Source organism: Hevea brasiliensis, chromosome 1 (genome assembly GCF_030052815.1).
Source record: "Hevea brasiliensis isolate MT/VB/25A 57/8 chromosome 1, ASM3005281v1, whole genome shotgun sequence".
Lineage (NCBI taxonomy): Eukaryota > Viridiplantae > Streptophyta > Magnoliopsida > Malpighiales > Euphorbiaceae > Hevea > Hevea brasiliensis.
In genome coordinates this window covers 13,827,916-13,972,094 of record NC_079493.1, presented here as the reverse complement: position 1 = coordinate 13,972,094, position 144,179 = coordinate 13,827,916, and the positions used below count along the sequence as shown (strand labels likewise).

The 144,179-nt window shown below is 30.9% G+C and overlaps 4 protein-coding genes, 2 long non-coding RNA genes and 1 pseudogene across 7 annotated transcripts; 2 read left to right on the top strand and 5 right to left on the bottom strand.

Moving 5' to 3' along the window:
* Positions 1 to 11,661: 11,661 nt before the first annotated feature.
* Positions 11,662 to 15,244, bottom strand: LOC110646328 (protein ACCELERATED CELL DEATH 6). The gene is made up of 3 exons (XM_021799731.2): positions 14,394 to 15,244; positions 13,100 to 13,632; positions 11,662 to 12,587 (listed from the first exon to the last, which is right to left on the bottom strand). Exons 1-3 carry the CDS (start codon positions 15,223 to 15,225, stop codon positions 11,787 to 11,789), a joined length of 2,166 nt encoding a protein of 721 aa, XP_021655423.2. The 5' UTR covers positions 15,226 to 15,244; the 3' UTR covers positions 11,662 to 11,786.
* Positions 15,245 to 16,642: 1,398 nt separating this feature from the next.
* Positions 16,643 to 19,934, bottom strand: LOC110646331 (GDSL esterase/lipase At1g71250). Its single transcript, XM_021799734.2, has 3 exons — positions 19,524 to 19,934; positions 18,090 to 18,719; positions 16,643 to 17,157 (listed from the first exon to the last, which is right to left on the bottom strand). Exons 1-3 carry the CDS (start codon positions 19,771 to 19,773, stop codon positions 16,913 to 16,915), a joined length of 1,125 nt encoding a protein of 374 aa, XP_021655426.2. The 5' UTR covers positions 19,774 to 19,934; the 3' UTR covers positions 16,643 to 16,912.
* Positions 19,935 to 21,794: 1,860 nt separating this feature from the next.
* On the bottom strand, positions 21,795 to 24,232 carry LOC110646329 (F-box/WD-40 repeat-containing protein At5g21040-like). The gene has a single exon (XM_021799732.2). It carries the CDS (start codon positions 23,578 to 23,580, stop codon positions 21,961 to 21,963), a length of 1,620 nt encoding a protein of 539 aa, XP_021655424.2. The 5' UTR covers positions 23,581 to 24,232; the 3' UTR covers positions 21,795 to 21,960.
* Positions 24,233 to 32,095: 7,863 nt separating this feature from the next.
* LOC110651348 (uncharacterized) lies at positions 32,096 to 32,973 on the top strand. The gene is made up of 2 exons (XR_002494166.2): positions 32,096 to 32,162; positions 32,350 to 32,973. It is a non-coding gene; the product is annotated as an uncharacterized LOC110651348 (long non-coding RNA).
* A 26,742-nt stretch (positions 32,974 to 59,715) lies between these two features.
* On the bottom strand, positions 59,716 to 64,234 carry LOC110651349 (non-specific lipid transfer protein GPI-anchored 12-like). The gene is made up of 3 exons (XM_058144211.1): positions 63,695 to 64,234; positions 60,256 to 60,321; positions 59,716 to 59,962 (listed from the first exon to the last, which is right to left on the bottom strand). The coding sequence occupies exons 1-3, from the start codon at positions 64,089 to 64,091 to the stop codon at positions 59,850 to 59,852; spliced, it is 576 nt and encodes a 191-aa protein (XP_058000194.1). The 5' UTR covers positions 64,092 to 64,234; the 3' UTR covers positions 59,716 to 59,849.
* Positions 64,235 to 71,117: 6,883 nt separating this feature from the next.
* Positions 71,118 to 81,583, bottom strand: LOC110652821 (serine/threonine-protein kinase Aurora-2-like; annotated as a pseudogene).
* A 7,677-nt stretch (positions 81,584 to 89,260) lies between these two features.
* On the top strand, positions 89,261 to 97,704 carry LOC110651186 (uncharacterized). 2 transcript variants are annotated; one of them, XR_009147661.1, is made up of 5 exons: positions 89,261 to 89,990; positions 94,924 to 94,998; positions 95,100 to 95,208; positions 97,175 to 97,329; positions 97,420 to 97,704. It is a non-coding gene; the product is annotated as an uncharacterized LOC110651186 (long non-coding RNA). The 2 variants fall into 2 exon arrangements; XR_009147662.1 differs by having other exon boundaries at positions 95,100 to 95,212.
* Positions 97,705 to 144,179: the final 46,475 nt, after the last annotated feature.

The following is a 144,179-nucleotide window of genomic DNA, read 5'->3' as shown; positions in this document are numbered from 1 at the left end:
GGCAGCCTTGACATGAGTTAGAGTTAGGAGAATTCTTTGGTTTAAAGGAACATATAAGCTGCCCCTCTTATAAATTATATGATTAGTATAGCAAATTAGGAGTAAGATACATGAATTGGAGGCTTGGTCAAATAGGGTTAGGGTTTTAAAATTTAATTTTGGTGGTGGATGAAAATGGACATAAACTAAAGTTTTAATGGTCAATTACTGACCATTTGGCTATTGGTAAACAAGAAATGAAGTGTGTTTAGTGATAGGATTTAGGTTTAGTGTGGCTGCCTTAGGTGACCTGCAGAATTGGACATGAGTCCAGCAGGTTTGGGCAGCCATAACTTGAATTGTAGAGGTTCAATTGGTGTTTGGCCAATTGGAAATGAAACTAGACACATAATGGCACAACTTTGGTGAAGAAACCATGCCCATAAGACCAAACCAAGTGGACCAAAAACTTGCCCCAATCCGGGTGTCCTGCAACCTATTTCTGCAGAATGACTAAATGAATAGTGATTGTTCATTTGGCCATAACTCAGTGTGGAATGGCCCAATTGACCTGAAATTTTACCAGCAACAAGCTAAGATATAGACCAACAAATTTCATGAAGAAACCCACCCCAAATTATGAGCAGAACCTATCCAACAAGGAAGTTGCAGTCACTGTTCACTGCACTGTAGATATGGTCAGTCCAGAAAAATCCCAATCCGGCCAGTTGTGGTTTTTGGACCATAACTTGAGCTACAAAACTCCAAATGGAGTGATTCAAAAAAAGAAATTCAACTAGACAAAATAAGGAGCAACTTTCATGTTTATTATTTTTCCAAATTCCCACTAAAACAATAACTAATGGAACAGTAAAAATAGGGTATGAAAACTGAAAATTCTACTCCATTAATTTTAAGCTTAAAAATGGTATTGGTAACCAATACCAACAAATTTTGAATGCAAAATGTGGTATGTTGGGAGTGTTAAAACCAATGTACCTATTTTCTATGCAAAAGTCAACATTTTTGTTGACTAAGGAAGGGAATAATAACACCAAAACTTGAAATTCAAAAATTGTAAAATTCAAAAGTGTCAAATGCCCTAGTATACCTAACAAGATTGGTTTGGATAGTTTGGCATGCCAATAGGGTTCAGTTAGCAGTACTGCACATGGCATTGTGCCATTCTGTGATTTCATGGCTTTTAGCCATTCTGACATTGTGTTGAGATTTGGCCTTGTGCTCGATGTTATCTGACTTATTAGTCATTGCTGTACATCGGGAGATACATATGTGACCGATGGTGTGACGGCCCAAGGTACTTGATACCCAGTGCCAGTTTACCCGTTTATCCAGTCCAGTCATCCAGTATAGGTTACTTGGGCAACCAAAAATGAAAGTGGATAAATTTAATGAAATAATGAACATAACCAGTATAAAATAAGTAAGACTACAAATACTCATCGAAAATTTATTTGCAATAAGACATCAATACATTCACTGCATATTTATTTTCTGTTATTTCTTTTTATTTTATTATTGGCACCACTAAGCATTATTGCTTAGAGCGTTGCTTTTGCCACACGTAGGTTCTGGAGATACTGACCGAGAGCCTAGTAGACCACAGACTGGGTGAGACCTCCTGCAGCTCTGCATAGTGTCTGTGTCACCTCACCGTCATCAGTGTATTGGTAGGACACTAGGTTTTATTTTGATATTTTGTAATTAACTTTTATTTTCTCATATGTAATTGAAACTTATGTAATGTATTGTGGTATTAATGTAAATAGTAGAAATTGTGTTTATGAATGAAAAAGTGAACATTTATTTATGACTTTTACGTGATTATTATATGAGATAAATGATTGAGAAATGGAAATGTTGTTGAAATACATATTGAGATTTTGTTGATGAAATGGAGTTTGGGATTGATTGAAAATATTGGAAGTGTTTTTCACAGGTTTCGAAGAACTGTTTTCTCCATTTTTAGCCGGTACTCTGCCGGATTTTCTATAAAATTTTCGGAACCTCAAATAAATTATAATTTCAATAAATGACTTAAATGAATTATATTTCAGAAGTTATATTCAAAAATATGATAAAAATTAATTAAGGAAGAATAAAATTGATTAAGATAAAATAGAGTGTTCCGGTACACCGTGTGACATATTTTACTCGGATATACTGTAGACGGGTAAGGGGTGTCACAAACACTGTATTTATTAAATTGTTTAATCAAATTTGTGTTAGATGAGCTTTGAAAATTATGAAAAGAAATTGTGAAATATTTGAATTTTGATTTGTCGATGGATGTTTATATTAAGCATTTTAAATTTTTATTGTGCACTACTGAGTAAATTTATACTCAGCAATAGCTTCTTTTGCTGTCACAGATAGGAAAAATGACATAGTAGCAGAATGAGCTGCTAAAATAATAGGGGAGCACAACTTGAAGATTTTTGTACGGGTATTTATTTATACTCTTGTAATTATTTTGATGCAAATAGCTTAGTGTCATATGTATTAATGTAGACTGAGCAGTTGTATAGTTAATGTGTAATAATATTATTTTTGAGATTTTATGTCTATAAATTAAATTATGAATGTAAATTAAATATTTTAAATTCCATGTGAATGGGTTAATTTAATTATTTTGAAAATACTATGAATTGTGGAGATTGAGTTGATTTGTGTTGAATTGAGTTATTGGTGGTTGAGATTTGATGAAGTGCACTATTTGGAAGTGTTTTCTATAGGTCAAAATTTTTTGTTTTTTTTTTCAATTACAATCGGCACTCTACCGAAATTTTTACAAAATTGCGGAAAATAGAATTTGTCAAACATTTTACTTAGTTTTTAAACTTTAGTTAAAAGTTTTTAATTCCTACCAAAAATACTCGCCACCTTCAAAAAGGAATAGAATTGTTTCAAAATCCCTTGTAGTATATTTAATGGGTTATCGGTAGACTAAGTTTGGTAATTCATTAAGTATACTACGTAATCATGTTATGCCTTATAGAGGGGTAAGGTGTGGCATGTTTTAGTGGTATTAGAGCATGGTTTTGAACTGAGTTTTGACTGTGAATTTGATTATTTCTTTTGATAAGTATAACTACTCAAGTGTCCTAAATTGATACATAAGACATATTTACATCATAAATATGCACTAACAGAGGTCAACCTCCTTGTGTTTGTTATCAGGGAGTAGAAAATTATTGGAATCGGAATGGAAAAAGGAGATCATTCTGTGGAACAGTTTGTAGAGGCTGAGGCACAAGGGGAAGCCCCAGCACTCCAGAATGTGAGTGGCTCAGCCACTCCAGCTCCTCAATGACCACAGTTTCCTGCTAAGTTTACATAATAGATGGCTGCCTTATTTCAACAAATGGCTGGGAACCTGCCAACACCAGCCCAAACACAAGCCCCTGCAGCACAATCACAACCTCTAGTCAGACAGTATGACAAACTAATAAAGTATAGGGCTACTGAATTTAAGGGAACTGTGGATCCACTGGAAGCAGAACAGTAGTTAGAAAGGATGGAACGGGTGTTCAGGAAACTACAGTGTGCTGAAGAACTAAAATTTGAATATTTTGTATCTCTTCTGCAAGGGGATGCCTATGAATGGTGGAAGACCATCCCTTACAGCCTGGTAGAGCCTCCAGTCCTTACCTGGTCAGATTTTCTGAGGGAGTTTTGACAGAAGTGGTCCCTGATGCTTATGTGGATATGAAGTTACAAGAATTCCTGAGTTTGAAACAAGGGAACAAAACCATAGCAGAATATGAGAGAGATTTCTCTCGATTGAGCCACTATGCTGGAAGCCTAGTTTCCACCCCCAGAGATATGTGTAAGTGGTTTGAGGCTGGGTTAAGACCTAATCTGAGAATGCAAGTTGTAGGCTTCCAACATCAGAATTTCTCTGAGTTGATCTCACAGGCCCTGGAACTAGAAAGGATAGAACTAGAAGGGGCCGTTAAGAATAGTACAGAAGAGAAAGAGAAAACTAGAAAGACTACTGATCAAGTTCCTGATAGTGGTCAGGAAAGAGAAAACACTTTGGAGGATCTAACTCACACGAATTGAGTAGAGGTAGATCTTCTGGACAGAAACCACCCCGATCCGGGTAGCAAACTTAGCAGATACCCAGAAATGCGCTGTCGGATCAACTTTGTGAAACTTGTGATAAACCACATAGTGGCGTATGTTATAGAACCATAGGAGCATGTTTTAATTGGAGGGACTGGTCATTTTGCTAAGGATTGTACAAGTTCATGCTATTCTGGATCATTTACAACATTAGAGGGATCAGCCCAAGTTTCTCCCCCGAAGAGTTCACCATCAGTTAATAGAGGCAGAGGCAGAGGCAGAGGTAGGGGTAGTACACCTAGAAGTCAGAATACTGTTAATCAACCAGAACAAGGTGATATTTCGGCTAGAGTATATATTATGTGGCAAAGGGAAGAGGATGAGGCTTCTGACATTGTTGCTGGTACTTTCTTTATTTTTAGCTAAGACATATATATATATATATATATATATATATATTGTTGAACTGGGGTCTGCACACTTTTATTTTAGTCCAATCATTGCTTGCCTTCCTGCTGTCTCTTGTATAAAAATAAATTTTGATATGGTAATGACTAGTCTTTTTGGCATTAGTTTTGGAAGAGTTTGCTAGAGAAGGACATCTCCTAGAATACGATAAATTATTAAGTATAAATATATAAAAGAGTTGTGGAAGTAAAAATTTGAACAGTTGGTTCAGATGTAACAAAGAAATGCTATGAATATTCACAAGAGTGTTGACTAGAATGGTCAGAGGACCAATGATTAGATAAATAATTCTAACATGACCTCAATGGTCATTCAATAAGGAAACATAAATCGAACTATTAAACAGAATGATAGCAAGAGAAGATTAGTGTTATATGAACAAATTAAACGTTGTATTAGATTGTTAAAAGTGTTGCACAAACTTAAAGGAAAGAAGATTATATGATTCTATAGAAAGGAAAAAAACTAAGTTCTCACTCTATAGGATCACACAAGGTCCTAGAAAGAGTGGATTCATTAGCACACAAAATTGCTTACCTCTAAAAAGGTGAAATGAATTTAAATTCAACATATGATGGGGAAACTCATAAAGATCTTAGTACATGAGGTGAAGTAGCTGACAAATAAATGTATACATTTGGTTAAGGTGTTATGGACCATCATTCAGGCTAGGAAGCTACTTGGGAACGAGAGGAGGATATGAGGAGGCAGCACCCACAGTTATTCAGAGACTAAAATCAGGTAAAATTTTGAGATGAAATTTATTTTAAGAGGGGGAGAATTGTAACACCCCTACATTAAGTAGTGCATTCTACTGTTCCAATGATCGGTGTCTGTCCGGAGCGTTAGGATGTTGGGAATTATACTTAAATATTAGTGAAAAAACATAAAATGATGAAATACATGATAAGAAAATACAAGAAAAATAGAGGAAAAAAATAAGAGCAATGAAATGTAATTAGGTTAAACGAGCCAGAAACCGTAGCGATAGGTGACCGCATTGGGAAGTTATGGCAAAAGCAATTGCCGACTCCAGGACCGCAGGGAACCCTCGGAATTAAATTTCGAGACATAATTGAAGGCCTAATGAGGTGTAATTGACATTAGAAATATCAAAGAAAATTAATGAATTAGTACAAATAAAAACAAAAAAAAAATCGAGAAACCGACAAAAATCGGTGTTACCGAAAAATAGGAAATGCAACCCGAATAGGGACATTTTGGTCAATTGATACCTAAAGCTAAATTTTGACCTAAATATCCATGGAAAATAAGTAGTGTTGAATTTTGAAAATCACATAAAAAATGAAATTGAAAATGAAATGTATAAATAAGAAAAATTATGGGGTAAGAATTTGAATAATTAAAAGTTTAATTAAACTAATATTATCTTAATATTAGTGGACCACTATGGATTATATAAAGCTTAAGAAATCAAAAATTCTCCACTAACATTCTGCAATTCATCTTATCCACTTAACCTTCACCATTGCTGAACCAAACTTGAGAGAAATCTCTCAAGGCCGCTTCACTTTTCAAGTCTAAACACCATGATTAAGCCATAATTTCCATAGCTTGTCTTCATTAAAGTTACTGCCCACCTTGCAAGGAAGAAGTTGATAGTAATTTTAAGAGGTCTTGGTGAAGTTTGATCAAGCTTTAAAAGAGGTAAGTACTTGTTTTTCTTTACTTGCTTCATTAAAGTTATAATTGAGGTTGTGGTGAGTTAGATTGTGGAAGAAATTGTGGGATTTGATGAGTTATGGAGATGCTCCATTTTTGGCAATTTCATGTTCATGGAAGTTTAGTTAATTTTTTTTTATGTAAATGGTGATTTTAAGGGTTAATTAGAGTGCTTAAATGTATAATAGTGTAATTAGTATATATGTGTTTGAATTGAGTATTTGAACAATTGAATTTTGGGGTTTTTGGAAGGAATTGTGAGGGCCTTATGAATTGAGTAATTCAACAGCATTGTGGTGCATTGAAGAGTGTTTAATTTCATGAAAGTTGTTGTTGAATTATGGTACCAAAGGTTGAGAAATATGTATGTAAATTATTATTGGGAATTAGATGTGTTAATTAGGTATATTCATGTATATGTATTGTTAAAATTGGACTTGTAGTTCTGAGTTGTAATTGGTGTATTAAGAATTGTTATATTCTGCCCAAGTTGACCAAAATATGATGTAATGAATGGTTATGATATGCTACCAATTTAGAATTGAGTATGAGGAATGGACTTATAGCAAGGTGAATGTGTAATTAATAGGTGTTTGAATAATATGTTTAAGGGCAGTATGTAATTTAGCTTATAACCCTAATTGTGTAACCCCAATTGGTATGAGGCCAATTATAGGCAAAATTAGACATAAAATAAGCCAACTTTCATGTGGAAATGTTACCGAAATTCTGTCCGAAAACTGCCTGTAAAATTGACCTAATTCGAAATTGTAAACTTCATAACCATAAAATCTGACCATATAAACAGTAGTCAGTCTTTTGCACATAACTCACTCAAAACAGGTCCAAATGACTTGAAATTTATACCGTTGGAAACCTTAGACATAGGGATACATCTTTTGTGAGTTCACAGAACCCAAAAATGCCATTTATCAAGTCAATTTGCTTGCACAAGTTCAGTCACAAAATCTGCTAGAATTGGATTGACCTAAAATTAACCTAACTTTGCATTAAAAATGCAATCTGTCCAGTTTTAGTAAATTGATCATATCTTTGTCTATACAACTCAGAATGACTTGAAATCAATGGCAAAAATTCAATAAGACATAGACCTACAAATTTGTTCTTTTGACCAGAACCTAAAAACCAAGAAAAATAAGACATTTAGCTAGATCAATCTAGCTTACAAAATCTGGAAATTTACCATTACTATACAATAAAGCCTTAGAAATAAAATTGGCAATAAATGCCAACTTGTGAGAATTGTAAAATGTGCTATATTGGCAACATATTGAAATTATTATGAAATGTGATATTGAAATACTGTAAATTGTGTGTTTCAGTTAAAAAGGATATTGAGAAGCATAAAGAACATTGAGTCAAGGCCTAGAGGCGACTCAAATTAGGTTTGTTCACAACATTTTAAATTCATTATTTTTACTAAAAAGCTAATTGAATAAGAGTTATGAATAATTTTTTATTGTTTTGGCCTTGAAAATTTTATTTGAAAATTTGTGTGTTGCCTATGTTGTAAATAGAAATTTTGAGATAAAATGTGATTTATAGTTTGTATGAAATATTTAAATATTATGATTTGAAATTGTTTTTTATTCACACTTGGCATGGCAATATCACTATGTTCCTCCTCCATTTATGGGGTGAGTTTGACTATATTCCTCCCTCTCTGGCTTGCTAGTCTGAGGTGAGTTTGGATGAGTACTCATTATCTAGCTAGCCAGCCACCTCCCTCATTGATTTCGATTAGCGAGGTGAGTCTGTCTTGTCATGGTATACAACACGGCATGATCGGAAATTTTATGTCATGACCTAAGTTGTGTTATTGATTGGTAACAATGTGTTTATTAAATTGTTTAATCAAATTTGTGTTAGATGTGCTTTGAAAATTGTGAAAAGAAATTGTGAAATATTTGAATTTTGATTTGTCAATGGATGTTTATATTAAGTATTTTAAATTTTTATTGTGCACCACTGAGTAAATTTATACTCAGCGATAGCTTCTTTTGCCATCGCAGATAGGGAAAATGACATAGCAGCAGAGTGAGCTGCTACAGTAATAGTGGAGTTTTTATTTATACCCTCATAATTATTTTGATGTAAATAGCTTAGTGTCATATGTATTAATGTAGACTGAGCATTTGTATAGTCAATGTGTAATAATATTATTTTTGAAATTTTATGTCTGTAAATTAAATTATGAATGTAAATTAAATATTTTAAATTCCATGTGAATGGGTTAATTTAATTGTTTTGAAATTACTATGAATTGTGGAGATTGAGTTGATTTGTGTTGAATTGAGTTATTGGTGGTTGAGATTTGATGCAGTGCACTATTTGGAAGTGTTTTCCACAGGTCAAAATTTTTGATTTTTTTTCAATTACATCCGGCACTCTGCCGAAATTTTTACAAAATTATGGAAAATAGAATTTGTCAAACATTTTACTTAATTTTTAAACTTCAGTTAAAAGTTTTTAATTCCTACCAAAAATGCTCGCCACCTTCAAAAAGGAATACAATTGTTTCAAAATCCCTTGTAGTATATTTAATGGGTTATCGGTAGGCGAAGTTCGGTAATTCATTAAGTATACTACGGAATCATGTTATGCCTTACAGAGGGGTAAGGTGTGACACTCTCATCTCACATTTTCTCTTTCTTGGATGCAGCAGGTTGTATCCCTTCAATTTCTTTTATCATCAGCCTCATTCTTTATCGTAAATCATCACTTGAAATCCCTCAATTATTTTTTCTGATGACTCATTCTTCATCGTTGACCAAAGATTTCACCTGAAATCTATAACACAGCTTCTTTTGTCACTATTCACTTGAATGCTATTTTTCTCATCTTTATTTTCCCTCTCTCACTTATTGTTCCCTCGATTCGTTAGTTCGCTTATTGTTCCCTCGAAGGATTGTGAGTTTGATCATTGTTTTCCTTATGAATCTGCAGTTACCTCACAAATCGCTTTCAAGTTCACTATTTGGGACTTTCCTTACTATTTTTGCCCAATTCAGTTAAGGTACATTATTTGTTGTAGCTTTTTTTCAATGGGTATGGTTGATTCAACATTATTTAGTTTAGATTTTGTTGGAAATTTTTAATGTGGTCCACTACAGAGCAACCATTTTGGGTATGTTATTTTTTGTTATCAGTTGATTCGAAGGAGAAGATTTCAGGGACTATTGTCAATTTTGCAGCTGTGGAAGAAAAAATGGCCCACAATCAAGATTAGTCATTGCTTTAACAATATATATTTGAATAGTGATATTTGACTTGGAAAGCTTCTTCCAATGTTTGCATTAGTCCATGATGTTGTTAATTTTGCTTCTTCTTTACATCGACAAAGAGGAATGCCATTGGGTGATAGCCTTCTCTCATTAAACTAAGACATCATCAACGAAAGAAAGAAAGAGGAAAGTGCAAGAATATCCTTTACCTGTAAGCGAGAAGGAAAAAAGAGAGCAAAAAGAAAACAATTTCACCTTCTACTAGGAAGAGAGAGAAATGAGAGGGGCAAAGTTTTAAAGATAAATAAAGATGAGAAAGTGAGACAGTAGAATGTTACACGTTGGAGGACAGAGAAAAGAAAGAAAGATAATTTTTAATCTGACCTAGACATGCTACATCATCTTTTAACCTTTAAACTGATTGTTGTAGGTTATATAGGGTTTAAAGTGATATTTATAGTAGTTTATGAGGTTTTAAGTGAAATTTTAAAATTTATGTACCATAGTGTTACCGACTCTAAGTTTATGTATCATGAGTGAAATTTACCCAGCTTTTATTACATAGTAACTAATGAAAAAAAAAAGGACTGAATTTGATATACACAATGTCAAACATCCAGACTTATTAATAAAAATGAATTTTATATCAAAATTTTCCAAACATAATGTTAAATAAGTTTTTCTTTATAAATAAAAGGGTAAACTACAATTTAGTCCATGAAGTTTAATAAAATCTACAACTTAGTCCTTATTGTTAGAATTTCAAGTTATTGTTAATTTTAATAAAAATGACAAAAATGCCCTGAGATTTTATTTTATGGTAATTTAGTCCCTGAAATTTGATTAAATCTATAAATTAGTCCAAGTAGTTTTAAAACCACACAATTTAGTCCTTAAAGTTTTAATAAACCTACAAGTTAGTCTCTTACGATTAATTCCCATTAAATTTAGCAAAAACATCAAAATGCTTTTAACTCTTTTTTTCAATCTGAAACTATTTAGCCCTTGAAGTTTTATTTTAATAATAATTTGCATCCACATTCATATTTTTTTCTTTTTTTAATATAAAACAATGTAATATAATATATGAAAATATTATAAATTGAGATATATATATATATATATATATATATATATATATATATATATATATATATATATATATATATATATATATATATATATATATTATTAAAATAATAATGACAAAAATAGAATTTTACAAAATTATAAGGGTTTATTTATAAATTGTTATAATATTTAAGGATAATATATGGATGATTTTGTAATTAACTAAAATTTTTAAAGACCTTAAAGTAATTAATCAATATTTTAGTAATTTAAATTTAAAATTTTCATTTTAATGGGACTCATATTTTAAAAATATGGGAACTAAATTGTTAATAAAATAAAATCTCATGAACTAAATTGTTAACAAAATAAAACCTTAGTGATTAAATTGTTTTTAGATTAAAAATAAAATAATGGCATTTTGGTTATTTTTTTAAAAATTAAAAGTAACGTAATGGCGACAAGTCTAAGTTATAGATTTTATCAAATTTTAGATACTAAATTATAATTTATCCTAAATTAAAATTAACTGTTACTTTAAAAATTAAAATAAGTGATAATTCTAAGAACGCTGAATGCGATGTCCAAAATTGAGCAGCTACTCTCTCTTGTTCTCTTTTTCTAACAAAAATTTTGTCTCTTAATCTCCTGTTAAATATAAGATATAGTTAAGGCATAATATATATATATAGAGATAGATGAAAGTATAATTAGTTATATGATATAATTATTATTTTATTATATTAATTTTTCATAATTAAATAAAAAAATCTAATACGTGTAATGTAAATAAACTTCAACTCAATTATGATTATTATTTCAATTTATTTCTTTCATTATTATTATTATTATTATTATTATTATTATTAAACAATCATTGCGGCTAACATTTTACAACCACTACCATTATTAGTCTATGATTATTATTATTGTTATCACTTAATTATTACTACCACCCAGCTTTATCACAATTACCATCGAGCCATTTGGCTCACTACCATTACCACCATTCAAACGTCACTTTTATTATTGTCACCACCATCACCACTCAGCTACTATCATCATTACCACCATCTAGCCATCATCACCACTCTACTATTATCACAATTCAGCTACTAATTATTACAGTTATTATCACTTTTTTATTTTTATTACCACAAGTAAACTAAATATTAAAGTAAAATTTACCACAAATTGCACTATTTGTACTTTTATTTTGAAACAAAACATAAAGATAGAATAACAATTACGTTATATTACATTGAATTTCGTCCTGCCAATCGAAGACCTTAACTGCAGCGAGTTTTCTTCCTTGTTTTGCGTTTGAGGCAGAGACTCTTCTTGTACATCTTTTCTTACTTGTTGTGACCCTTCATGCTGCATTTCGTCTCTATGCTCAAATTCTTTAGCCTTGTCAAGAGGAAGCTTGGCATAATTTCCTAATAGGGGAACGACTGCACGAGTGAAGTAGTAGGAAATATATCTAAAAAAACGTGGCCTAAGTCCAAGTGGATATGAATGTGCTGCAAACATCAGCAACATAACGACAACAGAGATGATTCCTGTGATGAGAGTATAGGAGCCAAGCCAAGAAACTTGGCTTACTCCTAGATGGATTGCAGCCATGAATGCCACAGACATCATGCAAAGAGCTAATGCAAAAAGAAATAATGAGAAGAAATAGACTATTGCTACTAAAAACATATCACTTATCATCATATAGAGGACAGAGAAAATGCCGATGACGGAGCTATAAAAAGCTGTGGTGTTGCATATCACGAATAATCGAAACATATGCTTGTTTAACATAGTTGACATTCCTTTTTCTTGGTGCTCAGAGCTATTATATCCACCAGGCACAGTTAAAGCAGCAGCAAAGGTCACTGTGGCCACAAGAGTTTGCAGCAGTAAAAAGGTACCAATCCTTTCTTTGAACCATTCAATTTTGATTGAATTTCTCCTCTTGGAAGTTTGCCTCTTTTGTTTGTGAATCATCAGATCTAAATTTCGACGACCAATACCAACAGACCACAAAGCACCATTTGTAAAATTCTGCAAAGTAAATCAAAGATTAGATCCTGATGCCTGATAGTAAGCAATAAACTTCCTATTTTGTATGAAATAATGGCTTAAATTTTCTTAAATGGTTTTGGTAAACTTGAGAAATTCTTGCCTAGACCTATTCATAAACTCAACACACAATATGTATGTAGAACCCACATGTAAAATAAGTGGGACCTAAATATTTATTACTGCGTACATGATGAATCAGGTCAAAGTAACTTTCAAACACATATATCCATCAGTTTACTGTGGAATCTAATACTAATAATTTCCATCTCTATTCTAATTCTATCTTTGTGATCTAAAAGCTATAATAACAATTATGATAACAAAGCTTTAATTTTAAATTAATTGGGGTGGGTTATATATCTTTGTTTATGTTTATAATAAAATACTCAAAATAATGGAAATGAATATGAAATTGTAAGTTGAAAATTAGATAATGTAGAAAGAGAGAGAGGATAGTAGAGCTGATAGCTCTTTCTATCCAGGATTCATACGTATTGGGCTCGTATCCCACCATTGGAGAACCTGGGACTGACATCAAAAGCTGTTAAGCTTTCATTGTTGAGCAGATTTATGTTTGTTTTCTTCTCCCATGTTAGAGTTAGAACAACAGCAGGATGGGAGTGCATTGCAGCCAAATGCAATGGAGTGTTTCCATTTATGTCTTTCTCATTCAAAAGCTTCACCAGCGTAGGAGTTTCAAGAATGTATTTCACCACATTATTTTTTCCACTCTTAGCAGCAACATGAAGAATATTCTGACCTTCTTTGTTGAGCAACTCTTCTGGATATGGCCATTGCTTAAGCAACTCCTTTATTACCTTAACGTGCCCTTTTTTGCTTGCAATGTGAATGGAAAGGAAGCCCTTATTATCCATTTCAAACATGCTACTTGGAAATTGGCTTGAAAGAAACCTAACTGCATCAATATTACCTCTGTGTGCTGCCCAGTGAAGAACATTTCTTCTTTTTCCATCTTTTAACTGCATGAGCTCTGGATTTACCTTTGCCATCTCTTCTAGCATATCTGTAATGTCACGAAAAGAGTTATGGAAAGTAGGCGGTTATTCCTAAATAAAATTCATTTGTTCTCGTATTGTTAATATCTCACATTGGTTTGATATCCATGAATGAGCAAAATGGAGGTTGCATTAACGATAAAGATCTTTGAAAAACTGCTAAAAAAAGATTGAATATGTGGGAGGATCCGAATGAATTCTGCTTTCATTTCCTGGTATTGACTTACATTAAGGTTTTTATAAAGTTTGGATACTCCTCCCTTAAAGTTAAGTTAAACCAGAGCCATTTTCTTAAAATGATATCAAAAATTGGCTTATTTTCAATTCAGTTAAATTAAACCGGACCCTTTTTCTTAAAATGATATCAAAAACCGGCTCATTTTCAATTCAAGGCTTAGGAATAGAATCGAAACTGGACTTACTGCCATTTGTATTTTAAACCCTAAACCGTACCTTTAACTTATTTTAAGTTTTGATTTCGATCCAATTCAAATCTTGAACTGGACCTTGACTGGTCTACTCTAATGCCATGTTGAAGTCTGGGCCCTAAGGTTGTGAGTAAACCCATCAAATTCTGGCCCTAACGTAATTTTGGGCTATTCTATTTCTTATCCTACTGTTGTGGACTTTGCCGCATTCCAACAAAATTTAACATCAAATGGCCGAAGGAGAAGAAGATTGACTGGTGGAAACAATTACCAAGGAAAGGAAAATGAATTGAGTAATAGCTAATTAAAGGGAGTAGAAGCAGGCTGATAGCCACAGGTACCTATTTTCCCTTCGATAATGGTAGCATGAGCTGGTGGGTTTCCTTCAAGCTTATTAACTAAATCACTATGCCCTGTTGGAGCTTGCAGAAGCAATCGAAAAATCTGAAAGTCGCCTATTTTGACAGCCATATAGAGAGGAGACCAGCCTTCCTTGTTCTGATAATACCACACTTGTGGATCTGCAGAGATCAAGAACTGAGCTACATCATGGTGACGATTCATCACAGCTTCATGCAAAGCAGTGTTTCCATGTACATTTTTTATCCTTTGTAACCCATGACCACCAGTACTAGATGAGTCTGAAGAATCTTTGCTAGGGAAATCTTTTCCACAGGATACAAGAATTTGAATGGTATTAAGCATGCCACCTCTAGCAGCAATGTGTAGAGCAGTATCTCCTTTGATATTCCTCTTGCAAATAAGCCAAGGAAAGTGATATGCAATGAGTTGGGCAATCTCTTCATTCCCCGAACTCGTCACCATATGAAGCAAAGAATTTTCCGAGGGGCCAAGTTGATTGATGATGCTTGACACACACAGTTTTTTCTCTGCTGAAATTCGTTCCACAGCATCAATGAAGCTGTGAACACTGGCTTCACTTGCAGCTTCCCGCAGGGAAGGATCCATGAAGTAATTATCTTTAGTAGCAGGCTGTAGAGATTGTTGCAATGCTTCTGTACTCATTTGTAGCCGCTTGCTCCTCTGGCCCCAGCTTTCTCCATTAGCTGCGATTACTGTTATTTTCAGATCGATCGAGCCTGCCATTGGTAAACCTCTTCGTGGATTTGAACTACAGAAAGAGTTCCACAAATGTCGCAATAACGTGTCCATAAAATCGTTGATTAATTCAAAAGACTTGACTTGGGTTTAGACTTCAACTCGAAACCAGACGACTCTAGACAACTCCGGTCTTACTAAACTAAAATTTATTAATTTATAACAATTTTTTATTTTGTTCAATTTAATAAATTTATATGCCTTAAATGGATAAATTACATCAATTATTAATTATTTCATACCAACTACTCAATTTTAATTTATTAGACTAAAATCTTTCAAATTTTTTTCATAAAAAGTCTTTAATCTGCAATAACTGATTTTCATATTATTTATTTATTAATATTAAAATAAAATAAATCTATAAATTATTATTTTTTATTTTTTATTTTTTATATAAAAAACTAAAATATTAATAAAATATCTAATTAATAAAATATTATTTTAAAATTTAAAATTTATTATTATTATATTATTATTTTTCCAGAACATTACAGATTATATATATTTTACTTAATAAAATAACATATATAATTAATAATTTTATTAATAAATTTAGTTAAAATAAAATAATTTTATTAATTAATTTAATCATTAAGATGAGAAAAAAAAATTAACAAAAGGATAAAAGAGTAATTTTATTTTTTTTAATTTAAAAATCTGTTACGACAGATCTTAAGACTTTTTCTTAAAATAAAATTAAAGTTTGAAAAATTTTGTACCAAAATAAAATCACTATATTAATTGAGTGACAGTTAATATAATTTATCCTGAATTAAATATATTTTCATTATTCACCAGCCATTTAATTAATTGTTGTTCTATTGTTTTTGTTACTCTATATTGCAATTATATGAGCTTTAGAATATGCCATGCAAGATTTAATGGATAACACATATACCTACTTAATTATTTTTCCATCAATCAATATATTGGAAAGCTCATAAGAAAATTGAAATTTTGATTGATTTCTCTTTCCAAAAATTCTCAATGACTTTAGGAAAAAAAAAAAGAAAATTTTTCAAAAAGTTATTGTATGGGTTCAAATTAATGTCATTGTCTTGTCAATTTTCAATGACCTTGTCAAGTTATGTTTTAGAAGTAATTTGTGCTATAACCTAAGCTTTATAGAATATAAAAATTAATTATAATTATTATAAATTAAATTGAAAATTAGGCTTTTTGAATTTTCTAAAGTAAAAACGGACAATATTTTATGGTCACTACAGCAGTAATATCATGAACAATATAATTTTTTATTATTAAATTTATGAAAAAAAAATTCACCAAATAATATTTTCTCATTGTAAATTTTACATTTGGTTTATAATCTTAAAATTATAAACTTTATTTCTCTTACTAAACTAGAGTTTTTTTTTTTTTTTAGTGAATAATATAATTATGAATAAATATAGGTCTTTTTGGAAGTTTAACTCTATTAGAACAGCATACACATGATTGAGATGAGAACTGTTCGAGACAGCAAATTTCTATTATGTGGAACAAGGCTGTTTGACACAATTATTCACAAGAACTTTGCATTAGCACCTCATATACACAAGATTTGAGTTACAGGAAACAATTTGTAGGAGTAATTGGAGATATCATCACAAATCTGTGTCACACTAACAAAGAATTCTGCATTCAATCAATCTGAGATGCCCAGCATGATATGTAACCAAAATTCAAGCAACAAAGGCAAGAAAACAATTTGATCAAGCATGCGTTGTGTTGACAGCACTCAGGTTAGATGCACAACTGGAGAGTAAACTAGATCCTGGACCAAGATAGGACGACAAATGCCAGGAAAGGTGTGGCCAGACCATATTGCCTCAGCAAGAAAGGAGTTCACTGCTCGTGAAGGATTATAGAGATCCCACCAGACATAAGCTGAAGGCTGATTGCAGGCCATATCTGCAGAAAGACAACCAATAATTGCACCGTGCAGACCAAGCCCGCAGCACGCATTATTTACATCTTCGAATCCTGCACCATGGGAAGAGAGACACAACAAATTAAATACATGATCCTCAAGTAGTGCTATTTCACTGTGCAGAAACTACCATATGCGCATGCACTGTTCATATACAGAGACCATGTAAAGCAAAAGCTTCTGGATTAGGCATCATATCTCTGTCTATAAACAACTGAAGTGTTAAATTTATGGAAGGCCATGATGAATTGGCATCTTCTAGAGTTTATTAATACAGCATATCAGAAAGATTTAAGATTCCTTAACAATAGATCATTTGTTAATGTGTCTCAAGAGCAATTTTGCTCAATCACTTTTATCTATTGACCTCAAATCAAAACCGGTTGAATACATAAGTTCACCCCTCTAAACTTTATTAAAAAATCCCCATGGCACCCTAAACTTTTAAGATATCTCATAACATACTTCAACTCTTGTAACCTTCTTATGACACAACTCCTATAAAGTGTAATTAAGATACACTTTAGAGAAGTGTGTCATGGGACATTAAAGTTGAGGGTGCCACAAGGTTTATTTATTTATTTTTTTAATAAAAGTTCAGGCGTGAAAAGGTGCATTCGGCCAATTAAAATTTTGCTAAGAACAGCAAAACAAGATGGCATTAGAAAGGAATTATGACCAATAAGGTCACAAACGACTTGAAATTTAATAAGTGAAAGCAAACACAACAAGCTCATTTTAAACACAAGTAACTGACAGTACTTCTTTTCTCACAGACCGCAGGTTTAGAATAAAAGAACTTTGGATTGTGACATAATCACTGTGTAGATTTTTTTTTTCCTACTTGCACAACTTCAAAACATGCACATAGTTTGCCATTGAAAGTGGTTAGTCCATAAAATTCTCTAACTACTGATTTTGAAACAAACATTAACTTGACGTTACATTGTTTAAAAAAATAGGATGATGATAAATGTGCTCATACCGTATTGTAGTGGATTGGTCATGATCTCCATAATTCCTTGGTATACATCACAGAAGATGATCTGAGCATCAGATAACTCTGTTTTTAGCTCCATAATATGCTCATCCAGTATTATGTTGTATTGCAAAACCAGCTCATTGATCTCTTCCACACAACCCCTTCTGGCATCAATTGTAGTTACATTATGCCATTCCCATACCATACGTGGTGTGCATCCCAGTGGCAATATTCCCATGCATATGATATTCCTAACATTTGCATCATAAAGGCTCTTTACTGCAAGAACCATCTGATTGACCAGAATCCGAGCATATTCTGGGCCACTGTACTTGAGCATTACGCCAGAAGAATTTCTAAGGAAGAGGTCAACATAGTCATCTCTGCCAAATGAGAGGTAAAACATGGAGGATCTGATAAAATGTTGTGCAGTTTCCTCGCTAAGCTGGAGTTGCAAAAACTGAAAGGTTTCAAATACTTGGCGTAGTTGTTGGTTAAGAGACTGATGGCTCAGACTACCAGGTTTCATGATTGTTGCATGAGCTGAACCATAATTCAAACTGCGTCTTATCCCTTCAATTGAGCCATTCTGACCATAAAATGGAGAGATATTTCGCAAGCCCATCTTTTCAGCTGCAACAACCATAAAATCACATTAGTTACTGATAAACTGCACCAAATATGTAGATACTACAACTAACCAATGCCAAAATGCTATGCTATTTCAAACTTGTGGTCGTATGTTCTAAAGATTACAGACTGGTTGGTCATTTTTTAACCATTTATGAGATGATATATTTGCATCTATATCTCAACACACAGAAATGTAACAGTGTCTTGTAGGATGATACATCCCCTCTGTCCCAGCCTAGAAAAGAGGGTGAATCAAGTGCAGGGTTGTTGGGAATAAGAATCATTGGTAAATAATTTCAGTACACGAAATAAAGATCATGAGAAAATCAAATGACCATTTGCTAAGTGCAGATAAACTATTGAATATGATCTCCCCCAAGCCAAATGTATTCTGCCAATAATCGAACTACTATGCTTCTAAGTGATCCAGTGTAACTGTTTTCTCACGATTCTTACTAGTATGTAGAAAGAAAAATTTAATGAAGATAGAAAACTGAATAAAACAGAAACAAAAACGAAAAATAAAAAAAAAAATTTGGATAAATTCGTATTGAAAAAGACATTGCAAGCAACAATATGACTTAGAAACTGAATTTAATCAACAGTTACGCTTAGTTTACAAAGCATGATTTGATACCAATTAAAGAAAATCCAAGACCCCACTTCTTGTATGAATTTTAACAAATAATAACCATAAATTTCAATATTTCAAGTAGAACAAAGAAACTGCATACTGTGTTTCAGGAAAGGGAGCCCAAAAGAGAGAGAATTGTAAACAAAGAGAATTGTTTCAGGAAAGAGTACCAAGAAGATAGGGAAGAAGCGTTCTATCGGAGCCATTACAGGGAAGCAGAGAAAGATTGCGATGAATGTAAGGGTACAAGGGAGTGCTGTCTCCACAATCAACAGAAGAGTCTCCCATCACGTACAATGCAGAGACATGAGCCGATCCATTTCTCATTAGAGAATATTTCTCAGGGATGATCAGTCCATGCGATACGCTACAGCTACAGGTCACACTCATCAAGAAAGCGAGAAGAAAGAGAAGAACCATTGTTCTTGATGCCGATGCTGCTGCTGCTGCCGCTGTTGTTATTGTGATCTCCAGGTGTTCGACGATGAAACTCTGCTCTTCTTTCGTTAGTTCCCGCCGTTTTGCTTTTCACTGCGCTTTCGTTTCTAAATTTCTTGGATGGAACTGTTACATAAAACCGTTGGCGCTTGTTGGCCAGGTGAAAGGGTGTTTTGAAAGAGCAAACTATGTAAAATTTATTATTTATTTTTTAAAAAAAAAACTTTACATATTTATGAATAAATAATCTTTTTTTTTAAGTAGATAAATTCAATTTATCATATTATTTATAAATTATATTGATAATATTATGTCATATTAAAATAATGATGGATACAATTTTTAAGAATATATCATGCAATTTACAGATGAATGGTTTAATTTAAAAAAAAAAAAAACTAATATTCAGTTGTTTTATATAAGTTACATGCTAAAATCAAACTTGTAGTACAGTAATCTAAAAGCCTAAACCAAATTTGTTAAGTAAAATATAAATTGGGAATTTCTTTTAAAGAACTTTTCCGATTGAAAATTTTGAATACAAGCAGCAACATTTATGCTTTGTTTATTTCACAAAATTTATTTTTTATACATGAAAATAATTTTTATTATTTAATTATAATATTAAATTAATAATATTTATTTATATAATATTTTTATATTTTAATAAAATTATTAAAATTTAAAAAATAAAAATTAATTTTCTCTTTTAAAAAGAAAAAATTGTTTTCTTTAAAACTAATTTAATTTTTCTTTAAATCAGAAAAAATTATTTTCTTTAAAACTAATTTAATTTTTCTTTAAATCAGAAAAATATTTTCTATTAGCAATTTTTTCAGTGTCTCAATATATTAAATATTTTCATAAAATAAATAAAGTCTTTTTTAATTATTATTATAAAGATAAGAGAGGATAATTAAACTTGAGTATTTCAAGTTCAACATATATTACTCCACCTGCCGCACATTTAAATTTTAAACACAGAGGCTAATATTTTCAATAATTTTAGTAATAATTCATATATTTTTTTATAACAAATTTTACATAATTAAATATATTTAAAAATAATTTATAAATGTGATAATCATTACGCTAGTACTCATTTTATATTTATTTAATAGTTTTCAAAATACAGCCTATTATGTAATTAATAATTCAGTTTATAAAATTACCCCTTTTGCATAAATTACAAATATTAAATCATAGTAAAATTTACCATAGCAGAATTGGCCCCAGCTGGTTAAAGACAATTGATTAAATCCTTATGAAAATTTAATTAACTATTATTTAAAAAAAAAACTTTATTATAATGAAATCAAAGTATATTAATTAAGCTATCATAAATTAATATCTAGCAAATATTCAATTATACTTGCAAGAAAACCACACATGAAAGAACACTGCAGGTAAAGTTATTTTGAATTTTCTTCCTTCAAAAAGCTTCTCTGTTAATTAATGGAAAAGGATACTCCGAAGACGAGCAACACCCTTAATCACAGACCAAAAAAACAACTGGCTTGTAAAATTCTTGCGTAGCTAAAATTATATGCAAGTCCTCTTCTAGCTCCCAGCTCAATAGTAAGCGCATCCCTTGTAGTGCAAGAGATTATAAGTTCAAAGAATTCTTTATACATGCATATATATAAATGACTTGAAAGTCCCAGATTCGAGTCATAAAAAACAGCCTCTTTGCAAAGAGAAAGGCTGCCTACATCAACCCTCAAGTGTGACACGTACCCAGTCACCCTTATACAAGTCTACATGCATTGAGGATTAACGATTTAAGCAACGTAAAAAATTCTAAGAAAACTAGAGCAAAATTATGGAAATTGAGTCCATGTGCAAGCATATCCACATAAAATTAGTGATCAAGCTCAAGCATGACACCTCTTGGGGGAATTCCAAGTTAGGAAAAATGATGACAAATGCAGTCGAGAACAACCAGTAATTGATAGTTGCAAAAAGATATAAACCATTCTAACAAGCACATCTTCAAACCACCATAAAATGAAACTTATCTTTAAAAGCCAAATGCTATTGGAAAAGAAAAAACCAACTACAATCAACAACTTGGCATGCTTAAACCATAATTGTATAAATCTGTTACTTAATTATCCACATGGTAGAGAGTCATTGCACCTAGAAGAATTTAGTAATTGCTATTTGTTGCTAAGCCTTCACCTTGCTACTTATTCCACGTTTGCCGTGCCAGACATTACTCCTATCTCCATGCATAGAGTTCTTGGCTGCCATAGAACACTGGTCAGTTCGTGCACCTTTGTTCATCTCTATTTGGAGCTTGCGCCTCCTCATCCGATTCTCCAATCGTATTCCTCTTAAAGCTCGAGCCCTCTGCTCAATTTCCAAAGCTTGTGTAAAGTTCCAGATCCTAACAACACCCTCCTCTCCTCCACATACAATACGGTCAGCACCAATGTCCACCGAAAACAAATTGGGCCCAAATCCATGTAGCATCCTTTGGGGTGGCTCCACACTGTAGTCCACATTTTTTACCCTTGAAACATTCTTTCCTAAAGAGCGTCTGCTTGTCCTTAGTAGTTTTCTAACATCTATCAATGACAACTTACCATCACTAGAAGCTGAAATCAACCATGGAAATTCGAACGCAAGGGAATACACAGGACCAGAGTGAGGAATCCAAGTAGCAACCTTAAAAACATTTGCCATGTGACGGTGACCTATGATCTCAAACATATGTATTGCCCCATCTTCTCCTCCAGTAAAAAGAAAGTCCCCTGTGTGGCTTCTTGCCAGAGAATAAGTGTTACCAACATGAGCATGATTAATGACAGTAAGCAGAGTCCCACTACAAGTGTCCCAAACATACACATCTGAACCTGATGTGCTAGCTACCGTAGTGTCATGTGGAGCTAGGCTCCATACCCAGTCACTATGTCTCAAGACCTTTAAGCACTTCAGAGAAGAACGATCCCATACACGAACAGTCATGTCCCAAGAGCCACTGTAAATCCTCATGAGGTCCAATGCAAGAGATGTTATTGGTCCCCCATGCTCCCAAAGTTTAAATTCAGTATTTGGGTCCTCAGAACCCTTAAGGTTGAACAAGTATGGGACCGCCTCCACTGCCCTCCAGCCTTGGATGAAACCATCAGTTCCACCAGCAACCAAAAGCTTTGTATCTGCTGCAACAGCTCGAATAGTGCAACCAAGGGGCCTTGAAGATGCAATAGATAACCCATTTTCCATGTCCCACATTCGAACAATAGAGTCATACCCAGAAGTAAAAATGAGCTTAGCAGAAGCCAAAAGGAAAACTGTTCTAACTGCTTCTGAATGACCATACAAAATATCGATGCTGTAACGACCCAAGAAAGTCCTACTCCTAAACTCTCTCTCCACAAACAATTCCTTCCATGATTTCTCATCTGAAAGCCCCACTCCCAGTGGTGCAGGCACCGATGGGAGTCCCCATCTCTCACAGTAGACTTCCTTCCAAACGTGGTTCTCAGATGCAAGCCTATTGAGAATGGTTGATGCACAGGAAACTATACCGAGCTCCTTAGGCTCAAGAAAATTAAGGATTTCACAAATCAAGGCCGGAGGAAGGTCGGTGATTGACCGGGGACAATTGGGCAAAACCTCATTACAAGGCAGCTGTTTTGAACAATCAGCTATTGAAATTGCCGTCTTGTAATCACAATCTAATATGTGGTTAGCAATTCCAGAATTTTTAGCTTTTGGATTCGAATTATCCTCAAAATTGTAATTTTTCGACACCTCAGTGCTTCCTTGGCATTCAAATGCCATAAAAAAGAATAGTTAACCTAAGCAAAAAATTGAAGGGAGCTGAAAACCAAATCCCTAATTCAAAATGCTAAAATTACTTAAACCCAGAATCAATTTAAACCCAAAATACAAAATTTGAAGAGAATCAAACGAAAACCCAAAGAAACCCTACAATTCAAAACCTACGAAACCCAAATAATTGAAGAAGCAAACTAGATTAAACATAAACTGAAAATCAAAACAAATACAAGAAAGATCAAATACTAATGAATGCAAGGCAGTTAGAATCAATTCAAAAAATCAAATGATCCTATAAGAAGAGAACGAGAAAACTTCAAGAAAGAAATCTAACTAAAGACAAATTAGACATTAATAGAATGATGATTGGGTTTCTTTAACGTACCCTCTAGAGATTCAAGCCCGATCGTCTAATCGATATAGTTTAGGTTAACGTGAAGGGAAATTTGGAATCTGGGAAGACGAGACAGAGATCAAGAACAAAGCAGAATTCTTTTTATGGGGGAGGATAATCAGACTATGGAAAATCACCGACTTAGAGGCAAAGTAATCTGATTTGACGGCCAAGATTAAAGGAATAACATTCCTGGGATGCTATGGTCCGTACGATTATTTAGGAGGTGCGGAGGACATAAGCATTTGGCTATGTGCTGTCTGTCGGTATATTCATTGTGGCGTGGAATCGGAGCTCCGCCGTGCCGTGCAACTACTTACTCTGCTTTTTTACAACTTTTTTTAATTAAATAATTAAAAAAATTAAAACTTTATAACTTTTTAAGATTTTAATCAAATTTTTTTATTTTGTAAAAATTTAATCCTTAAATTTTCATATTAATTTTTATTTTTATGAATAAAAATAATTTAATATTATTAATATTAATTTCTTAAAAAAAATTTATCCATTTAGTGATTTTTATTTTTTAAATAAAAAGTAACTTTTCAATAAAATAATATAAATAATTTAAGATTAAATTGATAACATTAAAAAAATTTATTATTATTTAAATTTTTTTTATTATTTAGCTTTTTTTTAATATTTGAGGGAATATTTCTTTATCTCTAAAAAAATTTTAATAATTATAAGTATTTCAATTAATTTTTAATATTTTTAATCATTTATTAGTATTTTTAATCATTTATTAGTATTGAAGTTGGGGACCAAAATCGTTTTTCGAGAAAAAAATATTATGTTAAATATTGTTAAAAAATAATTTTAAAAATTATTTTATTATTTTAATATTTTTATAATTAAAATTTATTAATTTTAATTTTAAATTATTTTTTAATATTCTCTTATTAAATTATTTTAAAAAAAAATTTTAAAAAAGTGACACCGACAGCTTCTATCAAGCAAACTCCATATAACATTACTATTAACAGAAATTTTGTAAATAATAATTATTTATTATATTTAGAAAACAAGTATTTGAAATTACATAAAACAATTATGTGTACTATAAATTATTAATTTAATATTATTATAAAATAAATTATACGAACTTCAAAAAATTAATTTACAATATAAATTATAATTCCATAATTTATATCTATAATAATGTATAATTTATATGAAAGGAAGCAAAACTTGTCAAATAATAAAAATATTTTTAATATATTATAATATTTATGAGAAAAAAGAAAGGCGTCAATTAATTTTAAAAAGCTTTTTTATTTTTAATTTTTATTTAACTTAATTCCATTTACATTATTTAGGTAAAACGTTTATTTAATCTCTTTAAGTTATGTTAAATAGTTACATAAATATTTTAAATAGTTTGACGTATAACTAAGTCCTTTAACTTTAAAAACAAATTAAATAAGCCTTTTAAATTTTTATAAATATATTAAATAAATCTTTGAGGATAAATAAACCCTTCAACTTTTAAAAATTATAAAAAAAAATAAATTATAATTTACTTCTAATATAAATTCAACTAAGGCTGTTCATAAAGTTTTCATCCGTAATTATACATATTTGATTTACAACATCCAATTGATATCTGTTGTAGCATTAAGTAGATTGATAAATTATTTTTTGTCAAATGAATTAAGAAGTTTCTTTCTAAGTTCAATAAAGAATAATTTATCAATTTACTCTAAGGTGCAACAGATATTTACTGAAATATTGTAAATCAGATATATTGATGAAGACCTTGTGTATTAAAAAATTTTCATTCATGTTTTTAGCTGGATTTATATTAAAGGAAAGCTATAGTTTTTCTTTTATCTATTTTTAAAAGTTAAAGTGTTTATTTATCCCAAAAATATTAAAAAGATTTATTTGATCTATTTTTTAAATTTGAAAAGCTTGTTTGGACTCGAAATATTTTAAGAATTTATATGACAAATGGTCCATACTTTAAGGGCCAAAATATAAAAGTCTTTTTGCCAATTATTTATTGTCTCTATATATTGACAAAAAATTTAGTAATTATATATATATATATATATATATATATATATATATATATATATATATGATTTAGTAGTATTTTGTTTAAATTGAAATAATTGATCGAATTAAAATATAAGAAATTATAAAAATAAAGGTTTTTAAAGTTAAAATTATAATTCTAGATAATTAGAAAAAAAAATCTTTTAGTATATGCAAAATAATGTAATAGTATTAATATTTAAAAAGGTTTTTGGTATATCAAATTCACAGTGCTTAATTAGAGTAAAAGGGTTGATAATTATTAAATTTATAATTAAAAATAAATTAATAAAATTTCTAAATCAGTTAAAATAAAATTATTAAATTAAGTATTACGTAATACTAATAAATAAATTTATAATTAAAAAATAAATAAAATAAATTTCAAATTTAATTAAGATAAAATTATTAAGTTAAGAATTATTTAATGCCAATAATTAAATATATAATTAAAAAAAGTTAAAAAGAAATTTCAAAATTAGTTAAGATAAAATTAATAAGTAAAACACTATCTAATACCAATAATTAAATTTATAATTAGAAAAAGTAAATTAAAAAATTTTTTAAGTAAAATTATTATTTCTTAATTATATTAAATGTCAATTTTGATTAATAGTTTTTATGTTTTAGCTATGTTTTTCTACATTAATGTGAATTATAAATATATATTTCTTTTATTTTAAAAAAAATTAAAATTTAGATATTCACATATTTTTAAGAATTATAAAGTACTCATATTTTATTTTTAATGAAGTGTTTGTGTTCGACATTTTTCTATATAATATTTTATTTGATATTATACTATTACATATATATGTATTTGTATATATTAAAAAAAATATTACTTGAAAACTTTTATATTAAATATGTTATATATTTTGAAATAAAATTATTAAGTTAAGGATTACCAAATACCAATAATTCAATTTATAAAGAAAATAAATTAAAACAAAATTTTAAATATTTTAAAATTTATAAATTCTAAAAATTTTACATGTAACACCCCTAATTTTTAAATTTATTATTTTGTGAGTAATATTAATATTTTATTTTATTTAAATTTTAGGAAATTATTTGAAATTTTTCGAATTTTAGAAATCGGGTTCGATTTTTCGAAAATATAAAACTTTTAAAGATCATGTGGCAAAACTAAAAATATATTTAGACTCTACGAATTTTTCTGAGTTTTCTAGAATTTTTTTGAAATTTTTGGGCCTCATTTTCGGTCCCAAGGCAAAGTAAAAATTTAAAATTTTGTATCTTGAATCGGACCAGCAAAATTGAACTGGACTGGATCGGACCATTCGAATTGGACAGGCTTTTTTCTTTCTTTTTCTTCTCCCCGCGTGTTCCCGTCGCCCTTCCTCTCTCTCCCATTTTCTCTCTCCTCCCTCCTCCCCAAGCCTCGCCGTCGCCACTCAGCCCTCCCCACCTCGCCTTGTGCCCAGATGCCTCCCCACGGACGACGTCAGTGCGAAAACGCCCGTGAAAGCTCACCTGCACGCGCGCGCCATTTCGGCTTCCCGGCCAAAATCCGGTCGATTCGGCCACCGTTGGGGTCAGGTCTTGTGTCTAAACTCATTTACACATCGAGAGCTTTCCATAGATACCAATAACACCAATATCCATTGAGCAGTTTGCCCAATTTTTGTTCTGGAAGTTTTAGCTCATTTCGATTTTTGGGCTAAATTTCTCACAAACCGTGAACCCCACGAGAAAACCGAGAGTACCAGAGCGCTCCACTCGTCGAGAGCTTCGCGGCAATATAAATTTCAAAATTTTTTGACACCGTTTTTCGGTGGATCCCACGAAACTTCATAGTATTTTTCTGAGTATTAAATGAGCTTAAAAAATTCCGTAAAAATTATATAGTAACCCCCATGTTGTAGGCTTCGTGTAGGTACCTTCAATTCGCGAAAATTCGACAGTTGGCCTAGTTTGTGAATTTCCGGCCAGACAGACAGGCTATCAAAAAAGTCTCGGAATTGGGTCGAGATTTTAGCTACTCCACCATTGTCAGACGTTCCGAGCTCGTTCACGAGGTCAGAATCAGTATAGATAAATCCGAACCTTACTTTTTCTTAATTGTCTAGTGCTTGAATTGGATTAGAAATCCATAAAATATTTATGGTAGCTCAGAAAATTATGATTCCTTTTGCATTAGCTTAGTAATATTGCTAAGGACCGCGGGGCAAAGTTTTAAAATTTTTAGAGCTCATTTGGGTAATTTTTGCAAAAGGGTCAATTATAAGGATTAAATTGTAATTTTATATATTATGATTGATGACTATTTGGATGGGCCCAGGAGGGGCTGTGTGATGTGATTGAGTTGTGGGTGTAGGGTTTGTGGATATAAAAGTGCGTTTTAAACCCTTTTGCAGGTTGGGTTAGTCCTAGATATAGGGGAGACTCTGCCGGATTTTCGGCACGACTTAGGACATCTTTGATCTTTTCTTAGTTTGTATAGAGTTAAATTTATTAAATAATTGTGATAAAAATTATCAGGTGAGCCAGGACAGCCTTCCTCCTCCGCCCAGCCGCTACAGTGACTGCGGTTAAGTTTGTGAGTAAAATATTAATTTTAATTATAATTTCGATATTATTATATGTTCAAGCATGCCCATGCATCACTTATAAATATGTATCTATGTAATTAAACTCTAAGCACGTTTTATGTTGCATTCACAACTGTTAAAGTGCCATGGATGTTGCTTGTAATAATTTGGAGCAGTGTGTGTGCGTGGCGTGCGTGTGGCATGGTATTGGATATGGACAGGACGGGTAAACACGGCTTAAGTTCTTTGCTAGGACCTGGTCCTTCGGGGTAGACACAGCTTGAGTTCTTCGCTGGGACCCCGTATTTGGTTTATTGAGCGAAAGTCCGACTTGAGATCTTCGCTGGCAGAGGTTGGATTAAGAGGGCTGTATAGGGGATTAGCTCCTGTATATGTATTGTTTGACATTATCAGATGTGTGAGTACTCCAAATTCCCTTTTTGATGTGATTTGTATGAAATTTATGACGGTGTTGCATTTAACTCAACAGGGTACATTAGCTTTAGATAGCTATAGAGATTATGGTTAAAATTGATATTTTACTCTCTGAGTCAAACGCTCACTCCTGTTCAATTATTTTTTCAGGCTACAAGAGGATTATTGTTGTGGTTAACCTGTTTTTCTTCTTCGCAGATCGTTTATTAATGTTTGTAATATTTGTATAATTCTGTTAACTCCTAGAATTTCTACATGTGTTAGAAATATTTATTTGATTTGGGTCTGTAATATAATTTGTCATGTTGGACCTGTAAACTTATTATATGCATGTATGTTGGACTAGATGAGGGAGCTGAGCTCCCATTTGACTTTATGTTATTATAAGTATGTGAAGGGTGAGCTACAGGTCGGATGAGTCAAAAACTCCCCGTTAAAATGTCTATTTTATGGTCGGACTTTGTCCGGTTGAATTCTTGAAATTGAGCCCAAATGGGCCTTAGAGTTGGCTTGAGGAATAGTTAGGCTTAGTACGGGTTTCGGGGGCTTTAGGCTGGCCCAGTTCCTAGTGCCGGTTTGGCCCATAGATTAGGTCGTGACATTATATTTTTAAATAAAATTATTATTTATAATTATACCATTTGTCAATTAATTATCAATACAAGTGTCAATATTATTAACCATTTTCTGGTCTTTAACTTTGATATATTAGATTAGATTTCAACTTAATAAATAATTTTCTTCTAATTTAATAGATAATATAATTATATTTGAAAGGACTAAACAAATTACATTCCTATTCTTATTCAAATAATAACTGAAGGGATTTATTTTATTAATTAAAAATTAAATATGATTTAATAGATTTTTTTATTTCTGTCTTATTTTTTTATTTTCTATAATATTAAAAATATATTGAATCTTATTTATAATAGTATAATAGAATCTTAAAATTAATTAAAACAATCTCATTTTTGTAATAATATTTTACTTATTGAAAGAAATAAATAAAAACTTGAAAATTATAAAAAACAGTTAATAATAATAATAATAATAATATTATTATTATTATTATTATTATTATTATTATTATTATTAAAAGATGCACGTGGATGCATTTGTTTTATTATTTTCTTAATCTTTTTTTTTTAAATTAATTACTATAATATAGATTCACTTAAAATAATAAAAAAGAAAGAAGATTATAACAATGGTAATTGAAAAAAAAAAGGAAATTACAATTTAGTACTCGGTACATTTATGCTTTTTCAATTCAAGTATTTAAGAAAATTTTGTTACAAATCAAGTATACATTACTCCACTTTAGGGATTAAGTGGCTAATGCCATTAATCATGCCGATGTAGCAATGCCAACATCAACGTCACATTTAACATCACATTTACCTCCAACTCCCTCTCTCTCTCTCTCTCTCTCTCTCTCTCTCTCTCTCTCTCTCTCTCTCTCTCTCCTCACTTTCTCTTCCTTCCACTCTCCCTTTATCTTTTTATTTTTTTTTATCTCTAGCCGAAGTGAAAGACAGAGGAGGATAATTGGATAAAAATTAAGAGAGAGAGAGAGAAAGAGATATAGAGCAAGAGAGACACATTGAGATAAAAAAGGAGAAAGAGATATAGGGAAAGAAGCAAGGGAGAGTGACTCTATCTATCTGTCTGCCTCTCTCTCTCTCTCTTTTTCTCATATATCAATCTCTTTTCCTATTTACCTTTCTCTCCAACTCTCTCCCTTTCTCTTAGGACAAAGTGACTTTATGAGAGGAGAAAGAGAAAGAGAATAGAGAAAGAGAGAGATGGAAGCAAACAGGAAAAGAGAGACATAAGAGAGAGACAAAGTGAGATATATATATATATATATATATATGTAAAATTTAATCCCCAAAGTTCTAACGACACAGTAGTATAATCCTTAACTTACAATGAAAATTTCCTCAATTCTTGAATTGAAAAAGCGCAAAAATACATGGTACTAATTCTTTCTTAAAAAATATATTAACAAAAAATAAATAATATAATATAATCTAAATTTTGAAATTTTGTATTTTGTTGACATTTTAAATATTTTATAGGAAATCAAATATTAGTCATAATGTTTAACGTTATAGCTGAAAATTTTGAAATTTTTAAAAAAGGAAAAATGTATAAATATTATTATTGATATATGTTTAATCAAATTATTTGATGTTAAATAATATGTATTAAATTTAAATTAAAACACGCAACATATAAATGTTAAAAAAATATTTAATAATTATATTTTAGAAAAATTTTAAGCCACAGAAACTTAACCCTCCTCGTTTCTAACAAGTCACTCCTTTTCAAATTTGCAAACTACACTGATTATTCAGTCCTTCTCATTAGATTTTACAATATTTTTTTACCATTTCAAGTCTCAGATTGTCTAATCGTTAATAACGCTCAACTTTTGTTACATAAAGCTTTTGATCAATAAATAACTTCGTCAGATTTAGACAAATTCTTTTAGTAGATTGATCTGTAATATTTTTTAATGTATTTTTTGTTAATCCCTAATCGATTTATGATAACACGTAAAAATTAATTTCAATGTCTTTTGAATTTTCATATATAATCAATCATGCAACGAAAGTTAAATAGATAAAGAAAATAGAAAAAAAAATTGCAAATTTATTTTAGTGAATAAAATATTACATTTTAATATGAATTTGACTAATGTGAACAATTAGATAAAATTGTAATAAATTTCACGAATTTAGTTTAAATTGCTAAAATTGAAAGGTAAAGTTATAAAATGTTAGATTTTTTATGTAATTAAAATTTATTTATAAATAAAAATAATTGTAAATTATAAGTAATTTAATGCACGTGCAAGCTTTTCAAAAGTTAGCTATCTAGGGGCAATGGTATAAATAAGTCCCTAAAATATACCCAAAAATACAATTGAACTTTTATGGAAGTTTGGGCACAATTAGGCCCTCATAGTTTTTAAATGAGACTTCTAAACCCTTATGCTATTAAAAATAGGCGATTACAACCAATTTTTGAATCACGTAAGCACATGACTCAAATAGTCGTTAATGATTGTTGAACCATTGTCACTTGGGTGGGCAATAGCTTGTCTAAGAGCTACGACTTCTTCCTTAGACAATGATATGCTTGCCGAAGAGGTTTGAGTTCGTTATTCTTGATTCATAAATTATGTATGAGATTTTCCATTTCTTAACTTCATCTGAGGAGGAACTTCTTCACTTTTTATATGAACTTGGATGGGTATTCTAGTTGAGAAAAATGTCTTCTATGTTTGGTTTCTAAATTATTTATTTCACCTATTCAAGTTTTGGCTCATTTTCTCAGTTGAAAGAGACTCTTGTATGTTGGCCAAAACAATTTTTGACATGATGATAGAAAGAAATTTGGACGTGAGAAGGCTATTCATAAGTCAACGGCGATCTTGTCTGAGATTTAGTTTGAGAGCCAAGCTACCAAAAGGAGATGTAGGAAAATGGTGGACTTGCTTATCCATTATTCCATTAATAGCAATGATGTTTTCGCTAAAGAAAAAAAAATAAATTTCCCCATCTAGTCTTATTGAAACTTGCGGTATCACATTTATACAATTGGCTGCTTGCAATTCAGGTTCTAATGATTTAATTGATGCTTTGACATATAACCTACAGAAGGTAATTATTCTTTCATCTTCTTATTTTCCTTTCTCTTTTCTTTTTGGGTGTGTTGTTTCGAGGTGGGAATTGGTTAGAAGAGGAATAAAAGCATCAGCTGAGCAAGACGATAAAAAATGAGAAAGCCAGCTAAATGGATAATAGTAGCACTCAAGATATCTATGGCAAAGGAGGGATTAAGTTTGCACACAAGGTGTTTGACGAAATGCAAAATAGAATTATGCTTTATGAAGTGGTGATTAAGGGATTGAGCTTGTTTGCTAGGTAAATATGTTTCAAATAATGCTCTTAATTTCAACTGGTGTTACTAATTGGTTCCACATTTAAATATTTTTGGCTTATTTTTTTCTAAGATTTTGTAACCTTTTCCCATGGTTTACTTGTGTCCACTTGTTTCCAAATGTATCTATGACATCTGATCGTATTGGAAGCTTTATAAGATACTAGATTTTGAATAAATCAAATATAATGCATTTCTTGAGTTCATTTGGACAAATCATGTTAAGTTTCCTCTGGCTATTAACATGCACAAACTCTTGAACATTGAATTTCCTCTATGAAATATGCTTGTTACATTTGGCATCTAAACTTCTTTTAAATAGTTCTACAGAAGATAAACCATGTTAATTTTGGATTTATTAGATCTATTTAAAAATACTGAAGAGGTCAATTGCACTCAAACTTTTTCTAAAAATTTAATTATATTTTTACTTATACTTCAAGGACTAATTTGAACCTTTGGCCATTATGAATTAATACTCTTGCTTGTTTTTAAAGATATAAGATTGAAATAATTATTTTATCAAAAAAAAAAAGAAAAAAAAGAATAATTACGAATGTGAGATGTTGATATTATCTGAGATAACTTGTTCATATTTTGCAAGGGGGGAAATCAAATTTATGAGATTTCTACATTGAAAATTAAAAAAAAATAAAGATTCAAAATCACTACACTAATTCTAATGATTTTTATTATTTTTTTGGTTAAGGATAATTTAATTAGTTTTTACTTTTAAAAAGTTTTTAAAAAATAAAAAATTTCAAATTCAAATCTTTTATTTTATTTATTTTTAAATATATATTTTTATAATAAAAAAATGATAGAATTATATCTTTTTATTATTATTATTATTATTTATTTAATTTCAAAATTGTCAATTTTTTATGGGATACTTTCACAAATTCTTGCAATTCAAATTTGCTGTCGAAGCCAGAAGAATAATGGGTAAGCAAAACAGCCAATCCTATTTTTCCTCCCAATTCTCTCCTTATCTAGTTAAATTTTCTTGTCATGGCCTCTTTCTTCTTGAGATTCTTGATACCTCTCTGAACAATCTAATGTCTCTAGATAGCTTTGCCTCCAAAGCCACCACCACCACCGCCACAACCACCACTGCCACCTCCCATAAACCCTCTAAATCCTCATTAATAGATTAGTCCTAAAAAATCCAATCAGCGATCCAATCTCTTTCCTCCATTACTACAATCCCTCCCTCTATCCTCTCCTCTCAAAACCCTGCCTTCTCTCTCCTCCATGACTCTCATGTCTATTTCCAATCTCTTTCCTCCATTACTACAATCCCTCCCTCTCTCCTCTCCTCTCAAGACCTTGCCTTCTCTCTCCTCTATGACTCTCATGTCTATTCCCAACTCTCCTCCCTCCTCCGCCACCCCGATTTTGGTGCCTGTGATAACAACCTCTGCCGGTGGTTCTACAACATGTTCCAATCCAGTAGCCCTCAACTGCAGCTCATAGTTATCCATTTTCTCCCCATTATCGCCGGCCTATTCCTCTCTCGCGTCCCTTTGCGAAAATCTTTAGCTGGGTTCGAGGCGATTTTGCTGGCTTTCTACGCCCATGAAACTACATCTCGAAATGGTTAAGCTATAATGGTAAACATACCTGATTTATCAAATTCTAGTTTATATCATGAAACCAAGGAGGCTTTCAAAAACAACTCCACTGATCTAAACCTAACGGTGATATCGCCAAGCTTGGAGCCTCACGGGATAGTGAGATCAACGAGGAGGGCAAGAATTGTTGGTGTTGCATTGGAATTGTATTTTAGCAAGATATCTTTGATGCCTGTCAGGTTTAAAATAGATTTTTGTGAGTTTTGTGAGGTGTGGCCAGGCCAAGAAGGTGATATGTATCAGGAAAACCAAGGTGGAGGTTGATGTCCCAAAATATGTCCAGGAGGGATGTAAATTGGACTAAAATAATTTTTTGGTTCTTGCTCAAAACCTTTGAAAAATTATAGCTTAGTTTAACCTAGTTTCTACTATGACATGTGCGTGATACTGCTCAAATAATTAGTTGATACAAAGTTGGCTCATAAACATTCAGTATACTAATCTAACAGGATATATTGGCACTAGTAAAAATTTCAGTAATCTGAATGAAATCACAGCACAACAAACAGAGCAGTAAACAGAATATATCAGTTGACAGCAGATATAGCAGTAAGCAAATTTCATCAAATCTCAGTAGATTCAACAGTAAACAGATTATCTCAGTTTGCAGCAGAGTTAACAATAAACTGTATCAAGTCTCAACTTAGCAGAAATAATTCAACCAGAAATAAAAATGCATAAATTTAAAGAGTAAGGGTTGAGAGAATTGAACACTAAATTTTTGTAGTGGTTTGGCCTAACTAGCCTACATCTACTCTCTCAAATATCTCACTTTGAGTCTTCACTTCACTATTCTTCTCTTTTAAAGGTAAGAGACAAAAGCCCTTTATAAATCTTCACACCAAAACTTTTACAAGTAGCTTCACACTTCTATCAAGTGTTATCCCAAACACTTTTCACAATCAAGCTTCAATAGGTGCTTGAATGATCTCTCATAAATGCTAAGAATGTGTTTAAAACTCAATCTCACTCAATACGACAAAATCTATAAAGAAGAGATGAGTAAGTATGCCAATGATGAGCAATAAAATCAATTTGAGCACTTTGAATGAAAGCTTTAATGATCTTAAAAGGTTAGGAACAGTAGAGAGACTTTCATTAAGTGCAAAATGGCCAAGGGTAAGTGTATTTATAGCTTTGGATCGTTTCTGACCGTTTGAGAACTCATTTAAACGTTATAATTTCAAATTGCAAGAAAATAGTCGTTATTTTATCATTTTTTGCGATGTTGTGCAAAGTTGAGACAGTTAGTATACCAAGAAAGCCTTTTTGCATAACTTTGAAAACTTTAAAACTTTACACCAAATTATAATAAAATACTTTTAGGCTATTGATGATTCAAAAACAAGTTTTGAAAACTTAGGATAAGAATTTGAGAGATTAAAAATAAGTATCATTGGCTTCTACTCCTCAAATATTTTCACACATATTCCTAAAAGTTTAAACTAACTTCTTAACTATGTACATTCAATTTTGATCTTCAATGCAACTTGGAAGGTAACATTTTCTTTCTTTTTTATTTTTGATCCATCTTGTGTTATCTTAGGATGTCATCCTTTCTTTAAAACACAAGTTCATTATCAACTCCATGAATCTTTTTCTTTATCCTAAGAGAAGCACAACACTTAAAATAAGGTTAGTTTGATTCTAGTTGAGCTTTGTTATCATCAAAATCTATGCTCCTTTGAGCTCATGGGGTCAACAATCTCCCCCTTTTTGATGATGACAAAACTCAATTGAATCACCAAGTAAGAATTAATAAGTGTGAGTATGTATATGAATGTATATGTGGGAATAACTCCCCCTATGTATATACCTATATCAACACATAACTCCCCCTTAATAATTCCAATGAAAAATTCATAAGCATTTTTAATCACAAGGGCTTTTAACTAAATATGACTAGAATATTAACTAAATATGTAATGCCCTCGCTTTAGGTAATCCGTATATTCTACTGATTCGATGACTAACATCCGTCTAGACAGCCAAAATGTCTGAAACTATACTCAAACTAAAGTGAGGAAACATAAATTGACTGAATAAAGACTAAGTAAAATTTAAAAAAAGTAAAAGAAGCGAAGTACAACTCAGTTGAATGAGCCGAAAGTCACAGCGATGGGTGACCCTAATGGGAAGCGACTGTGAAGACAGTTGCCAACCCCAGACCAGTGGGAAACCCTGTAAGATAAATATTGAAACTTAATTGAAGGAATTATGAAGTCTAAATGACAATAAAAATACCAAAGAAAATACAAGAAAATTTAGACAATCGGTAAAGACAATTATAACTCGATAAGTCCAACGAAGGGCATTTTGGTCATTTCACCCTCAAGGTTGAATTTTGACCTAAATGTTAATTAAAATGAGAAAGAATAAAAAAAATAAAAATAAATTAAAATTATGAAATATGCAATGGAAAAAGGGAAAAGAAAAGGAAAAGAAAGAAATGAAAATTTAATGAATTATGAGGTAAGCATGACAGAGGGGTGATATAATTAAAATTTTGAACCAATTAAATTTAGACATACAAAGATATAAGAGACAAATATAATTAAGCCATTCTTATTATCTCATTTCATCTTCTTCCTTTTCAACATGTTGGCCGAACCACTCCATTGAAAAGCTTCTTCCATTTTCCTTCTTCAAAGCTTGATTTCCCTAAGCTTTCTACCCCAAAACCCATACCTCCCTTCATAAAAAATTAACCCCATACCTTGAGGAAGCTAGTTGTAGCAATAAGAAGAGAAAGAATTGAAGTTTTGGTTGGCTTGGACTTGAGCTACAAGAGGTTAGTGCACTATTATGCTTCCCTCCTTTTCTAAGTATGATAAACATGCTAGATTAAGTTGAAATTGCATAAAAACAAAAGAAAAACATTAACAAGTGGGAACCATAATTTTCAGCAACCATGAATTGAGTAGGGATTTGATGAATCTTTGATGAAATTAATTGGTTTGTTAGTGTTATTGATGAGTTTGTACATGATAGAAATCAAATTGTATAGAAATTGCATGAGATTGTAAATTTTGAGTTAGGGTTTTGACCTAACTTTGGGGCTTTTATGTTATGGCTTGAAATTGAGAATGTTGAGATGACTTGTTGCCTATTAGAAGTGCTATGAATGCCAATTGAAGTTTGGGAGTTGGAGAAATTGAATTTGGGAGTGTTAAATTTTCATGCAGGAATTCAGACTTATGAGTCTAGTGTAGTATTTGATCTATAAGTAGAGTTGTGATGCTCCATTTGGTATGAGACCAATTGGAGATGAAACTAGGGTCATAATGCCCTATTTTTCATGAAGAGACCATACCCAAAAACTATCTCTAACCTGGCCTAAAAACTGCTTGAATCCGGGCAACCCTAATTTGACCATGGAAAAATGACCAAATGAACAGTAAATGTTCAAATAGCCATAACTTACTCTAGGAAGGTCAGAATGACCTAATTTTTGAACCATTGGAAAGGTTAGACATAGGAGTACATTTTTCATGAAGAACATAGAGCCTAATTCTGCCCCTAACCCAACCAAATTGCTAGCACAATTTAGGTCATCAATTCTGTCCAGAACCAAACTAACTTGAAATTCTAAACTTGAACCTATCCGACCAGTTTTGGCAAAAATGCCATAACTTGGTCCACAAAACTGCAAATGTAGTGAAACCAAAGCTAAAACCTCTATAAGACTTAGAACTACAATTTTAATACTTTGATCAAAATCCAGAACCAAATGGAACTTGGTAAATTGGCTAGGTCAAGCCAACATGCCAAAATCTGAAATTGAACCAATTAACCACTTGACTCCAGAACAGTTTTTATACCATAACTTTAAGTAGAAAACTTCAAATGGGATGAGCCCAACTGTTCTGAAAACCTAAGAGATAGGGCTCCAACTTTGATTTAGGAACCTTTCTCAGATTTTGAGTGTAAGAACCCTAAAATGAGAGACAAAGCCACCGACCTAAACCTAGAATCCTGAAGGCACAGGTTACATGAGTCCAGGCTAGTTAATTTGCTATAATTCATTCTATAAAACTTGAAAAATTGAAAATCTTAAATCTGAGTGATCCCAAGACATAGGGTAACAACTCCTATGAAGAACAGTAGGCCTAAAAGTGGCTGTAACATGTCCAAATAATTAGGAAACATTTGACTCCAAAATCTGCCTGGTTCTGGAACTAGAGTGAGTTAAGGAATCAGTTTTGGTTATTTGACCATAACTTGAGTTCTAAAACTCCAAATGACATGAATAAAAAATGAAAACAAAGACAAGACATATAGGAACAACTTCCAAGAAGGAAGTGTGGCCAAACAGTGGCCACATCTTGAACAATTTGTTAAATGAATTTAAAACATCATATCTGGACCTTGAAAAAGGTTCATAAAATAACTTGGCATATGATATGGAATGAACTAAAATAATTTGCTAAACATAAGGATAATATGAATAGGCATGTAGTGACATAAAAATGCTATGAAACATTACTAGTATAGATATAATGAATTAATGAAACTATAAATACTCAATAATTCTACTTTGCCCAAAATATACCTAGACTTATGTATATAGCTTGGATCAATTGGTATATCAATTAGGGACTACAGATTGCAGTACTGCCTACCGGAATAATCATTGATAGACAATATATGTCTAAAATGATTGTTCTACTGACTTTATGCTTACCCGTTGGCCATTGTGCTTGATTTTATTTCTAACTTTATGCCTGCCCGCTGGCCTTGTGCCTAACATGACAGATGTATACATGTTAAACATACGGATGTTTAACTAGTATACTCCCGTGTATCCAGTCTTTATAGTTTGTTATAGGTTACTTGGGTACAGATAAGAGTAATAAGCCTTAAATTTAAATAAGTGCACGAAAAGATCACAGGTATGAGTAATAAGACTGAATATGGAATAATAAGACTGATTATTCAAAATAATTGCTTCCAAAGTTCTATAAACATGTAAAAGATTTTAAAGTCACAAAATTCTATATTTCTTTATAAAGTTATACGTAGAATAATCATTTGACTTATTAGTTATTTTTATTTCAATTATTGCACCACTATGCAGAAATGCTTAGCGCAATGGATTGTTTCCTCGCGTAGGTACAGGAGACCACCACCACCAGCAGCAGTAACAGTAAGGCACCGATAGAGGATTGATCAGATTTGCTACAGTGTCAGTGTCACCTCATCAATTATTTTGGTAGGGCTCATGTATATATTAGATGTTGCATTTATTAGTAGTATGCCCTAGAGCATATCATTTAGTATGTATCTTGTACATGTTTTATTAATAAAATGCATTTTCACTTTTCTGTTTACATAATATATTTATTTGTAATAGAAAAGGTCTATTGATATTTTGTTAGAAATTCTATTCTTAAGTTGTTAAGAATATGAGTGACAGTATTTCCAGCACAAAGTATCATAAATTGGTTCATAATCGAGGATACTTCACAATAAGGACATGATTTATCAAGAAAGATTGTAATCATATTTGTTCTCAAGTTATTTATATGAGATGTAAATAAGATGGAATGGTGAGTCTCATGCTATATAACAAACATGATAGGCACTTATACATGATAAGTAGGCCAAACCAGTGACATTTATGACAAGCACATAGAGTTTACTCTTGTCAATGTATTGTCATAAATCATATCAATACATATAATCTTTAGACCTGAGATAGCACAGTTATCTTGTATATAGGTGGTTTGAGTTTGATACTGCTTTCATACTTGTACTGTGTATGGGTATATGGGTGTAACACCCTAGGCAAATCCCACATCGGTAAAACACGGTAGAGATGCTGGGTTTATAAATTGGTGGTTCGTGACCCCTAGTAACGCGTTTTAAAACCGTGAGGGCTTCAGTCTAGAGCGGACAATATTACTAGTGGGCCGGGTCGTTACATTTGTGGTATCAAAGCCGCTAAGCGTACAACCTTGAGCGATGGTGGGGCAAACCTCAGCGAGGACGGTGAGTCCCATAAGGAGGGTGGATTGTAACACCCTAGGCAAATCCCACATCGGCAAAACACGGGAGAGATGCTGGGTTTATAAATTGGTGGTTCGTAACCCCTAGTGACGCGTTTTAAAACCGTGAGGGCTTTAGTCCAGAGTGGACTATCACACCTTACCCCTCTGTAAGGCATAACATGATCCCGTAGAATACTTAATGAACTACCGAACTTCACCTACCGATAACTCATTAATTACCCTACAAGGGATTTTAAAACAATTTTCTTACATTTTGGAAGTGGTGAGCATTTTGGTAGAAATTAAAAACCATTTATTCAAAGTTTAAATACTAGTAAAAATTTTTGTCCATTTTAATTTTGCCACAAATTTTATAAAAATTTTGACAGAGTTCCGTTTGTAATTAGAGAAAACAGTTCTTCAAATACCTGCGAAAAACACTTCCAAAAATTTTTCACAACTCCCAACCTCCAATAAATCTCAAATCAACTCAATTCCAATCACTTCAAAGTAATTCCACAATCCAAATCAAAATTCATCATCTCAAAATATTTAATACTTCATTCACAAGGCATAAAACATGAAATTCACTTGTACAATATTAAATTTACAGAAGAAAATCCAAAATAATATTATTACAATTTATTTACAACTGCTCAACTACATTGATACATACAACATTTCTATATTTACACCAAAATTATCTACAAGGGTATAAAATAATACCCGTACAAAATGATCGATGTGGTCCACAATTCGATGCTTTCTCCTTGCTCTTATCTATCGCTGAGTATAAAAATACTCAGTGGTGCACAATAAAAGTTTAAAATGCAATACATAAATCGTTCATTATCAAAACACAGTTTAAATATTTTCCAATCACATTTTGCAAATTAATAAAGCTCACAATAATACAATTTAGTCAAACAATTTAATAAACACAGTATTGCCAAAATCATACACAACTTAAGCCATGACACAAAATTTCCGATCAATGCCGTGTTGTACACCACGACAAAGTAATCTACAACCCCATTAATCAAAATCAATGAGGGAGGTGGCTGGCTAGCTAGCTAATGAGTACTCATCCGATCTCAACCTCAACTGGCAAGCCAGAGAGAGAGGAAAATAAACGATCTCAACCCCATAAATGAAGGAAAAATAATGTGATACTGTCATGCTAAGTGTGAATACAAAATCAATTCAAAACAATTTATTTAAATAATTTATGAGAAATCTGATCAATTTTCAAAGTCATATTTGCGATTATAAAATGGCAACACAGTACATAATTAATCACAGAAGTCAAATTTTTGAGAATAAAATATTTAAACAAGAATTATTGTGCACAAACCTGACGTAAGTCGCCTCTAGGCCTTGACTCAGTCTCTCCGAGTCTCCAAGTCTTTTTCAGCTGAAACACACAGTTTCATAGTGTTTCAGTACCATATCTTAGCATAAATCCAGAAATAAATTTAACTTCACTTTTACCTAGCTTTATTGCGCTAAACTCGACGTTCTTGAAATTTTTGTGTTTCGGGTTACTCTTCACTACACTATTCAAGTCAAATTGTTGACTTTTTAAGGCTTAATAGGTATGGGGACTCCAACTTCACCCACATACCATATTTTGGTCACAAAACTTGTTGGTTTTGGTCATTTTCTCAAAGCCTAAGTCCTTCAAGCAAAATTGTCAAATTTTCAGTTTTGGTGCTCCTAGTTGCACTGTTCAATTGGTCAATCTACTATTAGAATTTGGCAAACCTTTCTTCATAGAAAATGTTCCTTATTGTCTTAAGTTTATTCTCATTTTTGGATCACCCCAATTGGAGTTTTGTAGCTCAAGTTATGGCCATTTGAACCAGGGTTGCCGGATTGGAAACAACCCAGATTTTCTTGGCAATTTTGGTGCTGGCAGATTTAAGTCACCAACTTGGGGTGGCCAAATGACTTGGTTGCTGGCAGAATTTGGACTTGTGTTCTTCATGAAAGTTTTAGGTCTATATCTCATCTAACCACTGGTAAAATTTCAGGTCAATTTGACCTGCCTAGCTGGAGTTATGACTAAATGAACAAATACTGTTCATTTGGGACTGCACTTATCCAACTTTGGTCAATTTGTTCACTAGGTTTTGGTCACTTTTTGGGCATGGTTCCTAAATGAAAATTGTGTCATTTTATGTCTATTTTCATCCCCAATTGATACCATATCAATTGGACTTGTAAAATTTCAGTTTTGGTCCTTCAAAATTGACTTGGTCATGCTGCCAGCAGCATGACCATATACCCTCCGAATTTGGCTTCAACTCCAACTATTCAAACACAACTCATTTGGTCACAATTGACCATTTTTCACACAATAGGTCAAACATGCCATTTACTCATTTCTTACATTTTTGGTTCACAAACCCTAAGTCCCAAACCCTAATTCACTTAATTGTTGCAATTAACTAAATTCAAAGCTTTCAACCATAATCAATCAACTAATGGAGGTCCATAAACTCATTTAAATCCATCAAACCATACAAGATCATGCTCCCCTTCAACAGGCCAAAATTTCAGTAATGGTCCTCACCCCATATTTTTATTTCATTTCATTAATTTCTAAGCTAATTTCAACAACTAATGATGCATTTAATTAACTAATTGATAGTTAAGAGACTAACCTTTGCTTAGATCCTCAAATCTCAATCTTTTGTTCTCCTTTCTTCTTTCAATCTTCTTCTTAAGTTGAGATTACAAGCTCTAGTAAGGTTTTTATGGGATTTATGAAGGGTAAGTGAACAAATTAAAGCTTGAGTGCAAGCTTTAATGGAAGATTAAAAATGGTGAAATGAAGGAGAGAGTGAGGCGGCAAGGGAGATGGAAGATGACCAAATAATGTTTTTTTTTTCTTTTCTTTTCTTTATTTATTTTAGGTTATGGAAGACCACAAAATCTAAATTAATAATTAAATTAATTTATTTATTTATGGCATCATGCATGAGGTCATGCATGATGTCATCACCTTTTTACTTTTTCATTTTTCTCTTTTTTTTTTCTAATTTTTTCTATTAGTTCTTTAATTTAATTCTCGATTCCAAAATTTTCTTTTCTTCGATTTTCAATTGACCAAATTGCTTCATCCGGTTTGCAAATAATTCCATATTTCTTTTGGCTCGACCTAATTATTTTCTTTTCGTGATTTTCTGTGTTCATAAAATTTGAGTTTAAAATGACGTGACTCTTTTAACTTCTTATGTTTTTCTTATTTATACTTGACTAATTGAACATTACTAATTATTTGTGTTTATGGTTTCTCTAGTTGTCTTAAGTATGGTTCCAATCCGATGAAATATACCAGGCTATACAAATAGGGGTGTTACACGGACAATATCACTAGTGGGCCGGGCCGTTACAATGGGCATGTGTTGGCTCCTACTAGTTATATATGGAGGTAGGTGTTGATCAAGATGGAATCTGTTACCCTAAGTAAATTGGGATAAAATCCTATGTTCATTTAATTGTTCTTGATGTTACAAGTTCCTGGCCAAGACAAATAGATTTAAACAGAAAAGAGTTTCTAATGAGAAAATCTTTTTAATCAAGAACTGGAATTAAAAGAGAACATAATATTCATAGCAAATGGGGTTTGACATAAACCATGACTCCAGCTCGAATTGGGATTTTGTAACAGAGAGATTCTAGTGGATGGTAACATATGATTATAGGTTCATTTAAGGTAAACCTTATTACTGATTGGGTGGCTATGGCATGCTATGCTAGGTGTTAACCATAGTCTATGAGCTGCATAAAATGATTTAGAGAAATCATTTATGGTAAGAAAGAGTTCTGATGATATTAAGAGTTGATATCATGTCTCATTGCCAATTAGTGATGAGCCTAGTGAGTCACACACATACATAAGTAATCACCAAATTAAATATGATTTAATTAATTAATTAAAAATTTTAATTGATTAATTAAATAGGTTTGGTTTGCAATTAGATTGCAAAGTCCCTAGCATGGCTTGAAACCAAATCTAGGTTATTGGATGTATAGTATTAAATTTATATTTAAAATTTATATTTAAAGTGTTTAAATAAGAATTTAATTATGAGAAATTAATTAATAGAGATTAATTAATTAATTTATATTTGATATAAATTGATTAGAAGAATAGAAATAATTATTTTGGGTTGAGAACTCAAAATTAAGACACAAGGGTATTTTGGTCATTTCATAGGGTGATATGTGGCACCATGAGATGGTGACACATGGCACTACACATAAGCTTATCATTTGTCTTTTAATCATGTAAGATGATCAAAGTCAAGATTAAATCTAAGTTTGACACTTGGCACAATGTGATTGAGTCAATTAAACTAAGAGCCAATCAGAAGGTGACATGTGGCAAGGATTTAAGTGATGACCTAGCTATATAAGGGAAAGGATGAAAGAACAAAAAATAATTTGCTCATTCTCTCTTTGGTGCTGCCACCCTTGCCTTGTTCTTCCTCTCTTCTTTTTCATCTCTCATCAATTCAAAGAGAATTGCCAACATTCTCTTGAATTAAAATTTCTAGAAATCATTTCTAGTGTCCTGTATACATCTGTAATCTCTTAAAAGGCAAAACCTGAATTTCTAATTGATTGGAAAGGCTTGAGAAGTTGTTCAAGGGGCTGCCATTGGTGATCTTGGTGTGGACAAGCTAGAGGGACAATATCTGGTATCCTAGGCACATCCCAAAGGTGCCAAACACACTGCAGTGCATCAAAAAGGTTAGTGAACTTGTTCTTGATCTAATCTAGGGTTCTAATAAATTAATCTGTTAATTTTAAATCTTAAATGGCAATTATAGATCCAAAAACATATTAAAAGAGTTTTAATATGCTATTTATCATTGAAATCAAATAAATAAAAATGAATCTTGCATGATGCATGTAACCGTAGATGAAAAATTTTTGAATTTAAGGATCTAAACTTATGTTTTTCATACTTCCATTCCTTCAGCATTTTGATCATTGTACATAAGTAACTATTGTAAATTATTTTGAGATATGTAATTAAATTTTTGGATTATAAATTGTACATTATTGTATGTAAATTTTATATGAATGAAATAAAAACTACTTTCTTGAAAATTTTATGAATAATGAGATGATATGACATGGCATATAGAAAGAATGAGATGGATAGTATAATATATGATATGAAATTATTTTTAATAGGTGAATGGTGGAACCCGCCATACACTAATAAAACAGAGGAGACTCTATCTGGGTCTCCACAAAAATAAGATATGATAAAAAAAAATTTCTACACGTGAGATAATATAATTAAATTAATATTGTACACGACAAGACAGGATAGGGTGCTCCGGCACTGAATGTGGCATACCTTGCTTGGCTATGCTGTAGACGGGTAAGGGATGTCACAAAATATGCACAAGATATTTTCACAAACAAAATATTAACCACAAGCTATATCAACAATGTTAATCATTCACTTCTCCCCCTTTTTGTCAGCATCAAAAGAACATGAGAGAAAATATGCACATATGTATAGACCAAATCTGTTTAAGTGCAGTGAATTAAAATAGGAAAAATAGTAGATAACATAGTAAACTAATTAATGTTCAGAAAGTAAAAATAGTAAACATAGTAGCAAACTAAGAGACAGACTGTCAGTAAAAAAAAATCAGTAAGCATCCAGTAAGGTGATCTATCCCTTTAGCCTAGAGCTTCTTCTGATTTGTCTCGGAGTAGCCATCTTCACCCTTTTTGGCTCGACAGGTTTATCACTTAGGGTTTGTAAAATTTTAGTAGCCATTGCAGTTCCAGATGTTAAAGGTACAATAGGGCCAGGAGCCAACTCAGATGCAGCAGCAGTACCATATTATGCAATAGGCTTTTTGCTAGTTTTAGCCTTTTTGCCTGATGGTTTACGAGTTTCTTCTTTCTGCTTACTTCTTTATTCCTCTTTAGCTGATTTTGCTTATCCTTTAGCAGGTGCAGCAGAAGCAGGAGTCTGTGGTTCCTGCTTAGAAGCAGATTCACTCATACCATCTCCATTTCCTTTTTTGCTGGCTCCTTTTCTATCACTATCATTGCTGGAGTCTTCATCATCTGATTCTTCTTCCTCTTTTTCAATTTCTTCTTCTTCCTCTTCTTCCTCTTCTGTTTCCTTCTCTTCTTCCTCTTCTTCTTGTTCTGTTTCCTTCTCTTCTTCCTCTTCTTTTTCTTCTTCTTCTTCCTCTTCTTTTTCTTCCTCTTTTTCTTCTTCTATTTTCTTTTCTGTTTCTATTTGTGGAGCAAAACCAGTAGTAGCAGCCTTACTGGTTTCTCCAGCTTCAGTACTTGAAAGACTCAAATGAACTTTGATTTTTGTTAGTTCATCCATAATTTTATACATCATCATCAAAGTTCCATCAATCTTAGAATCAAGTGCATTCATAAGAACATCTTGAAAAGATTGAAATTTCTGTATTTCTCCAAATTCAATCTCAACAAACTGCCTTAAATTATTTACTTCTTCCAGAATTCCTTCAACATCAAAAGCATCACTTGCACTACCCTTAGACCTAACACCTTGTTCAAACTTCAGTTTCCTACCATCATCATCTTTCTGTAGGCTTGTAATGGGGATCATAGTTGTTCTAAGTTTCTCATTTTCCAAGGATATCCCAAAATCTCTAAATAAGCCATTAAGAAGATGGGCATAGGGTAGTTTATAAGGTGGTTTCCATTTCATGATTTGTTTCAGCATAAAGTAGGCAAGATTAAACTCAATTTCATTCACAATATGCCAAATTATGCAGAGATCAAGTGTGCTTAAATAGTTTGGACTACCAGTTCTAGGATTGAATACATAAATGATGAAGCTGTGAAGGATTTTGATGTGTTGGTGAGCATGGGTGATGCTAGTTTTATCTTTCACTTCCCCTTTAAATACTTCAGCTTTAAAATCTCTCTTATTAAACCCTCCAACAGCAAAGACTTCTTTATGAGAACAGATTCTATTGCCACTGTTTGGAATGCCTAAGGCTTTGGCTAACCTTTCTACTGTCACTTCATAAACTTTTCCTTTCATTTTTATCTTAAAAGATTCATCACTTTCAGCATCATCAACTCTCAAATTTCTATAGAATTCTTGAACTAAATCCACATATATTCCCTCAGTGTTAAAGCATAATTTGTCCCATTTTTGGTATTCAAATAGAGACTGTAAAGGAATAGAGACTTCATTAAAAGCAGGCCAGTGAATGTACCTTGGTTCATGAATGGCCCTTTCTATAAGCACAATTAGAGCTTTTGAAGTCTTTTTCTTTTTAGAACCTTTCTCCTGGACAGGTTCACTAATCCACTTCTTGGATTTTTCTTTTGTTTTTCCAATGACTAGAGGAGCTTCTTTCTGTGTATGAGGAGGTGATGAAGGGACACTGGCATTGGCAGAATCTGAAGATGATGAGGATGTGGTAACCTTTTCCTTACCTTTTCCTTTTGACCGTGCCATGACCAAATCAAAAAGAGTTGACAGTAGAGATAGATAATGCTAGGTTCACAAAATAACCAATGTGAGCAGTCAACATATAACCAACAAATTTTTGAAGCAATGTCATGTATTATTAAAAAATTTTAGGACAGACAATAAGAAATATCAGGGTTTGTGAATATCAATAACAAATTTATAATTTTGACATATAAGACATTTAGTTATCGGGAAAATGCTCAAGATAAGAAAACCCATCAACTAATTTCAAGAAAATTGAAGATGTATATAAAAAGATAAATACCACAGCAATGTCACAAAAAAAAAACCTAATATTTGTAGAGCGGACGAAAGTCAGTGAAAGCTAGAGAGAGAGAGAGAGAGAATGTGTTGCAAAACTTAACCCAAAAAGAATTAACTTGAGTGATTTCCTTCGGCAAAGAGAGAGATATCGGAGAATGAGCAAGAAGGATTTAGGGATTTTCTGTTTTGAAAAATGCGGAATAACTTCGTTAGAGAGGAAATGGTTTGAGAAGTTTTAAAGAAAATGAAAGGAGATGATGGTTGAGAGGGTTGTGAGTGAAACAGGTTAACAATGGAGAAGAGATGCGTTCAATCAGATTTCGGGAAGAGATGCATCGGAAAAGGGAAAAAATTTGAAATTTAAACTTGAAAAGACAGAAATGGAAGTTTCCACAGAGATTGATATCGTGTATCAGTGGAGAAGCAGAGAAGATGTCACACCTTACCCCTCTGTAAGGCATAACATGATCCCGTAGAATACCTAATGAACTACCGAACTTCACCTACTGATAACTCATTAAGTACCCTACAAGGAATTTTAAAACAATTTTCTTATCTTTGACAAGTAGTGAGCATTTCTAATAAGTATTTAAAACATTTAGTTGAAATTAAAACTAATTAATATTTTTGGCCATTTTAGTTTTTCACAAATCTTATAAAAATTTTGACAGAGTTTCCTCTGTATTTTGAGAAAACCGTTCTTGAATACGTAAAAGCACTTCTAAAAGTTTTTCTCAACCACTACTTGGTTTCACAATCAAACTCAATCAATTTCTCAAAATCATCAATCAATATCATTCATATTTCATTAAAAACAAAATAATTTATACACAACCTTACAAATTTATATTAAAAGAAACACAAACTAAACTTTATTACAAACTTCATACAAATTTGTGTACAAGCTGCTCAAGACCCATTTTTACATGTCCATACATTTATGTGCAATATATACATCAAAAGAAGTATATTTATACGAAAACTTTGCTTCTCACACCTGCTCCTCTAGTTAATAAAGCTATCGAGTACTAGGACTCGATGGTGCACAATATACTAAAATAATCTTTATGCAAAACTTAAAGCACATTCATTCAAAAATTTGGCTAAACATGAAAATTAAATACAATTATGCATTGTAAGATTTTACATGTAAACCAAGTTCATTTCAAAGTATCAAAACACATTTCATAAAACCCACAGTTAGATCACGCCATTCGAAACAAATAGAATCTCAATAGCGAGGCTAAAGAGAAATCACATGAATCTCAATGGGAGAGGCTAAAGAGAAATCATATCACAAGGCTAGCTAGCTCAAATATATGGATATCCAGTCACATCCTCTTCTATTGGCACTCCTCAACACTTCTCCAGAGAAGGAATCAAAATTCGAAACTAATTACCCCCACTAGTCGTGCTAGTGAGGTGTTCAAATATGTGGTCATGACACTGTGGTTTCAAAACTTATCTTAACAATTTGCTAAACATTGTCTTTTCAAATATACATAATAACTTTTAACAATTTAGATCAAACATCATAAAAATGCCATAATCCAATATTTTATATTGTTCAAGCGATATGCAAAAGATGATTATAAAAGTATATGTTGTGCACAAACCTCAAACGAGTCTCTGTTGGCCTTGACTCTACTCATTCTTTGAAACACGCAATTTTACATTGTTTGATTACTAGAACTTTAAATAAATCCAAAATAAACTTAGCTCTAACGTTTTAAATTCGACGTTCTCAAAATTTTATGTTTGGTTACTATTCTGCACTATTCCAGTCAAATAGTTGACTTTTAAGGCTTACTAGGTATGGGAACTCTAACTTCACCCACATACCACATTTTGGTCATTAAACTTGTTGGTTTTGGTCATTTTCTCAAAGCTTAGGTTATTTTGGCAAAATTGCCAATTTTTTGGTTCTCCGAAGTTGCACTGTTCCATTGGTCGATCTACTGTTGGAATTTGACAAAACTTCCTTCATAGAAAATGTTCCTTATTGTCTTAAGTGTATTCTCATTTTTGGATCACCTCAATCGGAGTTTTGTAGCTCAAGTTATGGCCAAAATAAGTTTACTATTCACGTGTGCTCATCTTTGAGATTTTGGTCTGGCAGATTTTTGGTCCAACTTTGATTAATAATTTGATCAAGTTAAGTTCATAATTTGGTCTCACTTTCTTCATATGAAATGTTGTACTATGTCTTAGGTTTCCATCGGTTCAAGAATCGCCTAAATCCGAGTTTTCTAGAGAGAGTTATAACCATCCAAACATTGCTGCTCAATGAAAATTCTGCAGAATCTCAGTACAGTAAATTTAACTTTGCTCAATTATTTGAATGAGTTAATGGCCTAATTTGGGTTGGTGTTCTTCATGAAAGTTTTAGGTATATATCATATCTAATTGCTGGTAAAATTTCAGGTCAATTTGACCTACCTAGCTCGAGTTATAACCAAATGAACAGTTACTGTTCATTTGGTCGTTTATCTTGATGGCAGCCTGCTATCAACTCACTTTGGTCAATTGTTTCACCAAGTTTTGGTCAGTTTTTTGCTATGGTTCCTTAATGAAAATTGTGCTCTTTTATGTCTATTTTCATCTCCAATTGGTGGCATATCAATTGGACTTGTAAAATTTGAGTTTTGGTCCTTCAAAGTGGGTTTGGTCATGCCAGCATGACAATTGACCTACGAATTTAACTTAGTTTCCTATCATTCCCACACAAGTTATTTGGTCATAATTGACCATTATTTCACTTCACAATAGGTTAAACATGCCATTTATGTATTTCTCCAAATTTTGGTTCATAAACCCTAGCATTGAAAACCCTAACTCATCATTTTCATGCCTTTAACTAGTTCTAATGGTTTAAATGTTAATCATTTAACTATGTAAAGTTTCTAAACTCATTCAATTGCATCATATTCATGCAAACCATACTCCTCCCAACCAGGCCAAATTTCAGCAATGGTCATTCTCCCATGTTTGTTTCATTTAATCAAGTTCTAAGCTCACTTTCAACCATCACATGTGCATTTGAATGGATAAATGAAGAGTTTAGCATACTAACCTTTGTGTAGCAATTTTCTTCCTCCTTTCCTTCAAATTTTCCTTCTTTCTTTCTTGCTCAATCCTCTTCTCAAGTTGCCTAGATAAGCTTTAACTATGGTGGCTAATTTTTCTATGGTGAAATCTTATGATTTTCAAGCTCAAAATTGAGCTTTAATGGAGGTTTTGGGTGAGGGAGAGGGTGAGGGAGAGAGAATCACGTTTTTGATGAAGAAGATGACTTTATTATATTTTTTTTTTCTTTTCTTTCCTTTTCTTTTATGTCTTAGGAAGACCAAAATTCCCAAATTAATAAAATAAATCAATTAAGCCTTTATGACATCATGCATGATGTCATCACTTTGACTTTTCCATCTTCTTTCTTTTTTTTTTTTTCTATTAGTTCTTTAATTTAATTCTCGATTCCGAAATTTTCTTTTCTCGATTTTATTCGACGATTAGGTCGAGTCTCTCCGGGTCAATTGACCAAATTGCCCTTCATCGGTTTGTAAATAATCCAATATTTCTTGGCTCCCGACCTAATTATTTGGTGCTTAACAGTTCTTTTTCGTGATTTTCTCTTTTCCATTGTGTTCATAAGGGTCCTAAGGACCGCGTCACTTTACGGTCGAGGTTGAAATTTGAGTTTAAAATGACTTGATGCGTTCAGGAGGTCACTCATATTTGTGACTCTCTTCGTTTAACCTCTTATGTTCTGTTTTTCTTATTTATAGTTAACTAATTAAACATTACTAATTATTGGTGTTTATGGCTTCTCTAGTTGTCTTAAATGTGGTTCTAATCCTTAATTGTTGAAATCTACCGAGCTATGCAATGGGGTGATGGTTACGCAAATTTTTGAGTCCACTTTTGAAATTATGTTCATTAATATATGAAAAGTCTATTTTGCCCTTTAAACACATAAAGAAACTTAGATTTAAACAAAAGGGGTATTTAAGTAATATAACTTTTAAAAATACAGAATAGTTACTCAGAAAAGAAAAATAATTTTAGAATTTCAATACAATCAGACCTGACTACCAGTTTGCCAATGAAAAATTAGGAGCAATGGTAAAGCACTTAGCAAACAGATTAGTATACCATTGTGATCAAATTCTACAGAATACTATTCACGTCAGATCAAACCCATAAATTTTCAAATTGCATCAGAAATTTTAGAACACATTTTTAACACCACAAATCAACATATATCACTTCATTTTCATATAGGAACATGAATATGCATCAAATGTTAACCAAAAGCATTAGTCATACCAAGTTCTCTTCTTATTTTACAAAAAGTTTCCTCATTAAATGGCTTTGTAAAAATATCAGCTAGTTGTTTTTCAGAAGGGACAAATTCAATTTGAATATCACCATTTTGAACATGGTCCCTAATAAAATGATGTTTAATTTCAATATGCTTGCTTCTAGAGTATTGGACAAGATTTTTTAACAAGTTTATAGCACTAGTGTTATCACATTTTATGGGAATGTGATCAAACTTAATTTTAAAATCTTCAAGTTGTTGTTTTATCCATAAAATTTGTACAACACAACTTCCAGCTACAATATATTCAGCTTCTGCTGTAGAAAGTGCAACAGAAGTTTATTTTTTACTATGCTATGAAACTAATACATGACCTAGAAATTGACTAGTTCCAGAAATGCTTTTTCTCTCCAATCTACTACCAGTAAAATCTGAATCACTATAACCAATAAGATCAAATGATTCACATTTTGGATACCACAAGCCAATGTTGTGTGTGCCAATGAGGTACTTAAAAATTCTTTTTACAACTACAAGATGAGATTCTTTTAGACATGATTGAAATCTTATACATAAACATACACTAAAATGAATATCTGGTCTAGATGCTATCAAGTAGAGTAAAAAACCAATCATACCTCTATAGAGTTTATTATCTATCTCCTTACCTTTTTCATCTTTCTCTAATTTGATTGTTCAGCTCATGAGAGTTCCAATACTTTTCATGTCTTCCATTTTGAATTTCTTTAGCATATCCCTTATGTACTTAGATTGATTTATAAAAATTCTATCTTTCATTTGTTTGATTTGCAATGCAAGGAAGAAAATAAGTTCACCCATCATACTCATCTCAAATTCACTTTTCATCATGTTGGAGAATTTCTTACAAAGAGAATGGTTAGTAGCACCAAAAATAATATCATCTACATAAATTTGCACAGTGAGCATGTCTTTTCCTAGTTTCTTAATGAAAAGAGTAGTATATACTTTTCCTCTTTTAAAATCATTTTGAAGCAAAAATTTACTAAGTCTCTCAAATCGTGCTCTAGGAGCATGCTTTAAACCATAGAGAGCTTTAGTAAGCTTATAAACATGATTTGGAAAATGAGGGTCTTCAAAACTAGGAGGTTGAGCCACATAAACTTCTTCATCAATATATCCATTTAAGAATGCACTTTTAACATCCATTTGATAAAGCATGAAATTCTTAAAACATGCAAATGCACACAACATTCTAATAGCTTCAATTCTAGTAATCGGAGCAAAGGTTTTATCAAAATCAATACCTTCCTCTTGGTTGTATCCTTGAGCTACTAGTCTAGCTTTATTTCTAATTACATGCCCTTTTTCATCCATCTTATTCCTAAACACCCATTTAGTTCCAATGATAGAATGCTTTTTAGGTTTAGGAATAAGTGTCCACACTTTATTTCTTTCAAATTGATTGAGTTCCTCTTACATAGCAAGTAGCCAACTCTCATCCTTTTGAGCATCATCATGTGTTTTGGGTTCAAATTGAGAGACAAAAGCAACATTTCCAAAATATCTTCTAAGTTGAGCTCTTGTCATCATCTTTTGTGATGGACTATCAAGAATGTCATCTTTGGAATGATTTCTATGGTACCTCTATTCTTGTGGAATGTTTTGATGTTGAGGTTCCTCAATTTGTAGTTCTTCCACATTTGGTAAGGAGTCTTCTTGAATGTTAACATTTGTGGAACAAGTAAGTTCTTCTTCTTTGTCATTTTGATCATCCTCTACTAGTTGTTTTGGATCAAGCTCATCTTTATTTGAATTCTTGGAATTTAGAATCTGCTCATTTTCATCATCACAAGAATCTTTCCTTTGCAAGGAAGTGTTAGCATCATCAAAAAGTACATGCATTGATTTTTCCATGGTCAAGGTTTTTCTATTGAAAATTCTATATGCTTTGCTATTTGTTGAATAACCAAGAAATATTCTTTCATAAGATTTAGCATCAAATTTCTTGAGATTGCTGTCTTTGTTATTCAAAATGTAACATTTGCAACCAAAAACAATAAAATATGCAATATTAGGTTTTCTTCCTTTCCAAAGCTCATAAGGAGTTTTCTTTAAAATAGCTCTAATGGAAACTCTGTTCAGAATATAGCAAGCTCTGCCCAAAAATATTTTGGTAAAATGTTTTCGTTCAGAATTGTTCTTGCCATTTCTTGCAAAGATCTATTTTTCCTTTCAATAACTCCATATTGTTGTGGAGTTCTAGGAGCTAAAAAAGTATGATAAATACCATTTTGAGAACAGAAATTTTCAAACAAACTATTTTCAAATTCTTTTCCATGATCACTCCTCAAAAAGGTAATGCAATAGCCTTTTTCATTTTGAATTCTTTTGCAAAAAGATTCAAATACATCAAAGGTTTCATCTTTATGAGCAAGAAAATAAATCCATGTGAATATTGAAAAATCATCAACAATTACAAATGTGTATGCCTTGTCTCCTAGACTTCTAGGTATGATTGGACCAAAAAGATCAAGATGCAATAACTCCAATGGTCTAAACGTAGTTACAACATTTTTTTATTTTAAAGATGATTTTGTATGCTTACCAAGTGCACATGCTTTGCATTGAAATTCTTTTTCAAAACTTAACTTTGGAAGGCCTCTAACAAGTTTTCTTCTATAAAGTTTAGCAAGTGTGCTCATACTAGCATGTCCTAATTTTCTATGCCACAACCATGCACTATCATCAAGAGTCATAAAGCATTTTTCACAATTTTCTTCAAGACTTGTTAAATCAAGTAGGTAAATATTATCCATTCTAGCACCAGCAAACATAACATCATTTCCATGAATCTCACAATGTGTAGGAGTAAAAATGACTTTAAAACCATTATCACAAAATTGACTAACACTTAAAAGATTATATTTCAAACCTTATACTAAAGCAACATTCTCAATGCAAAGATTTTTATCAATAGTTCCACATCCAATTATTTTAGCTTTACTTTTATCACCAAATTTGACATAACCTTCTTCTTTCAAAGTAAGAGAGGAGAATTTGCCTTTATTCCCTGTCATGTGCCTAGAGCAGCCACTATATATGTACCAGTGTTCTGTTTTCAGCGTACTCCTTAGGCAGACCTGAAATCAGTTAACTGTCCTTAGGTACCCAAGCAATTTTGGGTCCTTGTGTGTTAGTAATATTAGGTAGGGTTCCTTAGGCACCCACACTTTCTTTGCCTTAAAGGTTCCTTTCCTAATAGGACAAGCATTAATCATATGACCTTTATGATTGTAATAAAAACATGTAATATTTGGTTGAGAAGAAGATGAAGCTTTAACAAAATAATGTTTGTATTTTTCATATTTCATAAATCCATCATAACCAATTTCAAAATTTTCATTTGTGGATTTTTTATTCCCAAGAAGTACATCAAGTGTTTCTTTTCCTTTCATAAATTTAGTTAAATCTCTTGTCAAAGATTCAACTTTCATTTCAATAATTCTGTTTTTCTTATAAAGTTGTTCACAAACTTCTTTTGATCTTTGAAGCTCATCATTAACTTCTTTAAACAGCTTCATTTGATATTTGTAAAATTTATTTTCCTTTAAAACCATACTCAAAGAAATATTTTCTGATCTTAAAGCACAATTTTCATGTATAACAATTTTGCATTTCCCTTTAAAAGATATATATTTGTCATATGTCTTTACAAATGCAAGTTCTAACTCATCAACATTAGAAGGTTCAAGGTTTACCTCATTATCACTATCTTCAATGTGTGAGCTTTCACCTTTTTCTTCAATTGCTATCACACAAGTGTTTGCAACATCTTTGTCACTTGTGTCATTGTTTGACGAAGAGTCACTATCACTCCATGTTGCACCATTGCCTTTTTACTTTTATCCTTTCTAAACTTGTTTTTCTTCTTCAATGTAGGACACTTTGGCTTGATGTGGCCTGGTTTGTTACACTCATAACAAACAATTTCATTTGAGTAATTTAGAGTCTTTGGAGCATATTTCTTTGTGAACTTCTTGTATTTGCTTCCTCATTTTCTAAATGCCTTTTTGAACCTCTTGACTATTATAGCCATATCTTCATCATCATCACTTGAAGCACTTGAGTCATCACTTGAACTAGCTTTGAAAGCAACATTTTTCTTTTTCTCATCAACCTTTTTGGATATGAAGACTATACCTTTCTTTTTCTTTTGATCACCTTCATTTTCATCTTTCTTATAGATCATCTCATGCGCAATGAGAGAACTAATTAGCTCATCATAGGTGTATTTTTTGAAATCCTTGGTGTCTTGAATAACAGTGGTCTTTGCTTCCCATGACTTTGGAAGAGATCTCAAAATTTTCTTTACAAGTTCTTGTTCCTCAAATTTCTTTCCAAGAGCTTTAAGAAGATTGACAAGATCTGTGAATCTTGTACTCATTTCAGCAATTGTTTCACCAGGTTTCATCTCAAATAACTCATAATCACGGATGAGGAGGTTTGCCTTTGATTCTTTCACCACATTAGTTCCTTCATATTTGACTTCTAGTTTATCCCATATTTCTTTTGTAGTTTGACAATCTGAAATACGATTATACTCATTAATATCAAGAGCACAATGAAGAATGTTGATGGCTTTAGCATTTGTAAAAATTTTCTTCCAATCATTATCATCAAATTCAACTTCAGCTTTAGGAATTTGCACAGTTCCTTCACTAGTTTTATAAAGAATATAAGGACCATCTTTAATTATTCTCCAAGCATCAATATCAACAGATTGTATAAAGTTTCTCATTCTAGTTTTCTAAAAAGAGTAATTTGTGCCATTAAAAAGTGGTGGTCTAGTGATTGAATAACCTTCTGCTAAGGGAGCAGGTATACCAGCAGAGTTACTGGATGAACCAGCCATGTGTATGGATCACTCTAAGGTGTTTAATCCTCAAGCAAGAGAGACAAGCTCTGATACCAAATTGATGTCCCAAAATATATCCAAGAAAGGGTTGAATTGGACTAAAATAATTTTTCGGTTCTTGCTCAAAACCTTTAAAAAATTACAGCTTAGTTCAATCTAATTTTCTACTGTGAAATGTGTGTGATACTACTCAAATAATTAGTTGATACAAAGTTAGCTTATAAACATTCAGTATACTGATCTAACAGGATATATTGGCACTCAGTAAAAATTTCAGTAATCTGAATAAAATCACAACACAACAAATAGAGCAGTAAACAGAATATATCAGTTGACAATAGATATAGTAGTAAGCAAATTATATCAGATCTCAGCAGATTTAACAGTAAACAGATTATCTCAGTTTGCAGCAGAGTTAACAGTAAACTGTATCAATTCTCAACTTAGCAAAAATAATTCAACCAGAAATAAAAATGCATAAATTTAAAGAGTAAGGGTTGAGAGAATTGAATACTGAATTTTTATAGTGGTTTGGCATAACTAGCCTACATTCACTCTCTCAAAGATCCCACTTTGAGTCTTCACTTTACTATTCTTTTCTTTTAAAGGCAAGAAATAAAAGTCCTTTACAAATCTTCACACCAAAGCTTTTACAAGTAGCTTCACACTTCTACCAAGTGTTATACCAAACACTTTTCATAATCAAGCTTCAATAGGTGCTTGAATGACCTCTCATAAATGCTAAGAAGGTGTTTAAAACTCAATCTCACTCAATACAACAGAATCTATAAAGAAAAGATGAGTAGGTATGTCAATGATGAGCAATAAAAATAATTTGAGCACTTTGAATAAAAGTTTTAATGATCTTAAAAGGTTAGGAACAGTAGAGAGACTTTCACTAAGTGCAAAATGGCCAAGGTAAGTGTATTTATAGCTTTGGATCGTTTCTGACCATTTGAGAACTTATTTGAATATTATAATTTCAAATTTCAAGAAAATAGCCGTCATTTTGTCATTTTCTGCGATGTTGTGCAGAGTTGAGACAGTTAGCAAACCAGTTAGCATACTAGAACCAGTAGCAAACCAGTTAGCATACCAGGAAAGCTTTTATGCATAACTTTGAAGACTTTAAAATTTTACACCAAATTATAATAAAATACTTTTAGGCCATTGATGATTCAAAAACAAGTTTTGAAAACTTATGATAAGAATTTGAGGGATTAAAAATAAGTATCATTGGCTTCTACTCCTCAAATCTTTTCACACATATTCCTAAAAGTTTAAACTAACTTCTAAACTATGTACCTTCAATTTTGATCTTCAATGCAGCTTGGAAGGTAACATTTTCTTTCTTTTTTGTCTTTGATTTATCTTGTGTTATCTTAGGATGTCATTCTTTCTTTAAAACACAAGTTTATCATCAACTCAATGAATCTTTTTCTTTATCCTTAGAGAAGCACAACACTTAAAATAAGGTTAGTTTGATTCTAATTGAGTTTTGTTATCATCAAAATCTATGTTCCTTTGAGCTCATGGGGTCAACAGAGGTGGTGATGGAAACTGCAGTAGCGGTGGCAGAAGCAGTGGCGGTGGCAGTGGCGGTGACAAGGAGATGGGAAAGGAGGAGGGGAGAATTCTTCTTCCATGGGAGCTTTTGCAGCCTGCATTGAGGATATTGGATCATTGCCTTTTGGGTCCTAAAAAAGATAAGGAGCTGTGTGATGCTGCTTATGTAGCGATTAAAAGTTTACATGCAAGGTCTTTGCATGATATTAATCCAAAGGCAATTTTGGCAACCGGTAGTCTGCTTAGGCTTTGCAAGATTGGTATGAGTTCACAGACTGAAATTGATCATACTGAGATTTCAATGACTAATGTTATTACACTTTAACATATATCAACCAGCTGATTTCCTTACCCATAATTAATTCTGTTGGGTTTCTGAATCAAGAAAATGGTTTAGATTATCTTCTTGGGTTTGGGTGCTGATGTTCTCCCATCTCTATGAATAATCAATAAATTAATAATACCCCTTTAATAACATAAATCAAACAAATATTTCAATGATTTTCAAGTAATAATAATAATAATAATAATAATAATAATAATAATAATAATAATAATAATAATCCTTTTACATGAAATAAATTAAACAACTCCAACATATATATTAATCACTAATGCTACCACAAATACCATGTATGATTAAAACATTTGAATAAAGGAAATCAAACTGCAAAAGCTCTGAAAATCTCACAAATACGTACAAATTCCCAATTCAGAATAATGTTAGAAGAAATGAAAATGCGAAGCCAATAATAAATGCTTGAGCAGAGCCTGCGATGTTTGAAGCTCCTTTGTCATTTCCTGATGATGGACTGCTGGCTAGACCTGCCGGTGGCACAACATATTAATTTTCTTCTATTAATATTTTGAAAACCTTTTCACCAACAACAATAATAATAACAATAATAATTTTGGCTAAGTTAATGCACATAATGAAATATATTTATTTGTTCGGATATTTAATTACAAAATATTTAGAAAATAATAATGAAATAGAAAAATTCGAAAAAATTTAGACACCAATGATGTTTTGATGTAGTAATTATTGTTAAAATTAAAGATACAGAAATTGAAACAAACAAGAGCAAGCTAAAAGAGAGGTCGTAACTCCCAAATACCTGGTGAGGTAGACACTTCGCTTGGAGTTGGGCCTGATATTGGACCTGGCACTGGATATCCCGCAGCTGAAAGGAAACAGATTCATGCAATGACAATGCCTTTACACGAGTAAAAATTATATTAAAATATCATAGCAGATTTTATCAAAATACAAATTAAAGGAGTATTGTGAATTATCTAACAAAAGAAAATACTATTTATTTCTATTTTATTTTATTTTAATATTTTTTTAAAATTTATTTTGAGGGCAGGTCCCTTTTATATCACTTGTGCTTGCAAAATTGATATTTCTATTATCAATTGATATAACTCTCCGATATATATATATATACTTGATTAAATAATTCAGATTTTCATATAGTTCATGAGTTTAATCATATTTAATAACTCAGCCATTGTATTCATTTAGTTTATTTAATTACTGTAAGACCATTCAATAAAAGAAAAAAATTTTGATTAAAGATAAGCAATTTTAATGCGATTATCAAATATAACAAAGTCTATAATTATGTACTATAAATAAAAATATATTTTTATAATTATGGTAGCTAATAATATCTTTATAATTACATAGTTAACCTACTATAATTGACCATTGTCTACATCCTAAATAAAAATTAGATTATTTATGAATGTATGTTCTTCTCCATAATTAATTTAATGCACTGTTCTCTTATACAAGCTCTAACTTGAGCATTCTTCTCTAATGCACTATTCTCTCATATCAATTCTAACTTGAGCATTGAAGATTATCATTGAGAACACTTCAGTGTATCTCTAACTCATTTATTATCTGTTTTGCAGGTTCATGCCATAAGGAATTTCTACGTACCGCAACATCAATAATAAATCTTTTTGATGAAAGCAGCATTTTCTACATTATAATTTTCAAAAAGAAAAAAAATTAAAATGCATGATATCCATTAAAAATATACAATGTTAATTTCTTGTTTATCTCTCAAAAAATGCATTTATTTATAAAAATTTGTATCTCAAATATTAAAAATATTAGTTGGAAAATGCTTATGAATATATGATGATTGATGAATGAAAAAATGCATTAAAACAGGAAGTTCAATTACATGTTTGTGAATAATGGATTTATTACCTAACAGATTACTTTTAAAATTTTACTCATTTGTGAATTAATGGGTTAATTAACTAATAGATTCAACTGACATAATCAAATTGATTCAATAAAAAAAATATCTAATATAATTTCTAAATATAAAAATAAATTCTAAAATTAAAAAATTATAAATTAAGCAAAATTAAATAATTATTCTAAATGTAGATTCAGTTTGATATTGTGACTGACAAATAACAAAAATAATTTTTAAAAAATGTATTATTTTAAACATTATAGAAAAATAATTATAAAAAATAATTTAATTAATTTTAAGTTTTTATAATTAAAACATATAGTAAATAATTTGAAAATTGAATTTTAATATTCTTCAATAATATATTTATAAAAAAATATTTTTCTACCAAACATATAGCATATCTCTAATGTATTAGGTGAGATTTTGAAAATACAAATAAATTTGGAATGGCTAACAGTAGCGTTAAGAAGCCCAAAGTTAAACGCAAGCCAATGATAAAATACAGCGTCACCTCTGAGATTGATTGCAATTATTATGATAGGACCACACGATTGGTTTTTAAGACCACAATAATATTACTCAATTATGTTACTTCTATTATTTTTATTCTTGTTTTAATTTTTATTTATTTTATCAAAAATAATTTATATAAAAAAAATAATTTTTATAAAATAAAAATATTTTTTAAAAAATTATTAAAAATATTTTTATGAAATAATTTTATGTATTATAATGTTAAGTTGGTGATATATATTTATTTTATATATATATATATAAATTTTTTATATTTTAATAAGATTATCAAAGTTTAAAATATAATTTTTTAAAAAAAAATAAAAATTATTTTTCTTAAAAATAACTTAATCTTTTTATTAAAAAATATTTTTTATTGATTAATTTTTTTAAGTGTCCTAGATATGAAAAAATATGAAAAATATTTTTCGTAAAATAAATAGAGTCTTAATTTTTATTTTTTTAATTAATAAATTTAAATACATAACTCAATAAATAAATTAACTCATAAACTATTTGAAAAAAAAGTTGCAAACTGATTTTTTATTTTAGTTAATTACATATTTGACCTTGATTTATTATATTTTTAACTTTTATTTTCATAATTATCAGACAAATTTAAATCCATAAATAAAAAATGAAATATAAAATTTAATGAATTTTAATTTATGATGAACTAATTAAATAACTTATTTAATTATTTATTAATGAATTGAGCAAACTATATTTATTAGTTATAAAATATAAATTTATAGATATTATAGTTAAAAATACAAAATAAAGGGTGTAAAAGATTTTTTTTTTCAAATAATCTAAACGCTAATTTATACATTAAAGTTTTGTTTATTTTAAAAAATATTTTTTTAACGTTGAAGGTATTAAAAATAGACTAACAGAAAATATTTTCATAATTTAAGAAAAAATAAAACCACTTTTAAGAAAAATAATATTCTTTCTTAAAATAAAAAATTATTTTATTGATTTTGATGATCTTATTAAAATATAAAAATACTTAATATTAAATTAATAAAAAATATTTTCTTAAAAATAATTTTTATAAAAAATATTTTTCATAAATTATTTTCTATGAAATAAATAAAACTTAAGTTAATGGATAATTAAATAAATCATTAACTTTAAATCATTATGAAGTTTATATATATATATATATATATTTGAAAAAAATTGTTTATATTAATAAAAAATAAAATTAAATGATGCAATAAATTAAAAATAAAAAAGTTAAAAGGAATACATTAATTTGGGTGTTTAAATTTTCTTTCTTTTAAAAATCCACATATAAAGTGGATTTTACATGTAATATGCGTCGTAACACAACATTGATTGATGATATAGACAAAAAATAATAATAAATAATATAAAACAATGCCATAAATCAAATTATTTCTTAAATTAAAAAAAAACTCAGATAGGACGAATTGTACTATATAAAATAAATTAATAAATTTAATTTAATTGTATTAAAATTAACTCTAAAATTATAAAATTTTAATTTTGTTAATATATAAAAAAAAGTAAAAACAATGTCTTATAGGGGTTTTTAAAAATTTAAAAAGAAAAAAAAAAGGGAGTGAGAGAATTATAAACGGAAGGAAAATAGCAAAAATAGTTTGGAAATTACCCAACAATTAACTGTCAATAGTAATGCAATGTTTGAAGTAATAAAAATAGTTAATAATTTTTAATTTACTAATGTTAAAATAATTTTTAAGTTAAAACCCTTAATTTTAAGCGATCGAATGAATTTAAAAAAAAAAAAAAGCAATCAACCAAAGTAAAAAAATAAAAATAAAAATACCTGCACAAGTGCTCATCGGAGGAGTGCTGATACGACAGACAGAAGGAAGCTTAAGAGCTCTACCGATATCGATCTTAATACCATAAGACTCTGTCAAGCTACTATTACTCAGCAGCTGACACAAACAAATAGGGCTTCCATCGATCAATCCAGCCAGCTCCGGGCAACAATTCTTATCCGGCACCGTCACATTACTAGATTGCCCCACATAAGTCAAACAATCCGACATGTTGAGCACCGGTGTCATGCAGTCGAGTGTTGTCGGCGCCAATGACGGCCCTAAAGGTGAAGGTGCTGAAGGCGGCAACTGCGCAGGGGAGGGCGCCTGGGCGTACGCCGTGCATAATGTGGAGGAGAAAATGAAGGCAACAATTGCGGCGGTGCGTAGCGTGAGCATTTTGTGCGGTGGTTAGATTTGTGCTTCAGCGGCAGTTTAAAGGTTTAGAAGGAAAGTGATATGGAAGTTATAAAATGGAGAATTGGGCCTTAGGTAGAAGAAAAAGCAGAAATCAATAAATATAAGTAACTAACTACCTACAAAGTCTATCATGTCCGCACCGTCTGGTTGTCAATTTTTTAATTAACAGCATGCATTTACACTCTTAAATCTTTTCATTTTAGTATACTCCAATCATTACTCATTTTATTTATTGATTCGAAACTTCTCCATGTAATAAAGAGAAATTATTAAATATATTTAGTGTATATGTATTATCTTTTTATAATTATATGAGATTTATTTTTAATATTATAAAAAATATTTATTTAAAAAAAAATTATTTTTTAATATTTTTATATATCTAATAAATAACTGGTAGTAAAATATATTTTTTTCTTTTTTATTTTTATCTGACATGTAATGGAATACTCTACCGTAGGGACGGACGTTCACAATTTTTTTATTTTGAATGGTATATAATCTAAGTCTAAAAGGGATTTAAATTTAAAAATTAATACTCATATCAAATTTGATTGCATATAAATTTTATATGTTAAATATTTATATAAATAATTATTTAGATATAATATATATTTTTTTATAATAATATTTATAAATATATATATATTATTTTAAATAAATAGAATTTAGAATGATTAAATTTTAAAATAAAAATTGTTAATAAAAAAATATTTTATTGAGATTATTAATTAAAATATAAAATATTAAATGAGTTTGAATATCATTCAAGTAAAATAATTAAATTTGGGATGAGTTCTAATAATTTAGAATAAACTTTAATTAATTTTTAAAATAAATTCGAGTATTAAGAATAATAATCGGATTCTTATTCAAGTAGAGTGATTTTCATAAGTATACTATCCTTCACTATTCATGCTCTTCCCCTTGTCTTTCAATTCCTGAATTAAAAATTATATTCTAATTATATTTTAGTCCTTTAATGGAAGTTATTCATCATATTAATACTTATGCTACATTTTTCTTTTCAAGAGAGCATTTGGCATAATTTATGAAAATCAACTTATAAACACCTAGTAGCTAATTTAAATTTATAAGCATTCAAAATTATAAACAATAATGTTTTTTGTTAAAATATTTATAAGTGACTGATAATTAATTAATTTATATGATAAAAAATGACTTATAAGTACATTTATTATTAAAATAACTAAAAAAGATATTAATTAAGATTTATTATGAAAATTTTAAAATTAAATAAGGATAATATAGTAAAATATTTTGTTAAGTACAAAACTTATAAGTAAAAAAATAAAAAATTAAATTCTCAGCTTATTTTTTAAACTTATAAATTCAATTTATAAGAAAAAAATTATTATAAGCAAATAAATCAATCTATTTTTAGAGCTTATAAGTTAATTTAACAAACTTATAAGCTAATACAAACACCTTCTAAGTTAGATTTTGAACATTCAACATATCTACATGTTAATTCTTCCTCTTCAAAAATTTTGAAATATGTCCGACATTTGAGAAATTCAAGATAATTCTTGGGAAAAAGCTTTCTTCAAATTTTGATTTAGTTTTGGTTCAATTCAAAACAATTTTTTGTATAGTACTAGTTCTAGTTTTGATTTATAACGATTTCAATTTTCATCCCAATTTCATTTCGAATCTTGATTTTTATACTTAAAAGTCATAACATTCTTATATTCATTTTTAAATAATAAAAGTAATCTTAAATTTTTAATATTAAAAATATATTATAAATTCATTAAGAAGAATATTATATTATCTTTTTTGTATTTCTTATTTATATATTATCTAACTAATATATATATTAATTAAAAAATGAAAAGTATATTATATAACTAACATGTGATTTAGTCATATAATTAAGAATTATAAAATAATTTAATGAATTTATAATTAAAATTATTTAAAAATATTAGAAAATAAAAAATAATATTAAATTGTATACATTTATAACTATATATATATATATATTTATTTATTTATTACAAATAATAATAATAATAATAATAATAATAATAATAATAATAATAATAATAATAATAGAGAGTAAATGAAAAGATTCATTCTCCAATTTGATATATTTTTATCTTAAATATAAAAACAAGAAATTGATGTTGAAAGAATAAGGTAAAATGCACTTTTCATATCATAAGACAACAAAATAGGAATTTTTTTTTTTATTTTGAAATACCAAGCAATATTATTAGTAGTGTAGATCACACACTTAAAATGCGCAACTCACAAGAAAGGTTAAAGCATTTCTATATTGCACAACATCATCATCAAACCTTGTCCCTGGGAGAAACGTATACTATATTCTTCTTGGCTTACATTACAACCTTTAATTCTTCTATGTATAAAATAGAAGATAAGAATATGATTGTCACCCATTCCTAATGGTAACAATTATTATTATTTGTTTATCTTTGACTTAATTCAATAGTTAAATGCATATTATTCACTTATAAATATCAATAATTCAAATCTCTATTTCCCTGATTTGATTATAAAAAAATATTATTTTAAAAGTCAGACTAAATTAATCTATTATGATGATTAATTTTAATTTAGTCAAATAATATATTTAAATAGTTTTATTTAATTTTAATTTTTTTTAAATGATCAATTTATTATTTAAAAAAATTATTTTAATTGATTTTTTTTATTGATAGATATTCAAATCCTATACCATAATAAATATAGACTTTAATAATACATTTTTAACATTATTGTGTCATGGTGTTAAAGTAATAAATAATATTGAGATAACGTATTTAAATATCAAAATAACATATAACGTAATAAATAATATATATAATATCATGCATAATTGTGATATAAATTAGTATAAAAATATTATTAAAAATTTTTGATTATGAGGTTTATGTACCCCACTACGTATTTTCTGATAATTTTTATTAATGATTTGTTTTAAATTTATGTTTAAATAAAATTAAATTTATATGAAATATAATTAACTATTATAAATATAGAAAATTAAGCAACCAAAAGGGGGACCATAAGAGTGTTGTCCACAAGGTTTTCCAAGAGGGTGGTTGGTTGTTTCTGTTCTTTGGAATTGGAAGTTGATAGCCTTGAAAAATGAAAGGAAAGCATTTATGAAAGCGTAAAGAGTTAAAACTCGAAAGAAATGATAATAATAATAATGATAATTTACAATTAAGTCCTTAAAGTATAATAAAATTTATAAATTAATCCCTAATATATTTTTGAATGATATTTTGATACTCAAAGTAAAACTCTGTTAACAAATTAGTCACTGTTGTTAGTTTCCTTAACTACTTATTAGTTTAAAATAATTTAGTACTTGAAAAATTGTTTTATTAATAGATTAGTTCATAAAATTTAATTTTATTAATAAAATAATCGCTATATTTAATTTTATATTTAAAGTTTTATTTGTTTTTAAAAAATATGTTTTTCATAGTTTTTTTAGTATTTAGTTACTCAGAACATAAATTAAAAAAATAATTTTTTTCAATGGAGAAAAATCAAATAATTTTTAAGGAAAATATTTTTTTAAAAAAAGAAATTATTTTATGAAATTTAATAATTTTATTAAAAGGTAAAAACACATACATATATATATATATATAATATAAAAATATATCATTAATTTAACATTACAACTAAATAATAGAAAATATTTTATAAAAACATTTTCTTAAAAAATAATTTCTTTGAGAAATATTTTTCATATACGAATTATTTTTCTAGAAATAAATAAAACTTTAAGTTATTATTTATTTTATATCTAAATATTTACATAAAATTATTTTACATAATAATTTAAATATAAAATAAATAATTACTTAGAAATAAAATTTAAATATATGAATTATTTTGTTAATAAAATAAAATTTTAAGGATTAAAATTATTTTAAATTAAAAAACACCTAATGGCATGGACTAATTTATTAACAGAATTTAAATTTAAGTTCAACAGTTATTTAAAAATAAATTAAGGACTAATATGTAAATTTTGTTATATATAAAAAATTTAGTTACAAATTAAAAGAAAAAAATGCTTTGCTTGCAGCCGTCGCATGTTCACATTTATTTTTTCAGGGAACACACGCTAGCATGTTGATTGTCTCTTTTGTGGTGTGCATTCCTTAGGCAAGCAAAGGCAGCTGGCAATGCCAATTTCTTCGTATGTAGGTGAGAATATTGAGGTCGTCAAAATATTTAGGCCAACTGGGATTTTTTGCTTAGATCACATTTCCTACCAAAACGTTCTTATAGATCCTTCATTTTGGATATGGACAATTTACTTTTAATAAGTGGATTAAAATATTAAATTTTTAACTAAAATGAATTAAACTTAAAAAAAAAATTCAAAAATGGTTTATGAATAAAGATATTATATTAAGATCAAATACATAAATTTACTCATTATTTTATTAAATAAATCTTGTAATCATGACTTCATTTCGTTCTATCACAATTCAAGTACCTAAATTTATTCATGATTTTATTAAATATAGTATGAATGGTTGACCTTTTTATGTTAAAGACTTTAAATTTTTAAGTATGAATTAATCAACTTCCAAAATATAACTTATTTATTCGTTGAAATTTAGTGAAATAAATTTTTTTTACGGATTATAAAGGTAATAAATTTTTAAAAGGACAATATTATAAAACTATTTCTTTTATTGTCTAAAATAAAAAAAAAAAAAACTTATTACTATTGAGAGGATTATTCTCATCTTTCTAGATTATATATAGACATAAGTTTCCAATTGTCTATATTTATTTTTTTTAAATTATACTTTATGAATTATTTAAATTAAAAAAAAATAATTTTTAGCATTATTATTAAAGGTGTGCTGACTTATTGACATAAAAGAAAAATATTAAATAATTTTAAAGCATAAAATTACATCAAAAATACATCTAGAAAAGTTCAAATCAAAATCAAACCAACAAAGATTTTCAGATTCAATTATTGTGGAAGGTGAAAAAGAGCAATTCTTAGCTTGAAATATATATATATATATATATATATATACACACACACACACTAACTTGTACATAGTTAATTACTGTACATGAAGAGCTTAGTATTATTTTGTTTACATCACATTTCCAACCAACACTTTTTTATATATCTTTTTTACTTTGGACATGGACAATTTACTTTTAAGTTGATTATAATGTTAAATTTTTAACTAAAAAATGGTTAAACTTAAAAAAAAAAAAGTTCATAAAAATGGATTTATAATAGACAATGACAAATCTAGAAAATTCTTTTTCGAATCAATATACAAGAAAATAAATAAAAAGATATGATAAAAATTTAAAATATAATATTTTTAATATTTTATAATTGACTCAATGAAATCTAATACTTTGAAAATTTTAAAAAAATTTAATATTATTAATGCTATTAAATACATACTTCTGTATGAGCAACTAAAAATCATTTATTAATTGGTGACGCATATTATTATACCATTTTGTTTTAATAAAGTTTATTATTAAAAAAATCATAATAAAATTTTTAAACCAAATAAACTTTTGAATATACAACATGCATCTTTATCTCAAATAACTTTAAATTTTATCAAAATGATAGTTCAATAATTGAATTTATGATATATATATATATATATAAGAAAATATAAATGTATAATTAAATTATTAATGTGTTTGTATCTACTATTAATCAAAATTTAACACTTAGAGTGCGTTTGGTACAATGTTATAAAATAGAGAGTTAAGTCTTAACCTTGTAAAATTTAAGAGAGTAATTATTAAGGAGGTAAAAAAATAATTAATAGTGTAACAATTAATTGTGTTTGGTACAGGGTTAAAAATTTGAGTTCATGTGAAAAAAATATGTAAACATCTATTTTTATATTTCAATAACAAATATCAAAGTTATTAATTTTATTTTTGGTAATATTATTTTTTATTTGTGAATAATTTAATTTAAAAAATTTATTAACTGCATTTTTATTATCTAACATAATATTATTATATTCTCTTTATCTTGCCAACTTATGTATACATGCATACACACACAAGACAATTTGACAAAAAACTGCATAACACAAAATACAATTTAGAAGTTTGACAATAAAAATTAACATCATCAGAAAAAGAAAAAAAAAACTCATAATGGCATAAATAAGATAGACCTTCATATTTTTCACACCTAAGAAAATTATAGTCATGCTTGTATGATTAAAAAAAAAAAATCATACTTTTTATTGTTATAGGAGACGAAGAGTTTATGAGATAAACTAATCAAAAAATAAAACAAATTGAAAAGAAATAAAAAGAAGATATATAAATGACGTGTTTAGCTCTTATTGACCTAAATGTTGATAACCCATACCAAACACACACACTTTTATTTACCACTAATTGACATTTGCTATAATTAACAAAATAATAATTTATTTAAAAATTCTTTTTAACATATTTTTTTCTAATTATAAATTTAATTATTGGTATCAAACAATACGTAATTTAATAATTTTATATTAATTAATTTTAAAATTTTATTTTCAATTATTTTTTTAATTATAAATTAATTTATTAACATTAGATAATGCTTAACTTAATTGAATCTGAAATTTTATTTTAATTTATTTTTAATTATAAATTTATTTTTTATCAAGCTATCCTAACTAAGAACTAAAAAATTGATATATTAACCGCCATTTTTAAAAATATTAATTCCATTGACTTGCAAAAATGATAGGTGCGTTTGCCCGACCCATGGCGGTATGCATGCCGCGTCAGCTTTGTAGACAAAGAAATCATTCTACAAAGCTTTCAGACACAATGTGTAAATTCATTTGTATGCTGAATTATTTTCCTATATCTAACTGACGAACTCATCAGTTCGTCAAAATCCATACAAAGCTGCTCTTGTGAGGCTTCCACTTAAAATCTTTGACCATGATTAATCAAAAAGACATCTGACAAGGCTACTCAACCTTTATAGACTCCAGAGGAATCGGCGTTCTGAACAATCCAAGGATGCTCAAGTAGCTTATGCAATGGCAGGCGCTGTGCAGAATCCTTGATAAGCATTTATCAAAAGCATCTCAAATTTAGGCGTAATCCCTTTTGAGAAGTTGCGAATGTGAAAAAATAAAAAAAAAGCTCAGCTATTATGGGTTTTAAAGCTTTAAAAACAGATCTTTCACTTGACTAGTTAGGTCCTCGGCAGCAGAAGAAACAGCAGGTTTAGGAGGGAACTTTAGATCCACTAGCACAATCCTGTTAACAGCAAATGCACATGAACAATATGAAAAATGTAACATTTGCATTTTCCTACTTATCCCATGTCATCAATAGCAGTATGAAAATAAATACTATACAAGGAAATTTTCAAACCTATGATAGGAAATTTACTATCCTAAATTATTCATTCCTAGAGGAACTTGCAGTAAAACATAGATAGTGACTGACAAGCAATGAAATCATACAAGTCTTTAAATTCAAGCAATGTCAGCCACAAAATAATTCACCCTTGTCCCTTTTTCAGTTCAAGCAGTACCTTCTACATGTGTCCGAGTGTTCCTTGGCTTCAAAAGGAGGGACCCCATACAAAAACTCATAACACAAAACTCCCAGGCTCCAGATATCAACACTAGCATCATGCTCTACACTTTCCACTGCATCATCAACAAAAGCATCAGGTGAATATGAACCCATAATGATGTGTTAGAAACAAATCAAAATCAAACTGACAGCAAGTCATAATGGCATTTTTTTTATGTATATACCCATCTCAGGGGGCAGGTAATCCAATGTCCCACACATTGTCCATCTACGGTTAAATGCATGCACTGACCAACCAAAATCTGCAATCTTCAATTCACCCTGATACGAGAAATCAAGATTCACATTATAAGCACATGACTATCAATCAAGTTACATGTGAAATATTTTTGAGGATGTGCCAGCACCTGTGCACCAACCAAAAGGTTCTCCGGTTTGATATCTCTGTGAATTACATGCTTGCCATGGCAATAAATCAGTGCCCGAGCTAACAAGGCAACATACTGCCACATTTGATAAAATGCATGAACATCATAGTTTGTAATCAGTGTATACAAATAAGTTTTAAGCAGAAAATGAAGAGCCATGCCATCGAAGGGAACAACATAAATAAGTAACCGTCTGTTTTATATGTAGCATGGCAAATGAGACAGACTAGTATCAAATGTGACTTCGAAATATTCAAAAATAACTTGTTTAATTGGCAATAAAATGAAAAGAGGCACCAAAATCAAGTATTAATCATACGAAAAGAAAAGTCAAGTTAAATTAGAGCTGTAGCATAAAAACAACTCACTGTGGCAGCACGTCTTTCACTAAAGTATTTACACATTCTGCAATTCTTTGTATAGCCCACCCTTTGCTGCATATTCTAATATCAAGTAAACTCGTTTCTGCAACAATTATATTAGACAAACAAATTAGCATACTTTCCAATCATCTTCACATGCTTTTGAAAGACAATAAACACAAGGATACTACAAAGTACCCGATAATAAAAATAACTATAAAGGCGCAATATATTGTGTAGACACTATATTTTGGTCGGCTAATAAATTCTTTCCAATTGTTTCAGTGAAAATAACAATTGAAGATTAATTAGCATGCAATCGGTTTAAGTGCGATAATTTTTTTAGTAAGTCTAAATTAATTTATGCTCGTTTAAAGTTTCATTTTAAGTTTGATCAAAGTTCGGGTCTATTCAAAGGAAGTTCACTTTCTTATGATTATCCGATCTTCGTAAAGTTCAACTTTACATACTTGGTTTTAGTTTCAGTCATCTTTTAAGTTTTAATCGAAGTGCAGTTTAATCTGATCTCAATAAAGCTCGACCCCCTACACTTGTTTCAAAGTTTTTATCGAAGTTCAGTTTAATCTGATCTCAATAAAGCTCAATCTCATATACTTGTTTCAGTTGTTTTGAGTTTTAATCGAATTTCAGTTTAATGGTTTAAGCTTTCCTTCATGCTAGCTATCCGATCTCAATAAAGCTCAATTTTTATGTACACAGAAGTTTCAATCTTGTTTTTCAATTTTGTTTTTCAAGTTCGGTCTTAAGATTATCTAATCTCAATAAAATCTAATGCTAGAAAGTTCGAAAAGGGAAATATTAAAAAAAAAAAAAGATTGATCTTAAAAAGGTTTTATTATTAAATGAAATTACAATGAGATTACAGGTCATTTAGCAGGCGGGTCTCCCTTAGCCCGAGCTTCGCTTACACTTTCCCCCCTCCTCAGCCTGAGCTTTGTTTACACTTTCCCCCTCCCGCTCGCTCTCACTATTAGCCTCAACACCTGGAGCGAGCTTCTCAAGCCGGGTGACGTCTTTTTGAGGATAACGCTTCAGTAGTTCGACCAATCAGCATGAGCTTGCACGTAGGCGCCAGCTTCCTTCTCCATGGCTTTGTTCTCCTTTGCTTTTATCTCGCCGAGAACTTATCCAAATCAGTAGCTAGGCCAGCCTTAGTGTCCTTTAGCTCCTTTCCCAGTGGAGTTATGAGCTCTTCCAAAGTCCGCACCTGCTGTTCGAGCTCTTGCACTTGAGTATTAGTGGCGAATAGTTAACTCTTGTATACTATGGCTTCATGGACCGCCTTCGACATCTCCCTCCTCAGGAAGTTCACCTTTTTTTTCACCATGTGCTGGGCAGCAATTGCTTCTAAGTTTAGGCTCATAGAGAGGTTGAGCAGATCATTGATGCTTTCGAGAGCTATCCGAGCTCGATCTTCAGCAAAGCACATATAGTGGCACCGGTGACCAGAGCCAAGTCTATGTTTCCCTTGACAGACTAGTTCCTCTCTAGGGACCTCATTAGTACTTGAGCACCTCGAGAGGTTGGTTGTCTGGATGAGCCTACTTGCGCAGATGAATCATCCTCAGAAGCAGCAGAGACCGATGGTTGAATCTTAGTGTGCTTGGGAAGGGGAACCGATCTCATGTCAGTGGGCTCATTTTGAACCCGAGCTGAAGGATCAGTTTCTTCAACCCGAGCTCTTTTCCAGGCTTCAAGCTCTTTAGCCTGAGTAGCAATAGCAACCTTCATGGTAGTTTCCTTCTTTTCTAGAACTCATTGGGCAAGCTCTCTCTTTCTCTTCTTCGCCGCCTTGTCAGCTTCAGTGCCTGCCATATCTGAACACACACAGCGTGAGTTAATACTGCTCAAGAGGAAAAGACAAGGGATTTACCCTTTCTGGGCCTGAGGTTAGAAATTTGTAGAGGAACATTTTCTTAGGCAATCACATTCATTACCCACCACTTCAGCTTGACTCTGATCACATCTGAGCATATGTATAAGTGAGTGTTCGCCTGGCTATTTAATTCTTTAACCATGGCTTCTTCATCTTGGTTTGAGGCTATCTTGCTCTGGCGCCCTTCCTCCAAGTAGTTCCAACTCCTGAGAATACCCTCGAACCCCCGAGGGTCCTGGCCCCAAAGAATGAAGAACCGATCCTTCCAGTTCTTCAAGGAGGAGGGGAGCTCAGTAAAAAGCTCATAGTTTGGCTTTGCCTAAAACAACCAGTACTCATCGTTCTTTCATTCGAGGCAATGTAGCTTGGCGAATACTTTCATAGTAGGCACCAAGTCCTTAGCCCAGCACAGCCCTCTGAAAGCCACCAGAGTTCGTCAAGAGTTCGGATGAAGCTGAGCTTGGTATTTTAGCACGTCCCTATAAAATTGTTACAAAGGGAACCACAACCCAGCTTTCAAATGTTCTTCATATACAACGATCTGGTCTCCTTCCTCAAAACTATGATCAGCTTAAAAATTCCCGTGACATCTGATGAGCTCGTACACATCTTCAGGAAGGTTGAACTCTTGGCTAATTTGAGTAAGTTCAGAGGGTCTTAAGATTGAGGTTACTTCGTCCACTGGGAGGGAGTCCTTTTTGGGCTTCTTGCTCAGACCGGCAGGGTTCGGGTTAGCCTAAACATTCCTCCCACTTGTACCCACCTCCTCCTCATTGGACGTCTATGAAACATTAACCGACGACGGGCTCCCTATTCTTTTGCTATCAATGTGCTCATTTTCAACGAAATAAAAGGCAATGAACTGAGAAATGAGAGGAAAAAGCAATTCCTTTGCTAGATTGAGGTTTTCATTCCTGAAAATGCTTGTAACTACAGAGTTCCTCGTCAGAGATTTGAGAGAGATTGAAGACGATAAAGTGTAAAATGAGAGTAGGCTGGGGGTATATATATAGCTTGTGGCATTAATGCTAGAGAAGTTTGAAGTGACGCCTCGGTTAGTGTGAATATTAAATGTTTTTTTCAGTTCGCTATATGTACCGTTGATATACTAAATTTCGAAAAGACTATTTCCAGTTTTAAACATGTGAACATGGCTTAGTACTGATGACCAATGCTAGCAAAACTAATCGAGATAGTAATCACCTAATCGAGTTCAGCCATGAGCTGTCCTTGAAGAGATCAGACAGATATCAGGATGAATCCGACATTACAAGGAGATCGGACAAAGAAACTGAAGAAATAAGTTGGATAAAGGGATCAAATAAGGAGATCGGAAATGAGGTCAAAAGAGATCGGAAATGAGGTCGGAAGAGATCAGAATAAAGAGTTCAGACAAAGGAATTGGAAAAGAGATCGCAGATAGCAGACCAGATTGGAAAAGCCATTTAGAGGCCAGACAGATTGGACAGATAAGGACAAATCCCAACATTACGAGGGGATCGAACAAAATAAAAGAAGAAAGAAATTGAATAAAGGGATCGGATAAGGAGATCGAACAAAGAGATTGAACAAAGATTGGTTGAATCCAACTTGGCAAAGAGATCGGATATAAGTTTTAAATCTTAGCCCTTGATTTTGTAAATTGAATTTTCACCGTAAGATTGAATTAGTTAAAGGATTATGGTACCTTTTAATCTCAGCCATTGATCTAATTTGTAAAAATGTATTATTAACCTTGGATTGAAAAGCAATAAGGATAAACTTAGTACATTTAAATCACAGCCCTTGATCTAATTTGTAAGGAGTGATTGTTGACCTTCAGATCAGGGAAATACAGACAAAAGAGTCCTAATTTGATATACACCACCAATTATTGATCTCTTTAATTTTGGGCCACTAGATTTGTTCTTAAAAATCTCAATCGTTCTTTTTCACTTTGGAGATCTTGATCATTCACTTTAGGGCTTTTATTTTCTACAAATACCCAACAATTTACTGTTGAAAGAGAAGATTGGAAAACCAAAGAAAAGAAGGTCAAGAGTGGGTCTTTTAAAATCCTATTTTTAAAAGGCATTCTCTCAAAACAATAACTCTCCAGACTAGTTCTTTCTTTATTAGGAAACCTTCGGGTCACTTTCATTCCTTACTTTTAAAAATTCACCAACCCCTTGCCCAAAATTGCGCCATAGCTCTTTCTTCAAAGGACCACTTCACAAAGATATTTTCCCTCTTGATTGTTTTACGTATTGCTAGCACAAAAGCATCCCTTGTTGTGTCATCTTTATATTTTGTGCAAGATAAATTCTCACTAAGTATCTTTTACCATGTTGTCATTGCTTCCGTAATAGGGGTAAGCATTTGAAGGGGTGTTCGTAGATGTGAAGTCCAGAATATTATCTTTGTTTCATTTTGTTTGTCCTTTTAGTTTGTAAAATATTTTCATCCAAAAAAAGGTTGAAGTTTGACCTTGCATTACAAAACCTTATTTGAGAACATGTCGTATTAATATCTATAATTTCTTTAGTTCTTTCACAAAAAAAAAAGTCTCTTCTAATGGCATTGACATGAAATTTCAACACATTATAGTTCTCCTGTGGAATCCTGACAATGCTTGGTGACCGGGTTTCTGCAGTATAAGGTTCTTACGACCTACCTTTTCTGTTTCTCAACATAGCATTATAATAATGATTCCTATTTCCTACACAAAGTTGCAATATTGAATAGTAATCGCTAGTCTAATAATGTAGAGCTTCTCTGGTAGTGTCCAGTTTTGTTATTTGATAATAGTATGTTCAGCTCATCTTTCATAACAAGCAAGTCAGCATAATAATATCCCTAATTTTAGGTTTTTTTTTTAATCATCGCACCTTTTAATGATAATAAATTGAAATAGCGCATTAAGAAACGCCATTTCGTTTCGGGATTTAATGGCGAGTTCTTCCTTGAACCCTCTCTAAGTTTTTAGAAAATGGACAGCTTCTTTATCTTTTGGGTTCAAGGGAAAATTTTTCTTTGAACCAATACTAAAACTTTTAAGTAAAATTTTCTCTTATTTCGGGCCATGGGATAGTCCTTCCTTGGTTCTTTGAATTTCCAATGATTCTAAGGTTCAAAAGAAAAGCCCTTCTTAGAACACTAAAAATTTTAATCCTCTAGTTAAACACATTTATTATGTTCAAGAGAGAGTACTTTCTTGAACCTTTTTTAATTTTAAATTCAAGGAAGAGTCCTCCTTTAACCCTTTTTTAAATTCTCAGTATTTATTCCACAATTACGCATGTTGTCTTTTTCAAAATTGATTGTTATCAATCTAAGTGTTTTTGTATTTTCATATAACTTAAAATTTAAGAATGAATTAGCACTTCTTTCTTTTATATTAAAGTTGTATAGATGCATGAGATAGATTGACACCACCATACAGGTTGTGAAATACTCGGCCATAAAGGAAATGTGGCTCAATGTTCAATAAACTGGTAAGAAATAATTATGTGGGTAAGGAACAATAATTGATCAAACCAATGATGAGGCTTTAGTTCATTGAATGAGAGTCTTCGACGTGAATTGAACTCTCTAGGCGTTGATCAATACATTTCCCTCTAAATTGAAGTCTCAACGGATGGAAATGAAAATCTGAGCCCATTCTTAATATATTTTTAAATTACACAAATAATAAGTTTCAAGAAATATATATATACTCATTTCACACACTACACCCTTTGTTATTAGGGCATCGATGATGGGATTAGTGATAGAAAAGCTGAGAATTCTCCTTATTTGTTATAAATCTCTAAGGACCAACTAACACCTTTTTAAAATTAGATTTCTAATTTTGAAAAGGGAGGAATTTAATAAAATAGAATCAAAATTCACTCTCAGGGTCACATTATTTACTTTTGTATATGATTTACCCTAATAGTGAAACATTAAAGAGGTTTTACGCAGCTAATATAATGTACCGATATTATAAGTCAAACTTTAATAAAATTATAAATATTAGTTTGTTATGAGCAAACTCTTAAATCTACCAACCTTATTGAGAGATGATGTGAGATGCCTAACGCCTTCCTCACACAAATATGGTCCTAAACCCTGAATCTCTGGATTAAAAGTGAAAAAAATTCTTTAATAGATTTTTCAAAATTTAAAAGGTTTTCTCTAAGTTTCCCTTAAAATTAAAGTGGCGACTACTCACTTTTCACTTCAGTGAGAGTTGGCGACTGCAAAATCCTTTGCAACATGTTGGGATGTCGGAGATGATTTTGAATTTCAACTTCCTGATGGAGTTAATGTTCAACTTGTGATTGTTGCAATTGAGTCTTAAAGAGCACCTTTAGCACCATAATATAATTGCTTTATTTCAGATGACAAACATATCCCATTTGTTAGACAACTGCCATTAAAAAAATCCAAAGGGTACATAAGAGAGAAGGAGTTTTTTTTCCAAAAAGTTGATTTTCAAAAAAAAAAAAAAAAAGAAGGGAGGTTCAAAACTTATTTATCAAAGAGGTGTGAGTTCAAATTTTCAAACCCAAAATCACGGATTAGAAACATGACTTGTAAGTCGAGGTTACCATGACTATCCTGACATACGACCACTGAGCAAAGAATCTTTGCAAATGACTAGGTACTCAATTATGTTGAGTCTTAGCAAAGAAGCAACTGGATACTTGGTTCCTATTCAAAATAAAGACCATCAGCGCCACGTAATCCAAAATGAGATAGCAAGTCATTGCATTGAGCTCTCAGATGTTAGTAGTATGCCATAGAGCATATCATTTTGTATGTATCTTGTACATATTTTATTAATAAAAGGCAATTTCACTTTTCTGTTTACATAAGCCATTTATGTGTAATTGAAAAGGTCCATTGATATTTTGTTAGAAATTCTATTCTTAAGTTGTTAAGAATATGAGTGACAGTATTTCTAGTACAAAGTATCATAAATTGGTTCACAATCGAGGATACTTCACAAAGGACATGACTTATCCAGAAAGATTGTAAATATGTTTGTTCCCAAAGTATTAATATGAGATATAAATAAGTTAGAATGGTGAGTCTTATGCTGCATAACAAACATGATAGTTACTTATACATGATAAGTAGGCCGAACCAGTAACGTTTATCATAAGCACATGGAGTTTACTCTTGTCAATGCATTGTCATATATCATATCAGTGCATATAATCTTTAGACCTGAGATAACACTGTTATCTTGTATATAGGGTGGTTTGAGTTTGATACTGCTTTCATACTCATACTGTGTGTGGGTATATAGGCATGTGTTGGCTCCTACTAGTTATATATGGAGATAGATGTTAATCAAGATGGAATCCATTACCCTAAGTAAATAGGGATAAAATCCTATGTTCATTTAATTGTTCTTGATGATTTAAGTTCCTAGCAAGGACATATAGATTTAGTCAGAAAAGAGTTTCTGACAAGAAAATCTAATTAATCAATAATTAAAATTAAAAGAGAACATAATGTCCATAGCAAATGGAGTTTGACATTAACCATGACTCCAGCTGGAATAGGGATTTTGTAATGGAGAGATTCTAGTGCATGGTAACATATGATTAAAGGTTCATTTAAGGTATTCCTTATTATTGATTGGGTGGCCATGGCATGCTATGCTAGTGTCAACCATGATCTATGAGATACCTGAAATGATTTAGAGAAATCATTTACGGTAAGAAAGAGTTCTAATGATATTAAGAGATAATATCATTTCTCATTGCCAATAAGTAATAAGCCTAGTAAGTCACACATCTACACAAGTTAATCACCAAGTAAAATGTGATTTAATTGAATAATCAAAGAGTTTAATTAACTAATTAAATATGTTTGGTTTGCAATAAGATTGCAAGGTCCCTAGCATGACTTGAAACTAAATCTAGGTTGTTGGATGTATAGCATAAATTAAATTTATATTTAATTGTTTAAATATGAATTTAATTGTGAGAAATTAATTAATGAAGATTAATTAATCAATTAATTTATATTTTATATAAATTAATTTGAAGAAGAGAAATTATAATTTTGGGTTGAGAACTCAAATTAAAAAGGTAAGGGTAAATTGGTCTTTTTACATGGTGACATGTGACACCATGAGATGGTGACACATGGCACTATACAAGCTTGCCACTTGTCTTCCCATGATGAAAGACTGCTTTTTATGATTTAATTGGAGCTTGACACTTGGCTTCATGACATTAAATCAAACAAAACCAAGATGGGATCTTGTGGTGACATGTGGCAAGGAGTAAGTGAGAGTTAAATTTAGTATAAAAGGCAAAAGGAATAAAGAGAAATTAATTTCTTCTTCTTCCTTTCATTTGGATGGCAACCTTTGGAGCTTCTTCTCCTCTTTTCATTTCTCACTTGATTCAAAGAGAAAGCATTTGTTTCCTTTGAATTAAAATTGCTAAAAAAGGTTTCTAGTATCCTATGCAGCCATACATCCTCACTAAAGCATAAAACCCTATCTTCAAGTGGTTGGCAAGGCTTGAGGAGCAAAGTTTGGGGCTACCATTGCTACCATTGGTGAGCTTGTGGTGGACAAGCTAGAGGGACTACAATTGGAGTCCTAAAGGCATCCTAAGGAAGGGAGATTGATCAATTGTGCACCTTGGAGGTTAGTACTCAAAATCCCTCTTTTAGTTAGGGTTTAATAAATTAAATTCCTAAAGTTCAATTCTTAATGGCAAATGAAAGTTTAATGCATGCTAAAATGTATTTTAATATGCATTTGGGCATTGGAAATTGATTAGGCACATAACGCATCAAGCATGATAAATGTAACCCTAGATTAATTTTTGAAATTCAATATTATAATGCCCTAAATTCCATGCTTCCTAGCCTTCAATTGGTATCAGAGCTACTATATTTGCCATTAAAATTGATTTTGAGGCTTAATTGTGTGATTGGGTTGAGTTTGGGTTGATTTGAAGTTGGTTTGGATCAAAAAAACCCTAGAAATATCAAACTGCCGCAAAAAACATGACCTGGATCATGTTTTGGGTTTTTACACTGCCCAGGGCGTGTTTCTAGCGTACACGGGCTTGTTAACGTGTGCCCAAGGGTGTGTCGTTCAACGACACGGCCCGTGTCCCTCGTGCGCCTCACCCTGTGCCAAAGATAGCGTTTACACGAGGTACCCATGTTTTGGCGCGCCTCAGGCCGTGTAAATGTTACACGGGCCATGTTTTTGTTGAAGGGGCATGTTGGGCTTGATTTTTGGGCCCATTATGCAATTGTTGTATAATTTAAAGCCCATAATTAAGCCCAAACCTAATTACATGGTCTAATTAGGAATTTCAATCACATAATTAATTTATGAAAATTATTTTCATAGAATTAAATTTGGAAAAAGTTTCTAAATTTAAAATTACCTGAATAAGATTCAAATTTAATTTTTAGTTGAATATGTGATATTCAATTTAATTTTTAAACATGTATATTTTATTTAATTGTTAAATTTTAATATGCATGATGGATGATCATGGACAATAAAAGACTAATGTGATTGGATTTATTTCTTTTATTTCTCTTTGGAATGTAAAATAATTAATTTATTTTAGTGGCATGTATCATAAATGTTATGATAACTTAGGATGCAATTTCATTTATTTAAGGACTTTAAAGTCCATATTCTTGTACATTCACCTTGGTATGCCAAAGGTTACAATGTAATTGGATTATAAGAAGAACAAGGAGGTCAAGAGCATTCGTGGGACTAGTGGGAGGAGATCAAGATCAAGGGTTGATTATGTACTCCTTCAGCAATTCTTGTAAAATGAATGAATGAAATACACCTAGGAATGCCCTGATTCAATTCTTAGTGGCTCAGAATTGAATCCCTTAGAAAATCCATGATCGTACCATATTATTTGTTTATCTATGTATGCATGAGATGTGTATGAATGTATGCAAGTATGTGATATATGCATGCCAATTGGATAATGTGCAAAGTGAGACCATAATAGTAATTAAACCGACCACAAAATCTTTCAAACGAATGATTAAGTTGGAAATGGTATAATTATGGTAATTATATAATTATATCATGACCGTCCATTGAGGCAGTTATTTTAAGAAATTTTAAATACTTGCATTATTAGCTATATGAGCTTGGAAATGATGCATTTGTTTAAGAGATTTTCTTCAGAATAATTATTAAGCATAAGATGTTGTAAGTATGTAAATGGTTGGTGGCCAATAATGGATGTGCCTGAGGTCATTAAAATTATTTGCATACCTACTAGCTCAATGGGATCAACTTAACTAATGCAAGATAAATCAATAATGGATGTGCCTGAGATTTTGAGTATTAGGGGCCAAATAAATGATTGAACCTCACATGAGATGTGATGGGCAAAGAGTTACTCACTTATAGTTTATTGTGATTCGAATAATGAATGTGCCTGAGGATGATCAATAAGACTATAAGAATTCAATCACCCACTAGAAATCCATCCAACTAGGATTTCCGTTTCCTACTTTGGAAGTGTAGGATTCGTCAAGTTAGTGGGAGGACCAATTTGATTAAAAGACCATAATCATTTTGATTAATTACTTGATACATTTACTAATTAATCTTGTTACTTTTGCAGTTTATTTTCTGATAATAATGAGTACACAACAACTACCACCATCCAATATTCTTGCGAGTATACTTGATCATAATAGGTTGACAGGACCTAATCTTTCTAATTGGCTCAAAATTTTAAAACTTGTCCTGAACCTAGAACGTATTGGATATGTTCTAGATTCAAATATTCCTAGTTCCTTACCTCCAGGGGCCACTCCAGAAGAATCAGAGACTTTGGACAAGTGGAAGGAGCATGATATGAGAGCCAGATGTTACATGCTTACTTCTATGACTAATGAGTTACAGAAGCAATATGAAAACATGCAAAGTGCAAATGAGTTCCTTCTTCACCTGCAAGAGTTGTATGGTGAGCACAGCAGGAATGCTAGATATGAGATATCTAGATAGCTATTCCACATGAGGATGTCAGAGGGATAAAATGTAGGAGATCATATCCATAAGATGATTTGGCTTATTGAGCAGCTAGAATATCTTGATTTTCACATGAATTTCCAACTGTAGACGGATTTGATCCTTCAGTCCCTACCAGAGTCATTTGGAAATTTTGTGATAAATTTCCATATGACTAAGCAAGAATACACTCTGGCTAGCTTGCTTAACATGCTAGTTATTGCCCAAAAGAATATGCCGAGCAATAAAGGAAAAGAGATGGCTTTGGTTGCATCTTCTTTTTCTGCTAGAAAGTCTAAGAAGAAGAAGGGCAATAAGAAAAAGAATCCTTAAGTTCCTAGACCTTAAAAGAAGATAGCCAAACAGAAGGGCAAGACTGAAGCTGACAAAGGCAAAGAAAAGTATTTCCACTACCAGAATGATAGGCACTAGAAAAGGAACTGCCCAAAGTATCTTGCTTCTCTGAAGGACAAGAAAAATAAACCTTTAGAAGGTATGTCTATATCTTATTATTTAGATTATGATAATGCTCATAGTTCATCTATAGCTTGGGTTTTAGATATTGGTGCTAGTTCTGACATTACTTTTGATATGCAGGAACTAGCAAGTAGTAGCAGCTTGCAGACACGAGATCTTAGACTCTGGATTAGCAATGGCTCAATTATTGAAGCTTTAGCCATAGGATCTAAATATTTGTACATGTATGGACATGTTTTGTATTTAAATAATATTTTGTATGTACCTGATGCTTTTAAGAACATCATTTCTGTATCTAGTTTAATTAGAAATGTTTATAAATTTCAGTTCACAAATGATGTTTGCAATATTTATTTTAGAAATGAATATGTCGGCTCGGGTTATATGCATGATAGACTTTATTATTTGGATAATAATGTTAAATACAAATCTAATGCAAGCAATCTAAATGAATGTAATATCATAATGAAAATCAACTCAAGTTCAAAACATATTTGGCACTTAAGATTATGTCATATTGCAGAAGAAAGGATTGCAAAGCTGGAGAAAATGGAGATTTTATCCTCATTGGGTTCTGAACCTACTCCAACTTGTGAATCCTGCCTTTAAAGTAAAATGACTAGATCACCTTTTGTTGGACAGGGGTTAAGAGCTGAAAATATTTTGGAACTTATACATAGTGATGCATGCGGTCCATTTAAGGAAATGGCTAGAGGCAGTTTTCATTATTTTATTACCTTTACTGAAAATAAATCAAGGTTTGGGTATTTGTATTTGATGAAATACAAACATGAATCATTTGAAAAGTTCAAAGAATTTAAATCTGAAGTAGAAAATCAAATAGGAAAAAGTATTAAAACTCTTTGATCAGATCGTGGAGGTAAATACTTAAGTACTGAATTTGATGAATAATTGAAAGAGCATGGTATTATCTCCCAATTGACTCCTCCAGGAACGCCACAATTAAATGGTGTATCTGAAAGAAGAAATTGTACCCTATTAGATATGGTACGTAGTACGATGAGCTATACTGGCATGCCAATCTCCTTTTGGGGATTTGCATTAGAATCAGCTTTGCATATTCTAAATAGGATCCCATCAAAGTTGGTCTCTTCCACACCTTATGAGATATGGCATGGAAGAAAACTAAGTCTTAAACATGTTAAGATTTGGGGTTGTCCAGCTTACATTAAAAAGCTAAAGACTGATAAACTGGAAACCAAATCAGAAAGGAGTCAATTTGTTGGATATCCAAAAGAAAGTTTTGGATATTATTTTTATTTGCCTATATCACAAAAGGTTGTGGTAAGTAGAGATGCCATATTTCTTGAATAACAGTTTATTCAAGAAGGTGGCAAAGGAAGGCAAATAGAGTTAGAGTTAGAGAATTTTGACCAATCAACAAATCAGATGGATATAGATTCATCTAGTCAACCTATGCCTATTGATGAAACATCTATAATAATTCCTCACAGATCAACCAGGATATCTCATCCAGCATAGGCATATGGTTTTCTTCATGCAAATGAACAAGAGTTGTTTGGTCATGAAGAAATAGATCATGGAGATGATCCTTTTACCTATGAAGAAGTTATATCAGATAAATACTCTTCTAAATGGATTGAAGCTATGAAATTCGAAATTGATTCCATGCATAAGAACTAAGTTTGGGATCTTGTTGACCCACCTGAAGGTATTGTACCTATAGGAAATAAATGGGTTTTTAAGAAGAAAATTGGTTCTGATGGAAAGGTAGAGACCTATAAGGCAAAGCTAGTTGCAAAAGGATTTCGCCAAAGGCAAGGAATCGACTATGAGGAGACTTTCTCGCCTGTTGCCATGCTTAAATCAATTAGGATTTTATTAGCAATAGCTGCATACTATGATTATGAGATTTGGCAGATGGATGTCAAAACAACTTTTCTCAATGGAAACATTGATGAAAACATTTTCATAGAACAACCTAGGGGTTTTGAATCCCAAGATAGTTCCAAGGTGTGCAAGCTAAAACGATCCATTTATGGGTTGAAACAAGCTTCGAGGAGTTGGAACATCCATTTTGATGAAGCCATTAAATCATTTGGTTTTATAAAAAATGTGGATGAGCCATGTGTATATAAGAAGGTTAGTGAGAATGCTATCACTTTCCTTGTCTTATATGTAGATGACATTTTGTTGATAGGCAGTGACATAGGTATGTTGACAACTGTCAAGGTATGATTATCAAATACATTCTCCATGAAAGACTTAGGCGAAGCAACCTATATTATTGAAATTCGCATCTATAGAGATAGAGTGAAAAGAATAATTGGTTTATCCCGAAGTCTATACTTGGAAAAGGTGTTAAAGAGGTTTAACATGCTTGATTCTAAGAGAGGATTGTTACCAGTAAGACATGGTATTCATCTTTCTAAAGAGATGTCTCCAAAGACACCTGAAGAAAGAGACAAGATGGCCAGGATTTCATATGCCTCGGCTATTGGAAGTTTGATGTATGCAATATTGTGTACTAGGCTGGATATCGCATATGCTGTTAGTTTGACTAGTAGTTTTCAATCCAATCCAGGTTTGGAACACTGGATAGCTGTCAAGAATATCCTTAAGTACTTGAGAAGAACTAAGGATTTATTCTTGATTTATGGAGGTGACGACCTACAATTGGATGGTTATACTGATTTTGATTTTCAATTAGATATCGATGATAGAAAGTCTACCTCTGGTTTTGTGTTCATTTGTAATGGAGGTGTAGTTAGTTGGAAGAGTTTCAAACAGAGTATGACTGCTGATTCCACTATAGAGGCCGAGTATATTGCTGCATCAGATGCTGCAAAAGAGGTTGTTTGGATAAAGAAGTTAGTGACAGAACTTGCAGTAGTTCCTTCTATTGAGTCAGCAGTTCCTCTCTACTGTGACAGCAATGGAGTGGTCGTACAAGCTAAGGAACCCCGGTCTCATCAGAAATCCAAACACATAGAAAGGCCCTACCACATTATCAGAGAGATAGTTAGGCGAGGCGATGTAGCCATGCAGAAAATAGCATCAGCCGAAAATCTAACTGATCCATTCACAAAGCCTATGTTACAAACTCAGTTAGATCGACATCTTGAGAAGAAGGGCCTAAGATATTGTAATGAATGGCTCTAGTACTAGTTGGAGATTGTTAGTAGTATGCTATAGAGCATATCATTTTATATGTATCTTATACATATTTTATTAATAAAAGGAAATTTCACTTTTCTGTTTACATAATCCATTTATATGTAATTGAAAAGTTCCATTGATATTTTATTAGAAATTCTATTCTTAAATTATTAAGAATATAAGTGATAGTATTTCTAGTACAAAGTATTATAAATTGGTTCACAATCGAGGATACTTCACAAAGGACATGACTTATCCAGAAAGATTGTAATTATGTTTGTTCCCAAAATATTAATATGAGATATAAATAAGTTGAAGTGGTGAGTCTCATGCCACATAACAAACATGATAGACACTTATACATGATAAGTAGGTCGAACCAGTGACGCTTATAACAAGCACATAGAGTTTACTCTTGTCAATGCATTGTCATATATCATATCAGTCCATATAATCTTTAGACCTGAGATAACACAGTTATCTTATATATAGGTGGTTTGAGTTTGATACTGCGTTCATACTCGTACTGTGTGTGGGTATATAGGCATGTGTTGGCTCTTACTAGTTATATATGGAGATAGGTGTTGATCAAGATGGAATCCGTTACCCTAAGTAAATAGGGATAAAATCCTATATTCATTTAATTGTTTTTGATGATTTAAGTTCCTGGCTAGGATAGATAGATTTAGTCAGAAAAGAGTTTCTGACAAGAAAATCTAATTAATCAAGAATTGGAATTAAAAGAGAACATAATGTCCATAGCAAATGGAGTTTGACATTAACCATGACTCCAGCTGGAATTGAGATTTTGTAACGGAGAGATTCTAGTGCATGGTAACATATGATTAAAGGTTCATTTAAGGTATTCCTTATTATTGATTGGGTGGCCATGGCATGCTATGCTAGGTGTCAACCATGGTCTATGAGATACCTGAAATGATTTAGAGAAATCATTTACAGTAAGAAAGAGTTCTAATGATATTAAGAGATAATATTATTTCTCATTGCCAATAAGTAATGACCCTAGTAAGTCACACATCTACACAAGTTAATCACCAAGTAAAATATAATTTAATTGATTAATTAAAGAGTTTAATTAATTAATTAAATATGTTTGGTTTGCAATAAGATTGTAAGATCCCTAGCATGACTTGAAACCAAATCTAGGTTGTTGGATGTATAGCATAAATTAAATTTATATTTAATTGTTTAAATATGAATTTAATTATGAGAAATTAATTAATGAAGATTAATTAATCAATTAATTTGTATTTGATATAAATTAATTTGAAGAAGAGAAATTATAATTTTGGATTGAGAACTCAAATTAAAAAGGTAAGGGTAAATTGGTCTTTTAACATGGTGACATGTGGCACCTTGAGATGGTGACACATGGCACCATACAAGCTTGCCACTTGTCTTTCCATAATAGAAGACCACTTTTTGTGATTTAATTGGAGTTTGACACTTGGTTTCATGACATTAAATCAAACAAAAGCAAGATGATATCTTGTGGTGACATGTGGCAAGGAGTAAGTGAGAGTTGACTTTAGTATAAAAGGCAAAAGGAAGAAAAAGAAATTAATTTCTTATTCTTCCTCTCATTTGGACGGCAACCTTTGGAGCTTCTTCTCCTCTCTTCATTTCTCAATTGATTCAAAGAGAAAACATTTATTTCCTTTGAATTAAAATTGCTAGAAAAGATTTCTAGTATCTTATACACCCATACACCCTTACTAAAGCATAAAAATCTATCTTTAAGTGGTTGGCAAGCTTGAGAAGTAAAGTTTGAGGCTGCTATTGCTACCATTGGTGAGCTTATTGTGGACAAGCTAGAGGGACTATAATTAGAGTCATAAAAGCATCCTAAAGAAGGGAGATTGATCAATTGTGCATCTTAGAGATTAGTATTCAAAATCTATCTTTTAATTAGAGTTTAATAAATTAAATTCTTAAAGTTCAATTCTTGATGACAAATGAAAGTTTAATGCACGCTAAAATGTATTTTAATATGTATTTAGGTATTAGAAATTGATTAGACACATAACTCATTAATCAAGCATGGTAAACATAACCTTAGAATAATTTTTAAAATTCAATGTTCTAATTACTAAATTCCATGCTTCCTGGCCTTCACCAGATTGGGCTTTCTCCACTCTCCCCAATCGTTCCCCAATCCCTCAACCCAGACTCTCATTTCCCAGCTCTCTCTTCCTATAAAATTTCCAGCTCTATTGGGGAATGGCTGGGAAATGGTTGGCTATGAAGGAGTTGAGAATTAATTGACCGAACTTGGTATAAAGTCGTGATTTTTGTCTAACAACTTGTTATCTTGTCACCTCCTATCAAGCATGTTTATGTCATTCATGAATGCTAGATTGCATGCCTCTAATGGTCAACAAAATGTCATCAAACACCAATCATGCCTCCAAAATCCTTCCACATGCAGCATACAAATCCACCAAATCAGATCTTTATCAAAACCCAACCTGGCAGCAACTCCATGAATCTCCATTCCTTCATCCAATGCAGAGACCTTCGCAGCTGCTTTTAGTAGTGGAGGAAAGCCAAACCTATCTACACCGAATAATCCCTCCTCCCTTATACTAAAAGGACAGTTTTAGGCTTAGCACTACAATATAAAGTCCTCAAGAATTTGTCGGAGAGAGGAGGGCGGGGAATGGGAGGTGAGTGAAGTCGTAGAGGGCGTATCGAGGCTGGCGATAGAGGAAAAGGATGAGAGAATGAGTTTGAGAAGGATGGAGGTGGGGAGATTGGAGCGCAGGATTTGGGATCATGGACTTGCTTGAGGTGGCAGATGGAAGTGGTGGAATTAAAGGGGGTGGATTAGGTGGGTAACTCTAACGGCTTAATGCTGACGCTAGCGGTGATGCAGTGCCATTTTCTACGAAGTTAGGGATTTAAAGCAAGAATTTGCAGTAAATGGGCGAAGCTTTAGTCGAGTTGGAACAAGTCCTCAGGTCCCAACAGGTACGTCCCTTTCTTCTTCTTGTTGGGCCTTTACACTCATCACCCATTTTAATTTGTTTTTACGATCGGTGACAATGAGGTAATAACTTACATAATCACTAAATTTCTTAAATTTTCTTGTTCTTCTAGCTTATGATAATATCATCAAAAAGAATTTTGGCAAAATGGTCATTCATGCTATAGAAATTAATGGTGAAATCTTGTTGTTTTTCATTAAAACCTAGTTTGAACTTATTGGAAATTGAAGAAAGATGAGTAAATATTTAACATTCCCAGTTTGAGATTAATCTCTTGAAAAGGAACAGCCGGGCAAAGCTTTAGTACATATATCAGCTAACTAAGCTGACGAAGATAAGGGCAGAAGTTTGATCAAGCAAGCCTGAATGCACTTTTTCTCTGATAATGTGACAGTCAATTTCAATGTGTTTGTTGCATTCATGAAAGGTAGGATTGGCTGCAACTTGTAAGGCTGACTTGTTGTCACAGAATAAGAGTACTAGGTTGAGGGTGAGAGACATAAATCTTGAAGTAAGTAATGAAGCCACCGTAATTCACATGTAGTGGATGCAAGAGCACGATACTTTGCTTATGAGGAGCTTCTAGATACAGTGCTTTGCTTCTTTGCTTTCCAACAAATTAAGGATTGACCAACAAAAATACAAAATCCAGTAATGGATTTTCTAGCATCAACACAGCTTGCCCAGTCAGAATCACTAAATGCTTTAAGTTGTAATTCTGACTTGGCTGAGAAAAATATAACAGCACCTAGAGCAGCGCTGATGTATCTCAGAACTCGATAAGCTAATTGCATATGTAGAGTGATAGGGTGATCCAGGAACTGACTGAGTTGTTGCACTGCAAAACATATGTCAGGCCTGGTAGATGTGAGATAAAGAAGTCTGTCTACTAGTTTTCTGTATGGAAGTGCATCAGGAAGAAGTTCTCTTTGATCTTTACTTAATTTTGTTTTGCAGTCCATTGGGGTTTTTGCTGGCTTAGAGTCTAAAAAACCAGCATCTTATAAGATATCTAGGGTTTACTTTCTTTGACTTAAAGTAATACCCTCCTTTGATCTTGCAACTTCTAATCCCAAAAAAAAAAAAACTTTAAATGCCCCAAATCTTTAATCTTGAATTGCTGATCAAGAAAGCTTTTTACTGTGTTGATTTCTTCACTACTAGTGCATGCAAGTATTAAATCATCCGCATAGACCAACAACATAATAAAATGAGGAGAAGCTTTCTTAACAAATAAAGAATAGTCTGATTGGTACTGTTTATAACCCAAGGAGAGAAGCGACTGAGATAGTTTTGAGTACCATTGTCTACCGGCTGGCTTTAAACCATATAGAGACTTTGTAAGTGACATGCTTGATTAGGTTTAGTTGTAGAAAAGCCTGGAAGTAATTCCATGTAGACTTCCTCATGCAAATCTCCATGGAGAAATGCATTATTAACATCTAGCTGCTGCAAGTGCCAATTAGAAGCTGCTGCAAGTGCCAATTAGAAGCTGCTGCAAGTGCCAAAAGCAATCTGTCTTAGCAACTGGTGAAAAAGTATCAAAATAGTCAACTCCTTCAGTTTGGGTATAACCCTTTGCTACCAAATGTGCCTTATATCTTTCAATAGTCCCATCAGCTTTATATTTAATTCTCAAAACCCACTTACAGCCAATTATAGTCTTGCCAGGAGGAAGGTATGTGACAGTGCAAGTATTATTCTGTTCTAAAGCACTAATCTCTGCTTGCATAGCTTGCCCCCAGCATTCACTTTTCACAGCTTGATTATAGGTCTTAGGTTCATTAGTGACAGAAATGGAAAGAGATAAATGCTTATGGAAAGGAGATAAAGGGGAATAAGAGAGAACAGAAGAAAGAGAATGAGGGGTACCTGGTAAAGACTGACATGGTGCAGCAGAGCAATGTTGCAATGACAATCCTGCAAATAGCTTGGTGGCCTTCTGGGACGAGTAGAATGTCTGATGGAAGGAAGAGGAGAAGAAGAAGGAGAAGAAGGAACAACAGAAGAAGGATGACTAGCAGAAGAGATGGAGGTAGAAGGAAATATATCAGAAAAAGGAACCGTAGAACCCTGAGGAAGTGAAAAAGAAGAATTTGAGTCATTGGTAGTGATTCAATGAAATGGAAAAATGTGCTCATAAAATAAAATATTTCTGGAGACATGTATAGATCTGTTTTGGAGATCAAGAAGAATAAACCCTTTCGTTCGTGGTTTATAACCAAGAAAAACACACTTTCAAGCCCTGTAATCAAATTTGGTCCTATGAGCAGTGAGAGTAGAGGCAAAACATAGTGAGCCAAAGACTTTAAGGTCAGTGAAATTTGGTATTTTAGCATAAAGAAGTTCATATGGAGTTTTGTCATGTAACAAAGAAAATGGAAGCCTATTAATGAGATAAACTGCATGAAGAATGGTGTATGACCAATACTGTTTTGGGAGTTTGACTGAAATAAAAGGGACCTAGCCACATTCAAGATATGCTGGTGTTTTCGTTCAACTATGCCATTTTGTTGAGGTGTCTCAACACAAGAGGTTTGATTTATAGTACCTTCAGCAGCATTAAAAACTGGCATGTCAAATTCAACTCCATTATCACTTCTAAGCACTTTGATTTTAGCAGAAAATTGTTTCTCAACCATATTGAAAAAAGATAGAATAATGGATCTAGTTTGGAACTTATTTGGCATAAGAAAAATTCAAGTATGCCATGTAAAGTCATCCACAACAGTTACAAAGTATTTATGAGCATGTACAGAAGGAACTGAGTAAGGACCCCAAATGTCTACATGAATGAGATCAAAAGGTTTATTGAATTGTGACTCACTGACAGAGAAAGGCAAATGTTTTTGTTTTGCATAAGGACATACATCACAACTATCAATATGAAAAGAACTAATTTGACGAAGATGTGGTTGAAGTAGCTTAAGTTTTACAGCAGACGGATGACCCAATCTGTAGCGCCAATGATCAAATTTGACAGAAGTAGTAAGTGTATGATGAGAAGTGAGAGAAGTAGTAGTGGAGTGAGTTGAAGATGCGGGATTGATCAAGGCATATAAACCATGATGTGCTTCAGGAATCAGCTGTACCAATCGTCTTCCAGGTGTTCGGACTCTGAATTAGAGACTGATTTTGATGAAACAGAAAAGAGATATTGTTAGAAGATGTTTCTTTGCTAACAGATATAAGGTTGAAAGTAAAATCAGGTAAGTAAAGAACATCATCAAGAACTAGGGAATCAGAAAAAATAACAGAACCAGCTATAGTAGTAGAAAGTTTTGCACCATTAGGAAGAGAAACAAATATTTGAGGAATAGAATGATAAGTGCTAAAATTGGACAATGGGTAAGTGATATGATCAGTAGCTTCAGTGTCAATTATCCACCGAAAAGATTTGACAGAACAAGATAAAATGAAATGATTCCCTGGCTGAGGAGAAAATGTGGAAACTATATTGCTATAAGAAGAAGAAATAGTAGGAGTTTGTGAGACAGATGAAGAAGTTGAGGATGGTGAATCAAACTGTGTTGCTTGAAGCTTTAAACTTGGACGCTGCTCTGGAGTTAGAGAAATACTAGTACTGCTGAGACCTCCTTTGGCAGAGGAAATAGATTCAGACTGTGAAGATAAGCTCATGTCATCTAATCTAGCAACTTGATATACTGCAGTATAGCCCCTTTGCTGCTTATAACCAGGGCGATACCCGTGTTTCTTACTGCAAGTCTCAATGGTATGCCTGGGTTTAACACAAAAAGTACTGATTCTTGTACCCTCAGATATATCACCATTTGATTTGGAAAAGTGATTAAAGGGATAACCTGAAAATTGGACTGATAATATCTCAGTCTTACTGACAAACATCTTAGGTTCACCAGAACTATCTATGGAAACAAATGCCTCTCTTGTTGAAGAACAAGGGAAAAGGCTTTATTAATTGGTGGAAAAGGATTTATCATTATAATTTGTGATTTTACTGCAGCATATGAATACCCTTTCAAGAACCTGATTACATAATCATGGTCCTGATAAGTCTTCATCTTCAAGAAAGCTCCACAAGAACAAGGATTTGCACAAGAACAAGTAGGAATAGGCCTAAAATTCAGTAACTCATCCCACAAGATTTTCAATTCTGTAAAATACTCACAAACAGATCTTTCACCTTGTTTAAGTGCATAGATTTCTTCTTGTAGATCAAAGATGCGAAGAATATCTCCTTGAGAAAACCTTTCTCGTAAATCTTTCCAAACATCTACTGCTTTGTCAATCCACAACACACTGTGAGTAATTGAAGGAGACAATGAGTGAATAATTTGATTTCCAACTCCAGCAACAGAATTCTCAGGAGCAGCCATGAAAATGAAATCTAAACCGGGTCTTGAAGACAAGAGGTGTGTCATGTCTTCTGAAAGTGAACAGAACCTTTTGCCACTCTTTGTAGCGTAATTTTTCTTTTCTTAGGGTAAACCCTTAGGGGACGCTGACGCCTGAAGAAGCAAATGTACTTCTAACATGCAAATCTAAGGCTGTTTGGGAATTTACAGCAGGTGTTCTTATTGGTGGCAGCTTTGCATGGGCAGGTTTTTTTTTTTTTAATTTTTAATTGTTTTTTTAAAGTTCTTTTCTACTAGAGGTAATACTGTCATGATTCTAGAAATGCATATTGCATAATGAAATTTTCAAGGTACTAAAATCAGTGGTCATCAGGTTCAAGCCTGCCATTAATTCCACTGATGCTTTCTTTTTTTCTTAAAAAAAAAAAATTGAAATGTTAGTTACTACTATCTCAAAGATTTGCATTCGGTTTTGTTAATGTGTTTGTCATGCTTTTCCTAGCTGGTAAGCTCATATGCATCCTTGTAACAAGATTGGTTTTCTGTTATCTATGTTGAATCTTAAAGTTTATCATACTACAGGTTTTCTGTTAATTTCTGGCCTTCTAGCAGCAACATGGAAGCTAAGTAGGTTTGCTTGAGTCTACCTGTCCGGAGGTAACGTAAAAAATCTCTCTCTCACTTCATAAACTCAATGCTAACTTCTTTCTGAACCTCCCTCATTTTTGTGGTTCAACAATTCTTTACCTTTTTTGTAGGAGCTGCTGCTTTTGTTGGAATGCAGAGATTTAACAGGGCCATAAATTCATGCCTTGATCATATTCTTGATCTGGATGGAAGTCGGATGCAGAGGGAGTTAGCAAATATGTACGTCTCTTCATTTTCTTCTTATTTGCAGTGCCTTCTTTTGGGTTTGTTTGCAATATGCCAGAATGGATTGAGCTTTTCTGGTTTAAATGAGTTTACAAGCTGAAAAGGCATACTTGCTCTTTTTAAGTTAACTAACAAGCTGAAGGCAACATGGTTTGGCTGTTTTTTTTGCTTACTGCATCTAGAAGTACAAGCATTTGGATATAAAGAAAACATCAGAAAGTCAGTGATGTCAAAACCCAATTAACCTTCAAACGGGTCTATACTTTAGTGCCATATACTAAAAGAAAGGCAGCTTTTCCTCTTACCTCTCTGTTACTTGTTCTTGTATCCTCTTTTATTTGTCAGTGAATGCTGGAGGCTTCTAGGACCCACTAAAACGTTTCTAGCGTTTTTCCCTTGATGATATATTTTCACACGCACTCTATTTTTTTTTTTTTCACTCTTCTTATTAAATCTATATAATTTATTTATGTCTATGATATTTTTAGTTAATTAATTAATATTTAATCAAGCCATTAAAAGAAATATAGAATTTTTAACATAATTTAGATGCCTACATTAAATTAATCAACAAGAGATTAAGATACAATAAAATTTATTAACTAATAAGAGATATATTTATATTTTTTTTTCTGCAATGAGTAAAAACACTTTTATACATAATTTAAACTTTAAATATTTCAATGTTCCATCATTCTTTTTTTACTTTTTCTAATTGTTATTCTTTCTACACAAGAGTATAAATCCATCTATCAACTAATCCAATTTAAGAAATTAAATAACAATAATAAAATTTATTAATTAATAAATAATATATTTGCTTTTCTATTTTTTTAAAGGAGTAAAAAACATATAGACACTTTATATAGATTTAAACTAGAGGTGTACATTATTTACTAATAACCAAATAACTAAACTAAACTGTTTAAATTTGATTATTTTGATAAGAGTTAGTTCGATTTGCTTTGGTTTTCAATTAATAATATTAAAAATTTTTTATTTTTGGTTCTACTACTTTTAATTTGATAACCGAACTAATTAAGTATCCAAATTTGTATTAATTGATATATTAATTATAATTTTATTAATTATATATTATTTATAATAATTATTTTTATAGTTTAATTAATAATATTTAATTTATAATTGCTTTTATTAATAATAAAGTATATTTATTATTTATAAATAAAAATAATTAAAATATTTTTTTGTTAATTAATAATATATATATTATATATTATATTTTTAGTTAGCTGATTTATCTATTGATGATCAGCTTGAGAGACAATTATCTTTTATGAAGAGGAAGGCTTGGAAATGGATTAGCTTGCCTATCTAAACAATAGTTATTGATTTATTTGTGTTGGATTTGGTTGTATTTTGGATATTGATGATCTATCTAGACAATAGTTATTATTATATAATTTTATGTCTTTTGTTTTATTTTATTTGAACAACGTATCCGGACACCTTTGTTTAAATTTGGATCTATATCCCACACACGTGTTTTAAATTTGAATCCATATATCTGTATTTTCTATTTAGGAAATTTATTTATTGGACACATAGATATGTATCCATTTCCGACACTCATACCCGAGTTCGACACCTGTACCCGAGTCCGAGTAACATAGTGCTTCAATAAGAAGAGCCAAGCCCTCCCAAGCAGAAAGAGTTCTGCTCCCAAGCTAAATCTTAGCTGGAAATACAACTAATTTTTCCTCCCCTGCTCATCCATTTCTTCCTCAATTTATACACCTCTTTTTCCACTTTACGGCTGTCATCACATGCTCCCAGCACCTCATCCTTTCTGTTAGAAATTCTTCTATAATTCTCTAGGAAGTCTCCCGGCTCTTCTCCACATCCCTATCATATCCTCACTTTGCTAAGGTTTACAAATTTTTTCTTACCATGCTTTGACTTCATCAGAATTATTTTTCCTTTGGTTTCATTGAAACAGGAGGTAGATTTGTTGTTGAACGATGGAAGTAAGCACATAATGTTGCTGGATGGAGAAAGAATGCTACTGTGCCTCAGAGAGTTGAGACAAGTCGAAGAAGGAGCAGGCGCTGTCTGTTAGTGAGTTTGGCTTTGGCAAAGACATCAGCTCAACAGGTTCATCCTTTTTCTTTTTCTTTTTTTTTTTGTGTTACACGTGCATCTGATTTATTTTTCGTTTCTCTTGGACTGATCTGATGTCCTTAGGTACATCTGGGGTATATCTTAAATCTCATCCCATGATTATATAAAGCACCTTACTTCTGGTAAAGGTGGCTTGCTAGAAATGAGATGTCAAACGGGACTACTGAGAGTTTATTCATTATATCATTTGAGGATGAGGATTTAATAACTATGTGAATTATTTGAGATGTTTGTTTTAGGTTAAAACCATCCTGAAGCCCCTCCACTTATTAGGTTTTGTCTATTAAGCCATTGTATTCCTATTGTGTTGCATTAACCCCCTTGGATTTCAATTATTATTATTTTTTATTTCTCTTTTAATTATCATTATTATTTATAATACTATCTTAATATTTATGATTTAAATTATTATTTTTTTAAAATTTAATTTTTAAAAATTAAGACTTTATAATTAAATATAATATTTAAAAATATTTATATTATTTTTTTTATAAATTTAATTTTATAAAAATATTATTTATCATATATCACCATTCATAATAATAATAATAATAATAATAATAATAATAATAATAATTTAAAAGATGGCAACAATAACAACAATAGTAATAAAATGTCATTGATTGTCATTAATTTAAAGAAAATTGATAATTAATTTGTAATCTCTTAATCAATTATCATACGACTTAATCAATCTTAAATAATAATAACTCTTTTTATACTAATTATTATTTAATTCTTTTTTATTTCTCTTTTAATTATCATTATTATTTACAATATTATTTTAACATTTATGATTTAAATTATTGTTTTCTTTAAAATTTAATTTTTAAAAATTAAGACATTTTATGATTAAATGTAATGTTTAAAAATTATTTATATTTTTTTTATAAAATCATTTATGTAAAAATATTATTTACCATATGTCATTATTTATAATAATAATAATAATAATAATAATAATTTAAAATAAAAAATAATTTAAAAGATGACGACAATAACAATAATATTATTAATGAAAGGTCGCTGTTGATCATTAATTTAACGAAACATTTGTTACATTATTTTTATTATATGTTATATTTTCTATTATTTTTATTATGAAACATTTGTTAAAAAATTCTAGTATAGTCTATATAAAAAGTTATAAAAATAAAATATAAATATTTAAGTTGTTTATAATTAGTATGTATTATTTTTTATGTTAATAATTTAATATTTTTTTTATTTCACTTTTCTAAGATTTATTATTATTATTATTATTATTAACCTATGGCCATTGAATTGAAATGACCAAGTAAATAAAAATATTTTATTATTATAAAAATTAAATTTGAATGCTCTTGTTACTGTTTTTCAATTAAATAATACTTAATTATAAAATTAAAATTTTATTTAAATGGTTTCTATTTGTTTGTCTATATAGTATGTCACATAAGACATTAAAAACACATCAAGTACTCTCCTCTCACCACCAACTTATAGCCATTGAATTGAAGTGTCCAAGCTCTTATAAAAATTAATTTGAATGCTATTATTACTGTTTTTCAATTAAATAATATTTAATTATAAAATTAAAATTTTATTTTAAAGGTTTTCATTTGTTTGTCTATATATAGTATGTTATATGAGATATTTGATACACTTCAAGTATTCTCCTCTCACCAAATATTTTCATTTCATCTAAGTGCTCTCAAATTTTTTTTATTTGCTCTATTTTTTTTATTATTTCTTTTAAAAATCATTAGTTATCATTCTCAAAATTTATTTATTTAAATATATTTAATTAATATTTATTTAATTATTAATTTTTTTTATAAATTTCTTATTTAACATTTTTTAAACTTTTTAATATTTTATTTTATTATTATTATATATTGAATGCCCAACGCTAGCCGGGAGCCTCTTAACCCAACCTTGATATAATGATACTCATGCGGTGCGCAGTCAAACAATGCCTTCCATGGCAACAACATCAAGCGGAGCCCTTTTGTATCATTATACTAGATTTAGAATAAGAGGATTGTAGCAATGGATCATTGAACGAACATGTTTTGATGCACAGGATCCTTGCAAAAAGGTAAGTGCAGAGCATATTTATGCCTTAGTAAAGGGTTGTCTGAGCATAATATAATCTTAGATTTTCAGGAAGAAGAAAATATTTTTAGAAAGCCATAAGAGTTTTTGTGGAAGAGCTGATTTTATTGATTTCACTCCAAAGATCTTGTAATATAATAGGCTTCTTATATGGAAGAGAAGCGAGGATAAAAACACACCTTTGTGATTCTTGAGAGGAATCACTTTATAGTTTTGATATTTGACAGCTCAAACAAGGACAGACAAGGAGCATCAGATGCTCTTAGTACATACAAGTTATAATAAAACAAAGTACATACTTTAATAAAGAAAATAAAGTAAACAGTATCAGCTATTTTCTTCTAAGAACAGCTTAGTGAGAGTTCTAGCTTAGACTCATATTAGAGTTGTGATAATTTGAGTCATCAGAGTCAATATCTTTGCCAAACATGCTTTTGACCCATGACTGATCTTTACGTGACTTATCTTGGTTCATCTCCTCATAGCTTTGCATGGGGTCATCTGTTGTAGGGTCTTGAGAAGCTTAGAAGGTTATGTCATAGTCAGGGACCTATTCTGGTTGAGCCTTGGGACCAATTGAGGTCGAATCAGTCATTCGAACTATAGGTTGGTAATTATTGATCTCACGGAGATGTGAGGATAATTGCCTGCAAAGAACTGAATCTACTAGCTTAGATTTTATGAATGTGAGGTAAGTTCGCCGTTCATAAGTTGAGTTTTGAGTCCAAAGCATGTCTTCAGTATTTCTGAAGAATGGTCAGTGAAGGATGAACAGGGATTTGATTTCCTTTGCATATTTAGGAGACCTTCCTTGAAGATTATTGCCATAGATGATTTTCCCTAGAACATGGCGACAGTTAGTTATGGATTGGAACTATTCAAGAAAATGCCACCATACATATCCCTGATTAACCATGTCATTTAGACAATTGAACAATGTGAATGTAGGGACCTCTATACCAACTGCATAAAAAGTAACCATGCATCATAAGAACTATTTTTCTTTGAGAAGAAGATCCTCCTTGAGATTCAAACAAAAAATTGTTAGGAAGGGAGCATCTGGCTAAAAGTGAGTATAGCTGTCCTTATTTTAGTGAAGGACATTGGACAAATTCTGAAAATGAAACAGGTGGTTCCTTGCATATGCAGTGAGTTGTGACAGAGTCATGTTTGGAGTGCATCCTGCTGGAAATGTATCTATTACAAGAATGAGAAATTGATGAGTTGTTAAGCTAGAAGGTCTAGATGAGCTAGCCATGAATATTAAGGGAAAGGAATGTGTTAAGGTGATGAGATTGTAAGTTTTGGGCCTTGTGAGAAAATCAAGGATCTGGTTGTGATCTCCTTTTATATGCTGAATTGTGCAATCATATTTGTCAAACCAACTTATGAGTCTCAAGAGATGTGGCTACGGAAGAGTTTTGTTTTTGAAATCTAGCACTTTAGAAAAAGAAGAGTTGTCCATCACTATTAGAAAGCAATGGCCAATAAGATGGAATTCAAACTTCTTTATTCCATTTTTGACAACCAAGATTTCTTTATAAATAGTGTGGTAGTGCTTTTTAGATTCTTTGAATTGTCCACTTATATGTCCATAGATATGTTTTTTCCCATCAAGTTCTTCAAGGAGTATAACACTCAAGTATTCATCACTGGCATCTGTTTGAAGAATCCTTTTACCAGTACTGGGTATCTTGAGTGGAGGAGGGTCCTGAGCAACTTTTTTTAAGACCATGATAGTTGTAGTTTGTTCTGTTCCCTAAGGTGGGACATTCTTTTTCAACATCTTTGATAGCTGACTAGTGTATTTAGACACAAGGGGAATAAAGCCCCTAAGATAATTAATGATACCAATGAACTATTGGATCTATTTGGTTGAGAGACTTTCGTTTGGAAACTTGAGTAATTCCTGGGTTATATGTGGATTGGGCTGGTACCTCCCGTTTTGAAATTTCATGCCAAGAAATTCAATATTGGATGGGGCCAAATGACTTTTCTTTTCAGATAGTATAATTCCATACTGTTGAACCAAAGCAAAGAATTAGGCCAAGAGCTGTTTATGGGCTTTGGCATCATCTGAGAAGAGTAGAATATCATCAATATAGATTTGGGCCAAATACAGAATGGGCTCAAAGATTCAAACCATGGCTTTTTGAAACAATGGTGGTTCTAATTTTAAGCCAAATGGCATCACGGTCTATTGGTATTGGGCATTGAGAATACAAAATACTGTTTTATATCTATTTGTTGTATCTATGTCCAATTGCCAGAATCCCACCTTTAGATCAAATTTTGAAAATATGTGGGCATGGTGGAAATAGGTAAACAGGGAACTGATTTTTAGAAGAGGAAATTTATCATCTCATACGAAATGATTTGTAATCAATTACTAGCCTCTTTTTTTCCCAAACTTTTTCAGATTGTTTTTCCATATAAAAGGCCTGGCATGCCCATTTTGATCTGGTGGGTTCTATAAGACCTCATTGAAGTAGCTGCTAGCATTCTTCTTATGCAAGTCGAAGGTCTGATGTTGTCCTACCAGGATGTATAGCCTTTATAGGATTAACTTCTTCGTTAAGCTTAAAGGGAAGCTCAATAAAGAATTTAGGATTTTTCCATAAAAGCTTTTCATGGTGGAAATCTGCATGAGAATCGGCACAAGATGGCATAAGCAGATCTTGGAACTCCTAAAAGTCTTCTGGAGCTTTTGAAAGAGTGAGCAATTTTGGGACTGTGGTATAAGGTTTGAAAAATCTTTTGAACTTTAAGCCATTAGGGAGAATTTGAAGTTTCTAAGTCTGTTGATAAGTATCAAACTCGATCAATAAATCTGTGCCATGAAGGTTTGTACCAATTACTCTAGTCCAGATTATACTTTAGCATTGAAGTTGGGAAAATAGATTTATGTAGTCATCATTACCATTAGATTCTTCCAAAAAAAAAAAAGAAAAGAAAACTAGCTAGCAGTGTAATTTTGAATGTGATTTCTAAATTAAATTAACATGAATTTGGTTCACTTAAAAATGACATTGGAAATTTGAAAGAGAATTCAAAAAGAGAAAATGTTTCCATGATTTCTATTTCATATTTTTAGGAAGAACCAAATAAGGCCTAAGGGGGAAATCACTCGATCACAGCAACATATAAAAAAAAAGTTAACGTTAAAAAATCAAAGCATCTTTGCAAGCATAAAGAGAACAGCCTTGCTGTAGTTCATTTCTATACATATGCAATTTAAAAGGAGTGCTTGCTCAAGAAACCAAGAGAATTTGCAATGCATACACCCATCATATGTATGGATTTAGTATTTGAATTAACTCAACAGTAAAGATAGAGAGAGAGAGAGAGAGAGAGAGAGAGAGAGAGAGAGAGAGAGAGGGTAAGTTAAACGAATTCATAGTTGCTGAGGTATTTAGCAAAGAAGATAACATTTTTGTGGTTCACTCAGTATCAAATTACCTGTAGGGGGCGTGAGGCGAAATATCATCCATTAGAATTATATAAAATACACCAGATAATGCCCAGGAAAGATGGTGGAGTTACAATGGTCTCACTTAAGTACCACCTCCTTAGACAACATTTCCTAGATATGCACTTCATACAATCCTAATAGAATCAAACCACTAGTAAGTATCGTCTTCCCATAACACTACCACGGTACTAAAGATTTATGCTACAAAGGCATAGATAGACAGGAGTTGCCACCAGGGTAATAATTGGGACATATTCAGTGTTTCTTTCGAGGGTCATGAATGGCAACTTACTCCTTGCAGAGTTTCCACAACCGTCATTACCATAGCCCAATGTCTAGGTTCAGGATAGTGGTTACGTAAGGGGAAGGTGTTAGGTACCCCTTACGCCTGGTCTAATCTAGTTAATTCAAGTGCCAATCCTCTACTATTGTTTCTAAAAGTCTTGCTTATTATTTTTTTTATTAAACTTCATCCTAAAAAATGCAATTCTAATTCTACACACGCAAGTAATTCACAAAAGGATTGTTGTTTATACACAATTTTCATGCACAAGTAATTCCTATTTATGGGGTTGCTAATTATTTAAATGATATTTACCAGATGACTAAAATTAATTTATTATTGAGAATTTAATTTATAAACAAATTCAATTTCAAATAACTCTACGTTTCTATTTAACATAATTAATTAATTTTCATCAAGTTATCCTAGCGATAATTGAACTAAGTTAATTATGTACATGTGTAATTTATTCTAATATCACATAAGGCCTAAACAATCACAACCTAATAAAGATTTTTAACATGCAAATTTATTATACAATTACTAAGTGTTAAATTAAATTTATTTTACATGCCAATGTTAGTTTAATTTACGAAAAAGATTAATTTTAATTTACAAAGTATTTATTTAAATTAATTACATACAAAAGTCAGTTAAATTAAAAACAAAGATAATTTTAATTTACCAAATAAAAATTCTATTATTACTACAATTTCATGCCAATGGTTATTCGAGAAGTTTATAACTACTTACCTGTTAGTAAATACAGTTGCCATTGGGGCAAGCTACCTTTAAAAAAGTATCTTCTCTTCTAGTATGGCAATGATATCCCTGACTTACTCCCGTTTAGCTCCACATAAGCTCCACGCAAATGCCCTCTTTGGTACTTACCTTAGGACTACTTACCAATTTTGTTTGTAATAAAAAATAAAGAAAATAAAAAAATAAAAGAAATAAAGAAAATATTAATAACAATTTACATTGGATTCTAACTCTAGTCTCCTAAAGGGTTAAGATTCCTAATTAGTTACAACTACCTAATGGTCTAAGTCTTCTAACATGATCCAAACACTTCATAACACTTCTTGAATTAAAAGAACATAGAAAAATAGATCAAATATCAATTAAAACCCAAGAAAATACAAGAACATGTATAAATATATAATTTCCAAATTCTGGCAGATTAACGGTAGCAAGAAATCCGATTTTTTAAAAATAGTTAGACATGCCTAAAAATCATAAAAAAATTATAAAAGACAGCCTACATATCATACAAGATCATAAAATTTATAAATCAAACAAAACCCTAGCCGAATGGTCTACATAAATCGTAACTTTTCTAAGTGACAGAATCATACTACTTTTTTGTAAAATTCATAACTCATTAACCACAATAGATATGAATGCAAAAACAATAGGAAAAGATTCATAATATTTTGAAATTAATTTTAGACACTAGATTTACACAAAAATATTAAGAAACAGGAGAGATATGGGCTCCACAAGTTGGGTATCCTGCAAATCAGATTTTACAGGAACCCTAACTTCAAACAGTCATAACTTACAAAATATTAAAGCTTTTTTAGTGATTCTTGAGCCTAAAATTAATAGAATTTTGTATAGAATATGAATATAATTTTTACAAATTTTTTACAGATTCAGAAAATAACAAAAAATAATAAAAATATGAGAGACAGAAACTAAATATGTGCAGAGTTGTGTATCCCCTCAAATTAAACATGATTACATAATCTATATGAACATATAAAATAAATTAAAAACAAGGAACATAGAATTAAACATTACATGACATAGATCTTGAAAAAGAATAAAATAACTAACATTTAAGAAATATCGCTAGAAAGAAAGAAGAACTAAAAGAATTTTGGCTATTCCTCTCTTTAATTTTTTTTTATTTTTTTATTTTTTTATTTTTTGTCTTCTCCTGCCCCCTCCTTTTTTTTTTTTCATTTTCCCCTTCTTTTATTTTTTATCAGTGGGGGTATTTATAGGGTTTTGGGAGAGAGATATGATAGAGTTTGGAGTCCTAGAGTGATAAAATTCAGATAACTTAAATAACTAGCATTACAGAATTTGGATGAGGCTGATATATGGATGAGATGTTTCAACCAATAGAAAGAGAGGGAAAGGGGAAGGCACCAATAGAAAGTAAGGAAGAGAGTGGCTACTTTTTCTTTGAGAAATCAATGCGAAAGCATTGCTTAAGTTTCGCCAAAGTGAAACTCAAATTTCTAATAACTATGAAACATTGGCTATGAGGATCAAGTCTATTTTGCTAGGTCGACATACTCTATGTTGTGAGACTAGCTATGGTCTCATAACAGTAATAACTGTGTCATGTGAAAAATGAGTGTATCTTTCTTTGTCGATACACTCTGCGTCATGAGACTAGCTACGGTCTCATAACAATGATAACTGTGTCATGTGAAAATTGAGTGCATCTTGCTCTGTCGATACACTCTGTGTCATGAGACTAGCTATGGTCTCATGACAATGGCAACTGTGTGATTTGAAATGTTGTGGATTCGTATTTAGGACCGCAATCCTAAACTACTTATATATCCCCCTTGCTATCCTGAGGAAGAATCAGACCCACTCGTAGTTCGACACTTGAAACTGTGATGATGCATGTTCTTCTACGCCTTACACACCTACAGGTGACATGTTGATGCGTGTTCTTCTACGCCTTACACAACAATGCCATGTGCCCTAAACAAAGTTTAAGGACTTACCAAAAAACATATGTCATGAAATGTTGTGGGTTCGTATTTAGGACCACGATTCTAAACTACCTACGTATCCTCATCGCTATCCTGAGGAAGAATCAGACCCCCTCATAGTTCGACACTTGAAACTGTGGTGATGCATGTTCTTCTACGCCTTACACACCTACAGGTGACATATTGATGCATGTTCTTCTACGCCTTACACAACTATGCCATATGCCCTAAACAACGTCTAAGGACTTACCAAAAAACATCTATCATGAAATGTTAGGATCACGATCCTAAACTACCTACGTATCCCCCTCGCTATCTTGAGGAAGAATCAGACCCCCTCGTAATTCCACACTTGAAACTGTAGTGATGCATGTTCTTCTATGCCTTATACACCTACAGGTGACATGTTGATGCGTGTTCTTCTATGCCTTACACAACTATGTCATGTGCCCTAAACAACGTCTAAGGACTTACCCAAAAAATCTGTTATGAAATATTGTGGGTTCGTATTTAGGACTGCAGTCCTAAACTACCTACGTATCCCCCTCGTTATCCTAATGAAGAATCAGACCCTCTAGTAGTTCGACACTTGAAACTGTGGTGATGCATGTTATTCTACGCCTCACACACCTACAGGTGACATGTTGATGCATGTTCTTCTATGTTTTACATAACTATGTCGTGCGCCCTAAACAACATCTAAGGACTTACAAAAAAATATCTAATTCATGATTTGAAAAAATTAGGATGACTGGGTCTCAAAATTCTCTCTGATTTTTGTGCTTCCTGTATGTTGTTTCCTATCATGGTGTGCAAATTTTATTGGAAATTCTATAAAAAAACATAGTCCTCTGAGAGACCTCTTTTGCAAAAACTTTCTTTTAGCTTCAAAATTTTTGAGGGAAACCATTCACTAAAAAGACTTCCTTAAGGTCACAATACAATTTCCCTCTGATTTTTCTTTTTCTTCTCTCCCCCATGCTTCATTATTCTATAGCTATTTCAAAATCTTATTCTGCCTTGACTTCTTTCTCTTCTATGAACTCAATTCTTTGTGCCCTAACTTTTGCCTGAAATGCTCTTTCGAGTCTTCTATGAACTCAATTAGCGAGCTCTCTTTTTTTCTTTTCTTTTTCTTGTTCTTTTTTCTCTTTTTTTTTTTAAATTAGATAATCACTAGGGCATTAATATCAAGCACCTAATCTGTCATGCTCACAAAACAATAGGTTAAATCAAAACAATGCAGTTTAATTACTTAATCATTTGATATATCTCTTAAGACAAACATTCGCGATCATAATTAAATAAAATCCATTCCTAGTTAATGCAATAAAAACTTCTTTATTTATTCAGGTATACCATTACTCCCTCTTACATTTAGTTTTGTTAAATTTCTAACCTTCTAAAGTTAGAAATAAGCTTTATAACCTGCCGAATAGCTTTTTCAGGTTTTCCATCCAGATCTTCTCTCATCTCTTCTTTTGGTTAGACTGCCTTTTGCAGGTTTTCAATCTAGCATTTTTTCTTTTCTTTTCTTTTCTTTCTTTTGTTCTTTTTTCTTTGACCCTTACTTTTGCCTAGACCGCCTTTTGCAGGTTTTCAGCCTAGTGGACCTGTCTTACACAAAGTACTATTTGAGCTTGTCTAAATTGACTGGTTCTTGAAATTTATTCCCATCCAGGTCTGATATTCTTACAGTAGCAAGATCTTTTTGACTATGTATGGACCATCCTAGCTTGGGTTAAACTTTCCTCTTAAGTCAAAAGAAACGGGCCGAGCTTGTTTCAAAACCATGTCTCCCTCTTTGATCTTTCTTGGCTTCACTTTCTTATTAAAGGCTCTAGCTATCTTCCTCTGATAAGCCTGCATATGATACAAGCCTCACATTCTCTTTTAATCAAAGCTAGTTCTTCATATCTCTTCTAAGCCCACTCATTTTTTTAGTATCTTAGCTTCTAGCATCACTCTTAAGGATCTGAGCTTTTGCTTAATGGATAACATTACTTTAGTCCCATACACTAAAGAGAATGGGGTTGCCCCCGTGAATGTCCTTGCAGTACTATGATAACCTTAAAGAACATAAGGGAGTTTTTCAGGCCTATCCTTATATGTTTCAAACATTTTTTCCCAACTAGAACCTTTCCATTCATATGGGGACCAAACATTTCTGCATGTACTTCTTTCATTATTTGCTCAGCCTATTTTTCTATCACACATAAGAGTTTGTAGAATTTCCCCCCAGCTAAAGTAAGTTGAGTGGCTAATCTATGAATTATTGCTCTATCTCTTGTGTTGGCTTATTGTGAGTATTCTTTCACTTTTAGAGATCTCCTTATGTCTTCATATCATTTTCCTTCTCCCTCTAGGTGCACATGTGCTACTATTAATCCTTCATAGCACGAAATTTTACTCCTCATTAGGATAACTAGCTAAGTCAACTTTTGATCACTCTTTTCTTATGGGGACACCAGCGTGGCTTGGGAATCAGCCATCTGATTTTAAGCTTGAGGCATGTGCTTCTTGGTACTCTATTAACAAGGCTATAAATTTATCTATTTCTTCTTGGGTTAAATCTTTAGCTAACTTAATGTCTTTAGGATTATTTAGTGTACCCAAATTAATAGAGATAGATTTTGATGCATTAATAGAAACTAATTCTAAAAGATTATGAATGCCATGCATATGCCCATTAGAATAAACATCAAACAAGTAAGCAGAAGGACTGGTCATGTTATTGATTTTCACCTTAAAATTTGCATCAAGTATATCAGAAATAGAAATATCAGTATCACTACTGTGAGCATTATAAAAGACAGATTCAAACTTAGGGATATAGCTTTAGTTGCTTAGCTTTCCATGCAGTTCTTAGATTAATGGTTCTGATTTTCTGCTTTAGCACTTTCACATGTAGTAACCCCTAATCATATGTCCAGGTAATTGCCCCCTCTTTCAAGGACTTAGGAGGCTTTGGCTTTTCTTTCTCTTCAGTTGGCTCATAGCCTAAACCATAACTCATGATCTGCCCCTTTATCTCAAGAAAAGTCACCAGGTCATCTATTCTTTTTTCCTAGGCCCATGCCGGAAAAAAACTTCATCCATTTCTTCACAGTAGCTACTTTTGGATCCATCAAGTTTTCATAGATCCTAGCAACTTGAAAACTAGACATTAGTGGAGCTGAACCATCTACTTGCAATGCTACTACCTCCTCATTAGAATTGGTCCAGACATCCAAAGGACCCTCATCACAGCTAGAATTATCACAAATATCAACAACCATTATAGACTGAGGTTCATTGGGCTTTTAGATGAGTTGAATAAAGTCAATAATCCTATCAGGGTTATATGGGGTGGTGGAGATCATGTAGAGACCTGGTGGAGGTGAAAATTTTGGTTAGGCATAGGGCTAGTGTGGGTTTTTTAGTCAATTATCCTTTTGGCATCAATTAGGTCTTAGATATCATGCTTAAGTTGGAAGCATCAGTCGGTATTATGACCGTGGGCTTAGTAGAACTGGCAACATTGGTTGATATCATAGCTAGGTAGGAGTAGATTTGGTGGTGGTTTGGGCGCTAAGAGCTGCAGGAAGTCTCGAGCTTTGAGACACTCGAAAACTTTGGATAATGGTTGGTTAAAATGGAAAAATCTCCTTCGCATGCAAGACACAATTTGAACCTCAATAACTTTAATGTCACTTTATTGGCCTACCCCTAGTCCTCTTTCCAAAGTTAACCACAATTTTCTCTTCTAGCTCAAACATCTTAGCATTTAAGGTTTTATCAACCATGACCATAGTTTCTTCCATCTTAAGTAGTATAGGTGAAATCCTTACTAGTCTCTTCCCTTCCCTAATTCAAGTGACCTGATTGGAAGTCTCTTTGGTGTGTTTTGAGGCTATGTTTGCTAAAAAAAAGATTTAAGGGTTAACTTAAACATGCTATGTACATGAATGTAATGCATGAATGGACCATTTTTTTTCTTTTTTTTATTATTTTTTTTGCCTTTACTTTTACAAAACCAAAACTGAACCATACCAATAGAACTAAAACTGAACCAAAATCAGACCATATAAACTGAACTAAAATCGGATCAAAGACTGAATCAAAACCGAAAAAAAAAATCTCCAGAACTGAATCTTCACCCCCTTATACCTTCAACTCTCACGCGCAGGGTAAGAAAAAATTCTATCCTAGGCTATGGTACACTGGACACACCAACAGGGGGTGGTCCAGGATGATCCTTCTCTCACAAACAAAGGATTTGTATCCTTAAAATTTAACCATAAGTAAGCATCCTCTTACTTAACACGGGTTTTGAAATAGACTTGGGCCTATACACACATTGGGTTTACGCATAGGCCTAGGTTCATCTCAACTACCACTAGAACTTATGGTTTGAACAGTAAGGTTATAAATCCAGCGCAACAAAAATCTACGGGGTACCTAGGGCTGAAATCTATAACTCATGGGCTTCATCGGGTAGGAAAAGGGTCATCCATGCGAGAGCTTGTTCATTAAGCACAACGGCCGGAGCTATGGCTCTTTTATATACTCGAAGGTACAGGCATGGGGTGCTAGCATTCACCAATTCATCATAGCTCGAGTAGAACTATGGTCTCCTTGGCTAATACTAACGGGGCTAAAAAGGGTAAGGGTTAGGGGCTCAGAACCGTTATTTGCCTCGAACCGCGATTCAGATCAATGAAATCATGAACTGAACCAAACCGTCATGGGACGGTTTGAAGACGATTCTTGAACCCCCCGATTTAAAATGGTTTAGAGGACGGTTCGAAAAATGATAATTCAAGACGGTTTGAAAGCGGTTTAGGGGCGGTTTAAGAGCAACTTAAAGGAAAAAAATTAAAGGAAAATTTTATTAATTTAGAATTTAAGTTATATTTGTAAAAATATTTTAATTTTTCTTAAAAATCTTTCAATTAAAATAAAGTAAGAAAAATAAGAATAAAAATAACTTATTTTTAAGAAAAATTTAATAAGCAAAGACTTGAACTTATTAAAAAACTAGAGATTAAATTAATTTTAAAAAAATAGAAAAAGGTGCATGAACTTAATTTTACCTATGTATCCCTTTAGGACTTAGAGGAATCAAAATTTTCAGTTATAAGTTGAGAGAAGGGAGATTGAGGTGGTTTGGTCATGTGAAACATAGACATAGGAAAGCTCCAATTAGACAAGTAGAGCATATTGGGTTGAGGATATAATGAAAATAATAGGTAGACCTAAACTGACTTAGAGGAGAATAGTACAACATGACTTAGAAGTATTACACATTTCCGAGGATTTAACCCAAAATCGTTTAGAGTGGAGAAAGAGAATCCATATAGCCGATCCCAATAAATTTTTGGGATAAAGCTTAGTTGAATTGAGTATTATTTGCCCTTTTTAAAAAAATTATATGATAATTGATAATTAAAAAAATATAAAAGAAAAAAAATCAAAATAGAGGGTATTGAAATTTTATTGAAGATATAAAATAATAACATAGTAATTGAGATTGTATTAAAAATTTCAGTGAGCATAAAAATAATAAAGTAAGGGAATTGTGAAAGTACTGAGAATTAAAAGAAGTGTAGAAAATAATTATTTAGAAAATTTAAGAGAAATTGAAAGAGTATTAAGAATTAAAGAGAGTAGAGAATAATTGTGTAGAGAACTAATGATATATATATATATATATATATATATAAATGAATTAGGAGTAGAGTAAAGTATTTATTGAATTTTTTTGTATTTAAATGGTTTTTGTCGGGTTCAAATTATCGGTTCAATCAGGTTCACGGTTTCTAAAAATTATGAACCTGAACCAAACCGTAGAAGGACGGTTTTGACCGATTTTTGACTGTTTTTTTTCCTCAAAACCAACCGTACGATGACCGGCAGTTTTTTTGTTAAACGAACCGTGGCCGCCCCTAGTAAGGGTGATCAGTGTGATAGTGTAGTGCAATGTAAAAAGTTTAACAGAGGAATAATATTATACTAATAGAAACATGTTGGAGTAACTATTCATTTAGCCCCCAGTGGAGTCACCAAACTGTAGGGGGGGGGGGGCGTGAGGCAAAATACCATCCATTAGAATTATATAAAATACACCAGGTAATGCCCGAGAAATATGGTGGAGTCACAATGGTCTCACTTAAGTACCACCTCCTTAAACAGCATTTTCTAGACATGCACTTCATACAATCCTAATAGAATCAAACCACTGGTAAGTACTGCCTTCTCATAACACTACCATGGTACTAAGGATTTATGCCACGAAGGCATAGATAGATAGGAGTCGCTACCCGAATAATAACCGAGACATATTCAGTGTTTCTTTTAAGGGTCATGGATGGCAACTTACTCCTTGTAGAGTTTTCATAACCGTTATTACCATAGCCTAATGTCTAGGTTCGGGATAGTAGGTACGTAAGGAGAAGGTGTTAGGCACCCCTTATGCCTGGTCTAACCTCGTTAATTCGAGTGCCAGTCATCTACTAATGTTTCTAAAAGTCTTATTTATTATTCTTTTATTAAACTTCATCCTAAAAAATGTAATTCTAATTCTACACACGCAAGTAATTCACAAAAGGTTTATTGTTTACACAGAATTTTCATGCATAAATAATTCCTATCTATGGGGTTGCTAATTATTTAAATGATATTTACCAGATAACTAAAATTAATTTATTATTGAGAATTTAATTTACAAACAAATTCAATTTCAAATAACCCTACTTTTCTATTTAACCTAATTAATTAATTTTCACCAAGTTACCCTAAGGATAATTGAACTAAGTTAATTATGTACATGTATAATTTATTCTAATATCACATAAGGCCCAAACAATCACAACCTAATAAAGATTTCTAATATGCAAATTTATTTTACAATTACCAAGCGTTAAATTAAATTTATTTTACATGTCAATGTTAGTTTAATTTACAAACAATATTAATTTTAATTTACAAAGTATTTATTTAAATTAATTACATGCAAAAGTCAGTTAAATTAAAAACAAAGTTAAATTTAATTTACCAAATAAAAATTCTATTATTACTACAATTTCATGCCAATGGTTATTCAAGGAGTTTATAGCTACTTACCTGTTGGTAAATGCAGTTGCCATTAGGGCAAGCTACCCCTTAAAAAAGGGTTTTCTCTTTTAGTATGGCAATGATATCCCTGGCTTACTCCCGTTTAGCCCCACATAAGCTCCACGCAAATGCCCTCTTTTGTACTTACCTTAGGACTACTTATCAATTTTGTTTGTAATAAAAAAATAAAGAAACTAAAGAAAATAAAAGAAATAAAGAAAATATTAATAACAATTTACATTGGATTTTAACTCTAGTCTCCTAAAGGGTTAAGATTTCTAATTAGTTACAACTACTTAATGGTCTAAGTCTTCTAACATGATCCAAACACTTCATAACACTTCTTAAATTAAAAGAACATAGAAAAATAGATCAAATATCAATTAAAACCCAAGAAAATACGAGAACATGCATAAATATACAATTTTCAAATTCTGGCAGATTAATGGTCGCAAGAAATCCGATTTTTTAAAAATGGTTAGACATGCCTAAAAATCATAAAAAAAAAATTACAGAAGATAGCCTACATATCATACAAGATCATAAAATTTATAAATCAAATAAAACCCTAGCCGAATGGTCTACATAAATCGTAACTTTTCTAAGTGACAGAATCATACTACTTTTTTGTAAAATTCATAACTCATTAACCACAATAGATATGAATGCAAAACCAATTGGAAAATATTAATAAGATTCTGAAATTAATTTTAGACACTAGATTTATACAAAAATATTAAAAAACAGGGGAGATATGAGCTCCACAAGTCGGATATCCTGCAAATCAGATTTTACAGGAACCCTAACTTCAAATAGCCATAACTTACAAAATATTAAAGCTTTTTTAGTGATTCTTGAGCCTAAAATTAATATAATTTCGTGTAGAATATGAATATAATTTTTACAATTTTTTTTCAAATTCAGAAAATAACGAAAAATAATAAAAATACGAGAGACAGAAACTAAACATGTGCAGAGTTGTGTATCCCCTCAAATTAAACATGATTACATGATCTATATGAACATATAAAATAAAATTAAAAACAAGGAACATAGAATTAAACATTACTTGGTATAGATCTTGAAAAGAAAATAAAATAACTAACCTTTAAAAAATATCGCTAGAAAGAAAAAAGAATTAAAAGAATTTTGGCTATTCCTCTCTTTAATTTTTTTTTCTTTTTTTTCTTTTTTGTCTTCTCCTTCCCCTCCTCTTTTTTTTTTTTTTTCATTTTCCCCCTCTTTTATTTTTTATCAGTGGGATATTTATAGGGTTTTGGGAGAGAAGTGTGATAGGGTTTGGAGTCCTAGGGTGATAAAGTTCAGATAACTTAAATAACTAGCATTGCAGAATTTGGATGAGGCTGATATATGGATGAGGTGTTTCAACCAATAGAAAGAGAGGGGAATAGGAAGGCACCAATAGAAAGTGAGGAAGAGAGTGGGGCCAAAGGGGTTTGAAGTCCTAGTGTGATAAGATTCAGATAACTTAAACAACTGGGATTGAGGAATTTGGGTGAGACTGGGATATGGGTGAGGTGTTCCAACCAATAGGAAGAGAGGGATAGAGAAAAAGATATTTTCTTATTTTAATTTTCAAAAAATAAATTAAATAGGTCTTGTTTAAAATTCCTAACTAGGCTTTCTTAGGCCCATGGGGCCCAATCAAACTTAATTAGGTACATTTAAAAATTACCCATATTAAATTTAAACAAAACAAAATTTTATTTAAATTTAATTAAATTTGCTTCCCAAAAAAAATATATTATTTTTTTTTTCAAGATCATGCCACAGAATTAATAATTCAGCTCCATGCCTTCAATTACATCTTACAGTCATATAATTTTTCATCATCAGGTTTCCCACAGCCTCAATGCATATACTCATCACAAAACAAGGGTCTACATTACCTAGAAACCTATAATGTCTAATTAGAGGCAATACGTGAAACAACTTGAGAACAGACTTAGAGAACAACAATGGCAAGATTTCCAGTAACAATAAGCATAAAAACACATACAAAATAAGCATAATAAGAACAACAAAGCAATTATGCTCACTTAAAAAGAAAATAGAAGACCTAAAAAAGAAAAAAATTTCATCACTTGTTTCTCAGAATCCAAACAGCAAGTTCCCCAGAAAAAACTTAAATTGTACCACTCACCGTCGAGGCAAACATGTTAAGGGCTCAATAGATTTGGCCAGAACAAGATGAAAGAGTAGCAGCATGAGAGAGGGAAACGCTAATGGTTGCGGCTTTATGAAGCATAGAAGAAAATAGACTATGAGTGCAATGGGGCGAGGGAGAGAGGACGATTAGGAAGGCGGGAGGGATAGAAAGATCGGAGGGGGGGTGAATTTTGTCTCAAAACTGGGATAAATTTTGACAACTATCCCTGAACTTATCTAGTTGTAATATTACAATCACTCAACTTAAAAATGTAACATAAAACATCATTAACTTTTAAATTTTGCACAGTAGAATCCCTCTAATATCTAATTATCAGTTTTTTAGTTAGATGCTGACCTGGACAGTTCTAGCATGGAGTTTAGTCAGTATTTCTCTTTTCTCTCTCAAGCCATGTGTAAATTGAATCATTCTTTTCTCTATAGACAGAATAATTTTTCATGCGTAAAGAGAATAATTTTACACATTGCATAAGAGAGGAGAGAGAAATGTTAACTAAGCGCCTTGCGGGAGCTATTTACATCAGTTTCTAACTGAAAAATCAATAATTGAAAGTTAGAGGGATTTTACTATGTAAAATTTGAAAGTATAGGGACTTTTATGTTACATTTTAAAGTTAAAGGACTGTAGTATTACAACTATATAAGTTCAGGGACAGTTATTAAATTTTATTTCTCAAAACTGAGACAAAAAATTTAGGGATTAAATTTTTAAATTAAGGAACTATAATATTATAATTAGATAAGTTTAAAGATAACTATCAAAATTTATCCTGTTTTTCTTTAAGTTAAACAATTTGTGAAACAGAAAAGAGGAAATTTGAAAACATGAAAATGAGGATTCCTGTTTTTTAATTCCTGCTGCTGGGTGTTTTTTGAGTGCGTCCCACGTACTTGCTTATCCTTTATTCACTCATACCAGTGCTTCCCTGGTCCACACTCTCCTCCATCCAACTGTCATGTCCAGGTCTTCCTCTAAACAACTTTTCTTCTTATTTTATGTCAAAAGCTCAATTTAATTTTCTATTTTTTCACATTAAATTTTAATATGATCATTAATATATTTAAATTTTTTTACCAAGTTATTTAAATTATTAATGATTACATATATTACTACTGACTATCTAGTCCCGTACAATTTCGTTAGCAACAGCGTTAACGTTTACCTCAAAATTTTTTTAATTTAATTATACTATAATATGATATTTTTTTTAATATATAATATTATTCATTCAAAATATGTGTGTAATTAATTACTTTTTAATTTAATTTTATATTTAATGTAATGAAATTATTTATTTAATTCATCAATTTTAAATATATAACTATATTTAAATCTATATATATTATATAATTTTTAACAATTAAAATTTAAATTAATTGTAGGTAAAAAATTAATTTCAAAAAAATAAACTTTAATAATTAAGATATTTTACAATTATTTTAATATATTAAAATATTAAACTGATGATTGTAAATTAAGAGTATTTTCTTCTTATCTATGCTATCTAATAGAAATTAAACATAAAATACTTTTATTTACATCTCAAACTTTCATTTACATTATATAAAAAATTTATATAATATTTTTTCAGAAATAATAATCTATATAGTTACTTGAACTCTTTTTACATATATTAATTTAAAATATAAAATCGACTCATTTTATATTTTTTTTAATTAATTTTAATGATAATATATTGAAAATTATTAAAAATATTATATATAATATATGTTTTCAAAATATTTTTATAAAGTTTAATGAATCAATTGATCACACAAAAGCATATAGCTCTGTTATTATATTAGTCCCTCCAAAAATATTTTTTGGCTTCGCCTCTCCATATGTGTAGCTTTGGCTTCCCCCCTCAGAAGAAATCGTCAAAAATCACTTGGATGCTGCTATTTCCCTCAATTGCAGGGGGGCCATCGCTGCTATTGCTCATGATCATTCCAGCTCTCCAATTGCTTGGTCTACTAAGCAAATCCAGTAATGTTGAATTTGTTAGTGGCAGAAGCTTTAGACTACAGGGAATCTATGTGTCTTGCTAAAGGTAGAGGGTTCCAACAAATTTGAGATAACGAAAACTCTCTAGTAGTCATTCAAGCTTTACAAGGCAAGGACCATCCTATTGACATCTCCGGTTTGATTATTGATATTCTCAAGCTGGCTAGTGATTTTAATTAAAGTAAATTTTATGTTTATTAAAAGATTGGGTAATAGGGCTACCTATAGTTTATTAGCATCAAAATATCTTAACTTTTAATTCAATAATACAAGTCAACTTTGCATTCTGTTTTATGCCCTGATTTAATCAATGAAATTCATCTTTCATTAAAAAAAAAAAAATTTGTACGGGCATATGTTCATTGCCCAATTAATATAAATAAAAAAAATATTAAATTAAAAATATATTTTTAATTTAAAAATTACTAAATACATAATATTTATATAAAAATATTATTAGATATATATAAAAAGTATATGTTTTATGTAAAAATTATATTTTGGATTGGATTGAGCTGCCTACCCTTCAGCTAAGTCCAGTTAAAGATTTTAAGCTAAGTTGAGCTGAATAAAACTAAGGATTTAGTTAGTTTAACTGTTAGATATAACTAATAATAGTTAGCTGATAGCTATTACTATTAGTTGATAGTTGGTAGCTAGTAATTGATAATAGTTGATTTATATTAAAGGTTTAGTAAAACTATATTTAACTATTGATGTTGATATATAAAATAAATAATAAGGGTATATATATAATATAATTTATTTTATTATTGAAATAAATGTGAAATTATAAATTTAATATATTATATTATTTATTTTATTATTAAATTAAATATATATTATTAATTTAATATATTATATCATTCATTATATTATTAAAATAAATATATATTATTGATTTATTATATCATATGATTTATTTTATTATTAAAATAAGAAAATAATTAAATTCTTTAAAAAAATAATTAAATAACTTTAAAAATGTAGTTATAATTATTATTGTTGATAAAGAAAAAAAACTTGTGATTAATTTTATTTTCTAGGTGTAAAAAATGTATTTTTTATAATAAATAAGTATTTTATATTTTATATTATTAATAAAAATTATTTTAATAAAGTTGTAATGAGCTAATTAAAATGTTAAGATTATAAATGAAAAAGATAAAAGTATTACTAATATTAATTTTGGAATTACATGAAAAGGGATAATGTGTTCTAAATAAAAAATAAAATAAAATAAACTATAAACTGATAAGAAACAGATCTAAAAACAGAGCTGATACAAACTGCAGCTGATGAGTATCATATCAGTTACTTATCAATTCTATTTTTTTAAATTCACTAAACATTCTAATACACTTCTTTAGATGTCTATTAGCTGTTAACTGCACTTAAAAAATAAACTAAATACCCCCTAAGTAAAAATTGATTCTTTAAATGAAAAGATGTAAATTACAGGTAAATTATAATTCAGTCCTTGAAATTTAATAAAATCTATAACTTAATTTTTATATTTTTAAAATCAAGTAATTTATTATTAAAATTTGGCAAAATTTGTCGTTTCGTCACTTCATTTAATTTTTCATTTAATTGACTATTAATTATAGTAAAAATGGCATAATACCCTAAACTCTATATTTTCTAACTAAAATTATTTAATCCATAAGATATTGTATTATAAAAAAAATAAAAAATACTTAATTTAAACTATTTTGTTTATAATATAAATCTTAGATACTAAATTGTTTAAGTTAGAAAATATATAAAATTAAGAGCATTTTAATCATTTTTACCATATTTAATAGTAAATTAAATAAAAAAATTAGATGAAATTAAATTACTTTATTTTAAAAATACAGAAATTAAGTTATAGATTTTGACTTTATAAATTAAATAGATTTTGACTTTATAAATTAAATTATAGTTTACCCTAAATTTTAATGGAGGAGTAAAGGAAATTTATTTTACTATTTTAATAAGGTTTTGCTTTTATATCAATACTCAAATTAAAAATCACAATAAATCATATTCAGAGCTGATTTAATAAATATAATTTTACAATATTTAAAATACATTACAAAAATTAAATATATTAATTATATATTTTTACATGCAATATGTATCTTTGTACACACACATATATAGTTTATAATTAATCTATTTACACTTTGTTCTATTTTTTTTTATTCTTTTTCATTTTAATAATTTATTAACATAAATATATTAAATAAATTAAATTAGAATTATTTTTTTATTAAAACTTTATACATATAATTAAAGTTTTAATTTTATAATAATGATAATATATCTAATATTATAAAATAATTATTACAAACCTTAAGCATACATATATCAAAATAAAAAATTGAATGATTTATTGAAATTATTTAAGTGATAAAATCTAATATGTGATAAATTAAATAAATTAAAAATAAAATAAATTTATAAATTGAATGAAAGTGTTACATAAATTTTATTCTAATTTTATAAAAATACAATATTTTTAATCATATATATATAATAAAAATAATTAATTATATTTTATAAAAGAAATATTTAGAATTGCTATTTGGTATTATGTATTTTGAATATTGTAATCTTAAGTTGCCACTTTTAAGCTTTTCTTTGTCACTGTGGATAGAATTATTGTATTTTTTAGAAAGTATATTTTTCCTTTAATTATTTTATTGTTCTTATGGTTTGCAATGATTTATACTTGAGTATTTTAGCTTTTATTTTTGATATTTTTATGTTATTCTGTTAAAAAGAATAAACCTTAATAATTAAGATATTTTACAATTATTTTAATATATTAAAATATTAAAATGATGATTGTAAATTAAGAGTATTTTCTTCTTATCTATGCTATCTAATAGAAATTAAACATAAAATACTTTTATTTACATCTCAAACTTTCATTTACATTATATAAAAAATTTATATAATATTTTTTCAGAAAAAATAATCTATATAGTTACTTGAACTCTTTTTACATATATTAATTTAAAATATAAAATCAACTCATTTTATATTTTTTTATTAATTTTAATGATAATATATTGAAAATTATTAAAAATATTATATATAATATATGTTTTCAAAATATTTTTATAAAGTTTAATGAATCAATTGATCACATTCAAAAGCATATAGCTCTGTTATTATATTAGTCCCTCAAAAAATATTTTTTGGCTTCGCCTCTCCATATATGTAGCTTTGGCTTCCCCCTTCAGAAGAAATCTTCAAAAATAACTTGGATGCTGCTATTTCCCTCAATTGCAGGGGCGCCATCGCTGCTATTGCTCATGATCATTCCAGCTCTCCAATTGCTTGGTCTACTAAGCAAATCCAGTAATGTTGAATTTGTTAGTGGCAGAAGCTTTAGCCTACAGGGAATCTATGTGTCTTGCTAAAGGTAGAGGGTTCCAACAAATTTGAGATGAGGAAAACTCTCTAGTAGTCATTCAAGCTTTACAAGGCAAGGACCATCCTATTGACATCTCCGGTTTGATTATTGATATTCTCAAGGTGGCTAGTGATTTTAATTAAAGTAAATTTTATGTTTATTAAAAGATTGGGTAATAGGGCTACCTATAGTTTATTAGCATCAAAATATATTAACTTTTAATTATAATACAAGTCAACTTTGTATTCGGTTTTATGCCCTGATTTAATCAATGAAATTCATCTTTCATTAAAAAAAAAAATTGTACAGGCATATTCATTGCCCAATTAATATAAATAAAAAATATATTTTTAATTTAAAAATTACTAAATATATAATATTTATATAAAAATATTAGTAGATATATATAAAAGTATATGTTTTATGTAAAAATTATATTTTGGATTGGATTGAGCTGCTACCCTTCATCCAAGTCCAGTTAAAGATTTTAAGCTAAGTTGAGCTGAATAAAACTAAGGATCTAGTAAGTTTAACTATAGAATATAACTGATAATAGTTAGCTGATAGCTATTATTATTAGTATTATTATTAACTGATAGTTGATAGTTAGTAACCGATAATAGTTGATTTATATTAAGGGTTTAGTAAAACTATATTTAGCTATTGTTGTTGATATATAAAATAAATAATAAGGATATATATCATATAATTTATTTTATTATTGAAATAAATATAAAATTATAAATTTAATATATTATACTATTTATTTTATTATTAAATTAGATATATATTATTAATTTAATATATTATATCATTCATTATATTATTAAAATAAATATATATTATTGATTTATTATATCATATCATTTATTTTATTATTAAAATAAAAAAATAATTAAATTCTTTAAAAAAATAATTAAATAACTTTAAAAATATAGTTATAATTATTATTGTTGATAAAGAAAAAAAACTTGTAATTAATTTTATTTTCTAGATGTAAAAAATGTATTTTTTATAATAAATAAGTATTTTATGTTTTATATTATTAATAAAAAATATTTTAATAAAGTTGTAATGAGCTAATTAAAATGTTAATATTATAAATGAAAAAGATAAAAGTATTAATAATATTGATTTTGCAATTACATGAAAAGGGATAATGTGTTCTAAATAAAAAATAAAATAAAATAAACTATAAACTAATAAGAAACAGATTAAAATTAGAACTGATACAAACTGCAGCTGATGAGTATTATATGAGTTACTTATCAGTTTTATTTTTTCAAGTTCACTAAACATTCTAATACACTTCTTTAGATGTCTATCAGCTGTCAACTGCACTTAAAAAATAAACTAAATACCCCCTAAGTAAAAATTGATTCTTTAAATGAAAAGATGTAAATTATAGGTAAATTATAATTCAGTCCTTGAAATTTAATAAAATCTATAATTTAATTTTTATATTTTTAAAATCAAGCAATTTATTATTAAAATTTGGCAAAATCTATAGTTTCGTCACTTCATTTAATTGACCGTTAATTATAGTAAAAATGACACTCTATATTTTCTAACTAAAATTATTTAATCTATATGATTTTGTATTATAAAAAAATAAAAAATACTTAATTTAAACTATTTTGTTTATAATATAAATCTTAGATACTAAATTGTTTAAGTTAGAAAATATATAAAATTAAGAGCATTTTAATCATTTTTACTATATTTAATAGTAAATTAAAAAAGAAAATTAGATGAAATTAAATTACTTTATTTTAAAAATACAGAAATTAAGTTAATAGATTTTGACTTTATAAATTAAATTATAGTTTACCCTAAATTTTAATGGAGTAAAGGAAATTTATTTTACTATTTTAATAAGGTTTTGCTTTTATATCAATACTCAAATTAAAAATCACAATAAATCATATTAAGAGCTGATTTAATAAATATGATTTTACAATATTTTAAATACATTACAAAAATTAAATATATTAATTATATATTTTTACATGCAATATGTATCTTTGTACACACACATATATAGTTTATAATTAATCTATTTACACTTTGTTCTATTTTTTTATTCTTTTTCATTTTAATAATTTATTAACATAAATATATTAAATAAATTAAATTAGAATTATTTTTTTATTAAAACTTTATACATAATTAAAGTTCTAATTTTATAATAATGATAATATATCTAATATTATAAAATAATTATTACAAACCTTAAGCATACATATATCAAAATATATAATTGAATGATTTATTGAAATTATTTAAGTGATTAAATCTAATATGTGGTAAATTAAATAAATTAAAAATAAAATAAATTTATAAATTGAATGAAAGTGTTACATAAATTTTATTCTAATTTTATAAAAATATAATATTTTTAATCATATATATATATATATATATATATATAAAATAAAAATAATTAATTATATTTTATAAAAGAAATATTTAGAATTGCTATTTGGTATTATGTATTTTGAATATTGTAATCTTAAGTTGCCACTTTTAAGCTTTTCTTTGTCACTGTGGATAGAATTATTGTATTTTTTAGAAAGTATATTTTTCCTTTAATTATTTTATTGTTCTTATGGTTTGCAATGATTTATACTTGTGTATTTTAGCTTTTATTTTTGATATTTTGATGTTATTTTGTTAAAAAGAATAAAGTGTTATTTTGATATTAATATTGTTACTTTAATTTTAAAATTATTATTTTTATTGATATTTTAATATTAAAAAATAAAATTACTATTATTATTTAAAGAAATATAATTTTAAATGTAAGAATTGAAACTCGAATTAAGAGTGAGAAACATAATAAATAACTAAAGAATAAAACTTTTTCCCAAAAAAAAAAAAAGAAACTGAAGAATAAAACTAAAAATGAAATTCAATCCAATTTGATATTAAATATTTTCTATTCTAATTTCATTCCTTCTAGAAATTTCTCAATCCCTAAATCAAACCACCCGGCGTCAATTAGGGATAATCTAATTAGTATTCTTCTATTTTTAAAGATAGAAGGAAAGCTCAAGGCTCTATTTGTTTTATGGAAAATAACTTATATATAAAAATATTTTATATAAAAATTATCTTTTAAGAGAAATATTTTTAATGAAAATATTTTTTAATGTTAAACTAATATATATATATATATATATATATATATATATATATATATATATATATATATATATATATATATATAAGTATTTTCCTATTATAATAAAATTATTAAAGTCCATAAAATGACAAAAGAGCAAATTATTTTCTTTAAAAATAATGTAATTTTTTATTTAATTAAGAAAATACATTCTATTAACTATTTTCCAAATATGTCACATACTAAAAAAAATACTTAAAATATTTTACAGAAAAATATTTTTCAAAAAATAAATATAGCCTTACTCCCTAAATGTGTATTTCAGGTGTTACTGCCGCTAACAGCATTCTTAATTTCCTATATTTTGTGCCAAATCTATGGGGTTTTTTTAATGCTTACCCCTTTTTGTGGTTTTGCTTTTCATCAGCTTTTAAATTTTATTTTTCCTTTTTTTTATGCAAAATAATTTAATTGTATATTCCATATGATTTGTTGGATGTGGACCATTTTGATATACATCTATTTTTTCAAATGAGTCTTTTATATGCAAAATTATTTAAATCCAATGCGCTTGTTTTGATTGAATGAGTTTTCCTTTACCTTCAACTTAATTCTACCTGCCAGCAAGCGTGTCAAATGAACACAAATGATTAGTTAAGGAACATAGGGACTTCATATCTAGATCCTCATACTAAGATTTTTAGTCAATTTTATATATAGTTTCTTAATCTTTTTGGGGCAGATTTCTGGCACTGAAAAACCTGGCCACTGTGTTTTCCTTCAACAAGGTTCAGCTCATTATGAGAATGCTCTTCACCGTTGTCTTCAAGTTGTAGAGATTAATATCAAAGATTCAGTTATCTGGAATCAGCTGGGAACATTATCATGCTCGATGGGTTTGCTGAGTATTTCCCATTGGGCTTTTGAGCAAGGGTGTAAGCTTTTATTTATCTGATTCAAGTACAAACGCTAATACATTAAGATACTTAATTGGTGCTTATTTCCATAGTTTTTCTATTTGTGCCAAACCTTCTTTGGCTTTATATAATATTGTCTCCTCTGGAAGCTTTATGTCTTTTTATGATAGAGAAAGACAATGCAGGCAAGGCAGTGATGAGGGCAAGAACGAAGGAGAAAAAACCACTGAACAATTTACTGAATCTGGAAATAAACTTGCTGAAGATGAAGGGGAGGAACTTGAGTTAATAATTGATGGTGCTTTGGATCAATGCTTTTTCTGCTTATATGGTCTCAATCTTAGATCTGATTCGTCCTATGATGATGACCTAGCCATGCACAAAAATACCAGTCGTGGAGATTATCAGACCAAGGAGTGCTGATGTTTTTCAATATATACTGCTGTATGCAAAGGCTTCTTCTGCGAGTGCTCTCCGTCTCTCTTCCCCTCTGTGTTTGTTTGTGTGTTTGTCTGTATGTGAATTTCTGCTTCCTTTTGACTTGGCCATGCATGTTACATCTCAGAGAAGTGGATAGGTAAAACTTCGTTGAGTGTTAAGAGCCATTCGCAAACACTTTCCACAACCACCTGAAGAGGTTTTGATTGGAAATGTGATCGATAAGCTCTTAGATGATCTTAACTTATGTGAAGACAAACTGAGGAAGCAGGATCTGAAGGGTATCGTGAGACGATAACAAAGATAATATTTCCTGATGTGGAAACTGTCAAACAGCATAGTTCAATGATAAACTCAACTTAACTTAACTAAGCCTTTATCCCAAAATTTGAGGTCGGCTATATGGATTCGCTTTTTCCATTCTAAACGATTTTATGTTAAATGTGTAATGTTTCTAGGTCATGTTGTACTACTCTCCTCCAAGTCAATTTAGGTTTACCCCTTTTTTTCTTTCTATCCTCTAAACTAAACTAATGTACTCTACTTGTCTAACTGGAGCCTCCGTATGTCTACGCTTCACATGACCAAACCATCTCAATCTCCTTTCTCTCAACTTATCTTCAATTGGCATCACTCCTACCTTTTCTCTAATATTCTCATTACGGACTTTATCTAGTCTAGTATGGCCACTCATCCACCTTAACATTCTCATCTCTGCAACTCTTATCTTAGACGCATAGGACTCTTTCAGTGCCCAACACTCACTACCATATAACCAGCATAGTTCAATGATAGTTGGAAGTTATTTTGTTTATTGTATATATGTGCTATTTTGTTTCTTTCAATTGGGGTTTGAGATTGTTGATATCTAAATTCTTTAGGAATGAGATCACAGTATGAATAATTTACTTGTTACTGCTCTGAGCCATATTTGGATGTATATTGCAACTTATATTATTTTCAAGCTCTGTCGGAGGAAATGAGTGCAACTGATAAGTGGCCAGGCTTTGTACTTACCAAGGAATGTGAAGAGTTTGTACAGCAAAATGCAAATCTCTTCAAATATGATATTCTGTTCAACTTTTTACGGTTTGAGAGTTGGCAACAGTTTGGAGATATTTATGATGAGGTAAGATTTATTCTGCCTGTCATTAAAACTGTCAGTGCTATAGAAACTAAGATATCCCCACTTTGCTGAAGTTTACAAATTTTTTCTTGCCATGCTTTGACTTCATCAGAATTTTTTTCGTTTGGTTTCATTGAAACAGGAGGTAGATTTGTTGTTGAGTGATGGAAGTAAGCACATAAATGTTGCAGGATGGAGAAAGAATGCTAATTTTATAAGATTTTGGCCGGTAATTAGTATGGGTCAAAATCAATTCCTTTAATGTGGTCCACTATTAATTGATATTTACTTTAATTAATACAAATCCTAATTATACAAAGATTAATTTAATTGAAGTAAATCCTAATTCTAATTGTATAGGGATACTTGATGGACGTACCAGATTAAGTCTGAGATATATATATATATATATATATATATATATATATATATATGAACTGGTCCTCTCTCTACCCATAAGGTCACACACGTTCTCTTTCATAAAGTCAGAGATAATAGGGTCATCTCAAGAAAGTTTGCCATCGCTAAAGTCTTGTGTGTGAATCAAGAAGGGTCAAGAGGGAGAAATCAGTTTATTAAATTAAAGGGTCTCTCTCAATTATTAGCCTGACTCAATTAAAATCCGCATCAGGTACGCTTTCTAGATTTGTGAGAATTTATTTGTTCAAGATCCATTATTAGGATGATGATTGAATCTTATGTTTATGATTCACATTATATTTATGATTGTTATGATCTATTAAGATTTATTTTTTTACATGTAGTATCAGAGTCCTAGGTTTTGAGCAATTAAATTTCTCCATTAAATTTATGATGATGAACATAATGTTAAAATTTTTACTTAATATTAGATTTAGGTAGAACTAAAGTATCAATTCTAAAGATTTAAGCTTTAAAAATTAATGTTTAATGATTAAAAAAATAATAAATTAAGTTTTGCCAAAACTCATTGGATTCGGCCACGGAGGGTCAACATGTTGAAAAACATGTTTACAAAATAAATGGAATTGAGAACGAGTGTTCCCGAAAAGAATTAAAAAAAAAAAAAATGCTTGGGCAAATTTTAATTTGGCCAAGCATAGTACGATGAAACATGTTGGAAACTTGATTCCGCGTTTAGAAAGAAATTAACTTGGCCAAATTTCTCTTTAGATGGCCATTGAAAGTTCAAATCGGGAACAAGTTCCTCCGAAAAATATTAAATAATCATAATGAAAATAAAAGATGATAATGAGGGTTGCAATACCCAATTAAGATTTTATGCCTTAAATTATGTTATTTACTCAATTTAGTTAAGAATTGTAATTAAATCTAATGAATGAATAAATATTAGATTTAATAAGATATATAATTTATATGTATAATTTATGATATTTATTTTAGTTTATTAGTCACCAAAGTGATCAAATTAAAATAAAATAAAAATAATAGTTTGTCAGTCATCAAAGTGGCCGAACTATGAATGATGTTTGCATGTATATAAAAATTATCAATTATCCATATTAATAAATGCCTATGATGAAAAATTGATTAATTGATACCCACTAGTCATCAAAATTTAAAGATTTTGCCCAAAGGTAAATCAATTATTCTATGATAGTGACAATTATAAAAATAATAATATTTTATCAAATATATATTGGACGTCCAAAGACAACATGTATATTTGATGGAAGTTAATTATTGTTTAATCAAGTTTAAAGGCATTTAATTTAGGAAAGTATATTGTAGTATATACCCAAAGGAGAACTATAGTATACTCTAATTGTTTGAATTGTCTGAACATATTTTAATTTGAGTATGTGTATAATATTTGCAGCTATTACTCTTCATTCGCAAGTTTCATCTGTTATTGTATTCAATGGGCTAAACTTCTCTGAATGGTGTGAGCAAGTTAAGTTCCATTTAGGTGTCTTGGAACTTGACTTAGCATTATTGGAAGACAAACCCACTGCCATTACAGATACAAGTAGTGAAGAAGAGAAGTTATACCATAAGCAATGGGAACGGTCAAACGGATTAAGCCTTATGTTTCTGCGAATGACTATTGCTAACAACATTAAGACAACAATTCCGCAAACTGAAAATGCAAAAGAATACCTTAATTTTATGGAAGAACGGTTTCGTTCTACAGACAAGTCACTCACTGGTACTCTAATGGCACAACTCACGACCATGAAGTATAATGGGTCGAAGACTATGCATGAGCACATTATAGAGATGAGTGATATTGCAGCAAGGATAAAGACCTTAGGGATGACGGTGGATGATTCCTTCTTAGTGCAGTTCATTCTGAACTCACTACACTATTAAAGATAAATGGAATGTTAATGAATTAGCCAGTAACCTAGTTCAAGAGGAAATGAGATTAAAGAATCAAGGGACTCATTCTATCAACATTATGGGTCAAGGAGCTGGTAAAGGAATTAAACCAAAAGCCAACAAGTTTAAGAAGAAAAAAAAAGGATCTTCAAATGCTTTTCAAACTACAAAAAAGGGAATAAATGACAGATAAATGTCGCTTCTATAAAAAAGTAGGACACTGTCAGAAAGATTGCCTGAAACGTAAAGCTTGGTTCAAAAAGAAAGGTAATCCTTATGCTTATGTATATTTCGATTCAAACTTAATTGAAGTTCCAAATAATACTTTGTGGCTTGATTCTGGTGCTACTACTCATGTATCCAATTTGATACAGGGATTTCTTATGATCCAAACCACAAACCCAACTAAAGACTTCCTATTTATGGAGAACCAGATGAAGGCTCTAATTGAAGGCATAGGGACTTACCGTTTGATCTTGGACAATGGTTATCACTTAGATCTTTTACAAACTCTCTATGTACCTTCAGTTTCTAGGAATGTTATTTTTATTTCAAAACTTGATGAATCTGGGTTTAATGTTAAGTTTCGACATGGATGTTTTAGTTTATTTAATAATAATAATAATTCTGTTATTGGTTCTAGAATTCTTATTGATGGTTTATATAGATTGAAACTTGATGATAATTTTGCTGAATCCTTACTTGTCACTTATAGCAATATTGAGATTAAGCGTAGTAGATTGAATGAAGATTCTGCTTTTTTGTGGCATAAGTGTTTGGGTCACATATCCAAAGAAAGATTAGAGAGGTTGATAAAGAATGAGATTCTACTGAGTCTAGATTTTACTAATCTTGATGTGTGTATGGATTGCATTAAGGGAAAGCAAACCAAACACAATAAGAAAGGAGCCACAAGAAGTAGTCTACTTTTTGAAATTATACACACTGATATATGTGGGCCTTTTGATACTCCATCTTTTGGTGGAGAAAAGTACTTTATTACATTTATTGATGATTTTTCACGTTATGGATATATTTATTTGCTTAATAAAAAATCTCAATCAATAAATGCACTTAAAGTGTACATAAATGAGGTTGAGAGGCAATTAGATAGAAAAGTGAAAATAGAAAGGTCAGATAGAGGTGGTGAATACTATGGAAAACACACTAAAATGGAATAATGTCCTGGTCCATTTGTAAAGTTTTTATAAAGTCGTGGCATATGTACACAGTATACTATGCCAGGTACTCCTCAACAAAATGGGGTAGCAGAAAGGCGAAATTAAACTTTAATGGATATGGTTAGGAGTATGATGAGTAACTCTTCTTTACCTATATCTTTGTGGATGTATGCACTTAAAACTGCTGTATACTTATTAAATAGGGTTCCTAGCAAGGCAGTCTCAAAGACACCTTATGAATTACGGACTGGAAGGAAACTTAGTTTAAGGTACCTGCATGTTTGGGGTTACCGAGCGGAAGCAAGAATTTATAATCTACATGAAAAGAAATTAGATTCTTGAATGATAAGTAGATACTTTATTGGTTATCAGAGAAATCTAAAGGATATAGGTTTTATGTTCCAAACCATAGTCCAAGAATTGTGGAAACTGGTAATGCAAGATTCCTTGAAAATGGTGAAGTTAGTGGGAGTGTTGAGAGACAGGATGTGGATATGCAAGAAAATAAAGTTGATTTTCATGTGCCTATTAAAGTTCCAATATCCACTCCTACTCCACATGTTGTTCCAGCAGTTGTTGAAGGACCTAACAATGTTACACAACATAATGATGAAACACATCCTGAAGCAGCAAACCCACAAAGAGCTAATGAAGGTGAACCACAAGAAATGCCATTAAGAAGATCTCAAAGAGAAAGGAGACCAGCAATTGCTAATGATTACGTGGTTTACTTGCAAGAGTTAGATTTTGATATAGGAATTAATAAACATCCAGTTTCCTTTTCACAAGCTATAGAAAGTAATGAGTCTGATAAGTGGTTAGATGCCATGAAAGATGAGTTAAAATCTATGGAACAAAACAAAGTGTGGATCTCGTCGAATTGCCTAAAGGATCTAAATGAGTTGGGTGTAAATGGGTCTTTAAGACTAAGCGCGATTCGAGTGGAAAAATTGAACGATTTAAAGCAAGACTTGTTGCCAAGGGTTATACTCGGAAGGATGGCATTGACTATAAAGAAACATTTTCACCAGTCTCAAAGAAAGACTCATTAAGAGTTATCATGGCATTGGTGGCTCATTATGACTTAGAGTTACACCAAATGGATGTGAAAACAACCTTTCTAAATGGAGAACTTGAAGAGGAAGTTTATATGGACCAACCTGAAGGTTTCTCAGTTGAAGGAGAAGGCCATATGGTGTGTAAACTTAAGAAATCAATATACGGACTTAAGCAAGCTTCCCACCAATGGTATATTAAGTTCAATGATACCATAAAGTCTTTTGATTTTAAGGAAAATATCATTGATTGATGTATATATCAAAAGTTTAGTGGGAGTAAGTTTATTTTCTTAATTATGTATATTGATGATATCTTGCTTGCTGCAAATGATTTGGGCATATTACGTGAGACTAAAGATTTTCTCTTAATAAATTTTGAAATGAAAGATATGGGAGAGGCTTCCTTTGTGATTGGAATAGAAATATTCTGTAATAGATCACTTGGACAGTTGGGATTATCTTAGAAAGCCTATATTGATAAAATTCTAGAGAGATTTAATATGCATAAATGTTCAACAGGAATTGTTCCCATACAAAAAGGGGATAAATTCAGTCTCAATCAATGTCCAAAGAATGATGTGGAACGTAAAGAAATGGAATCAACTCCTTCTGCTTCGTTGTGGGCAGTTTGATGTATGCTCAAACCTGCACAAGACCCGATATTAGCTTTGCTATTGGAATGCTTGGTAGATATCAAAATAATCCTGGAATCCATCAGTGGAAAGCTGCAATGAAAGTTTTACGATACCTGTAAGGAACTAAGGATCACATGCTCACTTATAAGAGATCTAATTATCTAGAAGTGGTTGGATACTCAGATTCAGATTTTACTGAATGTGTTGACAGTAGAAAGTCTACTTTTGGCTACTTGTTCCTATTAGCTGAAGGGGCAATATCATGGAAAAGTGCCAAACAGTCTATTATTGCTTCATCCACCATGGAAGCAGAATTTGTGGCATGTTTTGAAGCCACAATTCATACATTATGGATGCGGAACTTTATCTCAGGACTTAGGGTAGTTGACACCATTGGCAAGCCGCTGCGAATTTATTATGATAATTCCGCAGTAGTATTTTTCTCCAAGAACGACAAATATTCGAAGGGTGCCAAACATATGGAATTAAAGTATTTAGCCGTTAAGGAGGAAGTTCAGAAACGAAGAGTGTCTATTGAGCACATTAATACTGATCTCATGATCGCAGATCCGTTGACTAAAGGTTTACAACCTAAGACATTTAAAGAACATGTGCTTAGAATAGGTCTTGGTTGTATTAATTAATGATGTATTTGCTTTGACACACTGAGCTCATTGATGTGTTTTCTAACATATATTAATGGATTTTCTGTTTTCTCATAATTGTGTACACATAATATCTTGAGTGAATGATAACAGGAAAAGTCTTTTCAAGACATTATTATGGACGGTGATGTGATATATATATATCCATTATGTATCTACTATGGTAAGTTGCTAGTGTTGTGGTATATGGAAGGGAGTATGTGATTAAATAATGTACAACAGCTATAACCCACACTTAGGAATTTATTATAGGAAGGTAATTACGAAGTACATTATGAAAAGGATTTGTTTATTACATGCGCCTAATGTTTATGTTATTAAAGTTTATATCACTTAATTATTGTGCCAAGAAGGAGAATGTAAGATTTTGTCTGATAATTAATATTACCATATGGGCCAAAATCAATTCCTTTAATGTGGCCCAATATTAATTGATATTTACTTTAATTAATACAAATCCTACTTATACAAGGATTACTTTAATTAAAGTAAATCCTAATACTAATTGTATAAGGATACTTGATGAGTGTACCAGATTAAGTCTTATATATATATATATATATATATATGAGCTGGTCATCTCTCTACCCATAAGGTCAGGCACATTCTCTTTCATAAAGTTAGAGATAATAGGGTCAACTCAAGAAAGTCTTCCATCGCTAATCAAGAAGGGTCAAAAGGGAGAAATCAGTTTATTGAATTAAAGGGTCTCTCTCTATTATTAGCATGGCTCAATTAAACTCCACATCAGGTACACTTTCTAAATCTGTGACAATTTATTTATTCAATATCCATTATTAGGGTGATGGTTGAATCTTATGTTTATGATTCACACTATGTTTATGATTGTTATGGTCTATTAAAATTTATTTTTTTTCAAATTTGCCTTAAAGAGTTGAGTCCAGTTAAAGAAGGAGCAGGCGCTGTCTGGTAAGTGAGTTTGGCTGTGGCAAAGAAATTAGCTCAACAGGTTCATCTTTTGTCGTGTGGCATGTGGATTTGATTTATTTTTCATTTCTCTTGGATTGATATGATATCCTTAGGTGCATTTGGGTATATCTTAAGTCTCATCCCATGAACATGTAAAGCGCCTTACTTCTAGTAAAGGTGGCTTGCTAGAAATGGGGTGTCAAACAGGACAAGTTCCTACTAAGAGTTTATTCATTATATCATCCGAGGATGACCTGATGGATTTAGTAACTACATGAATTATTTGAGATGTTTTTCTCCATCCTTAGGCCCCTCTACTTATCAGGTTTTGTATATTGAGCCCTTGTATTCCTATTGTGTTGCATTAAACCCTTTGGATTTCTATTTTCATCAACATGTCCTTTTTTAATTGATATATAGATTTAATAGAAATAACATTAGGTTTTCTTTCTTCCTTGGAATGAATGTGGTTATGGAGGAGTACCAGTTATGTGATTTAGTTTTGGCTTTTGGCAGCTATATTTTTATAATAATTTTATAAGAAGTGCAAAAATCTCTGTGGCTATAGTGCGAGATACACGAATTACTGGCCCTGGTATACTATGATAGCCTTTAGAAGGTGATTTTAAAATCCACGTGTTTTGAACTCCTTATCTAGAACGCAGAACGTCTTGGATCGTGGTATGGGTACGGGTATGAGCATGCGATTCGTCGCTTGGCTAAATATAGGGCATGCAAGAGTAGATTTAGTTGATACGTTAATACAGAACGCAATGCGTTAATTATATCAATTCAGTTCGTGATACATAAATTACATCTAGTTAGTATAATCTGTATTTTAGAAACAACCAATAAAATATTTCTTTTTTTCATAATTTTAAATTTTTTATGATATATATATTTTGCAAGATTAATATTAGTAAAAGAATTTTTCAAAAATCTATTTTTTTATGATATACTATTAAATTTTTTTATCAATTAAATTTAAAAAAAGAATAGTATTTTAAATAGTATAGGCTTTTAATTGACATTTAATGGGCCTTGTAATTTAGGGCTCAATGGTATGTATAATACATTATAATTACTTAATGGGCCTTATTAGACTTAATAGCATATGAAACCAGCAATCCATATTTACTATCACCTAAGCTAGTGAAGATTAAAACATTGATGCAGAGAGAGAATGAGAGATATGAGGCATCTTCTAGAAAGTTTCTCCTTCTTTCTCTTTCTAAGGCTTCACGGCGGCAGCTGCTTATTGTTCTTTGTTCTTATTTCTTCTCTTTTTCTTTTTTTCTTCTTTGTGAGTGTTTGGTTCACCTATTAGGTACAGCTGATAGACACCTAAATAGGTGAACTAGAATGTTTGATAAGTTTAAAAAAATAAAGTTAATAGCTGATGGGTAGCTGATATGGTACCTATCAACTGCAGTTTGTATAAGCTCTATTTTTAGAACTGTTTCTTATCAGTTGAAAGCTGATTTGATTTTATTTTTTATTTTGACTATATTATCCTTTTTTATTTAACTCAAAAATTAATATTATTAATATTTTTATATTTTTTATTTATAATTTTAACATTTTAATTAATACATTTCAACTTTGTTAAAATATTTTTTATTAATAACATAAAATATAAAATATTTATTTATATCTAAAAACTTAAAATTAATTATAAGTTTTTTCTTTATCAACAATAATAATTACTTTATTATTTTATCTATATTTTTAAAATTATTTAATTATTTTTTAAAAAAATTTAATTATTTTCTTATTTCAATAATAAAATAAATAATATAATATAATAGATTAATAATTATATTTTTATTTTAATAATATAATAAATGATATAATATATTAATTTGATAATTGTATATTTAATTTAATAATAAAATAAATAATATAATATAATAAATTTATAATTTCATATTTATTTCAATAATAAAATAAATTATATAATGTATACTCTTATTGGTCATTTCACATATCAACAGCAACAACTAAATATAGTTTTACCAAACACTTAACATAAATCAGCTATCATCAGCTACCAACTATCAGCTATCAACTAACAGTAACAGCTATCAGCTAACAGTTATCAGCTGTATTCAATAGTTAAACCAAACATGCCCTTTATATACTAACATCCCAAGTACCCTTATTTTATTAAAAAGAAAGAGAAGAAAAAATAAGAAGAAATGAATAGGATCTTCTTTTTCTTCTTCCATTTGATTTTGTGTTGAGTATAATGAAATGAGATCGCTTGATTTAAAGATCTAGAATGCGTTCCCAAGCAATTTGGGATGAAAATGTCTTGTGTTTTGAAACGCGTGATCTAGGTCGTGGGACCTAGAGGTTAGGAGAATCTGGCAACTATGCTCCTAACATTACCACATGGATATAACGGATAAATTTCACTGATGGTCTCTAAACTTATACTGTTGTAACAATATTGTCCCTAAGCTTAAATTTGTAACATAAAACTCCTTTAACTTCAATTTTAATAACAGTAATACCTTTTTAACCTATGACAACCGGTTTACAGATAACCTAGTGATGTGATAATTAATAGAGAAATAAAAAATTAATTTATTTTTCCACTCTCCATTCTCTCTCTCAAACTCATCACTATCACTGTTTTCTTAGCTCTTTTGTTCATGATCTGTCCCTCTTGGTTTTTGCTCCCCTTCCTAGTCTCCTTCCCTCTCGGCTTCACCGGGTGCAATGGCACTTTTATTTTCCCTTTTCCATTCCACTATCTTATCTTTTCCCTCTATCCCCTTAGCCCTTCCACTTCAAACCATAACTACACAACAAAAATTCCAAATTAAAACTATGCAATCAAATTGCAAAAACCCCAAATGAAGTTGCAATAAAACTGTGCAATCCTTTTTTTTTCTTTTTTAAATTGAATTGCTCATGATTAGCAATGAAGATTTTTTTCATCACAAAGGAGATAGACTTGATTGATTCGAAAGAGGACAAGGTGTAAAATGAAACTTAGTTTTTGAGATAGAAGAAAATGCTCCTAGTGCATCATGAATAGAAATGACAAGAATGGTAAAATTGAAGGAGCGGAAGCATGAAAAACACAAGTTTATATCATTGAATTCAAAAAATTTTTTACCTAGGGTCACATGCATCATGCAAGATTTATTTTTATCTATTTGATTTCAATGATAAACAACATATTAAAACTCTTTAATATATTTTTTGGATCTATATTTGTCATTTAAGATTTTAGAATTAATCAGATTAATTTTAGAACCCTAGATTAGATCAAGAATAAGTGCACTAACCTCTTGATGCATTGCAGTGTTTTTGGCACCTTTGGGATGCATCTTTAGGACACCAGATGTTGTCCCTCTAGCTTGTCCATACCAAGATCACCTATGGCAGGCCTTGAACAGCTTCTAAAGCTTTTTCTATTAACTAGAAAATTAAGTTTTTCCTTTTAAGAGATTAAAGATGTAAACAGGACACTAGAAATAATTTCTAGTATTTTTAATTCAAGAGATTGTTTGCTAATCTCTTGGAATTGATGAGAGACGAAGAAGAAGAGACAATGGCAGCCTTAAGGGTGGCAGCACAAAGAGAGGCAGCAGCTGGTTGTAATTTGTTCTTACATTCTTACATTTATATAGCAAGGTCACCACTTAAAACCCTTGCCACATGTCACCTTCTGATTGGTTCTAGGTTTAATTGACCCAATCACATTGTGCCAAGTGTTAAACCTATATTTAATCTTAATTTTAATCATCTTACATAATTAAAAGACATTTGGCAAGCTTATGTGTAGTGTCATGTGTCACCATCTCATGGTGCCACATGTTACCATGTGAAATGACCAAAATGTCTCTGTGTCTTAATTTTGAGTTCTCAACCCAAAATAATTATTTCTCTTCTTCTAATCAATTTATATATAATATAAATTAATTAACTAATCTTTATTAATTAATTTCTCATTAATTAAATTTATATTTAAACACTTTAAATAAAAATTTAACTTATACTATACATCCAATAATCTAGATTTGGTTTCAAGTCATGCTAGGGACTTTGCAATCTAATTGCAAACCAAACCTATTTAATTAATCAATTAAACTCTTTAATTAATTAATTAAATCATATTTAATTTGGTGATTACTTATGTATGTGTGTGACTTACTAGGCTCATCACTAATTGGCAATGAGATATGATATCAACTCTTAATATCATCAGAACTCTTTCTTACCATAAATGATTTCTCTAAACCATTTTATGCACCTCATAGACCATGGTTAACACCTAGCATAGCATGCCATGGCCACCCAATCAGTAATAAGGTTTACCTTAAATGAACCTATAATCATATGTTACCATGCACTAGAATCTCTCTGTTATAAAATCCCAACTCAAGCTGGAGTCATGGTTTATGTCAAACCCCATTTTCTATGAATATTATGTTCTCTTTTAATTCCAGTTCTTGATTAAAAGATTTTCTCATCAGAAACTCTTTTCTGATTAAATCTATCTATCCTGGCCAGGAACTTGAAACATCAAGAACAATTAAATGAACATAGGATTTTATCCCTATTTACTTAGAGGAACAAATTCCATCTTGATCAACACCTACCTCTATATATAACTAGTAGGCGCCAACACATGCCCATATACCCATACACAGTACAAGTATGAAAGCAATATCAAACTCAAACCACCTATATACAAGATAACTGTGCTATCTCAGGTCTAAAGATTATATGCACTGATATGATTTATGACAATGCATTGACAAGAGTAAACTCCATGTGCTTGTCATAAGTGTCACTGGTTCGACCTACTTATCATGTATAAGTGTCTATCATGTTTGTTATATGGCATGAGACTCACCATTCTATCTTATTTACATCTCATATAAATAACTTGGGAACAAACATGATTACAATCTTTCTGGATAAGTCATGTCCTTATTGTGAAGTATCCTCGATTGTGAACCTATTTATGATACTTTGTGCTAGAAATATTATCACTCATATTCTTAACAACTTAAGAATAATATTTCTAACAAAATATCAATGGAACTTTTCTTTTACACATAAATATATTATGTAAATGAGAAAGTGGAAATGCCTTTTATTAATAAAAACATGTACAAGATACATACTAAATGATATGCTCTAGGGCATACTACTAACAATCTCCCACTAGCACTAGAGCCATTCATAACAATATCTTAGACCCATCTTCTCAAGATATCGGTCTAGCTGAGTCTGTGACATAGGCTTAGTGAATGGATCAGCTGGATTTTCAGTTGATGCTATTTTCTGTATGGCTACATCCCCTTGTCCAACTATTTCTCTGATAATGTGGTAGCGCCTTTCTATGTGTTTGGGTTTCTGGTGAGACTGGGGTTTCTTAGCCTGTATGACTGCTCCATTTTTGTCACAGTGTATTGGAACTGCTGACTTAATGGAAGGAACTACTGCAAGTTCTGTCACGAACTTCTTTATCCAACGACTTCCTTTGCAAAGATCCGATGCAAAGAATATACTCAGCCTTTGTAGTGAAATCTGCAGTGGTGCTCTATTTAGAACTCTTCCAACTGACTGCACCTCCATTACAAATGAACACATACCCAGAGGTAGACTTTCTATCATCGATATCTGATTGGAAATCAGAATCAGTATAACCATCCAATTGCAAGTCTCCGCCTCCATAGATCAAGAATAAATCCTTAGTTCTTTTCAAGTACTTAAGGATATTCTTGACAGCTATCCAGTGTTCCAAACCTGGATTGGATTGATACCTGCTAGTCAAACTAACAGCATATACGATATCCAGCCTAGTACACAATATTGCATACATTAAACTTCAAATAGCTGAAGCATATGGAATCTTAGCCATTTTATCTCTTTCTTCAGGTGTCTTTGGAGACAACTCTTTAGAAAGGTGGATACCATGTCTCACTGGCAACAATCCTCTCTTGGAATCAAGCATGTTAAACCTCTTTAACACCTTTTCCAAGTATAGACTTTGAGATAAACTAATTATTCTTTTTGCTCTATCTCTATAGATGTGAGTCCCAAGAATATAGGTTGCCTCCCCTAAGTCTTTCATGGAGAATGTATTTGACAATCATATCTTTACAGTTGTCAACATACCTGTGTCATTACCCATCAACAGTATGTCATCCACATATAAGACAAGGAAAGTGATAGCACTGTCACTAACCTTCTTATATGCACATGGCTCATCCTCATTTTTTATAAAACCAAATGATTTAATGGCTTCATCAAAATGGATGTTCCAACTCCTCGAAGCTTGTTTCAACCCATAAATGGATCGCTTTAGCTTGCATACCTTAGAACCATCTTGGGATTCAAAACCCCTAGGTTGTTCCATGAAAATGTTTTCTTCAATGTATCCATTGAGAAAAGTTGTTTTGACATCCATATGCCAAATCTCATAATCATAGTATGCAGCTATTGCTAATAGAATCCTAATTAATTTAAGCATGGCAACATGTGAGAAAGTCTCCTCATAGTCGATTTCTTACCTTTGGCGAAACCCTTTCGCTACTAGCCTTGCCTTATAGGTCTTTACCTTTCCATCAGAACTAATTTTCTTCTTGAAAACCCATTTGTTCCCTATAGGTACAATACCTTCAGGTGGGTCAACAAGATCCCAAACTTGATTCTTATACATGAAATCAATCTCTGATTTCATAGCATCAATCCATTTTGAAGAGTCTATATCTGATATAGCTTCTTCTTAGGTAAGTAGATCATCTCCATGATCTACTTCTTCATGAGTAGACAACTCTTATTCTTCTTCATGAAGGAAACCATATCTCACTGGTGGGTGAGATACCCTGGTTGTTCTATGAGGAATAGTTGTAGATGTTTCATCAACGGGTGTAGCTTGACTAGATGGATCTATATCCATCTGATCTATTGGTTGGTCAAAATTCTCCAATTCTAACTTTATTTGCCTTCCTTTGCCTCCTTGAACAAACTGTTATTTAAGAAATGTGGCATCTCTACTTACCACAACCTTTTGTGAAGTAGGCAAATAAAAATAATATCCAAAACTATCTTTTGGATATCCAACAAATCGACCCTTTTCTGATTTGGTTTTCAATTTATCAGTGTTCAGCTTTTTGATATAAGCTGGACAACCCCAAATCTTAACATGCTTAAGACTTGGTTTTCTTCCATGCCGTATCTCATAAGGTGTGGAAGAAATTGATTTTGATGGAATCCTATTCAGAATATACAAAGCTGATTCTAATGCAAATCCCCAAAAAGAGATTGGCATATTAGTATAGCTCATCATACTAAGTACCATATCCAATAGGGTACAATTTCTCCTTTCAGATAAACCATTCAGCTTTGGTGTTCCTGGAGGAGTCAGCTGGGAAACAATGCCGTGCTCTCTCAAGTATTCATCAAATTTAGTACTCAAATATTCACCTCCACGATCTGATCGAAGAGCTTTAATACTCTTTCCTATTTGATTTTCTACTTTAGATTTAAATTCTTTGAACTTTTCAAAGGATTCATGTTTGTATTTCATCAAATACAAATACCCAAACCTTGATTTATCATCAGTAAAGGTAATAAAGTAATGAAAACCGCCTCTAGCCATTTCCTTAAATGGACCACATACATCACTATGTATTAGCTTCAAAATATTTTCAGCCCTTAGCCCTTGTCCAATAAAGGGTGATCTAGTCATTTTGCCCTGAAGGCAAGATTCACAAGTTGGAGTAGGCTCAGAGCCCAATGAGAAAAGAATCCCCATTTTCTCCAGTTTTGCAATCCTATCTTCTGCTACATGACATAACCTTAAGTGCCAAATATATTTTGAACTTGAGTTGATTTTCACCATGTCATTGCATTCATTCAGATCACTTGCATTCATTTTGTGTTTGTCATTATTATCCAAATAATAAAGACCATCATTCATATAACGCGAACCAACATATTTATTTCCAAAATAAATATTGCAAACATCATCTGTGAATTGAAATTCATAGCCATTTCTAGTCAAGCTAGATATAGAAATGATGTTCTTAAAAGCATCAGGTACATATAAAATATTATCCAAACACAAAACATGTCCTAACATGTAAAAAGATTTAGAACCTATGGCTAAAACTTCAATAGTTGAGCCATTGCCAATTCAGACTCTAAAATTTCTAGAATGCAAGCTGCTACTATTTGCTAGTTCCTGCATATCATAAGAAATGTGAGAACTGGCATCAGTATCTAAAACCTAAGCTGTAGATGAACTATGAGTATCATCAAAATCTAAATAACAAGATATGGACATACCTTCTGAAGGTCTATCCTTCTTGTCCTTCAGAGAAGCAAGATACTCTGGGCAGTTCCTCTTCCAATGCCCATCCTTCTGGCAGTGGAAACACTTTCCTTTGCCTCCATTAGCTTTAGTCTTCCCTTTCTGTTTAGCTATTTTCTTGGAAGGACCAGGAATCTGAGGTTTCTTTTTCTTAGTGCCATTTTTCTTGTTGGACTTTCCAGCAGAAGAAGATGTAATCAAAGCTACCTCTTTTCCTTTATTGCCCGGTATATTCTTTTGGGCAATAACCAGCATGTTGAGTAAACTAGCCAAAGTGCATTCTTATTTATGCATATGGAAATTTGTCACAAAATTCCCAAAAGACTCAGGAAGGGATTGAAGGATCAAATCCGTCTGTAGTTGGAAATCCATGTTAAAGTCAAGATGTTCCAGCAGCTCAATTAGCCAAATCATTTTGTGGACATGATCCCCAATATTCTATCCCTCAGACATCCTCATGCGGAACATCTGCCTAGATATCTCATCCCTAGCATTCCTGCTATGCTCACCATACAACTCTTGTAGGTGAAGGAGGATCTCACTCGCACTCTTCTCTTGCTACTTCTGTAACTCATTACTCATGGAAGCAAGCATGTAACACTTAGCTCTCATATCATGCTCCTTCCACTTGTCCAAAGTTTCATGTTCCTCTTGGGTGGCCTCTGAAGGTAAGAGACTAGGAACATTTGAGTCTAGAACATATCCTATATGTTCAAGGTTCAGGACAAGTTTCAAATTTCTTAGCTAATCAGACAGATTAGGTCCTGTCAACCTATTGCGATCAAGTATGCTTGCAAGGCTATTGGATAGAGGTGGTTGTTCTGTGCTCATTATTATCAGAAAATTAATTACAGAAAATAATCATATTAATTAGTAAATGTATCATGTAATTAACCAAAATGATTATGGTCTTTTAATCAAATTGGTCCTCCCACTAACTTAGCGAATCCTACACTTCAACAGTAGAAAACGAAAATCCTAGTTGGATGGATTTCTAGTGGGTGATTGAATTCTTATAATTCTATTGATCATCCTCAGGTACATCTATTATTGAAATTACAATAAACTACAAGTGAACAACTCCTTGCCCATCACATCTTATGTGAGGTTCAATCCTTTACTTAGCCCCTAATGCTCAAAATCTCAGGTACATCCATTATTGACTTATCTTGCATTAGTTAAGTTGATCCCATTGAGCCAGTAATTATGCAAATAATTTTAATATCCTCAGGTACATCCAATATTAGCTACCAAACCATTTACATATTTACAACATCTCATGCTTAACAATTATTCTTAAGAAAATCTCTTAAATTAATTGCATCTTATGCAAGTATTTAAAATTTATTAAAATAATTGCCTCAATGGAGGACCCATGTTATAATTACTTTAATTATAACATTTCCAACTTAATCATTTGTTTGGAAGATTTTATGGTCATCCTAATTACTATTAAGGTCTCACTTTGCACATTATCCATTTAGCATGCATATACCATATACTTGCATACATTCACATACATCTCATGCATTCATGGATAAACAGTAAATATGGTATGATCATGGACTTTCTAAGGGATTCAATTCTGAGCCACCAAGAATTGAATCAGGGCATTCCTAGGTGCATTTCATTCATTCATTTTACAAGAGTTGCTGAAGGAGTACATAATAAATACTTGATCTTGAATTCCTCCCACTGGTCCCACCAATACTCTTGACCTCCTTGATCTTCTTGCAATCCAATTACATAGTAATCCTTGGCATACCAAGGCGAATTTACAAGAACTTAAATAAATAAAATTACAACTCAAAATTATTACAACCTTAATAATACATGCCCAAAATAAATTAAAATAAATTAATTAATTTACAATCCCAAAGAAACATAAAAGAAATAAATCCAATCACATTGGTCTTTTATAATCCATAATCATCCATCATGCATATCACTATTTAACAAATAAATAAAACATACATAAATTAAATTGAATATCTCATATTCAACTTAAAAATCCAGATTTGAATATGATTCAAACAAATTTAAAAATTCATATTTGAATCACATTCAAACAAATTTAAAAATTCAGATTTGAATCACATTCAAACAACCTTAAAAATTCAGATTTGAATCACATTCAAATAATTTTTAAGAATCAGATTTAAATCACATTCAAACAACTTTAAAAATTCAGATTTGAATATGATTCAAACAACTTTAAAAATTCAGATTTGAATCACATTCAAATAACTTTTAAAATTCAGATTTGAATCACATTCAAACAATTTTTAAAATTCTGATTTGAATCAAAATTTAATTGTGTGATTAAAACTCTAATTAAACAATTTAATTAGACATAAGATGAGCTTTTAGATCATACAAAAATTACAAATTATAAAGCCAAACCTTGCACACACCATGGGAGGAGCCAAACCATGCGCACCCATGGTGCACTCCACCATGCCGCCACCTTGTTCATTCCAACTAGCAATGAATTGATCAACTTTTGATCAAATCACACAATCAAATCTCATATTGAGTAATCTAAATGGAAAATATAGTGGCTCTGATACCAATTGAAGGAGCGGAAGCATGAAGAACACAAGTTTATATCATTGAATTCAAAAAAATTTTCACCTAGGGTCACATGCATCATGTAAGATTTATTTTTATCTATTTGATTTCAATGATAAACAACATATTAAAAATCTTTAATATGTTTTTTTGATCTGTATTTGCCATTTAAGATTTTAGAATTAATCAGATTAATTTTAAAACCTTAGATTAGATCAAG

Excerpts from the sequence above, each read along its gene's own strand:
- LOC110646331 (XM_021799734.2), bottom strand. The coding sequence starts at position 19,773 with ATGGTTCTTCTCTTTCTTCTCGCTTTCTTGATGAGTGTGACCTGTAGC. Across the intron at positions 18,720-19,523 it reads GCTTCTTCCCTATCTTCTTG|CTGAAAAGATGGGCTTGCGA; the intron begins GTACTCTTTCCT and ends TGGTTGTTGCAG. Across the intron at positions 17,158-18,089 it reads GACCAATCCACTACAATACG|GATTCGAAGATGTAAATAAT; the intron begins GTATGAGCACAT and ends CCCATGGTGCAG.
- LOC110646328 (XM_021799731.2), bottom strand. The coding sequence starts at position 15,225 with ATGGACACGTTATTGCGACATTTGTGGAACTCTTTCTGTAGTTCAAAT. Across the intron at positions 13,633-14,393 it reads CATTATCGAAGGGAAAATAG|ATATGCTAGAAGAGATGGCA; the intron begins GTACCTGTGGCT and ends GTGACATTACAG. Across the intron at positions 12,588-13,099 it reads GTGGGATACGAGCCCAATAC|AATTTTACAAATGGTGCTTT; the intron begins GTATGAATCCTG and ends TTTACTTTGCAG.
- LOC110646329 (XM_021799732.2), bottom strand. The coding sequence starts at position 23,580 with ATGGCATTTGAATGCCAAGGAAGCACTGAGGTGTCGAAAAATTACAAT.
- LOC110651349 (XM_058144211.1), bottom strand. The coding sequence starts at position 64,091 with ATGCTCACGCTACGCACCGCCGCAATTGTTGCCTTCATTTTCTCCTCC. Across the intron at positions 60,322-63,694 it reads TCCGATGAGCACTTGTGCAG|CTGCGGGATATCCAGTGCCA; the intron begins GTATTTTTATTT and ends GTTTCCTTTCAG. Across the intron at positions 59,963-60,255 it reads CGAAGTGTCTACCTCACCAG|GTCTAGCCAGCAGTCCATCA; the intron begins GTATTTGGGAGT and ends TGCCACCGGCAG.